Here is a 144,179-nt window from a genome sequence, read left to right as displayed (position 1 = left end):
TGTAGCTCCTACCAAAAAAAAAAGATATACAACAGTATCAACATAACATTGTCACATTGGGTAGGTTTGGTCCTAACATACAAGAATTTCAGTGTGTTTGATATTGATAGGGTTGTTTATAATGTAAATTTATTAAACTGGAGCTTTATATAGCAATCTATCAAAATACACATCAATAGCTAAATTAAATATGAATTATTGTAGTGGAGAAAGAGAGAAGAAAAGAAATAATGAAAAATAGTGACAGCAAAAGCAATGTTGAATTTGGGTGGGAGAGCTGATGGTCAAAAGAATGCAGAACACAAGGTGATCAAGGTAGGGAGAGGAACAGTTCAAGTGCAATCACATACACTGTCTTTGCCATGGAAAGAATAACATAAGAGATGTTATTAGACATTCTCTGCTTTGTTTAGGAATTTTCTGAAACACTTCATCATGAATGCACAGCAAGTGGAAGTGACCTTAGTGAAAAAAAAAAAAAGAGCAACATTTGATCTGAAAATTCTCAGAAGGTTTGGTTTCACTGTCTGTTATGGTGTGAACTACCAAGGAGAGCTTCTGCTATGGGGTTTTTCTCCTTTATGTTACAGATTTTTTCTTCTACTCCTGTAGATTATTTTCCTTGAAGCTTATGCTGTGCAAGTGTTTGCCGGCACAGGTGGGCAGCCAGGCATGCAGGGCTCAGTGATAACAAATAATAATAGCATTTTACCTCTTTTGTCTGTATTGTGATAGCAACATGTATTTTATTAGCAGTCTGATTGCAGTCCTCTTGTCAAGATTTCTGGTTTTGCTGCTGCATTCTAAAAGCACTTGATCAATTGATTTTGGAAAGTGCTGAGCTTTCTCCCAAAGTCTTTCATGGCTGGCTGTCTTCAAGTGATTTTTTTTTAGCAGTTTGATTCTAGCTGTAAGTAGAGGTGGATGAATCAATATACGCTTAATGATTTTTTTATACTAGAGAATCAGGAATATATATGTAAGAGAAATTTCCTCTTCCTGCAGTATTTGTTTGTAAAATTGGATGAATAGTACAAGGATCTCAATAGGACACTGGGTGCTTTCCTTGCAGTCAGTAACATAAAGCGTATTTTTTTACTTTCTGGAGAACTACCTGTACTGTATGCCCTGCACTTACTCAATTTTGAAACTTGTGTATGGATAGGAGGCTTGTAATATGTGAGTCACAGGTTGTTAATTTCTTTGTATTTTAATAGTTTGTATTTTAAATGTGTTTGTAACAGCACATTTTTTTCATATATAACCACATTCCTAATTCTACTTATAGCATCACCTTAATATAAAATACTGAAAAGGAGAACAAATATGATAAGAAAAGCCAGTGAATTTTTTGGAACTTTCCAACTGTGACAGGCTATTAGTAAATGGTGTGAGATCCTAGTTCAAATCTAGAGTTGCAATGTGACTGTTCCAAACTTCACAGCTGGTGCTTATCTGTATGTCTGACAGAGCAAAGCGTGGACTTCAGGAATACATGCCCTAACAATTCAAGTGTTATTTAGTTTATATATGCATTAACAAAGACCCTTTGCAGTTGGAGTCATTACTTTGCAATCCTTTTAAGGAGAACTGTGAGCATTCTGGTTCTCTGATCTTTATCCTATCGCAGCCTAATAGGGTAAGAGCAGTTAGGCAAATGTCAGCAAAAGCCTGCTAGCAGCCTTAAGTAAAAATCTGCCCAAATATAAACAGAGAAAAAAAATCAGCGAAAAGTTGTGATGAGTGTATTTTGGAGAACTCTGTTGTTATACCTTTGTTCAGCTTTCCTGTAGTTTGGGGATAGGAAGCAGGGACCTCTCATCTCTCTAAGTGCTGCTGCTTTAGTAAACTCTTTCCTCTCTCCAAAGTGGGGGATTTTGCTTCCTGCTTGCCTATTTCTCTGAGTGATTTTACTGTCTTCTGCTGTATTTTGGAATTGTTTAGGGTAATATTCTCTGGGCAGAGCTGTACACTGGAGAGGTCTGGTTAAAATTTCCTTGATCCTATAAAGGACAAAAAGCTAACTGACCATGTTGATAGATCAGTGGAAGAAATAGGGAAAGCAAACAACTCATTAAATAAATGACTGTTGTGGGCTGATACAAGAGGATTTAAAAAAGAGATGCTTAGAAGAGGTTGTTTGAAAAGATAATGATGGAAGCTCTGTGAACCCTGCAAAGTAGCAGTGGAGACTTATTTAAGCTACTGACTTCTAAGGAGACCAGAAAATCCCACCTTCAATGCTTTGTGTGGGGGAATTCTTAATTACAAGAAACTTGTAGCTCTTTCTGTAGAGGAGAAACAAAGGACTGACTTGTAGTGTTGGAAAAGTCAGAGCTGTAACACTAACTCACTTCCCTGGTGGCTTTTTATCAAAGACATTTTTAAAGGCATTTGAGCACCAAACTATTCTTTGTGCCTTTGAAAAATCCCTTGTGTGAGAGCAAGGATGATTTAGAAAGGCTTATCATTTGGAAAACCTTTGATAACACCTCATGATTCAAATTTCACAATTCCAGGACAATCTTAATTAATTCTTAACAGCATCTTGCTTACAAACTCACTTGTGCTTTCTCAAATGCATTCTTAGTAATGAGAAGGCCACAGTGAATGTTTGGATATCTGATGTGGATCCCTGAAAAGGATGAGTTGTGAGCAGTGTACCCTAAAAGAGGTACCTAACAGAGAGCAGTGTTTTAGATCCTTGTTGACTGTTACATAAATGTGTGTTAAATTTTCCAGAGTACATCTCCATATTTAATGCAAACTGGATTTGGTGCTGGTGCTTTCCTTCATGTTTCCTTCTTAGCTTATTCCTAGTTCCTAAACCGTGTTGCCTTGGATCCCTGCTGAAGTCATTTGTTTTCTTTGCATCACGTCTTAGCAGTGGTTTTGTGAAGTCAGGGTTGTTTATCAGGTTGAAAGTTCTTATCAGCTGCACATTACCACATGATTTCCATGAAGGTTATTCCATGGAATATGCACAAGAACAAATGCTACTCCTGGGGTACAAACTCAGTTTCCTAGGACGAAATCAGCTGTGTTTGTTCCCCTACACTGGACACCATGTGGGGGGTCCCTGTGAGGCCAGTCCCTGACGGGGCAGTAAAAAGGTTGTTGCTGCAAAAAGGTGTGAAACCCTTAAAGGCAAGATGTAGATCACAGCAATAGTGATGGAAAGTGCTCCTCATGTACTTGTCAAATACCCATCTCCGCACAAAAATACATCTAGGTGACTATTTTTAGGATCATCACATCCAATGAAATACCAGGTTTTTCTGTATTTCATTTATTTTTTAATAATCATACTTCTGCTGTTGCAGATCTGGGGGAGGGACACTGCATTTATGCCTTTGCTTAATAGTAAAAATAGCTTAATCTTCTGATTTCAAAGCTTAACACTAACTGCATTTGAAAATAGAAATTTTCTGTTAGTGAAATGGCATTAATGGGGCTAAAACTTGCTCGGTAGCTGCATGACATTTTAAAGAATTTTGTGATTTTTGTGTGCCATGTGGCATTAGTTTACAGTACTCAGTGTCCTTTTTAAGGAATGCAAGACTAGAAGGGACCATCTGGGTTATCAAATACAAAGCCTCACAATTTCAGGCAGAGAGAAACAGACTTGGTACAGAAAGACCCACAGAGTAGTTTTCTTTCAAGTACCCACCCTTGCCAAATACAATAAAGTCATTCCCAGAACATTACAACAAAGCAAAAAATGTTTTTAATTAAGAAGAAAGAAAACTACTGTGTCAGGTTTTATCAAGACCAAGAAGAAAAGCTGAAGTGTAATGAATTGCACAGAAGTTGAGAGAATAGAAAGAACACTTACAATTAACTGAGAACAGGATTCAGAAGACTTGCAAATTTTTCCAGTTTACTTATTGCCAGCTGCATTTCTAAAAGCAAAACTGAGCACTGCTTGGCACAAAGGTTGTATATAAACCTCTTATCAATTTAGAAGGGACACCAAACCTATAGAAGAATGTCTGTCCAAAACACAACAGACTATGATTCCAAGATAGAAGGAACATTTAATTTTATAGTATAAATTGTCTTTATCTTTGAGAGAAATATCAGCTAACTCTTATGAATAGATAATTTAGTAATGCCGCTATTCATTGTAAGCAATTTTTAGTGGGCTGATTTCAAGTTAATTTTGAAAAACAACATCTTTTGTTCAGAGAAAGGAACTGCATGTGTTACCATAACATTATGCAGATCAACTGCCATTACAGTAGCATTTATTTTAATAGGAGGAGGTTTTCCTGCTGTGAGAGGGACAGGCAGTTTAGTTCCTTCTTGAGTGCAATTCTTTTTTCTTAGTGTCTCTTGAAAGAGATAATATTTTTTCCATATCTGTGAGACAATCAACAGGTGTATGTACATTTAATGTATCTGGAATCTCTTAATCCACAGGGGCATGTACTATATTGAATTAATCTCCAGAGGAGAGTTACACAAGGGAAATTCCCCTTCTCTGGCCCTTTTTCCTTCTCTGTACACAGATATTCCTGATGAGGATTAAGTACTTTTTATTCTTTGCATATTATCTGTGATTATTTTAAATTCTTATTTGTTGCTTTTAGGAAGGTTTTGTATCATAAAATAAAAATAATTTAATACTATGAAGAAGCACGAGCTGGCAGTGTTAAACATAGGCCACAGTGAATCCACCAATTCTTTCCTACAGCTTTTACATTAGTGAGGATGAATTAGCTTAACAATTCTTCTTATAAATATTAATATATACAAATGCATCCAGGAATGTTGGTGCAGACCTGCATACTCATCAGTTTGTATAGAAGAAGTCTTGGGTGAGTAAAGTCAAGAGTGTGGTTAGCATGGTACAGAGTAAGTTCCCTCTTGAGGACATTTTCCAATGCTCCTGATTGGTTTTTGACAGGTGTCCCAGCTCCTGCCTGTGACCAACTCCTCTAGATCTTATTTAGATATAGTTTAGGTAAAACTTTCTTAATTTGATTAGGAATTTTGCCTAACAGAGATTGAAAGATTTGTTTCTATGTGTTTTGTTTCATTTATATAGTACCCATATTTATTCAATTTACTATATTAACAAATTATCTAAAGACTTTAAAAATGCCGTTTTAAACATAATAATATACAATTGGAACAGTAGGAAGGAAGTTATTTAATAACTTTGTAGATGGAAACAGAAATTTTCATTAAAATAATTAGGGTTACCTCATGCTTGCATAAAGCCAGTGCACAATATAGGAAGTACAGAACACTAGATAATACATTCCAGAATGTTAAGAGATAGAAATTAAAATATAAAGCAGAATAAATAACAAAAAAAAAAAAACACAACAAAAAAAAAACCCCAACAAAACAACAACAACAACAAAAAACCAAACAAGCAAAAAAACCCAACCAAACAAAAAACCACCAACCAAAAAAACCCAAAAAAAGAACAAAACCCTGTGTATTTCTCCAGTGTTTGTGGAACTCTGATTTTTTTCTTAATGCAAAGCGTTTCTGTCAAGGTAGGTTCTTTCCAAACCCTTGCAAAAAGTAGATTCAGATTCTGTTTCACCTCTCATGCACTGTGTAACTTCAATACTGGTAGGGTTTTTTTGCCTGTTACTATCTACATCTGGTTTAAAAACTGTCCTCTTGGAAAAAATCTCTGGTTAGCATTTCCAGTGCAAGCACATAAAACAAAAAATCTGATAAAGAGGGCACACTACTGAACATTTTAAAAAATGCTGAAGAGCATTTAACACAGGGTTTCTGAGTGATATTGTAACAGCATTGTTCCTGTGAAAGAGAGACAGCAATACCCTGCTGGTTGAATAAGCAGTATTACTGCTTTGTTGGAAGCTTCTTGTGTTATTTTTATGAATATAATATTGCTTGCTTTTTTTTTTTGTTGTTTCTCTTGTTTCATGTTGCTTTGCTATTTTGCATGCAAAGGGTTATCTCTTGCTAAGTTCCCCTCTTCTGTCTGCAGGAGACAAGGAGCAGCTTTCAAGAATCTCTTTGACATCATTTAGTAGATTGTACTGAGTGCTAATGGTGCTTTAAATTTTATCTTCAGTATCTCAGGGTGTGATACTAAATATGAGCTGAAGAGTTTCAGCACACTCAGACTGAACAAACCTCTGGTTAAAAATGAACCCCAGATGTGACTGAGAAGTAGACAGAGCCCTCTCCCTCAGATATAAGAAGGGTGGGATAAGTTGGCTCTAACATTAATGTTTTCCCTCAGTAAGGTAGCGAAAGAATTTGGTAGAATTAATTTCTTTTAATTCCTTCTTCTATTTACTATATTCCTATGTGCAATTAGAATTAGTTTTGAAAGAGTCATTCTGGATCTCTGCATTTGCACAATGGTCTCTGCTCTTTGGGAGCTGAACTATCAGCTGGTTGGCTTTGCTGAGAAGCTGGTGAATGAGGTTCAGTCACCACGGGCTTTATGAATCAAGAGAGGATGCAATTCTGCCTCAAGAGTCTGGTCTTTCTGGGAATGCATTTCTAAGGAGGCCTCAAAAATTTCAGACTGAAAGTGAAGATTGCCCTACAAGAGACAGAGCCTAGCTGAAGGAATAGGAGAAATTCCTGTAGCTCTTACACAGCAGCAGGTAGCTGCCTGCATGAATCTGATCTTGCCCTTAGTCCTTGGATCATTGCAAGTGATGGTCTTCAATATGTTTCTAATGACAATTCACTGGAGATTCCAATGTGAGTCTTCACAGTGAATAATATGAATATGCTGAATGCTCCCAAGTGGTTCTTTTGGGTACGTGTATTTATTTGCTTTGTCAGAATTTGTTTTGAGGGGTGGGAGTGAGAAGGAGAAATTAATGCAAAATAAAGTTATCTAACAGTGCATGTCTTTAGAGTGAAATTGTTATGGCTGCTGTAAGTCACTGCTCTTGGTATGAGCCTTCTCTGTGATCCAAACACAGCATCTGTCTTCCCTGAATTCTGCATTTGCACTGGCATAATGATTTTGAACTTAGGATCAATAACCTGAGAGAATTGGTCATTATGTATGAGTGTGGTGTTTTTTTCACAGGGAATTTAATCAGTAACACCATACACAATTAATTTGAACAAATCTGAGCAGAGTTCAATGGGAGCAAGAGCAAGAATATATTCTTAGCAGTCAAGCAACACCTACAATAACTGTTCAGATTAAAATTAGAATTTGAATTAAAATTCAAGTGATACCCATTTGCCTTTAACGAAATTCTTGGAAATAATCACTGCTGAAGTACATATTAAGCCCTTTCATTAACCTCTAAAAGAATGCCTCTAAGTGTTGCTCCTTGGCTGAGATGTTAATATGCTAGTCATGCTGATGACCTGTTCACAAAAGCTGAATTACCAGCTGCATTTGCATTGATCTGCAGATGAAGAGTACTATTTCAGAGCTGTGGTGTTCTCCAGCTAAAACTGTATGCAATTATTTGAGTGAAAATACAACAAACATTAATTATGTTGATGAAAATTCATCCATTTTCAATATGATGAGTATGAAATATATGATTCTTTTATATATGATGGGAAATCTTATACAATGAATAATAATTTTTCCATCAAAGGCACCAAAATAGACAGTTACTGCCCTCATAAAAGGTTATAGTGAAGGGGTGAGACACAGGGCAAGAAATTGACTGATCTCAGTGGGGAGAGTTCCTTGTGTAGTGCTGCACAGCTGATTGTTGCCTCAGAAAATAAAATTGCCTATTTTCAGAGGACAGCTTCTCTTCTGATATGCTGACGAGCTGTGGTTCACAGCTCATGGGGCCCTGATCAGGGAGATGCCTCCCTAACAAACTGTGCCTAAATATGAGGTCTGTCATGGCACAGAACTCAGGCAGGACTGGGAATGGGGGCAGTGAACGAGGAAGGGCATACAGAGGTTCAGGAGCTCCTCTAGGGCAGGTGACAGATGCAGTAGCAGTACCTCATTCTGCTTTGTGTCTTTGCCCCAGCTCCTGCAGTTGAGAGGTTTCTGGATCACTGTGTGTGCCCGTGTTGAGCAGTGGGCAAGGAGGCAAAGGCAGGGTGGGGTCTAAACTGGGACCCTGGATGCCACAAATGTCAGAAATGGTGAAGCAGATCTCAAGGTTTGTGAATCAGTGCTTTGTCCTGTGCGGCCATAACCTGGCTGTTACTCTGGTCATGACGTTTATCCCCCTGATACAATAGAACAAAATAATGCAAATTATGTGAAGTTGCAGTGTTGAGTGACTGTGGAGAGGTCACCCTTTGTTCTGGCCTGACAGTCCAATTATTAACAATGATGGAATTAACTGTCTCTTCGAGATGAAAGCTAGTGATGAGACACATCTCTGGTTCTTTCCTGTAATATTTCTCTTTAATTTAGCATATCTTGAAGGTAGAGTTTTAAGCCTAAAAACAGGTCTAAGTGCTATGTTGAAAGCAGACATATGCTGCATGAAGACAACTAAGTAGAAACAAGGTGTATTAGCAGTATTCACGTTTATGTGCATTAAAGATAAACCATGAAACAGCAAGTTAGGCAGAGTTAAAAGGATGCAAGATGTTGTAAGATTTGGGCCTCCTTCTGTGTGAATGCAAAGTATTTTGTTGATGATTAGGTTTTTCTTGTGGAGTTATAACTAACTTTTTGCTGTTGGGGGAATTTACATGAAGTAATATTAATAGTTATTATTATTCAGGTATACTCCCCAAATATGAAGAAATATAAATAATTCAAAAGATTTCTTAAATAAAAAAGGATCTGGTTACTGCCCATAGGGAAAAGAAATGGGGACAAATATGTTCAATACCTAGGCACTAAAAACTAGGGCCAATAGGTTTGTATCATAAAGCAAAACAGTTGAGTCACCCATCCTGTGTCATGATTACCTTTAGTATTTGATGGGAAAGTTTTCTAGATGATCCATCTATAAATTAGATTCTTTTCATTGAATTACAGTGTAAAGTCTGTCTTAGCCTCACCATATGAAACTGAAATTGCAGTAGTTAACTCTCATCATCTTCCAGCCTCCTTGTGTGAGGCACAGTATCAAATAATCCTCAACAGTTCCTTGTTCAGTATTACTTAAGTCCTTTACTCTGAGATTTATCTTAAAATATAGCACTGGTACTGATGACTATTAATCTGCTTTTTCAAATGTGTTTCAAAATATATCCCAAGGTTACAAAAGAAGGTCATCTTCTGAGCCCCAGTGGGGAGAGTACTTAGAAGGTCCATGCAAGGGTAGAAAAAAGAAAAAAATTAGAAAAATTTAAAATTACTTATAGAGCCTCCCCCCCCCCCCGAAAGCTAATAAACCTTTGAGTTATTTCAACTTTTCAAATACTATACTAAGCACAACATAGTAGAGAAATGGTTTGGGCTGAGCTCTATCCTGTAAAATAATCGGTGTCTATGCTACCTGGAGTATTTTGGAGTTTGAGGTTCTTGATCTTTTTTCCTCTACCAAGTCAAGCTTTCATTTGAAGTACTTCTTTCACATGGCTGTTGCCACAAATAGACAGTATGAGTTTGTTCAGGGGCTGACGCTGATTGTAGCTGATCTTGGCATTCTTGGAGAGCCACAGCTACAATCTGAGAAAGGGTTAGGCCTGGCTGAATTGGTCATCGCAAATCTGTTGTGTAGATTTGTGGGTATGAGCCATTGTAGGTGGACTTGGTGAAGAACTTTCAAAATAGGCTCCTAACTTAACATACACTGGGAACTGTGAAGTATTTTACATAAAAAGTCATGTATAAATATGTGTTACATAACTACAGCAAGCAGCTGTAATGGAGCTGGGGAATGCAAACAGGTTCCAATGGGGGCAGGACAGCCTGCCTGGAGAGATCAGTGTTAATTACAAAAGCAGTTGTTTCCTCAAAACTTGTTTGTGAGAGTTCTTGCAGTTGAAAAGAGGGATGAATGTGATAAAACAAGGCAGCTATTTGGTTTCCAAGAAATATTCGCCAACATAGAATTAGTGCTTTTATTTATTCTTGTTCTTCTTTGTTTGTTTTCAGATAATGCTGCAGCACAGAAAATGCTGGGTTGTAGAAAATGGAAAATCATTTAAGATTTTATTTTATGTAGAAAATGGAAAATTATTTAAACCTGCATTTAAGTTACAGCTGACTTCAAAGAACACCTCTGATTCTGGAGGAGTGGGTTTGGAACTGGAGTGAATTTGCTTTGAATTTACTTAGCTTCTATTCATGCCTTCCTTTCTTCTTCTGTTAGGTGCTTATAATTTCATTGATGTATCTACCAGTCGTGTATATAAAATCATGGGATGCTAATGACATAATTAATATGCCAAGCAGCCCATGAAGGCACCTTGATAGGTTTGTGGTTTACCAACACTGGTTTTACAAGATTAGCTCTCCCAACTGCCTTATGTGAATTGTTTGCTCAGTCTCTCATAATACTGAAAATCAAGTTGTTATCAGCTAAGTGAGCAGCAAAGTGCTACCATCTTCAGTGATTACCAGTTTGGCTTCTTTGCCTTAGTGAGCCAGTCATAACTCTCAATTAGTTTAAGGATCATAAATTCAGAGAGCAATTTTGATCTCAGCTACAAAATGACTTGTTTAAATGCTTAAGACAGCTTGAGATACAAAGGAAAAATTATTCATACATAGGGAACAAAACCAGAACACCAACTTTTTAAAATTTAATAGAAGAGGTTTTTGTCTGTGGAAGGTTGAAATGGCTGGATCTTGTATGTAATGGCCTTACAGCTTTTGGCCAGTAGTACAGTCCATCACAACAGATCAATAATCCTTTTGAGCAGAGTGAACAGTGCAACAAGCTGGTACTACCTGAGCTGAGTGTTCTGTGCCAGTTCAGTGATCTCAGCCCAATCCCTGACCAGCCTGATAATACTTACTCCAAAATGCAGCTGCAATATTTAGGGACTTCATGGTTGTTTTGGCTGTAGGGCTCAAGGGTGAATGAATGCGGCTTGTAAATTAAAGCCTTCTGTTCCCTAGGAGAAAGTGATTCATTTTAGAGTAACTGTGTGGAGTGTGGATTGTGCTGGTCCCCAGGTGTCTCTGTGAAAGCATTCTGCTACTCAGAGCTAAGGCAGTTATGCCTCCTGATCAGATTGCAAAGTGTTGTCCTTTCGGTGTGAAAGGTTTGCAGTTTAATTGCATAGACATAAGTGATTTCTTGTCACCTGTAGCCAGGGCACAGTGGAATTGGAAGTTCTGCTGTGTTTGCTGTACAATATAGTTTTATGTCACTTACACGAGGCCTCTTGATTTAGCAGCTTAACACCTGTCAGATTCATAGAACAAAGTCAGAATAAAAATTAATGTTCTCTTTTGTGAATTCCCTTCACTAGAAGGAATCCAAAGGCTTTATTTCTTCAGTTTTGCTGGTGCATTTACTGCACATAACAATAATTATCTGAGATAAAAATCTACTGTACTTTGACTCCCGTTGATAGTGAAGCTCATTACACCCCCATTATAATTATTACCCTCTTTATGTATACCTTGTTAAACACTTCAAAAGCTGGCATCCAGGGTATGCTGTTTTAAGAAACTATTTAAGTGATCAGGATGAATTATGTAAGATATTAACAGTATGTTCCTTCTACATCAAATCTTAGAAAATTTGGAGTGCATAATAATCAGAATTTTACAAATAATATTATTCTGTCTAACAGTTCTCTGACACTTTCTCAGTATGCATTTGTTTCACTAATGCAAATTTATCTCTGGGAGCAGTCCTACTAAAGGCAATATAGGAGTAAAAACCATGGCTAAAAACCAAAGGGCATCTCTGCCTGCAATACTCAAGTAAATGTATGTCCTGAAAAGTGTAGCACAGGCTAGGGGCAGCCAGCAGAAATAGAAATGCAACTTAGAGCTAACAAGGATAATTGAAAAAAAAAAACCAAAACCCCAAACATTTGTGTTTTATCAGTGAAGCTGTACCATTCAAGACATGAACTCCTGCCTCTTGGTATGTGACAGCTTCAGCTGTGTAGTGGGGATTAGACAACCCAAAGCCACAGAGATTACCAGTATCAGAAATGTTGCTTTTCACAATTTCCACCTTTTTCCTTGCCATTTCTTTGGCAACTGTCCTGTGACATGCAGGAGATAATGCAAACTTAGACTGAAATATGATTTCCATTTCAGTGCTGAAGAGCTTCACTTCCAAGAACACAGCATTAAATATATGAAAGCCTGCTTTTCTATTAAAGGCAATTGAATTTTTAGAAATGTATTTCTGCTCTGCAAAATGACTCTTAAAAATTGAATTCTGAAGTGAATCATAGGGCAAAATGAGTTTATTTAATAGCAGGACAAGACTGTGCTGGTTTGGAATACATAGCAAAAGTCTCTACAGTTTAGGCATTGCTATTGACAATTCTTCTGTGTGGATGCTGTACTGTTTAGCAGTTGCATCAACCAGATAATTTACACAGGTATTTTACATGTCTGGGGATGCTCTTTGAAAATAATGGACTGCACAGTTTGTCCAAAGAATGAAACAAACTTGGCAAAAACGTCAATGCAGGTCTTGTAAAACCAGACTCCTAATTATCTTGCTGTGGTAGAATTGGTTGTGCAGAGTTTACTAAAACCAACCTTTTTAAAAGTGGTTGTTGCTTGTACTGTGAATATGAATTAGAGGTATAGTTTAAAAAAAAAAAGAAGGGCAAATTTAATTTTTCTGACCATATTTTGGGTACTTCATTTTTTACTCCCCTGGAATAGCAGTGTATATCCATAGTATTTTTTTGCTGAACCAGTGTAACAGTAAAGCTTACCTGAGTAAAAGCAGCTATGACATCTAGAATGTTTGCTTTTCACCCTAAAACTGAGGGTGAGATACTGAGATCAATACTGACATCAAGTTATTTATACTGGAGATAGGGCCAGGTCTATTTTGGAGTCATCACTTCTGGTTCTTTACAGTTTTGTTATTTGGACTGAGATCTTATTTAACTTATCTTATATTTTAGTGTATGAAAATATCATGCATGTAATGCCATGCATGAAAATCTAATACATACATTCTGCAGTGCACATGCCTTCTGGTTGTTTATTAAGGAACTGTTTCAACAACTGAAATTGCTGTTTCAATTAAACATTTTACTTTTGGTCACAATAAAAAACTAGCAATAGTTGGACTCAGTAGACATTTTAAAAAGCATATTAAATATTTAAACAAATTCTTTTCTGCTGATGGCTAAGAGAAGCATCGAGTGTACTTCATTTGTTGATCACATAAGAACACTGCAGAGGGTCTTTTAGCTGTAAGCAAACACTCTCCCTCTTGCTCCTTCTGTATATAGGAAACTTCCTGATTCCATTCTAGTTCCAAGAGTAAATAGTAAATGGGGTGTAAAATGAAATATTTGTAGAGTGTCCTGATCTTTACAAACGCATTTAATAACATAAAAAGCTACAAACATTTGCTGTATTTTTATGGAAATAAAAGTCGACAGAATAATGAGGTGAAATTTGTATCCATATATGCACACCCCACTAAAGTATCTTCTCATCTGCACTCATTCCTTGATTTTATTCTTTTAGATTTTCGTCAGATTCTATTACCAGGTTATGCTGCTCTCTTGATTTAGAGGTGGTGGAATGTTGGGTATTTAGCATAGCTTTTTTTGTTTCTTTTCTAAATATGGACCACTTTGATTAACACCAATACAATTTTGATATTTCAGGTGTGTTATGGATTAAACATACATTTTATATACTACAAAAACATGATTACCATTTATTCTTTTTTTGCCATAGAGATACAAAACTTCTGGTTCAGAAATAAAATTCCCCTCTCCCAATCCCACGTCAAATTTTGTGTTCACTTTTTTCTACCAAGTCCTTTCCCAACTCATGCCCAAAAGCAGTGATGTCTGAAGAGCAGAGAACTCTGAAACCTGGAACCTGAAATGTTGGAAGTGTCAAGGCATGAGCCAGGATCTGTTCTGCCAGCAGAAAATATGGGAGACGCTTGGGCAATTTAGTGTAGAATGCCAGAAACCTGGTTCTTATCAGGCAATGTTAGAAGACTTCAAAGGATGTTTTGTGCCTGAACATTTCTTCCTGTGCTGTAACAGTGAGGCATCCAGAACAGACTAAGCATATTCTCAGTTTGTCAGGATGTCTTGGAAGGGAAAGAGGAAGGATCAGCATTGTCTGGGTAATGCAATGGTTAATAAAGAGTGAAGGTAGTTTTAGGATAAGTGGGAAACATATTGCAGTCCTTCTGTTTTGTGTTCTTGGGAGAGTCAAAAAGATTTTTGTCAAGAATGCAATTTTGGTGGCAAACACATTAAAAAAAAAACCTTGCAGGGTTGTGGCATTCCACTCTGAAGGGAAGGGAAGCACCCAAGATTTGTATATGCCCGTGGTTGAAAAGGAACCACAAATGTCAGAGGCTTTTAAAAAGACAGTTTTATTGGTAAATTATACACTTGGCATGGAAATTGGTATGCTAGTCCCTTATCTTCTTGTGTAAATACACTGGTGGATTTTGAATAAAGGGTAGAGTGAAAGAGAGGGAGAGACAGACAGATCACCAGCGCTGGCTCCAGCATTGATCCAGCACCCTGGGATGTGCACACCGGGTCTTTGTGGAGGTAGGTTTTTATAGAAAAGCTTTCCCCACCCTGGAGATGATTTTCTCACTTTCTATGCAAACTGTTACAATGTGCAGTTTATTCTTCTTGACGTGTCTGAAAATGGGTCGGAATCCTTTGGGGGTCAGGGGTGGTCTTGTTTTCCCCCTACTGAGCCAGCCTTTGGTCCGTGTCTGCTTCTCGATCTCAATCCCATGGCTGTGTTATGCTGTGCTTATTCCCAGGACCCAGAACAAGCACATTTAGCCCAGGAAAGCCCTTCTCCAGCCCCATGCCATTGTTTCTCACATCATGTCCTTGCCAGCAATCCTTGTTGGCTCCGTTGCCTGGCCATCGGTGTTTGACACCTGCAATGGAGCCCCTTGTCCCCAGGCTTCTGCAGGGGTGTCTGGACCAACGTGTAGCAGCAGAATGTGGAGTGAGTAAGAATATTCTTGACATGGGTCTTTTTTAGGTATCCCTGTTCTCCCAGAGCAGCCCAGCCTAACACGGAGAACTGTGTTGCTGTGGAGTAGCCAGCGAAGTTCCGTAGCTAGAACAAGCCATGAGGCTTCCTAGAATAAACCTGCTCAACATCTTCTCTCTGCTTTCTTAGGGGTGGTTTTAAGACAAGTCACCACAAAGATTTTGTGGTTTTAAGTAATTCATTCTTGAGTATTTGAGAGATTAGTAGCTTTGTAACATCTGAGCTAAATTTGGCTATGTTTTATGTAAAGACGGCAACAAGTGTTCTTTTAGAACGCTAAGTGATTGGATGGGATAATTTAAAAAATCACTGAAAAATCATTCCAAAAAATTGCTCTCTGTCTTCTTTTATGTCTTATTCTTTAAGAAGAAAATATGAGAGGATTGGCACACTTTAGTCTACCAGTGTATTACAGTGACATGAATTTACAAATAAGTAAATGTAATATTTTTGCTTGAATTTGCTATCACATTTGAAAAGCTGTGTCAAATGCTCTGTGTTTATTTGTTTGTTTTTGGGTTTTTTTGTTGTGGTGTGTGTGAGGTTTTTTGTTTGTTTGTTTGTGGGGGTTTTTTTTTTGGTTAGTTTTTTTTTTTTTTGGTTGTTGGGGGACTTTTGGAAAGAGAATTTTAATAGAATTTTAATGTGTGTCTGGCTATGTGAAAATATACAACAAAAGTACTCAGCCTATCTTGGAGCAATAGGATTGTAAAAAGCTTGAGTTTGGATTCTTGCATTTTTGTCAGAGTGCCTTGACATAGTAGCAAGTTTTGGGGGAAGGACTTGGTATTTATGTGTTAAGTTTAGAACAATGCTGGGTTTTTTTATGATTACCACCATACAATTATATCTGTGGGTCCCGGGGAAATACACCTTTGTCAGTAGAGCTGGAAACTGAGTTAAGGAGTATAGTCTTGGAGTTTCCATGAAAACTTATCCAAGTTACAAAGGCTGTGCTTTTCCAATTTTCCATGAGTAGAACATGAACAAATGTACTTTAATTTTCTTTATAAGGGTAGCTGTGCTTTAATTCAATTGAGTTGTATTTTAATTCCCTTTATAAAATATTTTGAGAATTGCAGGTAAGCATTTTTTTGTAGAGGAACAGATATTTATTGGCAGGAATTTGTCTTGGATTTAATGTAGGTTAAGGTAATTTTCTTTGGCACCTTTAAGAACAATTGCAACAGTATAAAAAGTATCCACTCTGGGGAAAAATTATTACTTTATTCTCCTATTGAGCTGTCTTGGAGTAACCAGAAGCCTGGAGGCTCAAAGTGCTGTTTGAGAAAGTACAGCTTTTCATTCTACATGGAGTCTGTGCCCCCTGATAATTTATGAGCAAGGCATGGCTGTAGTCAAACCTTTGTAGGATTTAGATGGTGAAAGATGAGTAGGGAAAATTTTATCTCCATTTCTGTCTTGTGTACCTAAAGCCAATATTGTTCCATCTCACTGAGTTTTGTTAAACAAACCATCTACAAGGATCAGATTTATTTAGCCATTATTGAATTACTCCAGCTCCTGTAAAATACGAGGCTAAAGCACACTAAAAGGTGATTTTGTAAATAGAGCCCATTCTGTTTCTATTGTATAAACAGAGCTTAGTGTCACAGATTCATACTTTTGTAGGCTGCAGTTGTCTCACTACTGAAGTTCACCAAATAAGGTCTCAAAACAGAGAGTGTTTAGCTTTCCAGGTGCTGAGTGAGATCACCAAGTGGTCAGATGAACTTTTTTTTGGTCTAAATCATGCCTGATAGCAAAGCTTTTCTGAAAACGTAGAGCTGTCTGTATTTGCAGTTATTTTCATCCATCAATATGATATTGATTCCACTTCTTACCAGTTCCCAAGGCCATGAATAGGAATTGATAATCTGGAAATATGTGATTGTCCTCTGTACAAGAAGAGACAGTTCTGCTGATTAGGATTTTTTTTTTTTTTTGATATGAATTCTGGAGTAGTTACTTTAACAATGCACTCAAATTTATGTTTTAAAGTAATGTCCTTGCAGATCAGAACTGACATTGGTTGTTGTTACTTAGTTTGCATAACCATGATATTTTTAGAGGCATTTGTGGCATTGGCCCCTCTAAAATACATCAGACACTGTCAGTCTGCTTCTATTTCCACTGAAATAAAAATAATTGAAGAAAGTTTATGGAGCCTAGATTTTCAGATGAGTCTTCCTGCCCTGCAGTGAAGTAGAACTAAATGCCCTTGTACACAGTTCCCACATAGCCTGTATTTGATTAGTTAGCTGATGTTCACGGGCTGGTACTGGTGCACTCACAGTCAGTAACAGAATGCACAAAGCTTTGGAGGTGTATTTTAGAATTTGGAGCTGGATTGGTGAAGTTTTCTGGGTTTGGGACAGGCCTCCAGGGAGCAATTAGTACAGCTGGTGTGGAAACACAGCATTCATTGTTGGGAGTGCAGTTTGTATGTGTGAAGTTAAGAATAAACCTCTCCTAGGCTTGAAAGCTGTGATATGTCCCTTCTGCATTTATGACTCTGGATGTAAGTTTTGAGCAAGCATAATTTGTTGTGTCAGGGTAGACTCAGTGTTGCTTGTAGGAATATGAAAGCTGATTGTTTTCTGCAATAATGCATTCAGCTTCAATTTTTCAGCCATTTTGGAAGAAAAAAGGGACAAAACTGACATGTTTTTAATCCTTTGCAATGGGTTATAATTGTTTTGAACTTTTTTTAACCTGTGTTTCCACACATTAACATACTTGAATTTATTAAGTTTAAAACATAACCAAATTTATTTAGGTAGCATAAGGTGTGTGGGTATGGTTTTTGGCCTAGGAATATGATCTGGGACTACCAAATTCAGATGATTTGCTTTTGGAAATGAGAATCTGTTGCCATAGCCCACGTAACTGTAAAGCTCAGAGCAAGTTTTACAGTGTGATCACAAACAATTTTTCAGCACTTTGAGAGCAAAGCTCCCATTTGGGGTGAGGAGGTACTTGGGGCACCAGGCCAGCCCAGTTTGTCTGCAGCTTCAGCCAATCTTTTGTCAGATGAAGGGGGTGACTCCCACTCACACTGTCCTTGTGGTGACCACAGGTACCTTGGTCATTACTGCTCCAGCTCTGGCTGGATGGGCTCCAGCACTGAGTGACCAGTGGGCTCCTAGCCCTTGTTCAGCTCCCTCCAGCTGTGCTTAATGACAGCACCTTCAATATACAGCTTTTAGAGACTTTCAGAGAGAGACATCACTGAGATTCTGAGAACTCCCTAAGAAACTTTAGCCCAAGTGCTTGATCCCTCCTTGTTTTGAACAGAGATTGCATCATCACAAGTCTACTCCCTGAATATGCCAGAGGCATGAGCAGCTCCCTGAGCTTGTGGGGATCTTAGGTTATTTCTGCAGACATGTGCTTAACTACTGACATCACTTGTATTCAGTGAGACTTGTAAATTCACACATCTTAGTATTTTATTTTTACAGGTTAGTTCAATTTGTTAGACATCTTGTTTATACTGACTTCTTGCCTGATGGCAGCCTATAGACAGAAGAGACAAGCTGCAGAGCAGCCTGGCAGTATTTGATTACCTTCTTTAGAAAGAGGGAGAGAGTTAAGGCATAAACTGGTAAATGAACTTTGCAATGGCAAGTCTGCAAAAAAATTGTTCTCCTTCTCTTCTCCTCCTGCCAAATGCTTAGTTTGAATGGGTTCTGCTTTATTCATCAGTACCAGTGATTCAACTTCTCATACCAAAGAGGATACATGTTTTTGCTAAGTTTTTACAAAGATTTTCCTTAGCTGTAAATTGTTATTGAAGTAGGTGGAAGTTAAGGTGAGTCAGTAAGTTCTGCTTAAATTCCTTTAGCCTGCATTGTGAACTCCCTCCTGGAATGAGTCCCAACCAGGATGACAAGATTTCAGTTAAAACATCAGGCTGTGAGGTGATCACAGGGGAACAAGAAAACATCTTCATTAGAGCCACTGACCCCTTGAGATGGCTGCATCTCTCTAATTACAGTCAAGTAATCAAGCATGGAAAGCAGTTTATGTGGTTTTGGCCTTTCGGAGTAGGTTTTTTTCCAGAAGGTTAGTTAGCTGTTGAATAGACTATAATTAAAAGCATGTATAAGAATAATCAGGGGAAAGACACTGAATAAAGGAAGGAAGATTTTATGAAGTGTGTCTGTAAGGAAAACCAGATGAGAACAATGAGAAAAGCAAAAATTAAGTTGTGGTTTGTCTGATAAGCCTGAATGACATGAGAGCCTGAGTAAAAATTCCCTCAGTTACCTCAGATTTTCATTTCACCTGTGCTCAGTTACAAACACTAATTTTTGCTGTTTCACATGGTGTAGAGGGACCATTTTTGTAAGATTATTTTCTCTGATTCAAATCAGAATGACAATAAGGAAATCAAGGTAAGAAAAAAACACAGCCTAAATAAACTGCTTTTCTAGAATTCATTTTTAGATAAATATTGGTAGAATTTTTAGTGGACACTAACTGTCAGGATCCAAGAAACACTAGTTTTAATGAGTATATGTAAATTATGATGTGAAGTTACTCATAGAGTAGCTTTCCAAATCAGTTAGTCACTTCAACAGTTTTAATCTGTTTTTAAATAAATAACTGTTCTGCCAGGATTTACTTACAGTTTTAAAAATACAGTTGATATTACTATCACCTTTGAAGAAAATTTTGTTGCCTGAATTTGAAAGTGTATTGCAGTTTCTAAGCAAAAGGAAATGAAAACTTCTCTGACCATTTCTGGACTGTTCTCATAACCTTATTACTGCAAGATTTGTTGTTTTTGTTCTGTTTGTCTTATCACTTGTTGACTTGTATTGTCCTTTATTTAGTTTGTAAGCAGTGCTGGAGCTAGAAACATCTCTTTTGATCTATGATGTCTCTATCATACTTCTGGGCATAATTATAATCATAAAAATCTTTGAAACCTTTCTGCCTGATGTCTTGTTATCACTAAAGTTGAGATGTTCTATACTGCCTCCATAAAAAAAATTAAATAAAGTCTATTTTTAGCCTTCAAACACAAAGTAATAAAAACCACCAAACAAGGCTGCAGTTTACGTCTTTGTAGCATACAAAAATATCTGTTTCATTGCAATATCTTAAATTCTCCCTTAATCTCTCAAACCCCTATGAATAAAGCATTGGATTACCAAGTAATACCCTTCATCACAAGGAATTAGGCACTTTAGCTTTAGGCTCCATCTAAACCGTTGCATTAGGAGAGATGTTACTGACGTCATGTGTTCCAAGTTCCTGTTGACTCACATGGTGCCTTCCCTCACCCTTTAAGATCTTGTTGAGATAAAATCTGTCTCTCATGACCCTCTTAATTCTCTTTTTTTGAGTGGCTTTGAGGGACTAGCATGCATAGGATTTTCTAGCAAGGAGTAGGAAACTTAGCTGGTGTTTGTGTGTGTGCCAGTGAGTCCGTAACAGAGCTTTGGCAAGTTTTGTAATTACTTTAATGTCTAAGTTTAATAAATCAGGATAATAATTTCCTTGAAAGAGAAAGGTTTTTAATAGGACCTTGACACATCTGTGGCTTCTGTCTGCAATATGCAAAAATTTAAAGGCCATCCAGCTAATTATTTTGTCCTGCTATTTGTCTTGCTATTATATTTTAAAACTTGCTGTGATACCGAAGTTTCTCTACTTCTGTGTCATGAACTGTGGGAATTCTATTAGAATTCATGGAATAAATGCATGGAATACAAGTGTGTACTCAAATCCTTATTGCCTCCTCATTTCAGCAGGCTGGCAATGAGGAATGCAGCTGGCACCTGGTCAAAAGTTCTCCTGATATCTCCTGGAAGATACTCTCCCTTTTTAAGGCAGAGGAAGTGTAGGAGTCATCAATGTGGCCTTGAACCATCATACAGCCTTTAGTGTTTACAAAGAATCACATTATTGCTAAAAGTTGTTAAAACAAACCTTAGTCCAAACCATTTTGCTTCATGACATGTGTGGTGCAATCTTATCCCATGAAAATATTTGGGATTGCATTAATTTTTCTTCCATTGTTACAAATACACGATAGTATATGTTGGATCTACAGTAAGCATGAATTCCTTTTACATTGTATGTCCCCACAATCTGGATAATTGGTTTTGTGGAGCTGTTTTAGTTGGGTGTCTCACGGTTTGCTGGGCAGCTTTATCTTGTAGATTTATCTTGTAGATTATCGATACTGCTGCCCATAACAGAACTGGCAAGAGTTGTATTGAATTGATGTTTTTTTTTTTTTTTTTTACTTCAGCACGTCACCAAGCAGGCATTGACTCCTCTGTCTACAAAACTGTCACTTGGTTTATGTTCCCCAAGGAGCTGTAACCTCTTGTCGTCATATACTCAAGGAAATACCTATTGAAGACCTAATTAGGCAATTATTTATGGATCTGTTGTGATTTTCTTCTGGTGTGTTATTTTAAAAGAGTAAAAGTCAAATTGACCTTATATTCTGCAACACTACTACACCTTTCCCATGAAGGTTGTCAGCCTGAAAGTTGGAATATAAGGTTTGCAGTCTGTCCTCTCTTCAGAGATCCCAAACACAATGTTCTGTTTACCCTTGGCACTGCTGTAAACAAGAATCTTTCTGGTCTGCTGAGTGATTATGTAAATAGGGCTTTTATAAAGCATTTTAAGCACCCAGTAGAACAGAATAACTTCTTTAGAATTTTTTTTTTCCTAATGGTAATTACATAATTGGATAGGTTTTAGGTTATTTTTTTCTATCTGATATGTAGATGCCAGAGTCACTTTTGAGCATTTTTACTGAAGAATCCTAAAAATCATTCAGGAAAACAAATCTGCCAAGCTCTCCCCTATTATCAACATCCCAAAATGCCTTTGGCAATCAGTAAATGCCAGACATTTGTTATTTGGCACTTGACTTGTCCCTTATTTCTTTGAACTCAAACATGTTGCATAAGACTGGTAATGTTATGCTAAGCTAATAATTGAAACAAAGAAAAAACCCCCAAATCCTCCTTTGATCCAAACTTTCCAATTTCCATCTAAATACACTATATGTAATAAGCCTGTAATTGTTGAGAGAAAAACTCCATCTGTTTTAAACTTCCAATATGTGTTACTTAAACTTTCATTATTTTTTGTCTTTTGTTTCTGCAGATTTCTGTTTTACCTCTGGAGAGTTTCATTATGGCAGCCCCCAGTGAACAATGACATCCTCTGACAAATACAGATGCCAAAAAGCCAGACGAAAACAGTGGCCTTGTCTCGTTTTTACTCCAACACAGTGAAATGGTGCTCTTAAAGTTTTGTTACTGACTCTCACTGGGAAAAAACCAAACTTCTGACCGGACCTTTTTTTCCCCCAGCCCTCTCCCAGTGTTCTTATGGATGCTTGACACAGTGACATCATGTAGTAGGCCCTGAAGTGTTGTCATAATTGAGTTGCAATGGTTTTATACACTTCTCCATTTCCCAACAGCTTTCTGTCAGTTCTGCATTCTTTTTCCTGGGGCCTGATTTTCCCATGTTACTGGCTAGCAGACAGGCTCGTGGGCTCTTTTGTTCCAACCACCTATGAAAAACGTCAAAGAGCAGATGACCCATGCTATTTTCATGCACTCTGCATCATTATCACCACTCCCATCTACCTGGCACTCTTGGTGGCCTCTCTTCCTTTTGCTCTGATTGGCTTCTTGCTCTGGTCCCCACTGCAGTCAGCCAGAAGGCCCTATATCTACTCCAGGCTGAAAGACAAGAACCATGCCAATGGAGCCACCCTGCTCACTGAATGGAAGGCTGCAGGGAGTGGGAAAAGCTTCTGCTTTGGCAGTGCCAACGTTTGCCTCCTGCCTGATTCTCTGGCAAGATTTAATAATGTTTTCAATACCCAGGCCAGGGCTAAAGAGATTGGCCGGAGGATCCGAAATGGGGCGAGCAGGCCACAGATTAAAATATACATAGATTCTCCTACCAACACTTCCATCAGTGCAGCGAGTTTCAGCAGCCTGGTCTCCCCCCAGGCTGGAGATAACCGTACTGTTAATGCTGGCATCAAAAGGACAACATCAATGGAGTACAAAGGAGACAATTGTGGCTCAAACAACGGCGAGGAGAGCAGAGAAGATAAAGGTGGAAGTGGAGAGCCACACGAGGGAGAAGAAAACACTTGCATTGTCCCTATCAATGGAGAGGAGAATGGCCACATGTCAGACACAGAAACAGACACCGTCAATGGCCAGGCTCGTGCCAGTGGCCCAGCAGAGCCCTCACTGGAAGGTGATGCAGAGATCTCAAAAACACCAAACCACAAACAGAAGGAAGGAGATTCTGGGAGTTTAGACAGCTGTTCTGCCTCACGAGAGTCCCTAGTGAAAGTCCGTGTTGGAGATGGTACAGTGGACCAAAGCACTGTCAACAACAAGCTGCTCTATAAAGCTTCAATCATGAAGAAGACTTCAGTGCGGAAAAAGAAACACACAGATGAGACCTTTGACCATGAGATCTCTGCTTTCTTCCCTGCCAACCTGGACTTTCTGTGCTTGCAGGAAGTGTTTGACAAAAGAGCTGCGGAGAAATTGAAAGAGCAGCTCCATCACTATTTTGAATACATCGTCTATGATGTTGGGGTCTACAGCTGCAATGGCTGCTGTAGCTTTAAGTTTGTGAACAGTGGTCTACTTTTTGCCAGCCGCTATCCTGTTATGGATGCTGCCTATCACTGTTACCCCAATGGAAGAGGAATGGACTCCTTGGCTTCCAAGGGAGCCTTGTTTCTCAAGGTAAGAGCCTTTTTGAAGCTCTAAGTATTGACTCTGTATATGTGGCAAGTTATAAAGTTACATTATTTTCTCATTCCTTTAGACCTCAACAGAGGCAATATTCAGATTTAGATTTCCTGATATAACCTAATGGGTTGTAGATATAATCTTTATGGGATCTGAATACCATGTTTAAATGATAGATGTGTCTGGAATAATGAGATACTTTTGGAGGTAGAACTCAAGTACAATTTCAAGACTCAAAATTTGAACTGGTTTTCATGATATTTTAGTTTCTTTCTTTACATAAATCTCTGTAATAAAATGCATAAATTCTGAGCTTCATGAGTGCAATACAACGGGCATTACTGTTGGAAACCAGCTTGTGCTCGTTGTGTGTTTGTCTGGCAATCAAAATACAATCAAAAGTCTAAATGTCAGTATAATAAAACTGAAAGAATTGCAGTGAAATATATGGCTACTCTGCTCTCTTGCTTGCAAAAGAATTAGTAAAGAGAGATATGAAGAAGAATAAACAAGACAAACGTGCCTGAGACACTGGGGAACGCAGAGCTTTTTTGAGTTATTAACATAGTTTACTTAAATTAATGAATGGTAGAGAGAACAGGAAGCCTGGGGTTATATGTCTGTAAAGCATGAAAAGCAGGAATGAAAGTCTGCATGCAGTGATTTGATTTTCCAAGACCTAGTGGCTGCTCATGCTTGATTCTTGGGAGTACCTGACTGTGCTCTTTCGAAAGTGGATTCTTCTAATTTGTGATTAATCAAGAACCAAAACTGTTTGCCAAGTCTGTAGACCCATATCTAGAAAGATCTGAAAATGCCCAGAATACCAAATTTCAGATTTTGTGATTTAGTCACAGTTCGGGATGGGTTTCACTGACTAAATCCTGAACTTCTTTTCTAATATTGGCAAAGTACATCAGATGCTCAAATTATATGCACTTTCTAGTCACAAGTCGTCAACAAGAGCCATTAAATATATAGATGTGGATAAGGATCAGTGAGAGTCTTTGTACTCTTTGTAGTTTCTAACCAAAGCAAAAACTTTTGGTACTGTGACTTATCTAAAAGAACTCCCAAATATTAGATTTTTGGTTCTGATAGTAGTTCAGTATTTCATGTACATTGACACAAACAAAAGCCAATCCCTATTTGAATGCAGGTTTCCAAAAACTGGGTCTAAGCTCTCTATGTTGCACTCTTACGTGTTTATAAACAGCAATAATTTATTTTTTATCACAAATCGCTGCAAACAAAAAATGAACATAGATCTTGTGCAGTATAAATATTTCTGGGGTCACAAAGACTACCCTTGAACATATGCATATATTGGGGATTAAGAGATTAAAACCAATCTGTTTTTTAACTGCCCATTGCTGAGTCATTGATTTGCCACCCTGCTAGGCAGGCTACAGTGTCTCCATTTCTCTTGCAGAAAATTAAGCCTCTTTTCAAGATTCCACTGGGATGATGAACTTAATTATGGATCCAAGTTGTTAAATAATGTTACAGTTGAGCAGGGAATAGAGGCCAATTATTATGAAGTTCCAAAGATGACTCCATTCTTTTGAATGTAACAGAATTCTGCCCAGCCGTAAGACTGTTTCTCCTCCTGTCTGTGTCATTCTGATAAACTTTTCTTCATACTTAAAATATTTTTCATTCTGAGTTAAGTCAATCTTAACATGAATTTACTTTCTTTCTTAATTGTACATTAAATGACCAATTGCACATAGGTAGTTTCTTTGATGACAGCAACAACATCAAGTAAGAATAATTATTTAATTTTGTCTTTGAAATAAAGTAGGTTTAGAGGTTGTTCTTCTTGATGTGGTGCTTAGTCAGCAACTGGGTGGGTGTGGACTCCAGAGACAAAAACTACACACAGTAAGTAAAAGCCTGGTTTGTGTTTGAAGTCTGTAAGGATCAGTGCAGTAGCTTCAGAAGCCTGGAGCTGTTACACTGGGGCAGCAGGAAGCTAGCAGAGGGGGTCAGAGCTCTGAGTGGCTCTTAGGTGTTGTCCTGGACAGCATTCTGCCATCCCAATGGACAGCTTATCCCCCTGCTTCCAGGTGGGACTTTTACTGGCCTTTACAGGGTTTTGAATGCCTATAATACCAGCCAGTCCTACATCGGAGTTTCTCTGGTTTTAAAGAAAGCAAGAGCCTTGCAGAACAAGAGTGTCCTAATTGCTTCCCACTCTGTAGGAGAATGGAGTTGAGCCTCTGTCCTATGCAAACCCTGGGTTTTTAACTTCCTGCCTCCTGTGGAATGCAGTTTTCCCATTTCTGAAGTAGAAAAGGCATCAATTGAGTCTTGTTTGGGAAGGATACTTGTGAAGACTGCTCCCCTTGCACAGCTTCCATCTCTGAGTAAAGGAGCAGTTGCTCTCTGTGTTGGTTAAAAGCCAAAAGTTGTGCAAAGCAATTGAGGAGAGAAGGGTCATATGTTTTGAAAATATGGATAAAGCCATATTAGTTAAAGCCAAGTTAATGTTTCCACTCATGAGAAGGAAGAAGCCTTTATTCCAATTATCCTGAACCTTAAGAAACACCCAACATCTTAATTCAGAAGAACGTTCAGAGAAAGAATCTGATTGTTGTTGAATGATTGTCTCCTTACTACAAATAGATCTGTTAGAGAGATAAATTAAAGGATTCAGAACTAAATATTTAAAGAAAGTTGAAATAATTTGCAAATGACAAAACTGTGTTGGGGTACTCTGACACAAAACAGATCCCTACTGCCCTGGTACAAGTGTTTTGCACATTTTTTTCATTTTAGAATAGGTTCTAAATAATAACTGATTTTCCATTGAATAAGAATATTCAATTTCCAGTGAATAAGAAATGATTTTCCATTGCCCTCATCTTCCCTACCCTGTCTTCACTATCTAGATTGTAAAGTTCAGGTAGAGATTTGGAAGGATTTGAGAGATTTGCTTAGTCATACGAAACTATTTTACCTGAGAGACTTAGAGAGCTCAAGGATTATTATTAGTAGCTGTAATAACAATCAGCTCTTACCTACTGCTTTTCATTCCTATGTCTCAGGGTGCATAATGAAGAAAGGTCAATATCTGCTTAACAGAAGGAGAAACTAAAGTACAGGAAGGTAAAGTGGCTTAACACCTAGGGTGTCACAAACAAGGATCCAAGTTGGAAGTAAATTACAGAGGCTTTTAGTGCAGTTTCATGCTACCTAACAGTTATCTGAAGACCCATACAAAGGAAGTCTGCCTCTGTTCTCCTCCTAAGGATGTCTGCCACAAAAGGTGCCACTGCTGGTGTTTTCCTGACAGAGTTCAGACTGGTTTTTCCATCTATAGTGGCTGATGCTTCCAGGTAAGGATGAAGACATGAGGATGATGTAGAGCCATTGTGTGTAGTCCACTTTCTTCAAAGCTGGAGGACTGATTTGCATTTGGAACTCTTCAAACTTTACTAGTGTTTTTGTCTCCAATCTGAGGGTCTCATTGGGATGAAAGAAAAACACGGTCACAGAAAAAAATTAGAATATATGAAGGGGGAAAATGTCACATCCAAGTGATAGTTTCATGTCTGAAGTGTTAAACCATTGTTCCTAGTTGCCACTAAAGACTCGGAGGAGAAGTTAGCAAGTACATAAATCAGCCAATCCATTTTCATACTTTGACAGTCCAGGCCCTTGGGAGACTCTGCCATGACTCTGTTCTAGTGTGGCATTTCACATTAATTTAAAATGCTGAAGAGAAGAGCCCTTGAGTCACTTTGTAGGTTTTATAACTCCCATTGTCTCTGCTGCTGCTCAGCTGCAGATAGAGGTGGGAAGTGGGCCTGGCACAGCCACTGTGCTGGTGACTGGCACTGAAAAGCTTGGACAGCTCTGTCTGGAACGTGGTGCAGATTGCAGTGGTCTCAGCTCCTCTGCAGCTGCAGGTTTGACACACACCTAATGTTAATGCCCTGTAGTTTTGATGGATTTAAAGGGAGTTATAAAATACACACTCTTTTCAGAAACTGGGTGTTGATTTTACAAATCAGCATTGTCAAATCAAGATTAAAAGGTGTTAATGAGTGCTGAGCAGAAATTGTGTAATGCATTTCCTGTCTGTAATTTACTAGAAGGTTTCAAAATGTTGACATCCCTCTTTAGACAGAAGATCTAGTGTGGAGCCTTAGTTATGCTGTGCCAGGGATGCTGTGCAACTTTTGGACAGTAGTGCAACAGAAATGGAAAGCAACCTTAACCTGACCTGGTGAATTTGACCGTATTTTCCCAGGTGTAGCAATTTAATAAAAACTCACTTTTGCTGACAAATTTCACCTCTCCTATCCTTAAATTGTAATAGTCGTAACAGTAAGGTAAATCTAAGCTATCCAAGAGATGTAGATGCGCAGTCAGAGTAGGGAGGTGAGACAAAGAGGCATCATTCTCAAAATGGCTTTTGGCTGTGAGAGAGGTTTGGGAGGCTTCTTCCTCCCAATGGAACTGGGAGATACAGAAGTATGGTGTGCAGAAGGCTGTTCTTCCTACTGTTCCTGCTAGGAAACTATTCTGGGTTCTGGCATCTGCCAAGAGAGCCTATTTTAGCAAAAATAAGAATTTTAAGTTAACACACAGTATGTGAACATAATGCAAAAACTATATTCTGATGTGGGAAGTTTGAACAGTTAATATTCTTCAAAATCAAAAGGGAAAAGAATGTCTTGTGGATTTTGCTAAATTTCTGGAAGAACTTGTGCTTAATTAATATTAATTCCTAAGGTTATTAACAGATTTACTTTTCAAATTCTCTGAAAATGAAGGCTGTTCTCAGGGAGTACAGTAATTGTGCAGAAAACATGTTATTATTCATTGCTTAAAGGAAACCTAGCAACCTTTGCTTTGTGTGCAAAGCTCAACTTGTTTTCCAAAGAGCTGATATGGTGGTAACAGATGGTAGAAGGAGCAGCAGCTCTGATTGCAAAACTGTTTCAAAGCACAATTTTTACTGTTTTATCCTCTCAAGGAGCCTGCTTTGTGTGAGAAAATGAGGGTTCCCTAAATTAACGTCTGCGATTCTCCTTTTTGATATTTCTGATGCAGATGCATTTTGCTTGGGTAATTTCAGCTGCCTTTGCTGTCCCAAGCCAGCTCATGGCGCTGAGCCTAGGAGTGAAAGGGCAGCTGCTGCAGTTCCAGGCTGGGTTGAGGGGAAGATTTTGGATCTCAGGAGTGCATAGAAAAGGGGAATGTCTGCCTTCTGACCCCAGCAAAAAAACACCTGGAGTTTTCAGTGGTTAGATTTTCTTGTCCTTGATCAATTGTCCAGTACCTACAGTTATCCCAATATATGTAAAAGAAATGTCTAGTGCTGCTTATGAATTTGTTTAGATGACTCTCAAGCTGTGCCATTTAAGGCAGAAGGGTAACCTAAACATTTTCCACATGCTGAGTTTCTGCTGTAAAATGTTAATGCAGGAATTGGATAGAGTCCAATAAACGGAGAGTTTTTAAAAAAAGAACAAAAAGACTCTACCATGGCACTGTACCATGTTCCTTCACTTTGATATTATTAATGTTATTAATCACGATCCTTTTCCCCCTCATTAATGGGGATAAATAAAAACTGTTGTGAACAATGAAATACAGATTTGAGAAAATGTGAGTTGTGGGGCTTTATCCTTTTCAGAAGAGGAAGAGCCCTTCATTAGTGGTAGCAATTTACAGCCACTTTCCCTCACATATAAGCTTAATGAAGCTTTGCCAAATAAAAAATTCTCTGAGTTCATGGAACAGTAATTGTTGCATGTGGCAGGTGGGAAAAAATAGGATTCTGAAATAATCAAGTGCAAATGTAACTGGAAAAAATTGCAGAGCACCTCACTGTTTTGAGCTGACTTCTATAACATTTTAAACTTTTTTAATATACTTAAATAACATGTTAATAATAATAATAAATTAGGGATTTAACTAATGTGTCTTCTTTAGAAGCCACTACATATTTCTGAATGCAAAAGGCAGAGCTGTTTAAGGACTGAAAATGAGATGGATTTTTTTTGCCCCATGTCTAAGCTAACCAAAAATACATCTTTCTTGGGAGTTATGACTAATCCAAGTCATCTCTGTGGGACAGAAATGTTTGAAGTGGGAATGGGAGTAGCTGCAAGTTCTCTTTGGCATCTTCTGTTAACAGTAGCAGGAATGAGGATTTGGGCACACAGTTTGGCTGTTCCAGTTAGGTGCTTAGTGCTGACTCTCCTGCTTGTATTGGAAATCTGCTGAAATGGGAAAAACGTCCAGGAGTGGGTGATACAATTTGGAAGATTATAGAAATGTTGTACTGGAAAGAAAACAAATTGTATTTTCCATTTCTTTCTTTTCCCTTCCTCACTGTTAACTCATTATAATTGCAGTGGATTACATAATGACATTCCCACTGCAGTGGAAATAGGGAGGTACAGAGTTGTACCCAGCACAACTCAGAGCATCACTCCTTGTGCATGTACACTTGCTTTCTCCACAGTAATTCAGTTGAATCTCAGGCTCTCTCTAAGGGAGCTTCCCTTGAACTTAAACAATATTGGCTACATATGGTAAGATGAATATTTCTGTAGGAGTAAGTCACTGTCACATTGACTGTAAATTCTATTTCTGTGCCCTGCATTTACTCTCTGTCAGAGGTGTTTTATTTCTCACAAAAAGAGTTACTCAAGGCCCCTGTGCAGATGATGTTCTTTACAAATGCCATGTTTCATACTTTTGTTTTTAGGGACAGAGTTGGTTTTGGTTTGGTTTGGTTTTTGTTATTTTGTTTGGTTGTTGTTTTTTTTTTTGTTTTGTTTTGTTTTGTTTTTTTTTTTTCCCAGAGCAAAGGTACTTTCAGCCTGGTTAGTTTTTCTTCATAATATGACCATCATTAGTGTGGCTTCTGTCATGACTGTGAATTCATTCCCTGTAGAGCTCTTAGAGCTCTGTACTTTGGTGAATTCTCCTCTTCAGAAGAGCAATGCAGGGAGCAGTACTGTGATTCACATTTATTTCAGTGGCAAAACTGACACCTCCATGGTCACCTAAGTGGATGAAATGGATGGGTTTGCTCATTTACAGCCCAAGATGTGATTAAACTATACTGACTGAAGCTGGAGTTAACTGTGGAGATCCCAATTTACCTGAAGGAGTTTTAGTGTTACAGGCAGGTTATTTACCTTTCCCAGCTCTGATTTTATAGGCTGCATGGAGATACTGGGGTGACAGACCTTGTGAAGAACTTTTACCTTGAATATGCCAAAATTTTAGCTCTCATCTGGTTTACATTTGCTTCCCCTGAAAGGAGGGGTAATGGCATATTCTTGGACTTGTATGTAAATAACTGCTTTGTTTTGGAGGGTACACATTTAAGGAATTATTTTATTTGTGGTATTTTTGAATGGCTCCCTCCCGGGAGTGTGAAGCTTCTCGGAAATATCACTAAAGATTAAGTTCTCCTCATAACAAATGTTTTGGTTTTGTGTACATATTATTTGTCAGTATTTGAGACTCTAGATTAGTTCTTTAATCAAGTGAGGTTTCTCATGCACAATTCAAACTTTTAGTCATTAAATAGCATTTCCTTCAAAACACTTGATGATTTACTTACACAGCAATGACCTGTCTGAAGCTGTTTTTCAAGGTGGTAAAGAAATACCCTAGCCCTGAAGCAGCGTTCTCATGGGTTTTGTTTAAGTATCTGTTGATGATTTTCTTGACATCCAGATGTGATAGAATTGTTTTGCACTGCTGGAACAGATGTGTGTAAATATAAATTCTTAAGAGACAAGGTATTTTTCAAGTTTGCAGCTTTGTATACTTACTGTGCTAGCAGATGGGAAACATGAGATGTGCAATATTTTCCAGTTAGCCCAGAAAATTCCCATGATAGTAAGCAGTGTGATTAAATTTAAAGTTATTTTCCCTTGCTGTAGCTCTAAAATTTCAGTTCTTGCTACTCATTAGCTTTTTTTTTTCCTGTCAATGAGAATCTTTCTGCCATAACCTTGTTGGCTTCATTTCTTTCATGAGCCATTTATTACCCAATACCAGTCTCAGTGGAGGACAGACCACTCCTCAGTCATGTAGAACAAGCTTTTACAAAACAATTCCAGGAATTCCCCAAGTCTTGCATTGCACAGCACAGTCCCAGCGTGATCTCTCCAACAGATTGTATCAATGTGATGTTGCATTGAGATGAAATATTTTAATAAAAAGTACTTGATGGCAAGTACTTTTGTGTGCTTGACACAGCCAGTACTGGGAAAACAAAAATTCGGAGTGGTCAGTTTTGCACTCATTTGTTTCATTTACAGGTAGGGGACAAATATAAATATGCAGCAGCAGAAACTGGCATTTTGGATTCTAAACACACCCTCAGTAGGATTTCCCCCTTAAGGGAAAAAATCTCTTTCCCATCTGTAATGAGGTTTTTATGCCGCTCTCCCAAGAGCAAACAAAATGTAACGGTCAGTGGTGTAATAAGGATCTGAATCCACTCTTAGCTTCTCAATGTTTGACTAATTTGATTATTGCAAATCTAGTGAGAATTGGAATATATCTTGCATATTTCAGCATAATTGTGAAAAATGCTTATTTTTTATGTGAAAATTGTATAACTGGACACTTTATTAAGCCACAAATAGGTTCTGTCAGTTTTAATTTTAGCTCTAGGTAACGCTAGAGTTTAACAGGCTATCACATACCTTTTTCCTCCTGTGATAATTTGAAAATAAATATTTTACTCATATTTAGATATTGTCTTCCTGTATATTTCCATACACAAAGAGGAATGGTTCATGGCAAAACCAAAACTGTATGAAGATTTTAGGATGCAGTGCCTGAAGTAGGTCCCTGCAGAAGGATGATTCAATAAATGTGTTATTGACACACAGGTACTAAAGTAGAGCAGCTGAGGTGAGTTATAGTCAGGCTTATGGTGACAGAGCTGCTCTGGCTTATTTGTTTATATCCATTTTCTTTGTAATTGTGACTGTAGATGTTTCCTCTGTGTTAAGCAGCTAAAACTATATTTGTGAAGTGCTGGCTTGGTGTGGTGGAAGTGGAGCCTTCCTGCCAAGGTCCACGTTGAGGCTGAGCTGAAGGTTCAGTGTTGTCCTCCTGCCACGTCGCTGCCCCAGCCCAGTCACCAACCAACACAGCCTGGAAAATGCAACAGTCTGAAATAGCTACAGGACTTGGCCACACTAAGGAATGTTTTTATGTAGAATTATAGGGCTTGTAGTATTTCAGAGGTCAAGTAGGTTTCCTGTCTGCACAACCCACAGTCCTTGTCCATCTGTGAAATACCAAATAGACTGGGTAAACAGATTTTTCTTACTGTTTTACTTCAGATTGTATTTAATACAGTAGTGCCTCTACTGTAGCTGGGAACTGACTAGGAGGGTGCAAAGGTATTGGTTTACTCTCCTAGTAGTTGTCACAAATATTTGCCTCCATTATGATTATACCCCAAATATCCTCAGTTTAATGGTTGCCATCAGTACCGCCTCTCAAAAGAAACTACAAACCCCTAAAAGGCAAAAAAGCTGCTTTTGATGCACTTCCATGCTGGCACTTTCCAAGGAAATTCTAATTATGTTAATGTCTTCAGCTCTTGCTTTTAAGTTTTATTTTTTTTAATTAACTGAGTGTTTCTGAAAGCCCCTCTCCTTTCCCTGTGGGTCTGTTCCAGCAGAGCCCTGGGGCACCATCCCTGTGGACATTTGCTGTGCTCAGCCCCCTCCATACAGCACAGCCAGTCTCCATCCTGGGCCATTTCTTACAATTTTTGAGAGCAAAAGCTCCCAGGTCCATTTCAGCACAGATCTGTGCACACAGGCACACTGAACAATACATATTTATTCATGATTAATAGAAATTAGTATGATCCTATGCACAAGTTGGTTGAGGAGTACAAGGCCTTGTCAGGCACTCCATCTAGGCTGCACAGGAAATTCTAAAGCAAATTTGAGCAGACTATTTTTCTCAATTGAGTTATAATTTATGTTTGGATGTTCAGCTTTTACACTTATATCTTTTATACTTTTGAGTAGAAACAATGGAATGATTCCATCTGCTTTACTCAGTCAGGGGATTATAAGGAGCACATTCCTGCTATAGGACAGAACATTTTATATGCAGTATTTTCCTTCCAGAGTGGTTATGGGGGATGATGTTGAAAGGTGTGCAGACTTGTCCTCTGCTGCAGGAAACTGCACATTTGCAAACAGATGGACACTTTTTATATTTTAGAGGGGCTTTAACAGCATTGAAGAGAAACTCTGATTTTGAATTACTAAGTTTGGGAAATATGATCCACTCACATGCCTGTCCTAGACAGTAGAGGAAATCAAGTGTTTTCCACTTTCTACTGGAATGGCATATGTTGTATAAAAGGGTTGGAGAGAAAGCTCCTTGTGATTCAGCAGTGACACTGAGATGTTCAGGCAGACTGAGGGATGAGAGACAGCTCTGTGCTGTGAAGCTCCTGCAGCAGTCCCTGACTGCCATCCAGCAGACCTGCCCATCCTCTGAGACTGCTGCAATCCTGGGAGGTCAGGACAATCCCCTCCTCTGGGGTTGGATGCACCAGTGACTACCTGTATCTGCCTTGTCTCCCTCTGCCTCCTGAAGCAGGTTAGCTGGATGGGAACAGCAGTAAGAACAGCATCAATATCCATTTGTAAAACTGTCTGAAAAAGTACTGAACAGACTGAGGACAGAATAATGCCAGTTGTTTGTGCCCCTGGCTGGCACAAACCCTCAAAGTTAACCCTCATTGTTAAGCACAAATGACTTCTAAATTCACTTACTGGAAAGCTGCCTTTTCAGTTATAAAATGAATCAGATGGTTCTTGAATAGCTGAAAAACAAGAAAACCAACCAACCTGACAAAATTGTGTCCATATGTAATGGAGCTCTGCTTGTTATTTAGAGGTGTCAGATAAAATTTTAGCCTAGCCTTGTGAAGTAGAGTCATCTGTGGTGGTGTTTTCTGAGCCCTGGGCACAACTTTCCTCTGTGGGCATTTTCTTGAATTCATGCAGTGTTGCCATATAAACTGTCAACAAGAAAACCATACTCTCAAATAAGTTTCTTGCCACAATTCAAAACTTATCCACTTATCATTGGGAATTTTGTTTTGGAGCTAAGTCCTGAACTGCCAAAATTCTCAATAGAGTTGAAAACTTAAACCAGAACTTGATTTTAATTTGCCTGTGTGCCTAGCTGCAAGTACATTTTTAAAGGATTGTAGCTTAAGGTATAGATGAGGAATTAGACTACAGTCCAGCTTCCCTGGAAACCCTCTTCTGTGTGTAAGAACAGGATTCCACATAGTGGATTTTGTCTGCCTGACAAGCATGGGGACTGCTGGTTTGAGCTGAAGGATGCGAACACTGCTGAGGCACACCAAGGCCCCCAAAACCTTTGCACAAGAATGTAAAAAAATCCACCAAAATCTAAAACTTACATGGAGAAAACATAATCAAGTCCAATATTTATTTCATATTTCATCCTTTTCCCTAGACAACCTTGGCATTTTTTCCTTTTACATTCTAGTCATACACAGGTAGCAAAAATTAGGCTGCTGGTAATACTAGTTCTATAAGGCACTTGAGTGGTGGGCCTGAATCATACACAGAAATGGGAGCTGGGACAAGGAACCAGTGGAGCTGTGAAGAACAGGAGAAAGTGACATCTTTTATGTGTTGCAAAATCAAGACACTGAACATGGTAATGAGCAAAGGGTCAGTGTGCTGGCCACAAGCCCCAGCAAGGCCAGTAAGCCTCAGTGGTGGTTTTTTCTGGTTTCAGAATGGAGTTGACTGGAAAAAATGGTAAAAAAGGCTGCACAGATGGGCTTGGAAGTAGAGATGTATGAGCTCTTCCATTAATCATCTTTTTATTTCTTCTCTTCCAGGTGCAAGTGGGAAGTACACCTCAGGACCAAAGAATTGTGGGATACATTTCCTGCACTCACTTGCAAGCTATTGCAGGTACTGTCCTAAGTCCATATATTTGTCACTATTTCCAGGTCTTTGGTGGTATTTTTGTGCACAACATATTATACAGATATATTTCAGTGATAGTTTTCCCCCTCCTGTGTTTCTGACAGTCAGGTACAGCGTGTGACACAAAGAAGGGCAGAGGAGTATCCTCAACCCTTCACATCTTCAGTCTCAGAGTAATTATTATAGGCCACAAACAAAAACTATCCCTTTGGAATTTCTCTTTGCTCCCTCTTAACCAAATACTGGTATTTTAGAAATACATTACTATCATTGCTATTCAACAGCATTCATCAACCCATACTGTGAATATCACCATATAAACAAAAATTTCTTTATAGGTAACTGAGGGATAATCAGAAGATACATGTTGAGATAGTAATTCTAGCTGCTGATTTCTGGTGGAAAAAGCCAAAATTCTCTGGCTTATGACCTGCACATTTCATCCATAAATGACTAGCAAGTTAATATACTCATTGGAAAATTCTCTTCGTGATATGTTTAAAAGCAATTGTGTATTTAGAGTAGGTGTAGTTATAAAAGCCAAATCTCTAGACCTTTAGTTTGAGCATGATCAGCATTTATGTAGCCAAAGGGTTGGATACCCTTCATTTTTTTAACAGGACTGTGATTCCTGTGCTCCTGGCTGCTGAAGCAGGACAGCCCTGTCAGACTGGCTGCTGACAGCCCATGTGCTGGGACCAAGGCAAGCCAGGACTGCACGTGGATGGTGGAGCTGTGAACCCGTGTGGTGCTGCTCCATCCCTGCCTCAGCCACACACGGGCCTGGGAACCAGCTGCCAGCCCCTCAAGTCCATTAGAGACACTGGATGGTTCTAAAAAAGATTAATGAATTTTTCAGCTACTTTTTAACAATGTAACATCCTTCTCTGCTTGTCTATTTTTAACTTATGGTAATGTAAGATTGCTGAGATTTATTGCTGTTCTAGTTTAGTTTAGTTTTTTGGGTTTTGTTTCTAGTTTTCCATCCTGTTACTTTTTATTACTTAGTCATGTATTCTCAGTTAGTCCTTGATAACCACATTGTGAAATCCCTAAAATATTAAAGAGGAAGAGGGGGGAGGGAAGAAGAAAGGGGAAGTAATGTTCTATTTTCAAAATCAACCTAAAGTTTGTTCAAGGGTAAAACACAACCTTTTATTTTCCTGCTTTGTATTTTTAGGCTTATCTGGTTCAAACTACATTCAAATAGAGCAGACAATGATTTCAGAGTCTGTCCCTAGATATATCATATTTGTTTATGTAGTGAAATGGAAAACTAAAGTTCATAAGTTCGGCAGAGCTGTGCTTTCTGATTTGCATCATTTAGTTCATAACATTCATGCATTAAACAAATTATACAAAACCCCAATTTCACAACGTAAAGATGTATATCTCTAAAAATAAGCAGTGTATAAAAGGTCAGCCATTTAAATCATCTTGTCACACTTGGCTGAGTGCAACCTGGTTTCCCTTCTGGGATACATAAACTTACACTAAACAGTTCCGATACTTACATTAGTAAAAAGTTAAATGATCCAACTGCTTATGATCAGGGACCAGCCACTGCTGCTTTTCTCAAGGTATGTGCTGGTTCAGCTCTGTTCTGAGCAATTACTATTTGTTCAGACCTGACCCTCAACTTTTTCAAGAAACTTTAGAATTCACTGTAGGTTTTTGTCTCAGGTCTCTACCTGGTACTGGTTGCTGCTACAAAGAAGTTCTTTATTTCCACTGTGGAAATAGTTGCATTTCAGTGACAAATGAAGGGATCCTTTAATGAGATTTGATGTAATTATTTTCCATGGGGCTGTTAATTTTGCATGGTTCTTTTATGTCTGTTGATTAGTCAGTGATTAATGATCTGGGCAGGTTTTGCTGCCTTGAATCCACCCACATCCCAAGTCCTGTTGAGTCACAGCTCTCAGACACCCCACCAAGCCATCAGTACAGAGTAAGCCTCAAGCTACTCCAGCCCCAGTTCAAGTGATGTAGCCTGCTGGATGCTATCTCATAACCTGTTCACATCTCTGTTCTGCATTTAGTGTGAATGTAGCCACTGGCAGCCCAGCTGCTGGGAACCCACACTTCTCTAGCCCCAGTTTCAGGCTCCAAAGCCTACACAGAGCTGAAGCAGAACTCAGCCATGAGGAAGCTCTCTCAAGTGTTTGAAATTGTGGTGGTGTAATCAGGACTAGCTCGAGTGCTGAGCATCCTTAGGCAGTGATTCCACAGATGTTCCTGAAGAAGAAGAGCCTGTGTATCCACAGCAGGGCAGCCTGTCCTTCCTCCTCCTCTCAGCTGTGCTACCCCAGCTGTCATAGGCTGTGCTGTACTTGGCTGGGAACCCAGAAGAACAAAAGGAGACTTTGTTCCTTTGGGCTTTTAGGTGGTTTGTTCTTATTTTGGTTATTTTATTTCTTCAGTCTACCCTGAATTATGTGTTACAAGTGCAGGGGTCTGCACACAGGTGTGACACAGCCTATCTCACAGCTGAACTGAAGCCTTTGATTTGTGACTTGGAAACAATTTTTCCTTGTGATTAGTCTTTATATCCTACACTTTGCAAGGTTTTTTTTGGTTCTTCTTCCCCAGGTTCCTTGCCAATATATCCCATACTGCACTGCCTCCACTCATTTCCTGTGACTAGGCCTGTGACTTCCCTGTGACTTTGTCCTACAACCATAATGCTCCTTCCAATGCCTTTCAGAACAGGACAGAACAGTCAGTGTACAGTACTTGCCTGAGCTCTAACTGAAGCCAGAGTTTCACTCAAGTGTTTTCCAAGTGGATGAAAAGGGCAAGTATGATTATTTTACAACGAACAAAGGTGAAGTATTTATTTATGCTGGCTGAAGTTTCGCATATTACCCTTTCATCCTTCTACAAAATTTGAGGCTGAAAGGAGCTTTCAGAGAATTTGGAAATGCTGACTGCAGGAACCCGTCACAACACAATTATGTGCATTTTTCCAGGCCAGTTACTGAAAAAAAGAGTGCAGAGCAATTAGCACAAATCTGTATTCTTTGGCTAATCCCTGGAGACAGTCAGATCACTGATTCTATCTGAATGTTTAAGGAGTTGAACCTTTGTTGGGAGTTACTAAATAGTTCTCTTCTGTTAGTATTTACTGAACTGTCTGTTCCCCTGAGTGTGCTGGACACAACTTTGGCTTCTCTTCTGCTCAGGTGTCTGCTGAGTTCACTTATCCTCATCTCCTGAGCTATTGATCATTGGGAGCTGCTGAGACTCAGATCTGAGTAGAAACTTTTGCATGGGGATACCTGCAGTATCTGCTGAGAGCTGCAGTGAGCTGCGTAATTCTAATCTCAGGAAACAATTACATTCCAGTGATTCATTAGAGGGATTCATTAGAAATCCCATCTTGTGTCCTGGAAATGTAGCTGACTACATGCCCCTGCTCCCAGTAGTGCCCTGAAGAGCAATTACTTCTATGACCTCTAGTGGGGATAGTCAGGGATGCTGGGATGTTACAAGTCCACACTTTGCTCAAGGCAGATGGAAGTCATGTTCCCAGAGCTCCAAGGCTGCTGTTTACCTGCCGAGCCCTGAGGTGAAAAGCTGTACAGGGCTGTTAGAAGGGCTCAGCATCCTCAGAGAGAGATATATGTCACTGTGCAGTTAATGCTTTTCCAGTAACAGCAATGCATCTTATCAGACACGTAATTTTGCCTGTGTGTCTTGTTTTTCTCAAGATTTTTCTGTTGGAGAATTTTGCCTTTTTGTGTTTCAGTTAAGTGGGTTTGCTGTATTTTTCTCATTGATCTGGGACAGGTTGGTGCCTGAGTTTTATGCCCATGTGGCAATGGCCCTATTATTTTATTTCTCATTTGGTGAAGCCATGCCAGATGGATAATTCACAGAAAATGAGTAAAAAAATCCTTGGCCATTCAGGAATGTAAGAGTGCATCTTAGAAAATGAAGAAATTTATGTAATTGGGACTTTGTGGGGAATGAGATTTTACTGCATTCTTGTCAACAAGCACCAAGCTTAAAAGTTATCTTATGAGGAAGCAATGGCAGGTCAGGAAATGTACAGCCAAAGGAGATGAGACAGGAGAAGAAGATTCAGATGCTGCAAAAGGAGGACAGTCCATGAATTTGAATGAGCTTCACCAGGAATGAGAAAGCTGGGACAGGTTCAGGAGAAAACTCTAGTCCAAGTGTAAATAGTGATGGGAGGGTGCAGGGAACACATGGAGGCAGCCTCTCCTCACTGGAGTCCAGTAATGGGACCAGAGGCACTGGGCACAAACTGAAATGCCATTTAAACACAGGAAAAAGGGTTTTATTGCAAGAACGACAAAGCACCGGAACAGGCTACCCAGAGGTTATGGAGTCTGCAAGTATGGAGATTTTCAAAACCTGACTGGACATGGTCCTGAACAACCTGCTGTAGGTGACCCCTGCTTGGGCAGAAGGGTTGGAGTGGATGATCTGCAGAGGTCCCTTTCACAAGCTCATGCATTCCATGAATCTGTGATTTTGCCCCTATCTTAATCTAAGCAGGATGGATCTGTTGTCACGCACACCTTTTGTGGTGAGTGTCACCTGCTCCAGGCTCTATTTATTCCACGTGACCTATTTCCTGTGCTTTTGTGTAGCTCCATCTTCACTGTGGGGCTTTCTTGTGCTGTCATAGCAGGGGCTTTCCCAAGAGTACTTTGTGTCAAGCTGTGTGAGGAGGGTACAATGGAAACCTGGGGTACAAGTAACTAGAAACTGTGGGTTAGGGAATAGATCTGGGAAGCACATCTGATTTTATATTATGGCCCAGCTGGTAAAGCTTGTTAGGAGTAACACAAACAGAAGAAAAAGATCAGATATTTTGCTGTTGGAATTACCAGCCTGAAGAGGTGAGTCAATGTCAGAACCTACTTAAAACCCTCTTTCCCTAGTCATGGTCTTTTTAATATTTCTTTTAATTATTTAGTGCCATATCAAATAATCCTTGGTTGAACATTTCTGATTCTGTTTGTATTTAACTGTTGCTTTAACACCTCCCTGCTCACCCCTGCCCTGAGATGATGTTGAAATTCCAGCTTTTCTCGGGGTAATAGTGGTGGGAAGGTGAAGCCCTCATGGCCAGAGCCTGTGTGCTAGTGCAGTGACAATGCTAATGCTGCAGAGCTCACTTTTAAAGAGTCTCTAAAGAGTGCTGGTGACAGCTGCAGTTGAGATGAGTGATTAATAAACTGTGAGGGTGCAGACTTAAATATTCACCATCTCCACAGTGGCCTCTGAAAGCAGCTCTGGACGTACATAAGTAAACAGGCTTTACAAAAGTAGTCAATTATGTCAAAGTAAAATTCTACTCAGGCTAAATAATTTTGGGCTTGCTGCTTTTCCTTCTGATTCTGGTATTTGAAAAGAAATCTTTTATTTGAAGAAAAATATTGTTGTTCTGACTTGACATACTTTTAGAAGTTTGAAACAAGCAGAATTATAGCTGTTGACTCTAGGGACAGTGAAAAAAATACAGAAGGAAAGACAATGTGGTAAAGAATTGTTTCTAGAATGTATATTTCTGCTCCTCTGTCCACATCAAAATGATTTGCTGTAATCATTGTAAAAGAGAGACAGTAATCATTTCTTGTTAGACTTCATGTCACCTAATGTGCTCAAAGTTAAGTGTGGTTAGTTGCTGTAATTAAAGAGCTGGTTTGTGTGTCAGTCAGATGGTTCCATTTGGCAACCAATCAATCTCAGCCCTTCCATGTAGAACAGGGCACATCCTGGTGTAGCTCCCCAGAACTGTGAAAAGAATCTGGTTCTTTAATTCTGAATTTCTGCCTACCTAAATCTATTTCCAACATGTACCTCTAAAAAGATGAAAGAATACTTCCAGTTTAGGCATTCTCCTCTTGACCATAAATAGAACCTTTCCTCAGATGGACTACTACAGTAAAAGTAAGCTGAATGTACCATTGATGTATATATATATACCCTTGAAAGCTAAACTTTTCCTTTTTAAAAATTAGAAAGCAAAGCAAGATCAAGTGATTTACCCCAGAACATGGTGTCTAGTTCTGACTGAAGTAGGATTATAACTCTGAGCTCCTGATTATAAATATACTGCATCAGATTCTCCTGTGACAAGAAACATCACTGGTTTGGGTGGTTGTCTGCAGCACAGGGAACTTGTCTTCTCATTTTTTCAAATGTGCCTGGTTCCAGAAGGAGATACTTAAAACCATCAAAAAGTAAGTGTGGTTCCTAATGGAGTTCCTAACTGGCTCAGCACTGTGAGTGCCCTTCTGGCCACACCATTTCTTATCTTGCAGCCTTTTTCTCAGGATGTCTGCCAATGGCTCAGCAACTCCTACATGGCTGAGTAACATCCTAACAGGAGGTCTTACTCCTTCTTTTGTTTGTTTGTTTGCTACAGGAGACACTACTGTTCGATGTGAGCAGCTGGATATGCTTCAAGATTGGCTGTCTGAATTCAGAAAATCTACCTCCTCCTCCAGTACAGCCAATCCAGAGGAGCTGGTGGCTTTTGATGTACTCTGTGGAGATCTCAACTTTGATAACTGCTCCTCTGGTAAGACAAAGTTTGCCTTCTCCTGGTGTGTACCAGTCCTGAAAAGGAATAGGAATGTCCTTGATCCCTGTGGGTTTTAGCAGTATATGACTATATACTAAATTATGAATGGCTTTTGCTAGGAAAAACTTAATTGCTGCAGACACTTCTAAAATAGGTATGAGTTTTAGGTCTGAGCTACTCCCCTTGGCTCATCCCTTGAGCTCTGTGGAATTATTAAGCATGATGGGTTTTAAGGCAAAAAAAGCAATAATTTGTGTCTTGTGGTAGCAATAATGAGGACAGATCCAATGGTTTAGCTTTACTTGAATTAGGTAGACATTTACTATCCAACACTTTTAGTTCCTGATGAGAGACGTGTAGAAAAAGTAGTAAATTCATGCAGTTAAAAATAATTTGGTAGTACATATGTACAGACATAGGAGATAATGCTGCAGAGAGAATTCAACATTGCTGGATCAGTCTTAGAAAAAAATTAACTCATGCTATGTACTTTTGGGTTTTTTTATTTTAAGAAATTTGTTTTTTTTCTTTTAATTGGATGCTGAGGGTACTAGGAAAAGAACTCCACAAAACCATAATTAATGGGTGGGTGAGTTCACAGAGATGGAAGCTTTTTCCAAAATGAATATTATGCTATGTAACAGTTAAATTGCCAATGAGGAGTGCAGAGTTGTGTCTGTGTATCCTGTGTGCCTCCCTGCTCTGTCCAGCTCAGGCACCCAGCAGAGCTCCCGGCTGGGCTGGAGCTGCACATGGCTGTGAGGGGCCACAGCTGAAATGCTGCCGCAGGGAGCAGGGGGCAGGTACAGGGCGGGGGCTCATCGCAGGGACACTGCCCAGGGGAGCTCAGACTGCAGCTGCCAAAGTGGGATTCAGCAACTCAGATCAGGCTTTGTGGATGAAAGGTGAATTTGGCAGCAGCACCCAGTGGATTCTGTAGTCTTTATAAGAAGTCTCAGGTAACTGAGATAGGGGGCAACAACTGTACTAGAAGCAATTTTAACAAAAAGCACTGCCTGATCTAAAAACCTCCAAACTGTTACCTCTATTCTCATTACTTGTCAGTCAATCAGACACTTGAAATGGAGGATTTTAGCAAAGTTAGGTAGAAAAGACCACCAGCCCAAAGCCCAGCCCTTCTCTCAGTCGCTTCCAGCTCATATGTACAAACAGTAAATCCATCACAACTCAGGCTCCCAAGTGAACTCGGAATGGTTTGAGTGCTGGCCCCTGCTCTGGCTGGTGGAGAGGAGCAGTAAGTGGCAGTGGCTACAGAATGCTGTAGTCAGGCAAACACATCTTAGGGTGAAGAATAATGCAGCAGTGGTAGTGAGTTTTTGAGGGAACACAGGAAGGAAATGGTCAATAACAGCTCTTCAGCTGCCCGAGCTGCCACACAGCCGAGGAGGCTGCAGCAGTGCCAGGCAAGGGAGGCAGAAGCTGGGGACACAAATAGAAAAACATCTGCTGTGATTTGGCCATTTCACTTACACTGTTGTTGGCTGGATGGAGTGGCCTGGAGGCAAAGGTGTCCATCAAGGAAACAAACAAGCTGCTGCAAACTAAATGGGAGGCTGCCCAGTCAGATCACAAATGGAGAGTGAATGAGCTCTGCAGCACGAGGAGAGGGAGATGGGAGTGAGGCTGTGAGGCAGAACATATGGTCAGGACTCTCCACCTGGGAAGTGTTGGCACTCTACCCAAGATCTTGCACAAGAAGCACAGAGCATAATTAATGCAATTCTGAGCTGTCTTTTTAATGAAAAGGTAAAAATAACAATTTGCTTTTGCAAATAATAGTTGTAAACATTGCAACTACTGCTAAAGAGGATTGAAAAATGGGTTATAAAAATTAATTTTATCTTTGCTATCTCTGATGCTTATTTACATTACCCGTCCCTTTAAAATGCACCCAGCCTGGAAACTGGAATTAAGCTGGCTAAGTTATTTTTTATTTTCAGATTGCTTTCTTTCCATATGTACTAAGCAAGACTAATGCAATATTTTAAAGTTCTCTACTCCCTTTTTACATTACTCATTGTTTTAGGAACATTTGTTAGCATTATACATTAATTGAGTATCTTAAGTTTTTTTAAAGCAATAATCAGCTTCCTGTAATTCTCTTTGTGCTTTTCTGTATCCTTTCCCACTCCACAGACTGATACAGCAGCTAATTAATGTTTCAGTGAATACCAAGCTTCTATTCTTAGTTATATTGACAGTACAGTTTTTAAAGATCTTTAGGTCCATGAGTGACCTTATGCTTATGACAAATTTTCTGCAACTCAGTGTTCCCTTCCAGCTTTACAGAACATTATGGCAAGATTCACACAGGGAATTCACACTTAGTGGGAATGTTATCAGAAAGTTACTCACTGTCATGTTGCTTTGGACTGATCTGTGTAAAAGTCTTGAGTCATGTTGCTTTGGACTGATTTGTGTAAATGTCTATTATGTTTTCAAATGTTTTAGCATAAGAAAAAAAGCCTTCCAGTCAGATGGGTAAAGTTTTGTGTCATCAGCTGTGACTTGTCATGGTCAGCCCCACAGTTGTAAAGTAATATATTTTAATCTATCTTGGTTTTGAGGAAGATTCTTTAGACATATGATACAACAAGGGAAAATTTGTACAAATGAAAAATGACAAAGATTTCATCTATTTTTCCATAAACATTAAACAAACCAATTGACTGCTCAGACAGAAAGAGCAATTCCCTGTGTTGCCCACATGGCAGAACTTAGGGAGGGCCAGTCCTCCAGTCATCTGCCACAACTCCAGGATTCCCTAAAAATTAGTTTTTCAATCTCCTTGCAGTTCTGAGGATGTTCTCAAGACTGAGAGCTAGCTGGAAAGATGTAATGAGACAGATGAACTGTCAGTCAGCTGTACTAAAGACTCTGAATAACAAAATGGCAAATGAGCCAACAGCTGTGAGCACAGCACTGCTCCACTCCACCTTTTTGTTCAGCAAGAGATCAGCAGCTTCTTCCTTGGCAAGAGCAGAGTTTTACATGAGGAGATTTGATGTGGTCCTTGGTATGTGAGCTGGACTCTATCAAGAGACTCAGCTCACAGTTCAGAGTTTTGTTTTGGACTTTATTTCCCATTTTCACATGTGCTCTTGGCATAAACAGTGACAAATGCATGACAGCAGCAGCTCCAAACTCAGGTGAATAATTTCCCAAGAGAGAGTCTTCAAGTGTTGCTAAGATGTTCTGGCCTTATAAAAGGTGTAAGTGCTGTGAGGAAGTTTTCAGGAGCCGTTTGCAGTTTCTTTGACATGTAGTAGTGGAATTGTTGCCGCTGGCATTTTTCAAGTTCCTGTTTGTCTCTCAGCTGTGGGGATTGTGTTGATAAGCAGCACACACAGAAGAGGATCTTGCTGGTTTGCTCAGGGTCTGAAATGTGCAGTTTTGTGCGATATCTTACCAAGTGATCCTAGGATCTTGATTTGCTGTATGCTTTCAATGCAAGGAGCACAGTAGCAACTAGGAAGAACTTAATTTAAAGTTTGATAAGTCATGCTGATTATGTTTAGAATGGCTTTAATGCTGTGGATAACGCCCCAAGCAAATTATCTATTGCCTGTCCTTTCTAGTATCTGTTATAGCTTGGAAAACATTCAGTCAGTGAATTCTGAAGCAAAGAAAGCATAAGGTTTTATCTTCAAACTTACTGAGATATGTAAATATGCCCACAAACAGGCACTTCCTTTGCCATTGGGAAGCCAGCCCAGCTCTCCTCTGGGTGTTCTATATCAACAAGAGTTTTGTACTGTGTAAGCAAATAATGGCAATGGCAGAGGGAGAAGATACACTGGAAAACTTCCACTTCAGCTTAGAGCTAAAAACTACCAAAAATATCTTCCATTGAAAAGACTTTGTAAGAAAGCACAAGAAAGCACTGTTAATAGCAGGCATTTGCTGGAATTTCTGACCAAGGAAAGATCCTGCTGTGCAGTAAAGCTGTGGCTGAAGTGACTCAAATCAAGCCCATGTATTTAGGGTTCTGGTACTGAGGAGAAACAAGGGCCTGGTGCTGCTCCTGTGGCAGAACACACAGCTGTGCGCAGGTTCACAACCAGGAGCTGATGTGTCTTTTCTTGGGGTTGTTCTTTCCCTGCAGAGGACAAGCTGGAGCAGCAGCATTCTCTGTTTACACACTACAAAGACCCGTGTCGAGTTGGTCCTGGGGAGGATAAGCCTTGGGCAATTGGTAAGACCTTCTCTAGCTGAGTGTGGGGACACCTCCCTGTCTGTCAAACTGCCAGCTCCAAGCAGCAGCTGCTTCAGCTGACCAGTACAAAGAATTTGGTGGAGAACAAATATTTATAAGCAGTATTTCTATACCATAAATTTTATAGACCTTAACAATACCTTGTGGAAGGATAATTAAGAACCAGAGATCTTGAACTGCAGTCCGCATTCTAGAAGTCATGCATCGAGCTACCCGGATGCCTTCCCCCCATACATTCTACTTTTAAAATAATCCCTAGATTACTCAGAGGGGAAGGTAGCCAAATTATTGTTTCTGTACTTCATGCATGCAGTGAAAGCCTGCAGCTTCTGCTCAGTGTTCCATTTGCTCAATAAATACTGTCAGTGAGGATGTAACAAAGCAAATGAACTCTATGAATTTGTAAGGTTTGTATTATAAAAGATTTCCTGGAACTCTGATATATTAATACCTGGTGAGACTCAGTTGAACTTATGGAAGTTTTAGAACAGGAATTAATACTTTCTCCAGAGGAGCTTTAATAACTGTGAAGATACTAAAGATACGTAGAGCCTTTCAATAATGAGGCTTTACTCTGTGGTAAGAGAAAAACAAATTAGAGTCATGGGGGCAGAGAAAGTGGAGGTGTGGAGACATCTCCAAGGTGTCAGGCAGTAGGGAGGTCTGGAGAGAGAAGTGGACACACTGTGCTCTCAGAGCAGTTCCCTCTCCCATAGACCTGTGTCTCTGCAAGCTTCCCAAGAGGCACCTCCCAGGAGCTCTGCTGGGACACTCACATCTCCCTTTCTGTTCACAGGTACCCTGTTGGATCCTGAAGGATTATATGATGAAGAAGTGTGCACCCCAGATAACCTACAGAAGTATGCAATTCCTAACCTTTCCACATGTTTTAATTCTATAAAATGCAAGTTCATTGCTTGCTGAAATGTATTTTATAGACTGAAAACAAACCAAATAATCACATTTTTACCCAGGAGTGTTTGGGGAAGAGGATAAAAGGGGCAGGAAGAGAGGTTGGTTCTCTAAGTCAGATAGGGTTGGCTTTCAGTTTTCTGCAATGTGTTATAGTTCTTTTGCACTGATGAAATAACCCTCTATGAGACTGTAACTTCCCCTGGCTCTTCCTGCAGCTCTGCAGGAGGACAGGGCTCTGCTTGTGTGCGTCCTGTGGAGGGGCTCACGGATTGGAGAGGCCATGGTTTCCATGAGAGGCCAAGGGAGCCTGTCCTGCTGTCTCTGCAAAGGACTGGCAAACAGGGAATTTGCAAAGAAATTCAGGGAAATTTAAAGCAATTAATGGGATCTGTGTTTTAAAGACATTTAAATGTTAAATAACACAGTGGCTGTGGGCCACTATCTAGCTAACAAAAACTGATCATATACACAGCAAACCAGGGTACCTCCTAGAACTGATCCATTCTCAAAATGTTCAATAATAAACCTTGATAAAGTTTTACAGACATTTAAACTGGCAATATCAGCTATCCAGAGAATTAATTCTTCATCAGCACTCTTCTCTGGTTTATAAATAAAATTAGGTATTTCACATTACTAAAATAAATAGGCCATAAAAGCAGCAGAACAACTCGTTCTTAACCATCTCTTTTGCTTTAAGCACAGTGTGCCTAAAACATTGGACTAGAACAACAGATTTGGTACAAATAATGAGAAAGTAATTTCTAATTATCAAACAATTAATTAGCTAGATATAACTACCTGGGCCCTGCCACAGTCCTGGAAGCCACACAAGCTTCTGCTCAGCAAGGCTTCAAGAAATGCACACAAATAATCCCATCTCAGAGAGATGAGGGTCTTCTTTAGGTTAAGCACTGGAATTTTTACCTCTGAACCCTGACCAGAGGCAGGGCTAGGAGAGCACATTCCAGCACAGCTAAGAAAAAATTTAAATGCAATTTTTTCCAGTCTCCTCGGCTGGACAGGGGCTCACAGTTCTGGGCTAAAAGTTTCAGTACCAGTGAGAAAAACTTTCCTTAGCTCAGGTGCTTCTGGCCAGAATGAGAGATGGTCCCTTGAGGTTTGGGATGAGGGAGTTTTGCTTTCTGGTTCCCTTCCAGTCACTGCTCTGGGTGCTGCTTTGCTCACTGCAGCTGGGTCAGCACCACACAACCAACAGAGGGATGAGGCTTTCACACTCCAGCTCTGGGGTATTTGGGACTAAAACCTTGTCAGGGAAAAACAAAGCTCCAATTATTTTATTCTCCTTTTCTTTGTATCCTATGAACGAAGACAGTTATTCTGATAAAACTGAAGTTTAGTTGTGCAACTCAGTCATGATTAGAAATGTTCTCTCAAATTGTCAGAATTTAAGTGCCAGCACAGCTGTCCTGTCAACTTCCTGGAGAGACAAACAGCAAACCCCTGTGCACAGAGAGGTGCAGTTTCTCAGCAGCAGCATGTGCATGCACATTTACAATTTGCTTCCCTCATATATTTGAAATTAATATTTCTCTTCCATGACACTTGTGCAGTTTAAGTGAATACCCAGGATTCACAGACTTTTTAAAAGACATAACTGAAGCTGAAACAAATTCATGTTTTAAATTAATGCAAATAAGATTTTTTTGCAGTAGTGCTGCAGAGCTAATCAGCAGTTTCTTCTATTTTGTTACTTAATTAGCTTTGCTAAATATAAATACAAATTTTGAAAGAGGTCAATACCATCAAAGAACTTACTTCCTTGAACCTAGATAAAACAATCTAAGGAAGTGAATCATTTGCAAGAGCTCTTTGGAGAATCAAAATAGGGTGCAGACAATAAGCTAATTTAATGTGAGTTATTAATTAAGCAAAGCAACGCATAAAAGAAAGATTACTTTCATAAACTGATTATAGTGAGCTCAATACCTTCCTAGGTCCAAAGGGGGGTTAAGAAAAGTTTTGATCAGATGATCAGAGTTTTGTCACTGTTATCTGCTGTAGCACCTAAAGTGCACCTCAAATGTATCAATTGACCCAAACTTAGAGATTATAACACTACTTGAGAACTAATCAACTGTAGCCAGTGCTGGGTCCCCTCTTACACCAATCAGGTCTTCCCAAAACCCCAAAATTTGACAAAGGAACCATCTGAATCTCACACATTAAAACATATCACAAGTGCTTGTCCCTTGTTTTTCCTCCATTCTCTAATCACATAAATGCATTTAAAAAAATCCTGAACCCAGCCCCATAGAACCCATCCAAGTCAAGTCTTAAAAACTGGGTGATCAAAAATATCCTATTTTTTCCCCAGGTGAAATTAAAGGCTTTGTGCCTGCTAGAACCCAAGTTCATGGCTCAGTGTTTCTCCTGCAAGAGTTGATGATGCAGCTTTAGGGCAAAATCAACTCTTACAAGGGAAACCACAGAACCGTGAGCTCAGGTTTTGGCAGGTGAGTAAAGGAAGGAGATTTTTGAGGAGGTGGTTTTGAAAGTTTGTGTTTTAAGGCAGATACAGCAAAACCACAGGCTGAGCAGCCCTTCTCTGTGTGGGCTGTGCCACTCACCTGTGCTGGACTTGATGTCACCTGTGCACAAACTGCGGCACGGGCGGGTCCCAGTCCTGCCTGGGGCTGTTCCCCTCTATGCTCCTTTGGCACAGCTTTTAAATAGATCACAGGATGGTAAAGCAAGTTTCCTTCAAAATCCAACACAACAGCAACAGAATTACTGTAAAAACAGAGTGACAGGGACCCTTGTGGGGTACCCAATCCAAGGTCACATTCGAAGCCGGGCTCAGTTCCAAGTTAGATCAAGTTGCTCAGGGCCTTAACAGCGTTCTGTTTAAAACCTACAGGTAATGTTTAAGCAACCAAAATAAGTATTTTAATGGGAGAGCAGCATTTTATTTCCTTGAACACAAGATTGGTATGTGGAAAACCAATTCTCAGTTTTGAGTGCTTCTGTATGTGGCCTTGGGCTGGGTAATCTTGGAAGGTGGGGGCAGTGCTAACACACCTGCTGAGTAACTCCTCCATGTGAAGGAGTCTGCAGTGTCACAAACAGGAATCGAGTAAATTAAGCTGTCATTTCTAGTGAAGGAAGAGCTTGGGGTCAAAGACACAGTAATCTGATGCTGGAATCTGCTGATAACCACCCACCATGTGCCCAGATGTGTGTTCCTGCAAACCACCCATACCCTGTCTGTAAAGCTGGATGTTACCATTTCAGGAATTGGGCTGATCAGAATGGAGAGGTTTGTATCAAAGTGCTCAAGTTTGTACTAAAGCAATCCAAGAAACAACTTCCTCCTCTGCCAGTTTCAGCAACATTGGAAATCAGCAGAGGCTCTGAGCTACCTTATATTACTGATAGCAGGTTCCCCTCCCAGTGTTTGTTCTCCTTGCTTCAAAGGAGCTCTAGACCAAGCCTGAGGCTTTAAGAGCACTGTCAGCAGTTAGAGCAGCATCATACTGGAAATCACATTTGGAGAAAGATGTACTTCATAGGTTTAATAGTCCTTTGGGACTGGGATTATCCTTGCCAGGGATTTGGAGAGAACCTTGGGTAATGCGTAAATGGCCAGAATGGGCAAACATTTAAACTTGCTTTGTTTTTTTTAATGAAATAGAGTGCTGGAAAGTGAAGAAGGAAGGAAAGGATACTTAGTCTATCCCACCAGCAAGAACCACAGTTCCAGTCAGAAGGGGAGGAAGGCATCACTGAAGGGAAATGGGAGGAGGATTGACTACATGCTTTATACAGAAGAAGGTCTCTACCTGGAATGGAAAGTGGTGAGTTTCAGAGTTGCCAGAAAAGCTGTAACATGCACAGCACACTTCTCTGAGTGGCACTGCAGCCTGTTCTGCTTGAATTGACACTCATACTCCTGGGAGGACCTGCTACTTTGCTATTTTCCACTTCTGCATGCAGGTACCATGTTTGTAAAGCTACTACATAACAAAGTTGAGTTTGAGGATTCCAGCAGCAGCACTGGTAGCTGTACTGCTCTTCTAAAACAACCAAACAACCTTGATTTCACTCTTTTTAAGCTTTTGCTTGATGCTTATCCCATACCTGCCGTCTGAATATTTTTTAATCTTTTCAAGTGTCTGGATGTTCTTCTATGCCTCTATAAACCTACCTAAGTTACAACTCGGCAATATGTAGGCAGAAGCTGACATGAACTACCCAGAGGGAGAACTTGTAGGGCACAGTCTGCTTCCTAGTGTAGGGCCTTGCCTTGTACAGGCTTCCATGATGAAAACAAGGATCTCATTCACATCTATTTGCCATACCCTGCACGTGGCTCACCTACTGCAGCACTGCAGATGAGTCTGTCTGGAACAACACCGATGTTACTGTAAATGGAAAGAAAAGGTGCAACAGGTTTCATCCAGAGCAGCTCAGCTGCACGCTACCAATGGCTCACCTCATCCTCTGCAGCACACTGCCATGCCCTGAGTGGCAGCTCCCCATTAGCCCAGCCAAACCAGGCTGGTCCCACACCACTACAATACCCTAAGGTAGTTCAAAGAGGCTGAGCTTTGATGTGTGGAATGACAGACTGATTTTTCAGCTCCTTGTCTTACTTTTGTTCTCCTTCTGCAGGAAGTGGAAGAGTTCAGCTTTATTACCCAGTTGGCAGGCCTGACAGACCACCTACCAGTAGCAATGCGTCTCATGGTGTCTACGGGAGAGGATGATCCTTAAAACTGACCAGCTCTGAGAGATTAGAAGAGGGAAACATGAATGATATTTCAAAAATATCAGAGGATAAGAATGAACTATTCTGGTGCCACGTTAGGAAAGATGACCAGACCTGACCTGGGCTACTCCCAGAAAGTACCAACAATGTGGATCTAAAAAGGGAAGATATGGAAGGGGCTGTGGCCAAAAGCCGCTGTCACAAGCAGCTCAGGCAACAGGGCAGGCCTGTACTACAATGCTTTCACTGTGGACCGAACGGAACCAAGATGGAACTCTTAATTCCTTCTGAACCAGTGCCATTCTTACTAAAACATGTTTTTATACTAATATATAGCACAATTTAGTTTGTACTTAGTCTGTGAGTTAGTGCCGCTCAATGGTTTTTTGCATCATTTCTTTGTCTAACTACGAAGCTGCAGCTTTTTCTCTTTCTTTAGCCTGTGACAGTTGTAGTTCGTGCTTGCAGCAGCCGCATGCGCCCGCACTGCATGCACCGGAGAGACCGGGCACAGGAACCTGCCAACGGCAGCAGGGAAGGGAGGGCACAGGCCAGGCCCAGCCAAAGGGGACTGGCACTGGAACCCTTCTGGGCAGTACAGGTACACCTTAAACCAAACAACTCTCTTCAATTTGCAGACCAGTATCTTCCTGTCTGATTTAAGGATAATTAAAAGATTTGGAATTGAGACTTCGAGGACACAGTTCCAACCTTATTCCAGCTGTGTTCCCACTGAAATTATGAACTGTTTTGTCTGAATGATGACTCCAGAATCAGGCCTACAGCTTTCTAAATGCAACTTATTCCCTTAAGAAGAAATAGTTTCCCTGTAATGTCTTTTCTTTCCCATGTGTGGGACAGTTCTGAATTATGGTATGGGATATGTATGTTACAGTAGAGTGAATAGATTCCTGTAGTACCATTGATAACACCAGAGCCAACATTCTGCCTTAGCTAGAAAGGGTAAGTGGGAAATGAATTGTAAAATGCATGCTAGATATAGAGTAAGAATAAACATAAGTGACATTTGGGGGGGGGGGGAAGTGTAGAACGGTGTATGATTGATAAGGCAGAATAACCTGACAAATTTCTAAAGGAATCAGTACACTTAAAGGGGAAGTGGAACATGGCCAGCAGGAGAGTAGAGAATAGAACTGTGACTCTTGGCCTTAGGTAACTGCTTCCCAGGAACAGAGGCTGTTTTGATGTCTGTGAGACATGACTGTCCATTTGTTATGCACTCACAGACTGGAATGGGGGTCTTGCCACCTGATTCATAGGTTCTTTCCACTAAAGCTTTTCAAATGTGGGGTTTCCCTCTGCCATCTTGGCCCCACGACCTGACCTACCCAGCCTCTGTAACATTAACAAAAATAATGAAACACTGAGAATCAGGTCCATAACGAGACTTGGCATTTTTTTAGGGATTTAATTTCAGATGATTTGTGTTGTTGAGAGAACATAGAGACCCCTTCTGTTTTAACCATTACTTAGTTTCTTCTGCCTATCCCCTGTTCAAGTTTAGTGTTATTTCCTCTTGTATTACAAACTCCCTGTGTTAAGAAGAGTTAACCCGATATTAGATGTACTCCATTAAATAACCTGTTTTAGTTATGCTGCCCACAAACTCCTGAGAACGCTCTTGTTTTGGTTTAGTTTACACCTGCTGTGAATCAGCTTGAGCTAAATCAGAATAGATCTCAATTAGAAATCTCAGTCTGCACAGCCTCTGGTACTTGCTTAGTTAGCTACAGTAAACAACAGAACTTGTATTTAGATCTGATTTTGCAAACAGCGAAACTGGAAATAGTCATGAGAGTACAGGACTAAGAGTATTGGCTCATTCCAAGGAGGCAGCAAGGCCACTGCTCACCCTCTCCCGCTGCACCTGGTCTTGACACATCTTATGCCTCGTTTTCCAGTCCTGGGGTTCCTTCAGCAGAGACTGCCTCTTAAAAGTGTACTGTGCCAAACCGTGGGGTAGTCTGAAGTGTAACCCATGGGGACTCAAAAATGGAACCAGACTCAGTTCCCCTTTTTATAAAATTAGGAATTCAAGTTTACAGAATCAGAGACTTTAGTGTACTACCCCAGTGCACCACCAGTTCCCCACTTTGTACGTCTGTCTTTATACAGAGGGTGCACATATGTGCAATGTGTTTTTCGGGTTTCTTATTGCTCCACTCAATTCAGAAAAACTTGTACCCAAACCAGTGCTTTTTAATCCTGTTTTCTACCTTGCTTGTATTTTATTAATCTTTTCTAAAAAACCCAAACAGTACCGGTAGCAATTTGTGTGCTGTCCAGCAGCTATTTCTCAGTAATAAGACTAACTACAAGGTACAGTATTTTTAATAGTTTTCCTAACAATGTAAATTACAATTTGATATCAATTTCACCAAGTATCAGTTGCAAGAGCTGAATTTGACACTGTGTGGGATACAAACACAAAACTACTGCCAAACAATGTTACATTATTTACAGTAAAACTAACATGGTCTAAATTCCTTTAAAATTTGTTCCGTGGCTTTGTGCTGACTGAAAAATCAGCCACTTTCATCGACTTTCTGAGATACGCTGAAAAATGTTTTTTCCAATTTGAAGTAAACTGTTTTAGATTTTGATGTTCCTAGTTCCTCAGTGCTCAAGAACTGGCTAGCTGTAAAATGTTCTCTTAAACAATACACATACATTTAATCAGTGTAAGTAGTTCTTTCTAATTTACTGTCTTAGGGATGTGACTTTGCAAGGGAGTGATGCTGGGAGGTTCAGCATTGTGGCACCACTGTACAGATACTCCTTGGTTTTTTGCATTGATCCTGTGCCTTCTGATGCCTTGGCAATGCTTGCAGGGGTCAGAGAGTGTCTGTAGCAGTGAGCTTCCCCTTCCACAACAGAGACCTCCAGGAGAAAAATGAGTTTTGCCTACACCACTCCAGCCACCACAGTTCTATCCAACAGCCCACAGAGAATCCACTCAGACAATGCCTGTACTGGCACAATATCAATCATCACAGGCCTTAGGCAGACACTATAGAATAGAATATTTGCATTATATTAAAAAAAAAATAATAAAAAGGGTGGGGCTGGGGTGAAGAGACCACAGCCAGGACATCAAACCCTGGAAATGTTTTTCAGATGTCAATCCTACTTGGCTTATGAATAGCATGACCCAATTTATAAGTGGAATGTTATATATAAGAAATCAAGTTAAGCTTACTCTACTATGCTTATCCCACTTTGTATTGGGATTTCAGGCATCTTCAAGAAGTGAGTGGTAAGACTGTGCTTGGTTTATTACCTGCCCCTCACCAGGGATACTGAAGTGTCATCTTTTTACAAAAGCTAGATAACATCTTCTGTTTGTCACGTTCAGTTCGCATTTTACAACACTTCTAGAACAAGTGAACAAAAAGCCCAAAGAGGACAGTTGAAAACCAAGCATTTCCAGAAGTTTTGAAGGTGTCAGGTCCTGACAAAGTTGGTAACTTTAGATCACTTCAAAAACACACACTAGAGATGGATCCACTGAGCACCAGGGAGGTGACACCCAGCCTCATGCTGGGAGAAGAGGCATTTGACTCATTTCCAGCGGAGCCCAGTTTTGTTCCATCCCAGCCTGGACACTTGGTAGAAGCTGCCTAAAGCACCCAAACAGAAACTACCAGAGCCTGGCTCCAGGAGAAGCCTGCAGCCTGAGGTGTGTCCTGCTGGCTGCAGAATGAGTTTACCTGCCTTGTGCCAGTATCAGGGGAAAGTTTTATCCCAGGAACACTCTCAGTCTGGCTAGACCCTCAGGCTTACTTGTTGGATAAGGCAGTAAGATTTAAGGAACAGACAATTACAATCAGGATTTTTTTTTTAATGGCCTTTGTTTGGTGTTCCAGATGAGGCCTATCTGACTGTCCCCAGTTTGGTGTGTGAGCTACCCTGGATCACACAGCAGCACAGCAGTGTCAGCACATATCATCAGCTCAGAAATAAAGCAGTTTTGCCTCCTCCTGGCTCTACAGGATGAGGACAGAGATACAATTCAAGCACTTTGAAAACCTCCCAGTTTTATCAATTATGAGGGTCAAATTGTTACTGAAGGTCTCACTTTTTCATGCCATTTTGTTTTAAATATAATCTTGATGCTTTTAAAACTTGTATTATTGCTGAGGTTTAGAAGTCCTGTAATAAGAATAACCTTTTTTTATTTCAATGATTTTTCGGTATTGTATCCTTCTGGAACCTAATGTTTTTATATGGTAAGCACACACCTTCTGACATTTTGTTATAAATGTATTTAAAAAAAAAGGAAAAATTTAAATATTTTCATTGGTTTCTTTACCTGCAAGAAAACCACAACCACAGACCTGATAAAAACAAGGTATTTTAAACAATATGGAGGGGTTTTTGTCTTTTATTGGTGCTGAAAGGAATAACTGGTTGATGCAAACAAGATAATAAAATTTCAAGGCTCAAATGGTTCTGTGCAGTCACTTTCTCTGGTTTTATGATGTGGAGTCTGATGTCACCAACAGAGATCTGACTCCAGATCTGGTGGGTGGGTCAGGTACAGCTCACTGTGCTACACCTCCTCCAGTGAACTTGTAGGAAATTCAGGATGAAAGAAATGAGTCCTTCTAACTCCCCCTCCACTGCCCAAAGAGCCCCTGCACAGAGCAATTTTCCAGGAGTGCAGCCTTCATGCAGAGCATTCCACGTGCATCTCACAGCAAGTGCCTGCTTTAAGGACAAGGCTCTGCACTGGAGCCTGGCCCCTGAGTGCAGAACAAGGCAGGAGCACATCTGGGCACCACAACAGTGATCTGGCCCCTGAGCTCAGGTTTTTACCTCTGTACTGTCCAGTCAAAGATAAAAACCACACAACACCTGCATACAACCCTGCATACAACTGTTCATTTAACAGAACAATGTCAAGAGAAAAGAGTCCATTTAACTGGTTTAGTCTTCCAGAACAGTCCTATAAAAGCCAATAGGGAACCCCTCATTGAAGAATTTATTCTTTTCCACAAGCAGAAGGGATGAAATCAGTGGAATGCAAATGAGTAAGAAAAAGGACAGTGCACAAGTTTCTTGTCATTGCCTCAAGAAGGCACCACCCCATCCTGTGAGACAGGACATTAGAGATGGATTTCTGCAGCTTTCTCCATTGCTGCACAGATGATTTTTGTCTGCATTCTGATGCTACCCCTGCATTATACTTTTGACAGACTTGATTTTCCAGTGGTAGATTCCTAGACTGCCTCTCTTGCAATACCTGACCTATTTTCCCATTGCTGCAGTTGGTTATGTGAGCAGCTCATGAGTGGGTTCCCTTCTATGAAGTGCTAAGGAACTACGAGTTAAAAACACAGTAATTTCTTGGATATTTGCATATTGCAGACAGTTATAAGAACAAGCACAGAAAACTGCAGCTCCTTCCTGCTCCCTGTGCCAGAAGTTGCAGTGTAGTTCATGATGAACTCGTGCCCACAGCTGCCTGTGGGTCAGCACTGTAACAGCACTGCCATCTCCCTCTTTGGCTATTTTACAGACTCTCTTGGCAAAACAAAATTATTAAAACACAAACCTCCCTATCCCACTAAAATTCCTGCTCAGAATGCTGCTAAAACCATTATTCTTGTAGCCCTTTTCTTTGACTATTTAATACTTTGGTATAGCAAAGTGAAGTGGCTCATCTACATTTTCATGACCTTTCAGAAGATTATTCCAGATTTTCCATCTACCACTCCTAAATCTGTATGCCCATTTTCTTCCATACTTTCCCTGACATTTAGAGAAGCCTCCAAAAAGCCACCTGTGAAATCAGTGTGTGAGGCTTGCTAGGAAGACTGGCAGGAGAACAACAATCCCATTTCTCATATTTTACATAATGATAGATTTAACCACTGCTCCTTAGAATCATTAAACGTGGATGGGAAGAAATATGTATTAATTGAAGGAAAGATTAGAAGAAAAAAAAAGATTAGAGGAAAAAAATCTGAGAATAGTTACACAAAAAGATGGCACCTCAATCAACATTTAACTCAGGACGTATATTCCTCCGCCCCAAAATTCCCTCAAAATGCCCTCAAAACTCCTTCCTGAGCCCGATAAACATTTCATACCATTGCAGACCACATGAGCTGCTGAAGTTGTGCTCAGCCACTGATACCTCCCCTGTGGTATCACATCTGAATGGACAACTAATCAGAAAAGGAGATTAACTATAATAGAAAAATGCTACAGCTTTCCTGTGTGCTTTAAAGGATGAGATAATTGAATATAACCACAAAATAAAGGAGCATTTTCCACAAGTTCCTATGAACACACCAGCTTTCAGCTGGCTGCCCTGTCTGTAAATGGTGGAATTCCTGGAAAACAGCACTTGCTTACTCTGCCCCTCTGCAAGTGTCTGTAAGCTGATGCTTCACCTCCTGCTGCTCCCACAGGAGCATCTCACCAACACACAGAGTGCCCACCGCTGCCAAACCCTCTCTTCTCCTTTTTTAAGTAAACCTTTGAAGTCTCCAGAGCCAAATCCAGCAGAATAACTTCAAAGTGCTTCAAGTGCCACACTATTTGGCAGCCAGGTGTGTCAGAATATTCTTTGTACACTGCAACAAAAGCCCAAAGCTCCACACAGCTTTCTCTGCTTTCAGTGTTACACTACAGCTGATACACCAGGGGCTGTGCCAAGCTCTGCTAAAGCTCCTCAAGACACGGCAGTTTGTGTCCAAAGCAACCAAAAGCCTTAAAAGTCCCATTCTTATTTGCAAATGATTTGACCCTTCCAAATCCCAGCAACAAGATGCGTCACTGTGCTGAGCTCAATAGAGACCTTAATGTGATCCTGAATGCTGGGCTGTCATTAGGACAGGAATATTGGGAATATTGATATCCCTGACTGCTTTCCACCCAGCTAAAATGGAATTTGCCTCACAGATACACACATTAAACACTGTATTAGCTACTAAGTGATATAAATCCTTCTGCCTCAATAAGCCCAAATGGAGGATGGTGGCCAAGACGCTGCAGTGTCAGACCAGGGAACCAGAGCTGCCTGCAAAGGACAGAGTCTGCAGGGCAGGGGACAGACCCCACAGATGTGACCTGGGACCCACAGATGCTGAGCAGGATGACTCACACAGAGTTCAGGATGCAGCTGTGCTAAGAACTGCTTTATTCCACAACAATACTACTGTAACTTCCTGGATTCAGGGATGTCCCATCCCTGGAAGTGTTCCAGGCTATGCTGGATGAGAGCCTGAGCAACCTGATCCAGTAAATGACATCCTGCCCATGGCAGAGGGGCTGGGACTTGATGGTCTTTAAGGTCTTACATTCCAACCAAAGTCATTCTGGGATTCTGTGGATTCAAACAACTGAAGGAGTTTCCAGTGCTGCCACGGCATCAGATGCTGCAGTGTCTGCTCAGAAGCCTCTGAACACCTTGGTAGTGTTATGTGGGAGTTCAGAACATGAAATTCCCCAGTGTATCTGATCCCACCACATGAACAGAAATTAACAGAAAGAGAGGAGCATGATGAGGGGAAGATGACACTTTTCCACATCAAAAGTAAGGTAAGGTTAGGTACCTTTCTTCTCACTAAAGAGGTTCATGAACCTCTACAGGAGCAGAGGATTCTCAGTTTGAGCACCCAGCTCTGCTATACTGTTGGGTAATGTCCTCACTACTTTTCAGACCTACCTAGGTATAAGTTACCTTCTTTGAAACAAGTTCTTAAAATACCTAAAAGGCAATTCAGAATTTTAAATACCCAGCAAAATTCAGCTGAATCTTCCTCTACATTTAAAGCTGTAAGGTCTACAGAGCACCAACCAAACAAAAATACTGGGCTTAGCATGGTGCCAAGCACTATGCTAAATATATTTCTAATGAAAGATGTATCACTCAAGACAAACTAATTCTCAGTATGCAGCCTAGTCCATTATCTCAGCCCCAAAATCAGACTGTTATGAAACAGGTATTTAAAACTATTTTCTGTTATTCCTTGGTTACATTTAATTTCTCTTTTGCACATTTGCCAACCAAGTTTCCATAGCCACAGCAAACTCAGACTTTTGACCAAACTTGTCTTGTGTGCCACAATAAGCACATAAAAAGGACTTCATACTGCAGTCACTTCATTATAAGTGTTCCTGGAACTCTATGCTTCTTTTGAACTCACAGCACTTACCCGGTGAGATCCTTTTGCCCACAGCTGACCTCGAGTGTCCTTTCACCTCACTGCAGAAACCTCACCATGTTTCAAAGCTCTGTTCCAAAGCCAGAGCAAATTAGAAGCTGTAAATGTAGCATTTATTATACACTGGCAGAAAGAAATGCTGAGTCTGGTCAAGGGCTGGGCAGTGGCTCCACACCCAGTATAAGAGGTTCTTGTCCAGGCCTGGATTCCTGGGCTGACAATTAGAAGAAGGTTTCTGACCACAAGACCAGAAAAGTTCAAAACCAGCTTCCAAATGACCACAATGGAATGCAAAATAAACAAAAAAAAATTCCTCTCTGAAAACCCAATGCTTTTAAAACAGAGCTCAATGTATTTTTATGGAGGTTTTATGCTTGAGCCCAGCTGCAGGAAGGGATTATACAGAACAACTCAGAAGGTCCCATTCAGTCCCGTGTTTGGTTTGAGGACAGGGGAAAAGAACAAAATTTCTTCTGCTTCTGGTTTATGCTTATTTATAAGGGAAGCAAAATTACCTGTCTGGGACCTTCAGTTTATTATTTAAAAAACGCCAACACAGCTATTTTTATTCATGTTTTAAACGTGGACAGAACTGGAGCTTACAAGCAGAAACTCTTGAAGTATGAATAGCTGCCTGTCAAGGCTCTGTGTGAGAAGACTGTACTGAAAGGACAGGGAGCAGGGGGAATGGAAGGCAAAGGAATGGGAGGAGATACTGGATCTGCAGACACAGTGCAAAGATAGGAGAACATCTAAAAAGATTTAAAAATGCAACATAAAAAGTTAAGTACATTAAGAAAGATTAAATGGCCCTTAATTGCCCAGGAAACATTCCCCAGAACACACACTGCTGACTAGCTCTGTTGGTGACAAGCATGACTACTCCTTGCCTTTATTTTTAGACATGCTTTTTTTTGTTAAATCTTATTTAAAATGTAATTATTTGATTAGCTGTTGCCCGGCCAACCCAGGGAAAGCAAATACAGACTGTATGAAAAAGAGAGTCACAGCTCTCAGCTTCTAGAGGAGGTAAAAAATGGAGCAGTGTATCTCATTCCCAGCCAGAGGCAGGGACACAAGTGGAATATTCTCCCTGCAAGCAAAAGGATATAGGCAGCAGCATCCAAGAAAGCAGCAGGAAGCTGGCACTGGATGTAAGGCACTGCATGAACCTGAACAGATGATCTCCTGTGAGAAAATCCCAGTATTTATTCAGGGCCTGCCTGACTGGCACAGGGACACAACGAAAATGGCACCATTCTAAATGGGGACACATCTGCCACCGAGGGTGCCCTCAAAGAGAGTGGGATAAACAGCACCACATCCTCACCAAAACCTCCCACTGATACCTGTGCTGCCACTCTGGAACAAGGAACACACAGCCAACCATTTCTGTGCATTAACACACCCACGGTGGGGCACCAGGAGCTCAGCCTGGGCACTAACCTGCTTTGGGAAGCACTGCTGGGATGGTCTGAGATGCTGCTGCTGCTTTTGGAAAGGAGATGCTGCCCCTGCCTCTACCCTGCTGCTTTGTTCATGTCATCTGTGAAGACAAAACAACCCCCTCAGCCTGGCAGCACCACACACAGATGAGACTGGCCTCGAAGTGCCTCGTGTCTGTGACAAAAGAAAACACACAAAAATTAAATGTTTTGTCAGCACAGACCCATGAAACCTGGGGAGCAGAGCACCCTGCTACAACAGACATAGAGATCATTTTGTATTGAAATATGAAGACATAGTCTTTCCTAGATATTTCTCTTCCTTCTTCCCTTTTTCAAGACTTTTTCCACGTATATTGCAGGGTATGTGTCAAGATAATGCAAGAAAAGATAAAAACCTAACATTAAACACAGAATCTGACTTCACAGTTCATTTATTCTGCCGTGCAACACAGAAGGAACTGCGAGTATTTTGTTGAGCACTAGTCAGTATTACCAAAAAGTGAAGGGCCAGGGCAAGGCAGGAATCTAAGCCCCTGAAATCTATAAAGAAATTTATTTAATGCATGAAGGAGAAGAGATGAAGCTTCCCTAAGTTTCATACAAAAGAGAAACACATATTAAGACATCATAATGCAATATGCCATCACAGTTTTCAACACAGGGCCACCCCTAAGGTCCTGATTTTAACCAAAGGCAAGGCTCAAGGAGAAGCAATGCCAACAGGGTCACTTAAGGGCCCATCACCCAAACTCCACTGACATAATGAAACTACTTGACTTGGAGTCTAAAAATCATTGTTATTCAATAGAAACAGGAAATGAGAAGCATAATGGAAAACGCTTTAACAGCATCAGCTCAGGAGGTAAGAGAAACAAAACACCAGAGCTGATTTAAAGCAGCAACAACGTGAGCAGTCAATATTAAAGCCACTGCCTTGGCCTTCAGTACCATGTCCCAGCCTGCCAGAACACACACGTGGCAAAACAGCCAGCAAAATTATATGGTCTGAATATTCTCTTCACACCAGTTCATTACCCCTGTGTGTTCTTGCTTCCCTCAGGCTGGAAGTCACACAGACACAAACTCAACACACAAACTTTGGTTTCTCAAGTCCCACACTTGCTCACAAAACACAGCAAGTCTTTTGCCCAGCTGCTCTGTCTCTGTGGGCTGGCAGCAGGAGCTGACACATCTAATTTTGGGTAGGACACAGCCCGGGGTGCTGGGATGCACAGGGAGGGGTAAGGAGAGCATGTCCATCCCTCCTGAGCTTAGCCCCTCGGGAGCCTGGCAGGAAGGGGCACGGTGGCAGCTCAGGGACATCCCTGGCCAAGCATCCCCCTGGGCAGCTGGTTCATTCCCAATTCTGGATGCACTCCCAGCCTTTCCACCCCACGTGAGGGTGCCTCATCCTCTTATCAGCAGCCCCTGACACAAGTGACTCTGCTGCTGCCTGTCAGGCAGGCACGAGATGAGACATGCAGATCTACTGTACAGCCCCTCCAACCATTCCTAGAAACACGAGCTGAGCAGGGACATGGCATTCGGAGCGCTGCAGTGAGGGCTGTTTGTCTCCCTCCCACCTCATTCAGCGCTGCAGCTTGATTTATTTGCTGATTGTCAGGAGTGTGAGTAATTGGTTTCTTAGATACTCTAACAGGAAGCCAGAAGGCGCCTTATGTGAGGACAGATACAGCAGGATCCACCACACTGCAGAAGCAGCAGCACACTCAGTAACCTGCAGCACCCACCCCTTCTCCCAAAGCACGAGTACATCACTTCCCCAAGGGAGTGATGTGCAAGGCAAGAGAGAGCAGAGGCCGTGGAAAATGACAGGAGTGAGGGGCACAATCCACAGCAAAGGGGCTGCTGCAGCTCCTCACGCAGCTGCACTTCAGCAAAACCCTGAGGAAGAACCAGAGGGTGCATGGCCAGTCTTGAGTAACTTAAGGCCAAGATACCCTGGGACTGTGCCCACACCTCTGTGAAGAGCAGCCAGACCTGCACCTGCAGGGCTTTCCCTTGACAGACAGAAAGATCATCAGCTCTCATTCATTCATTACTGCCCTTGTCCACAAAAGAGGCGGCTTCAGGGCTCTCAAATCCTAGACAGAATCCTGCTGGGGGGGAAGAATAAGTGGGTCATCTTCATGACAGCTTTTGAAAACAAAACCAATGCTCTGTAGCTTTGTAAATATATATATATTTATATTAAATATGTAAGTTCTATAGAATATAAATACATTTTACATGTGCATTAAAACCCAGGTGGTTTTAATTACTGAGCTATCCAAGGATTTACTGTCTCTGAGTCTTTATCTGCTGCATCTCGGTCAAACCTCATAAGGCTGCATCTGAAATCACACAGTGCTAAGAAAACAAATGATTAAAGCAGAGCTAGGGAGTCAGGGGATTAGTCTACTCTGCATGGCCTTGAGCAAGTCATTTTTAGCTCTGAGGCTCTAATCTTATAGCGAGCCTGGGGCAGATGAAACACTCACACACCCACACAAACCACACTTAGGTTTTTTTCTCATCTGAAAAATAGAGATGCCAGCACATACCTCTCTGAGAAGCATCTTAATCACTAATCTGTACTAAATGCTTGGAAATGTGAAGTATTACAGTGATTAAGTACCAAGCCAAATTAACATTTTGCAATGCTATCAGAGTCAATAAGGTAGAATGACAACACAAGCACCTATTGTATTCAGCTCACAATCATCACTGGGAAAATCCAACATGAGGAAGCTCTAACAGTCTCTTCCCCCCCTAACAACCAGCTGTAGCTACAAATAGAATACAAAAGATGAGTGACTAAATGAATTAGTCCTGAACTGCATCCTCTATCTTGTTAAATGCAGGAAGCCCACATAGAGCAGTTTCAAAGGGACTAATGAAGGAGAAAAGCAAGCTCCAGGATCTGTCCTTGAACTCCCCAGCTTTCAGACAAAAGGTACCAGTTCTGCAAATAAAGGAACAAATCTTGCAGCTGCCGTGATTTAGAAAACACCTTTTAAAATGCAAGACTTGTCCTTCATTAGGGCCATGCCAACTTCACTGTCCAAGGAGTACTATTCACTCTGTATTCAGCAGGAGAGAGTTTGTTGCCTGCCTGCTTTAACAGTAGGTACAGGTCTGCATCAGATTTACTAGCAGTTGCCACTGTTTGCACTACTCTTCCACTTCCATGCATGTATGTACAGTGTATCTCATAATACCACAAGTATGATTTGCACGAGACAGCTGCATTGCAAGTCTCTGCATTTTCCCGATTTATAATGTGCTAGAATTTTAGAAGTAGGTTCTCAGCACCCTCTTGTGGAGCTGTGCTGTGATAACCACCACACCTTAGTAAAATTTCATTGCAATTCAGAACTACAGAAACAGTTACTTCTGCAGTAAAGCCAAAATTGGGAAGTTAAATGTGAATATGGCAACTCCTGGTAGTTTATTATGACTTTTAATACCTGACAAAAACCTTTGTCTTGCATTAAAAAAGCCGCCCAGCTATACACTGGCCCTATTGCAATATCTGAACTGCAATAGTGTTAGTTCAGTGCTGGCAGAGGATCCTGTTTCTATTAGAATGTGCATCTGTGCCTGCAGGCCTAGTCACGATCAAAGCTGTTGTCATTTAGAAAAAAAATTGCCTGTGGTGGCAGCATCGAATAAGTTCCTTCCAAGAGAAAATAAGATTCTTGCTCTGCTTATTAAAATGCCCATAGCCAGCAGCTCTTCCAGCCCGGAACATCACTGCAATGCCTCTGTCAGGTCTGGGAACAAACGGGAGGCTGACTGCTGCTCCTGGGTAATGTGGTTTTTAGATAAAGTGGTTTTCCTCCCCAAAGTGCGTGCCTGCAGTAAAATGCCCTTGGGAAGAGGACAGAGATAGAAGCAGTCTTTTATTTTGTTCTTGCACACATGTATAAGAAATGGCCAGTGTCCCTCTGTAAGCAGCTGTTTTCCACACAATTTACAGATCACATTAGGTTTTTAAGCCCAACATGAAGAATTCATGTAAGTCAAGGAAGACTGATACACACAATAAATAGTCCTCATTACACACACTTGTGGTAAGGGCTTGCCTCAACTTAACAGCTCCCAGCAATTTTAACCAAATCCTTAAAGCAGTTGCAGTGCCTGTCTAAATGCACAAGCCAAAACAACAATCTTTAGCGATGCTGGCAACTCACAGGGAATTAGAACATGCACAAGGTTTCTTGAGCATATCCATCAGACTTTGCTTCTCCACAGCTGCTAAAATATGCTCAACATTCCATCCCTCCAGTGGTTGTGGGTTTTGGTTTTGTCTTTTTTTTTTTGATAGCAGCAATGCAATTTCTGCTCCAGATGTACTGAAATTGAAGATGTTCTTCCTTCTATGCACACAGCACATAGCTCAGCCCTGGGAACACAGTTCTGCAGATGGCTGCTACTGCACCCAGCTTCTGCCCTTCCCTTTCACTGCACCCACCCCTAAAGAACCTCTACAACCCTGGGTCTCAAACACAAAACACAAAGGGGGTTTAACAAGGATGACCCTCAGTCACCATCCCTAATATCCAGTGCAGGGACATGTAACTTCAACATGTGTATCACTGATAACAAAATACAAATTCCCATCAGTGTGGATTTCTTCTCTTTGGCATTTTAACAAATTTCTGTTTTATTTTTTCTTGGAAGTACAATTCAGGCACACCCATACACAGGTACCTTTGAGAAAGTTAATATTACATAATAAAATACTGTGAATTTGGTTGTGTTTTTTTCCTATCTTATTTTATCATACATATAAATTCTAATATATTCCTAACTAGTTTTGTGTTCCTGATTGGACCCTGAACTCTTTTGCTGGATCTAGAATAACTTGTGCAGTTAAATGTCCCTTCAGAAGCTATTCCTACTGCAGAACAAGAACAGCAGCTCATGCTGTCAGGCCAGACACAGGAGTTACAGGACACAGCCAGAGAAGAGGAGAGCAGCTGTGCAATGCCAGCCTTTTTCAGCCTTGTACAACTGTGCCTCTGCCTTTAAAAAAAAAAAAAAAAAAAAAAAAAAAAAAAAAAAAAAAAAAAAGGAGCCAAGCCTCTACTATTTTAAAGGCTTGGCCGTATTACTGTTCCCTTTACAACTGTACTGTGTACAACACGTAACAAACAGATTTGCCATCATACTTTCTGTGGGCTAGGCACAGTGTATCAAAGCTAAAACAAATGTTTTATGAACAGCAACCTATATATTCCAGAGAAGTCTGTAAGAGATGACAACTAAAGTTTAGCATCTTAAAAGTGCAGTTTTGAAAAGTGAAATTCACAGACCTCAGCAGGAGCTGCAGAGTTTCTGTTCATCAGGAAAATGGATCTAAAAATTTAGGAATATTTCAGATGGCTTGTGGGTCTATAAATATGACGATGCCATTAGGGAAAAAAAAAGGAAGAATTTTTACTTACAAGAATGATGTATCATGGTGACCAGGAAAGCAGAGTAGGGGAGGCTCCTGCTGCCTCGTGGTTTCTTTATGATAATCCTTTCCCTTTGCTAAAGCTGCTGCTCAGAGGAAACAGGAGTAGCTTTGGTAACTGTTATCCCTGTGGATGGCTGACATAATTTGGGACTGGCAGGACATTGATTTTCTATCAAAACCTTAATAGGTCACACATACAAAACAGATACACCAAATTGATTGCTCATCTAAAGCAGAACTCATTTCACACAACGCCACTGCAACCAATGTGATCTGGAGAGCAGCTAAGAACACCTCAGTAGTGGACATGTGCTACTGCAGAGCACATTACAGCTTAGCCAAACTGCCAGGTATCATTTACACCTCTGATGCAATCAGTTTAAGGCCACGTCTTTAATCATATTGAATATTACATAGCTCATAAAGATTTGCTTTCTGCCTATGACTCTTTCTTTTGTTTCTGGTCAGACTACCATCAGTTTGCCACTTCAAATAATTTGAATATGTACATTTTCTGATTTCCAGTCACATCTTTCCAGATTTTGGTCACTTTTTGGCAAAGGACTCTTCAGAACTGCAGCATCTCAGAACATCAGCTGCAGCAAAACATCAATGCATCACACTTCAATTTACTGGCCATTTCAGCACAGAACCAGCCATAACTTAGGCAAGACTGAGAACAGCTAAGCTGTTTCCTTCTCCCTATTAAGTGTGCTAATATACATAAGTAGCTTGACTTGGGAAATCTTTTTGTGCAGTCTGGAGATTATTTCCCATTTTGTGGTGGCAAGATCACAGCCTAGAAATAGATGTGTTTAACTCACTTTTCTCTAATGTCAGTGTAAGGCCTGGCGTCCTCATCCAATGACATGCCATGCAATACCAGCTGCTATTGTCAACTGTTTTGTACCTCCTTAACACTACGTAAAATCCTGAAAGAGATGATGAAAAGCATGTGTATATGTGTATATAAGCCCTGACAAGAATACCTGTCCCTCTCTAACTCACTAGCTGTATTTTGAAAACAAACCCCAAAAGGTTAGAAGTTTGTTAAAGAACAGTTTGCTCTCTGAACAGAATGAAAGAAACCCTCTGTTGCACAAAACAAAAATGCTGTATGTTTATTATAATTTAAGAAAATGAGCAAGAGGAAAGTATTTTATAATAGTTTAAAATCCATGGCAAGCTCTCCTTTCTTTGTGTCAAAATTTATAGCATATGTGACAGCAGTAGGGTCTGACTGAATTTCTGATTCAATAACAGAGCTGAAGAAATAAACAGCTTGCTTGCAGTGGGGATTCCATTCACAGTTTCCCTACAGGAGAGAGTTAAAAGTGAAAGCAGTCAAAATCTACAATATTATTATTATACAGTAACAATGCAGTAAGAGTTCTTGTTCCCAGCTGAGCACACAATGATCAACAGTTACCATTTACACTGCCATCCACTGCACTCTGGAACACATAACTTGAAATACCATCTGCTACACCACACACTGAAATCACTGAGTTAAAAATGGATTTGATCAAAGAATATTGAGATAGAATACTAAAAATACTCCTTCCCCTCCAAATTTTTGTTTTGTTAAACTGAGATGAGATTATTTGTATGAAAAGAACTCTGCTTTGATCCAGCATCCCATTTAAATTCTGAATCTGATTCCAAACTAGGGAGCATTTGGATGCAAATCAGACTCTCCCATTTTAAGGTACATTGCCTGCTCCCCACAAAAACATGAACAGATATTTTCAGTAATTGTGATGACACAGTATTCAAACAGTGTTAGAAGGGCTGGTACACAACCCAAGCACAGCGAGCAGAGACCCACTGCAGCAATCTTACAGACTTTGAGATAATAAATGAGACTAAAGACATACCTTTTCATTTGACAGTCGTATCAGTCCTGTATTAACAGAGATATTGGCAGTAAGATGATATTCCATCCACAGAACTGCTCCGTGGCTCTTTCCTTTCCTGGGGAGAGAGGCAGGATAAAACATCTTACTTTACACAATCCTGGCAGCTTGAACACTGCACTAGTGCTTAAGTGAGAGCTGCAACAGCATGAACAACTTCATTCCTTGAAAGAAAGCTGAACAGCTGACTGAGATGGTAACTGGGGGCAGAAACTTTAAAGTATTTGCAGATATGAAATCTATAAAAAGGCAAGGAAGAGAACATGTCATAACTACATCTGCTCAGCAGCACAGCCACTTAACCAGCACTGAATAACATGGCGTGAATTACACAGCATATGCTGAGAACTTCCTCTAGAGACCCCAGTTCCTACTGACCCTGAATTTAGAGGAAATATTTACCACGCACACCGTGTCACTTCAAGTGCCTGCTCCACAAGAAGCAGAGGTCACTCCACTGTGCTGCCTGCAAACACAACTGCTGCAAAGGCACAGAGACCCCACACAGATGGCTTTGGAGTCTACGAAAGCTTGAATTTTGTTTAATGAGAAACACAGCAGTGTTTGAGCTATGTAAGCTCTAGATAGTTAAAAATAAAACTTTCTCGTTTTTTAATTCTTAATAGCATTTCAAGTTTGAACAGAATTAAGAACAATCCACAGTTATAATAGGAAGTATCCCAGAAGATGCAGCAAAACATAAAGACTGCCAGGAATAAAGGAAGGAAGGAAGAATAGCATATACATTAAAAGCTATTAACACAATAATTTTAAAGCTAGTAAACATATTAATTTATTAATTATTAAACACAATAATTTGACAAGCTAAGTAGAAGCTTCTTCTGGAAGAACTCAGGAGTAGGCAACAAACAGAAACATTAAAAACATCTAGGTAATGTTTTATTTTCTCTACACTAAAAATTAATCTATTTAAATTTTAAATCATGGTGAGAACTAGTAAAATGTTATTTTTTTAAACAGAGGCATATTATCTAATCTAATAATATCTAGCATTACTGTATTATTGTTACAGCCTACTGTGAATACCCACAGGAAGCTTGTGTCAGAGCAACTTTCAAAATCTTAGGTCACATTATTAAAAAGCGTCAAATACATTTGGTAAGTGTAATACACTTAGAGGAGCTCTAAAATCAACTCCTCTTAAGAGTCTGAATAGGAGATAGAGAAATGGATGATGACAAGAATATTTACTGCAGTGAGGAAACTGACCTCAGGAGCTTTACGGAGCCCTCTGTGCTCAGACAGTGCTGTGGTACAGTCTTTGTGAAGTCAAATGTCAAAACTCGCAGTGGCTGTGAGAGTGACTTGCAGGGATATTCCCACAGCGGGTGAGGTTCCGCTTCCTTGGATTCCCTAAAGTTCAGAGAAGCCTGAAGAAAGGAAGGAATAAAATTAACTGAAAACAACAGAAATGCAAACCCAGAGTATTTAAACAATAAAGCTGCAAGAGGACATGACTGCACTTCTCAGGCACAAGAGAGAAAATGTCCTATATGCATGAAACCAAATGCTGTGACTGGGCCCCTCAGCCCTGAAACAGAAATGGGCACTCTCAAAATAAAATGCACTGAAATTTTCTTCTCCTCGAGATGAATTCCACTTTATAATTGTCTGTACTACTCCACCATTAGTCTAGAGCACAGCTCTAGAAACTTACACAAACAAATCCCAAACAATGGTGCTCTGCCCAATACACAAGTTTTACAACAGTCACTAAATGCTTTATTAAGCCAAACAGAATTTTTGTTTTGCTTGTGTTGAAACTATTTTTCTTACTTTAATCATATCATCCATAACCTGGACATCAAAACCTTCACAGATGCCACATGGACTCCGGATTTTCCATAAGTCCTATAAAAAACAACAGGATTTTGTTTGGTTCTATTACAGGAAACAGGAAATCTTGAAATAATTTTCACTGTAGCTTAGACATTCCATAGCAAGGCAGATACTGTGTATATATTGCTAAACCATTACAACTACTGCAAGAATCAGAAGATTAATTCTAGGAAAAGGTTTTCTTAAGTAGGTTAATTCTTTAATTACTGTTTTCAACTCCTCTAAAGAACATTTCTTACAATTTCTGTGTGTAGTTTACCTTAGAGCAGGTATGGATTTGCCAAGATACTAACCCTTTCAGCCCCTCCACTTTCACTATCCAGCATAGATAAATGCTCCCAGTAGTATCAAACATCTCACAGCCTACCAGAGAACACTTCCCTTTAGCCCCACAAAGTGAAGTGAGATCATTTTAGTCACTTCATACCATGCCTCTCATTGACTTTAGCAACCCACTGGACAGACTGACTCAGTTCAACATTTGCCTTTTCTCAGACCTCATTAACGGTCTCTCACTAGAACACAAACATTCATTAGCTGTGGATATATACATTTATTACCTGTTCATTGTCACACTTAAATGTTCCTGCTTTACAAGCTGGCAGCAGGACTGCTGTGCATTTAAACAAATGCTGTTATAATTTCTGCCTGATTACAGCATGAACTAGAGTGATTTTCAAGAGTCTCTGAATGGTACACCCAGAACTACCAAAACAGACAGGCAGTACCCTGCTCCCTAAATGGATGAAACAAGTTTATAACTGAAGTAATTCCATAAATTTTTTTCTCCTGGATCCAGGTTTTGTTAATTGCTTAACCATGATGACAAATCCATCCTGAGAGGACAAAACAGCCTACATAACAGGTTCTGCAGAAGACCTTGTAACACTGTGTCTGTTCCCTCTGTCTAATCAAGAACTGGTAAACACAGAGATTATTTTTAAAATCCCACAGATTCCAGTATTTTAGTCTAGATTCACCCCTGAAAGAAGATAATGTAAAATTAAAGCAATAGCTTTGGGCTAGCCTACTGGAACAAAACACAAATTAAATGTTCTACCAAAAATTTTATGCGGAATCATCTCTGAACAAATGCTGTAAATGGAAGTGTAGGTGCTGAGGCTTAGGTGACATGAATGTTACTCTACATTCTGCTGATTGCTGAATAATCTTCAGTCATCACTCTGCATGCTTTGGTTTCCTCATTCAGAACATGAAGAGAATAATGCTTACCTCCTCAGAAAATGCTTTGAGTTCTAGGGAATTAAAACCTCTAGATAAGACAGCATGGAATTAAAATTTACTGCTTATTTCAATCTGATTACTGCTGATTACTTTAAATACCGGCTCCCTATTAGAGCATTCAGACTTGCATTATTTACTCAGTATATACTTAAACTCTACATTTTGGAAGAAAACTGTAAAAATGCACATCACAGTTGATTAGCCCCAGAGGGTAAAACTTTCACACACATGCAAATCAAAGGCAGAAATAAGAGAACAAGGTTAAAGAGCATTTGAATGAAGAAACTGTTAAGGGAGAGATGGCTCAGACACAAAAACTACACAGCTGGTGAGCCAGAGGGGAGAAAAAACTCCAAAAAAAGACGTTTTTAACAGATAAACTGAAGGCTGTGTTTAGGTGAAAATTCATTAGATTATAGGCGTTTTTATTTCAAGTATGTACATTTATTTACACAATGCCAGACACCATAGTTCCCCCACTTAAGCTACGGGACTTTGCATACTAATGCTGAAAGTACTTAATTTCCATTTTCATTGTAGGTAAGCACTTCACAATCTTTTGTTACAAAGTCCTCAATAAATGAAAAAACTACATTTATAACTTTGTACAGTATCTGAAAGATGCCTTTTCAAAGTATTTTTAAGACGAACTCATATTCAGAAGTGTGCACACAGCCTCAGGCAGTTAAAAAAATCCACACGAAATCAGGAATCTTGCCTACAGTCTTATAAAGCCTCATTTCAAAACCTGATACATTGTGGAGTATCTATTTTATACATATATTCATATGTTATATATATGATAAAATATCTAATTTTATAAATAACGACAACTGTCACAGGCTTCACCAATCTCTAATCTAAATAAAAACCTTAAAACATGCAGCCCTTTCATTTTAAATGGCAAAATTACTTGAGCTGATTTGCTGACAAGAGATGGTTGAAACAGAAAAATTCACCCTTCAAGATATCAAATATTCTTCCCTCAGGTAAGTACAGAACACATTGGACACTATTAAGATGCAATATAGTTATAGTTTCAAGTGGATTTGTGTAAAAATCCAACCAATCTCACCTGGAACTCCACAATCATCATATGCAAAGAAGCAGACTGAGGTAGGACTGTGACATTGCTGGCAAGGTGAGCGCTCACAGCTGTCCTGGCATACCAGAAATACAGGTTATGCCACGGCAACAAACTTGTCGTGAAAAAAGGCTCTCCCATAAGGACAGAAATCTTGGCAAAGAAGGGAAGAGATAAAAACCATTATAATAAAGAACAACAATTCAAACCACAAGCTGTTTAGGTTTTCCAATAGCTTCCAGTGCAATATATTAAGTGAAATTATCTAGATAAAAACTTCTACTGCTCCCTAGGGATTTAATTACTGCACACTGCACATATAACATACTGGACATTGTTCTGTGGGTTTAGTTACCACATTTTATATTGAATTTTCCCACAGAAAAGTCTGTGAGAAAATACTGCAGTTTGAGTTTGGAAGGCTTTGTAATGAGTTATAGTTATTCTGAAGTTTTGAAGTATGTTATTACTTCCAAATAGATTGCAATTTTCCTGAGTGGCCTGTGAAAGACCTACAGCCTTGCAGAACCAGTTAAACTGCCTTAACTACTGGGGCAATTATGCAGCAGGGAAAGTCAGACCCTTCACAAACAAAGCAACAACCCTCCCACAGTCTTTAGTCTTGTTCAGTTTTAGTGGCACATGGTGTGAACCATTTATTCATTATATTTTATATGAATTGGGATATAACAGAATTCATTGTGGTTACAATTCATTTTTATCTTTGGCTCCTTACCAACCCCTGAAATTCAGTATAATGGACAACTGTAACATACCTTTTTATTTTCCAAATGAGAAGGCTTCAACAACTCAGGACGTGCTTCTATTATTTTAATTTTATCTTCAAGATTATTTGCTTTAAAAAACTAAAACAAAAAAGTAACACACTATCTTTATCAAAAGCCACAGCTGAGACCAAATTAACAATTTTATTAAAAAAATTAGAAAAAAACCCAGCAGACAAAAGAAATTTTAATAAAGTTGCCTGCCATAACTCATGACGATGGTAGAAATCTATTCTTTAAGGCTGCATGCACCTAGAGCCAAGGTGCCACACCGAGGGAAGTAAGGTTGTGCCCTCAGTATTCTTTAAATTATTATTATAAAGGCAGAGAACACAAAAGTTGCCTCATCTTCGTTCATCTGTACTTTGAAGTATATGAGAAGGACGATCAAGAAAGGTAAGAATCTCTTCACCTGTGAATACACTGCATATCTGGCTTTTCTTTGAGACCAGGTTTGAGTCCTCATTTGCCCACCATTCCTGGTTTTGCACTTCTGAACCACAGGCTGAGCCAGATCTCTTTGAAATACAGTGTCAACTAAAGGAGGCACAGCCCAACGATGACTCCAGGAAGCTGCTTCAGTCACTTCTCGGGCACCAGCTGCCTCTCCTGAACAGCCTCCACTCCCCTGGAGAGCCTCCTGTGGTCTTCCCCAAGGCAAAGCAAAGAGCAGAGCAGGCATTCCCAACCTGTCTCAGCTGGAACACAGAACTGCAGGATGCTGCTTGCCAGTAAGACTGGTGCAGACTTTGGGAGGCTCTCACTAATCCTCAGAAAAAACCAGCCTGGCTTTTATCACCAAGGCAATGGCAGCAGCAGAGCAGCAGCTCAAGCAGACAAGCCAAGAGGCATCTGCAAGGAGAGATCCAGCCTGAACAGAAAATGGAATACTCACTTTTTCCATGGCAGAACAGGACACATCAGAGTTTTCTAATGTAAACACCTAATGAAAATACACAGTTAGTCAAACTAGCTTTATAGTTTTTAATTAAAAGAATATGTAACTGAAGAATGAAGGAACATTTTGATATCCCAGTGAGCACATTTCATAAGAACCATGGATCTATTCCAGAGCCCACTATAATGAACTTTTTTAACAAAACGCCCCTCAGAACTACAGGCTAAACACTTCTGTTTTCACAGCTATATAAGAAAAGAAAAAAAAAAACAACTTGACTGAATGCAAATATTTATTTTCCATTTTTTAGTTGCACACAGCATATTAACATTTGTTCCAAGCATATATTTACTTGTGAACAAATGCAAGTATTTTACCAGTGTGCCAAACTGTAAATATTGCTTAACATGACCTGACTGTACCAGCTGGAAAGTGCTCAGAAGCCTTTTGCAGTAAGAAAAAAAAAATCGTTTTTATCCAAAATCGTTAGGCAATACACTACATTCCTCAAGATTATATTACATTACACATTCCCAGATATTCAATTCAACTCTAACGGATTTTAGTTTAAAGAGCCCCCTGTCAAGTAGGGTATTTATGTATGTGAGACAGCCAGGCAGCTCTCAGCTCAGTTACACAGACACAATACTCTTACTGCTTCCTACTTGGCTCTTACAAATCTTCCACTCAAGACCAGGTAAGAAATGTAATTATGGAATTGCAAACATAAAAGAAAAATAACCTGCCAGATACTTAGGTCCATAGAAAGAGCATTTTCAAAGAAACAAGATACAAGATAGCAAACAGGAAGCAGTGGGGGAAGAGGAATAGCACTTTTCCCTCAAAACTACACACTGGTAAATGTCAAATCTGGTAATTATTATCTTCCTAGACTTCAGCTTGACCAGAGATGAATTTAACCTCCCCTTCAACACAATGTGAGCCTATTGCTCACTTGTCCCTGAAGAGACACTGCAAATACTTTAGTCATGAGCTGGAAATGAACTACATGAGAGAAAAATACTAAGCTAAAATGCAAAGATCTGAAAAACAGGATGAAGTACTCTACCTGCTTTGCTCCGAGAGAGTGAGCCAGCACAGGCAGCAGGCTGCCATCACTGATACAAAGGCAAACACTATCTGTTTTCAGAATCTATAGGAAACAAATAGTCATTGTTATTCTTATTCCAGAGGGAAAAGTTTTCCACACTCTATACATTTTCATATCAAATAACAAAAAATTATTGTGTAATGCCCTTGGCTTAGGTGTGAAAAAGTTTGCTCAAAAATGTATTGTATGTCTTTATTCAACTTCCAATACTATGTGTCTAACAAACACACAGAGCTGCTACAAATTCTATGCAAAAATGGCTGCTTACCATTTAAAAATTTAATACTAAAGTTCTCAAGACAAAAGTATAACTTCCATCTGTTGACGGGAGAAAAATATACTTTGTGAGCAAAGTCCTTTGCAAAGGACAAACAAATTCCATAAATAATTACTGCAAATAAACCAGTATGTGCATCCATCAGAGAAGCCAACAAAACCTGCAGCAAAGAGCACTCACTCTCCTCAAGGACTTGATGTATTGGCATGTTCGGTTCTGGTCATTCAGCTCCCCAAAGCGGGACCTGTTCCAAACAAGATGAGCACGACACCTACAGACAGGACTCTCCACAAAAACACCTGCTTCATGCTCCTCTTCATCTGCTTTATTTTCCCCTTCTCTGTAAAAAATTCCAGTGTAGTATCAACTACACCATCAGTAACACGTTTTTGCAAACAGGCATATTTATGCATTTTGGCTGTTATGCACAGTAATGAATACAAACTCTGCTGTCACTTTTTCGAAGTTCCTGGTTATCCAGAGACATATCTGTAACCTGTTATCCAAATGAAGAGAGGTCAAAAAGAATTTTCACTTTCTTTAAAAGACAAAACCAAGAACCATCCCCTACTTTCCCACTAATTGTGATGGTTAGGAACTTCAGGCTTTGCCCTTTCAGCAAACAGTTACTTGTTTGGATTTTGGATTCCTAAGTAAGAAAGGCACAGCAAAATCAGACATTTTAAAGCTAGCACAGGTTTTAAAAATGTTTGCTGCATTGTCATTACAACAGGATTAAACTCTTTTTAATCTGAGCAAAAGGCAATAATCTCAAAAACACAGTGCTGACAAGAAAAATAGAAAATGGAAACGGAATGGCAATTATTTTACTTCTTTACCTGTATGCCACTTCAGCTGTGCTGTATTTTAGGATTTCCAGGAATCAACCATGAGTGTTTTATGCTTGTCAGAGAATGCAACCAAGTAGGAGACAGGACCTTGCAGTCCAACTGAGTTTTTATGCATAATGTGTATTTTCCACCTGTGCATTGCCCATGAAGCAGTCTTTATTATTTTTCTACTCTTTAGGTTCTTATCTTGCTCTTCTACCAAAGGAGACGCTCTAAGAGCAGCAAATACTCCAGGCTGGAGTAAGACAGCAGCCTGTTTCACACACAGATTGTTACCTGGCTCTCTGCAGGTTGTACCACACAGAGTACTGGTCACGACAGGCAGTCAGGTACAGCTTCTCACCCTGCACAACTGGCTCCTCACGTGGAAGAAAATAAACACACTGCATCCAGTGATCTCTCCACTGAAAAGGGTTGATACATGAAATCTTAGGAACTCACTCAGAAATAGCACACAGAAAGCAAACAAATAGCAGGAAATCCATTACAAAGAATGGGCACAGCTTCGAAAAGGCATGATTAATTTAAAGAATCTTGCTCAAGTTAGCAAGGCTGAATAAAGAACAGTATCAAATATTGAATAATTCTGATTTCTTGCAACAGAATAAGCCTGAAACCATTGGCTTGCTCACTGGCCAAGCTTCTATTTAAACCAAATTAAAAACAATCCAAAATAGTTTTGCATTTATTAATGCTGTTTCACCTCTACATTTCACTTGTGTTGGAAACTTGTATCAAGCTGCTGACAGCCTCATGTACCTAGAATTATGTCACTTAGTGCCAACTCTGATCATAGCACAACTATTTTGTGTTTCAAAAAGCGGATTTTTGCACTGCAAACATCCTATGCTGATCAGTCATTCTAAGCTGACTGAACACCTCCAATTTGATAATTCCAAATTTTATTCTCAAACCTACTAAGTGTAGACAATTTTGTAACTTCCTTTTGAATAAGCTCATCCTGCTGGTAAATACATTCACACAAAAACACAGGAATCTGACTTAACAGTGATAGTATTTCTGCAATTATTCACATCAATCCAGAACTTTCCTACTCCAGCCTCTTTTTTTATGAGAGTATAAATATTCTACCATAAACGTAACACTTACTCGGAAATTTAACAGAAGAACTACATGGAAACAAACCACAGACTAATATTTTAACCAGGGATAGAGACTAGTTAAAAAAAAAAAAAAATGATATGGAAATATTTATTTCTTGTACATAAAAGAAATACAAGTAGCTGGAAGACAGCTTCAGTTCTTAAACTTTACATAAAAGATAACTCACAACATTTAATATTAAAGAAAACCTAAAATGGGCACATACCACAGCTAAAATTTCTACAATTTATTTATTTAGCATCTTCCAATGTGTTAAATATTAGCAAAGTTCCTAAGCAATTTAAGGCAGAGCTGCTTAAACCCCCCAGTACTCCAAAGAGTTGCTCAGTCATCTGACAATGGGACCTGAAGGCTCAGTATTTTACCTGCAAAGCAGAAGTGGGTTTTACCCAGCGGGGAGCCATTGTGCAATTTATCATCCCAGAGGGGTCCATGTCAATATCCCACCAGGAAAGGACAACTTGGGCCTTGCCAGATTTCACAGGCTCCAGCTGCACTCTATAGTAGGTAGAAGCACTCTGTACTGGCTTACTGAAATCCACACTGCAGGGGAGAACGAAAATTGGAAAAAGAAATAATAGAAAGAAAATTGTAAAAAGGACTCTTCAGAAATTCTCACCAGTTTCTTAAATTGAATGCACAGCTTATACGAAAGGCATAACAGGATAACTTTGTTCTGAACTAAACAATGTCTCCCTTACCTGAACATTGTCACCACATCACTAAGGATACTGAAGTCACTTGAAGGCATCTGGTTCAGTTGGATATCACAAACAGAAGGAACACCTGGACAGTTCTCCATTTCTGAAGGCGGAACAAGAATTTTTTCACCATCCTCTGCTTCAACATGAACAGGAAACAGTTTCTTCCAGGACCACATTCTCCTGGATTCCGCTAACTGGACGTACACTGTTGCTCTGTGAGGCACTGCCTCACATCCTTCCTGAGTGTTCAAAACAAAGGATAAACACATTCAACAAGTTTGACCTATTAACATGAGTGAGAATTAAATCAATTGAAATGCAAACCCATTTAAAGAAATGTTAGACTGGGAGCTTTGAAATCTAAAATACAAGTTAATTTAGAGACTTTTTAAACATCAGAGCCATTTGTCTCACTGTGAAATAGAATACATGTATCTATCCTGTTCAGTATGGTTCAGCAAGGCCAGATTACTTCAACATTATCAGTTTACCAGCCTCAGTGAAACTCGCATTTCCATTCTTGTTTTGAAATAAGAGATCTAGCCTTGAGCTTCTCAAGGCAGAAAACTACAAAGCTATCAACAACAAAAGAGAGTTGCTGATTGAAATGAGAAAACAAGAAAAATAATGGCTCAAATATTTCTCCAAGGACACTTTGTACCCATGTTTAAAGAGTGGAAAATATACAAGTTGTCCTAAAAATTCCACTATGAACTAAGAGCCAACCATTAAGTCCAATAACAGTGCTTTTACAGAAAAAAAGACTAATTTCAATTTAGAGTTCTATATGGAGAGCAGTATAAAATTATTGAGTTCTATTATCTTTATATGGTGTCTTTTAAACTGGTGAATGGAAACCTGGAAACCTAAATTAAGTTCTGCCATTAATTTTTTAATGAAGGGAAAATATTAGAAAATGTAAAAGAGAAAGCCCTAAAATTATGGCCATAGATTGTAAGTCAAAAAAAAAAGGATATTATTTAAATACAGCATTTAAAATATTTTCACTTGCAAAATGTATATAGAGTAGTAAGAGCACAACAGGAAAAAAGAAACAACCAAAAATGAACCAATGCCTGGGAGGTGAAGCTCATCGAATTTAGGAGAATTTTTTAAAACATCTTGGGACAAAGTTATTATTAAGCAGAGCTTCAAATCAGAACTGGATGCCTTTCTGAAAGGCATTTGTTAACCAGCAAGTTTTTTGTTTCAACACAAAACAAACAGGTGTAATTTCAGAGCCTGTGATTTACAATATCACCTCAAACAGCTTTATTCTAGGAATGAATCTAGTAAATTATTGACTGAATAAGAAACTAGCAGAGCTGATGGTGTATTTACCAAGGGATACAGAAGCCTAAGTTCTGTATAATCTCTATCTTACTTCAAAAAAAAGGCAGAAGAATTTCTCTACTGACTTGTGACAACTTCCTATTTTCTTACCTGTACAAGGTATTTGTGTGCATGCTCATAGGTTGGTAAAGCTCCTTCTCCAATCAGCTCTGTATCAAATAATTCTGTTACCAGGATGTTTGCCCGACACTGCATATCTCCATCTAAAAGACACAAATTAATATTGTAGTGTTAAATCTTATGTAAGTTTTTCAAGAAGATGCTATCCTGAATACACAATTAATTAAAAAACTTATTCCTGTTAGAGAGTCTCCTGAAGACTAGAAATTATTTTCCACTTGGAAATACAAATGGCTACTGAGACATTACCAGAACACTTTCTTTCAAAGTAGATTTCTAGTGCTCCTTTCTAGAATATAAAGAGAGAGTCCATAATACCACCGAGTCCATAAGGTTGGAGTAGACCTTTAAGATCAAGTCCAACCACTACCCCAGTACCATCACCATTTTCACCACTAAACCATGTCCTCAAGTGCCATATCCACACCTTTTTGAACACTTCCAGGGGTAGTGACTCCATCCTCTCCCTGGGCAGTCCTTTCAATGCTTTACAACCCTTTCTAAAAGAAAAATAAAAAAATTCCTAATCTCCAATCTAAACCCTCCCTGGCACAACTTGAGGCTGTTTCCTGTTATCCTGTCACTTGTCACCCAGGAGAAGAGGCCAACCCTCACCTGGCTACAACCTCCTGTCAGGCAGTTGCAGAGATAAGGCTGTGGGAAGCCTGCCTGAGATGTGGCTGCGTGAGAAAGGACATAGCAGCCAGATTCAGCTAATCTCTGTGTGAGAAACTAGGCGTACGTGACTGAAGCAGGGCCAACAGTGCCCTTGAAACACAGGTGCAGAGATACCAGCTGGGTTGTTGAGAATAGTTGGTATGCAGTAAAGAAAATTAACGAGATGGGAACTTAGAATCGCAAGGCTAGTAATAGAAAACAAAGCATTAGTGTTAGACCCAATCCTGAGCTTAGATTTTGCAATATGCATGAGCTAATTATTGTGTGTATAAAAAACGGCTGATTGAACAATAAAGGCGAGACCTGTTGACCATGACAAGATGAGACATGTCTCCCATCTTTTCCAATATCTGGTGACCCCTGGACGTGATGCGCTGCGTCCCTCCCTGCAGGAGTTGAGAAAAGATGATGGGTTCGGATTCTGCGGCAACCAGAATGGTATAAGGGCGATAAGCGAGGAAGCCCCGACCCTGAGTGATCGTAACGACGAGCTCAGCCGATACGTGCCGCCGACAGCCTTTTGGAGAGTTGCAACAGCGCTGACGTGAGTATGGATAGGCAAGCGGCATATGAATTATTTACCGCCTGCTTAAGGCAGAGGCGGATACAGGGTATCGACCTGGATAAAGAATTACCTTCACTTTTGAGACACGGGGAGTCTTATGGGTTTTTTACTAATCCCCACACAGTGCATGAGTTGTCGGAATGGAGAAAGTTCGGAGATAGGTTGTGGGAGTTGACCTTGGAGGATGATAAACCGGCTAAAAAGATTGGAAAGCTCTGGCGGGTAGTGCACAATGAGCTGTTATTAATGCAGGCAGAAAAAAGAGCTGCAAAAGAAGTCAAAGCCGCTCAGGAACGTAATTATGCCTATGACTCCTCGCGGCAACATCCTAATACCCCCAACCCTCCTGCCTTCACCACGGTTACCTTGCCTGCTCCACCGGCCCCTGCTGGAGCCGCGCCATCGGCACCTCCCCTAGACGAGAGCTACGAGCACTCCCCTGAGCGCACCCCTGTCCCTGCCGGTGCTTCAAGCCATCTGCCTACCCCCCGCAGTCAGGAGCCTATCCCTGGGGCGGAATCCGACCTAGCGGAGGCCCTGGCAAGGCAGCGGCGTGAGTTATGGGTATCGCTGGCCCGCCAAGGTGCGGAAAGTGGGGACAAAGGGTTGCTGGAGGTTGCCTCTCAATGCCTGGCGTGTCCGGTGGTGTTTACCCCAAACGCAGCTGGAGGTCTGACGGCAAATCTGAGTGCGCTTGACTGGAAGCTGTTAGCACAATTGCGTACTACAGTGGCACAATACGGTGTGAACAGTGAGCCGGCAAAGCAGATGCTTGAATATCTTTTTAATGCGTATTTGCTTCTGCCTGGGGATATTAGGGGTATAGCTAGATTGATCTATTCACAGCATCAGGTTATGTTGTTTGGTGCGCATTGGCAGGCAGAGGCTCAGGCATCTGTGGCGGTACAAAGAGGACCGGGTGATCCTTTGCACGGAATAACAATAGATGAGCTATTAGGTCTCGGCGCATTCCTTAGACTAGAAGCTCAGGTGTTAATGGGCCCCGATAAAGTCCGTGAGGCAATGGAGGTAGCGCGTAGGGCTATGAATAAGGTAAAAGATCCTGGGGGAACGCCTATATACATGGGCATTAAACAAAGTAGGGAAGAGTCGCTGGGTTCGTTTGTAGATAAGGTGGCCGAGGCTATAGATAAAGCGGAGGTGCAAGAGTTTATGAAAGGGGCATTACTGAAGCAGTGTATATTACAGAATGGGAACGCACAGACTCGCTCATTAATAAATACTATGAATGGAGACTGGACCGTTCCCTTGTTGCTTGAAAAGGCTGCCGGCATGCCATCTGGCTCTCAGGCATTTTTAGTGGAGGCAATTAAGCAATTAGGTTTAGGGCTCCAGGAACAGGCAAAAACATCACAGAATCAGGTCATGGCTGCCCTTGCACCTCTCCAAACTGCAGCGGCCGGTATGGCTTGTAACCGCACCGGTCAGGTCGGCTCTCGCATGAAGTGCTTCCGCTGTGGAAAGTCCGGTCACATCAGGAAGGAGTGCCAGGTTAAGAGTGTCTGGTGTATTAACTGTCAATCTAACACCCACAATACTGCTACATGCCGCCGTAAGCAGGGAAACGCGAGACACAGCGCGAGCAGCAGCCGCGCCGGGATACAAGTAGCAGCTGCAATGCCATCCAACAGCTCCGACCAGCCACAGCCGGGAGCCTCGGTCTGGACCTAGCAGCCGCAGTAGAGGTTACGCTGATGACACCTCACCCACAGACTGTTCCTACGGGAATCTTTGGACCTATAATCATAGAAGGCAATCAAGTCGGTGGACTGATATTAGGCAGATCATCAGCTTCGATATCCGGACTATTTATCCTGCCTGGGTTGCTAGATGCTGATTACAGCGGAGAAATCATGGTCATGGTACATACCCCTTTTCCACCTTTAAAAATCGCCAAGGGTCAGAGATTGGCTCAAGTGGTGCCCCTACCACAACTCGCGAAAGCCCTCCCCCCGATTCAACCAACACCGCGGGGGAAAAAGGGTTTCGGAAGCACCGGAGGACTTGTCTTGTTAACCGTAGATCTTTTGTCCCGGCCTAAAAGACAGCTGCAGCTACGATTTAAGGATAAGACTGTGGAGTTAACTGGACTGTTGGATACGGGCGCGGACTCAAGTATAATTTCTCCGGACTACTGGCCACAGAACTGGCCCTTACTAGCCTCCTCAACGACAGTCACAGGACCAGAGTGGATACCGGCTCGGAGCGCGAGACCGGCGCAGCGGCCTCAAACTGGAGCCGACTTACATCAGGAATCCTCAACTGAGGCTGGGTCTTCTACTCAGACCACATCTCCCCTTCCTGCAGACCTGCTTCAGCCCAGCCCAGCTGCAGATACGATCACCGGATGAGTTTGATTATCTAATCTCTCGCTTGCATCGATATAGTAGCGGACAGCTGTCGCCTTATGCTTGTGTTTGTTGTGTAGATAGTACCCATAGGGCCTGGATATTGTTGCGTTGTGGGGGTTGTAACACAGTCAAGTGGATTTATCAGCGAGAGTTATCTTTTGAGCTTGCGTGCCCTAACTGTGTGCGGTCTTGGAGAGCTGCCCACCCGGAGAGAGTATTATCAATTGAAACAGGGTTACCCTTTGGGCAGGCCATACGCCTGCTGGAGAGCGAAGAACAGCGCGCTCTGGCCCTTTTCCGTTACGACCTAAGTAGGGCCATAATAAGAGTTCAGGCTATTAGAAAGTCTGAGGTGTTGCAAAAACGTTGTGAGATTACATGTTTTGCACCTCGGCAGTGGTTCATTGATCCGGCTGATTGGGAGAGTATTAACCGCAGATTTCAACGATTGAAACTTAAAAGGAAAAAACGAAAGGAGAGATCCAAGGCAGGATTGGATTAATCGCAAACATGGGGTTGATTTTGATCGTTGTGGCCATCATGCAGGGGGTGGAAAGTTTTTGGGCTCCCACGCAACCTAAAGAAAACATATGGGTTACCTTAGCAAATCAAACAGGCCAGGAGGCAATCTGCCTGTCTCTCTCCTCTCCCGGTAACCCCTTTACCACCTGCCTGGTGGGATTGCCCACTGATGTGTGGCCATGTCCTTTCACCTCGACCCATTCCCATACGTTATGCCAAAACTATGCAGATCATTGGGACCAAATTGTTCCCTACCTCCCTCCAGCTCCCAGGGAACCTCAAGAGCTAGAACTACTAGGATCAGTGAAAGCAGATGCCTGTGTTATGTTTAATTGGACAAGTACACTTCGAGCCTCTGGTACACCTACTGGAAATCAGACTTTTCCCATAATTGTTAATGCCACTATAGCTGCGTATAGAAATGTTACTGCTTGGTGTAACTACACTAGCACGAATGTTTCTCGGTCATCTAACACTCCGATTGCTTTGCCAAAAGGGATATTTTTCATTTGTGGGGATAGGGCATGGGCTGGTATTCCATCAAGGATAGAGGGTGGTCCGTGTACATTAGGAAGGTTGACCCTATTGACACCTAATATGACCATGATCTTACACAAATACAGAAATCACATGCGATTGAGGTCAAAACGAATGACACACGCATACACCCCAGAGTGCAGAGATGATGTAACGTTCTGGTCCCCGGGTGAAATCATTGCAATATCATTTTTTGTCCCTCAAGCAGCAGCTGCTCGGGCTTTAACATTGTTGGATAGGATGGCCTGTTGGCTGGCTAAACAAACTAATGCTACTTCTAAGGCCATTTCAGACCTGCTGATCGATGTGGATTCAGTGCGGCATGCGTCCCTCCAAAACAGAGCAGCTATCGACTTCCTGCTGCTGGCTCAAGGACATGGATGCGAAGAGTTTGAAGGGATGTGCTGCATGAACTTGTCTGATCACTCAGTCTCTATCCATGCTCAGCTTTCTAAGTTGCAAGAACTAACCACACATCTACAGAAATCCACAGGCTTTGGACTTGATGATTGGTTGAAAGGACTCGGTTTTGGCCCTTGGATAACTTCATTGCTGCAACATGGAATAATCTTGCTAATTGTTATTGTAGCTATCTTATTGCTTTTGCCATGTCTTATAAAATGCTTGCAACGCATGCTTATGAACATGATTGATGGTGGTGGGAAACAGCTTTTGTTAGCACAAAAAGAAAACGGGGGAAATGTGGGAAGCCTGCCTGAGATGTGGCTGCGTGAGAAAGGACATAGCAGCCAGATTCAGCTAATCTCTGTGTGAGAAACTAGGCGTACGTGACTGAAGCAGGGCCAACAGTGCCCTTGAAACACAGGTGCAGAGATACCAGCTGGGTTGTTGAGAATAGTTGGTATGCAGTAAAGAAAATTAACGAGATGGGAACTTAGAATCGCAAGGCTAGTAATAGAAAACAAAGCATTAGTGTTAGACCCAATCCTGAGCTTAGATTTTGCAATATGCATGAGCTAATTATTGTGTGTATAAAAAACGGCTGATTGAACAATAAAGGCGAGACCTGTTGACCATGACAAGATGAGACATGTCTCCCATCTTTTCCAATATAAGGCCTCCCCTGAGCCCCCTCTTCTCCAAGCTGAACCCCCGACCAGTGTTTTCACTCAGTGTTTTCAAAGCACTTGTTTCAATTAAAAAATATATAACAAATAAGATTAAGATATATTCCTTCATGGTTTTTAGGTACTTGCCAATTTTTTTTTTAAGCCTAGCCTATTTTTCTCACCTGGGCCAACTGTGACTTCAGTGGAATGCTTGTTGATTACTTTGATCTTGTCTGAAAAACAATTTTTCTGCACTATCTTCACAGCAGCATTAGCCATGGGCTTGAACACCTGTGAACAGCAAGAGAATAACAAAATGCCCCTCAAGTCAGCTTTCAAGCATGGAAGGGCACCAACACAAAATGCAATATATTTAGTTCTGAAAAAAATTAACATCTTCTGTATGTTTTCCTGTGTCTGAAGTTAACTATCATGAAACAAGGCAATGAGCCTCACTTGAAAAATTGAGCCCACTGGTAATCAGCTGCCTCCAAAAGCTACTCCAATTTAACTTCTGAAACACAAGAATACATATTAACATTGTAGCATTTATATTAAACAAACTCATTTCTTTGCAAAAATAAAGATATATATACACATAAATGAACAGAAGCCCCGAAAGACATACATGTGATCAAGACACTATGCCGATGAAATCAAAACAACCAACACTGAAATAATCACTGAAGTATGCCAAAAAACCTGCTTGGATTAACAGTGTAATTGTGAAGAGAATTCCTGTTTCATTCAAAATAAAAGTAACAGAGATAGTACATAGCCTGAAAATAAGAGCATTACAAGGAACTTGTTCAATATGTGCAACCCCTAAGAAACGCTCACCTCAATGGCATAGCAGAAATCTGCCCCAGCTGAAGCTGCCATCATGGACAGGAGTCCTGTGCCAGTCCCTATGTCCAGCACAATTGCTTTCTCCCCTCTCTCTTTTACTCTGCTCACTGCTGCACGAATACCTTGGTAGTATTTCACATTCTGTGGACAAGAAAATAAAAAGTTAACAACCTTTTATCCATTTATGGCTTTTTGTGCAGAAATCTTGCATTCTTTGATTGTGAGTTTATAATCAGAAAAAGGCCTACAGACACTCTTTATGCCAAACAGTCACACCAAAGCCATCTTCAGCAATAACAACTGTATCTGGCAGGATCAGTCCATTTAAAGTGCATCAGTATTTAACACAATGTTCATATTACCATTGGTCAATCAGCTATTCATAACATATGTATGATTTCCAAATGTGATATATTTTCCTAAGCAAATAATAATCAGATCCATGGGAGGAACTACAGGTTTTCTGATTAATTTTATCCCACACGACCACTCAAATAGTCAGAGTCTCCCTATGGCAGTACAAGAGCTGAAGTATCTGGGTTTAGATTCCTCTCCTCATCTACTGAAAAAGGTTCATACATGAGAATTAACCAGTGTAAATGCTGTGTTTTGGTTACAGGCCATTAAATGGAGTTAAAAGCACACCAGCATCAACAACAGAAAAAAACAAATGCTGTCAGCCATAAGATATAACAACCTACTGTAAGATATTCTGTTCCAAATGATTTATCAACCCTTTCCAAGGAATACAAAACCTGTGGACATTATACATTTGGAAGGTCTGCTGGATGCCTTTCTGAACAATTCTAGTCAACAACTTTGATACACAATTCCAGTAGTTGTTTTAGTCACTCAGACACAACCTGCTGCCTCTATACAGCTTATTAAATGCCTGATCCCACTGACATGTTTCAACTCAATATGAATTCAAGACTCAACATGCACCACAAAAATCTTTCAAAATGTTATTGATGGAAGGCTGACTTAATGGCTAGAAGAAATGAACATTTGAACTATTTATTCCAGACTTCATCATGTCTGTACATATGGTAGAAATACCACAGAAGAACAGACTTTACTTACATTCCTATAAAAACTAAGAAGCCCAGCTATATTTTTACAGGCTTTGAAATTTCCACCTAATGAGCTCTCTGTCAAAAATGTAAAACATAGAACAGCAAAAATGGCAAGTGAATATAAAAATGCTCTGCAGTAAACAACAGAACACTAAAGTCAGATGTAAGAAGGCATCTGTTATCTAAGAGCAGGTCTGGTACCTTAAAGAGTACAAAAATGTGATAATTTAATCTTCTAGAGAAACCCATAAGATCACACAGTGACAGCTATTCAAGAGAAATGCAATGGCTCTTTTCCCACCATTCAAAAGGGTTTTGCTTCTATACTTACTCTGTCCTTATCGTGAAGCATATCTGCATAGCGTGACCTGCAATAAAAGATATTCCAGTCAAAATATTCCATTCTGCAACTGCTGCCTGTGGCCCATAAATGCACAAACAACTGACACACTCTTTGAAGACCTAAAGTGTTTCTCAAATCTAAGGCATAATGTAATCTCAGTGGTCTGGTCATCAGCATATAAACCCACACATGAACCACTGGCACAAATCCTCTCCAGAGCATTAGACCCAAGGTACAGACCTATGGACAAACAGCTGTGAAGTAGCACCTGAGACAGATGTAGAGTCATACAGAGCAATGAAAGACAGACCACTAATGACCTATTTTTTAGCAAGACCTAAACTTCTTTGGTTCCCATTTCTTCATGGGTTGCACTACTCAAAAATACCCCAAAATATATCTTCCCACCTTCTCTGGCTATTACACTAAGCTCTTAAAAAGCTAGAACAGGAGCAGACACCTGGCAGTTATATGTTGCACTGGCATTTAAAAGAAATTTAGTCAATGCATTTCATCCCAACTCAACCACTGTCAGGATGAGCCCTCAGAAAACATTCTAAAAAATTTAGAAGGAAACTACTTGGAGAATGGTTTACAAAATTCTACATTGACAGCTCTGCCCTGTACATCACTGGGCACACTTACTGACATTTAAACTATTCTACAGTCTGTTCACCTCGTGCCCTTAGAACTTCTACAAAGACAGACGCCCAAACTGCCATTAAAAAAAGCTGTATTTGCTCATTTTTCTGTGTTCTTTACAGGAACAAGTTACTTTTCCAAGCTTACCTCGCAATCTCTTGGTGGTAGTCGTAGTCCTCACCCTCTTCTAACCACTCCATCGAACCAGTGGTTGGATTAGCTCTTCCACAAAAGGTCTTCATGATCAATCTCACTTCGTATTGTATTATTAATGTATCGCGGGCAGCTTTGCTTTCACTTCAATATCATGCACCATGTATCAGCTGTGAAAAAAAGCCCAAACCAACCATAAAACTTCTAGTAAACACAACAAGTACCACTTTAGCTCTTGTTAAAGTTATCATTTCCCCCGCCACAGCGGTCTTGGCCAGAAATACTGGTGACCGCTTTATGCTTTTTTTCCTAAGGACGTTTTAAGCTAAAATCTGTCTCTTAGTCCTAGACTGAAAGGGGACCCTGAAGATTATCTAGGTGTAACCCATCAGAACTCAGCGCAAAAAAGAAACCAAGACAGCAGTAAATCCTCATGGAAGAGCATCCATCCCCTGAGCGAGCACGTCGGGCCGGCGGCGGCCGCTCTCCCCGAATGCCCACAGCCTGCCGAGGCGGGCCCTGCAAAGGCCGCCACGGGCCCGGACCTTCCCCGCCTCAGGAACGAGCTGCGATGGGCACGGCCACAGCGTTCTCCGCCACCCCTGCCCGCAACCGGCTCAGCGGGCCCCAGAAGCCGCGGGCTCATCCCTCCTCAGGACGGCAGCGCCGCAAGCCGCGTGTACCTTCACGGACACCGCGTGTACCTTCCCGGACACCGCGTGGACCTTCCCGGACACCGCGTGGACCTTCCCGGACACCGCGTGGACCTTCCCGGACACCGCGTGGGCCTGCCCGGACACCGCGTGGGCCTTTCCCAAGCACAGCCGGCGCTCCCGGCGGCCGGCCCCAACCCGCGGCCCGGCTCTCCCTGCGCGGGGCGGTCCCGGCGCTGTACCGGGGCGGTGCCGGCGCTGTACCGGGGCTGTACCGGGGCGGTCCCAAGGCGGTCCCGGCGCTGTACCGGGGCGGTCCCAAGGCGGTCCCGGGGCGGTCCCGGCGCTGTACCGGGGCGGTCCCGGGGCGGTCCCGGGGCAGTCCCAAGGCGGTCCCGGGGCGGTCCCGGCGCTGTACCGGGGCGGTCCCTGCGCTGTACCGGGGCGGTCCCGGCGCTGTACCGGGGCGGTCTCGGGGCTGTACCGGGGCGGTGCCGGGGCGGTGCCGGGGTGTACCGGGGCGGTCCCGGCGCTGTACGGGGCGGTCCCGGGGCGGTGCCGCCGCTCGGGCCCTCCCGCGGGCGCCATGGCGGGCGCGGCCGTGCTGCGCGTGCGGCGGAAGCGCGGCGGCCCCGAGCCGGCCGAGGCGCTGCTCCTCGCCTGCAAGCGGCGCCGGGCCGAGCCCGTGGAGAACGACCTCTTCAAGCTGGTGGCCACCGTGTCCTCCAAGGTACCGGGGCAGGCCGGGCGGGGAGGAGTAGGCCGGCCGGCGCTCCTGGAGGGGTTTGGGAAACAGCGGATCTCTCTGGCTGCCCCTCGCGGGTCTTTCCGGCTCCCCCGTGGATGCGGTGGTCTGGAGAGCGGCCTGGCCCCGGCCCGGGAACAGAGGGCACGGCGGCTCCCCCTGCGCTGTGACAGCCCGGGCCGGGCAGGGGCAGAGCCGCGGCACACGGTGGCCTCCGGGACACGCTGTGCTCAGCACTCGCTTTTCTGTACTTAGAGACTATTCTTCGCTTGGAAACCACAGAACAGTCTATAAGTGAAGTTTGAATTTCTGCTGTGTGAGATGCTGAAGTTCAGCCCTACAGTGACAACAACTACCATCTGCCATCCAGCCTTTTATATTGAGTGAGACTGGTCTGTCTTGGGAAATGGTCTCCTTATGACACTGTAAAGGACATTATGCCCTAAATTTAGGTCAGTTGCAGTCTTTCAAAGGCATGTGTTTTTGTTCGGAGAGCTATTCAGTGTTTCAGGCTCCCAATACCACAAAGTTATTTAAAAAATCAAATTGAAACAGTCTTAAGACTTCTATATCTTGTGCTTTCCTGCCCTCATAACAAGAGAGTATTAAGGTTGTCATGTTGCTTAAAGTAATAGTAAAGTTACTTGAATGTTGTTAGAATTATTGGTACTGCTGTCCTTTATCCCTTCTAGGAAGGAGTATGACTTGCTATGTCGATGTTATCATTATATTCCTCCCGTTTTTGTTCCTTTTCCCCAGAATGAGCCAGTTCAGAAGTATGTCAAAGATGCCATCACACGAGACAAGGCAGCCCAGAGCCTGCGCCCCTCTGTGGGAAGCAGCCAGCGAATCCTGCAGGAGCTCCGTTCTGCCAAGCAGGCACAAAGGAAGGAGAGCCGGTACCGAGTGATTTCCAGCCACCGGCCCCTCTGCCCTGACACAGCTGCACTGACGCTGCACGGCGAGGCTGTGCCCTGTGGGGACAAATCAGGGTCTGGAGCACAGCAAGATGCTTCTTCACCTGAGGAGAGCGGTGCTGTCAGTAAGAGTGCAGACTGCTGTGGGAAATTCCAGCTGTTTGATATTGTACAAGAAGAGGAGACGGTGGGAGATTCCAGTGGAACCACTGCAAACCCACAGGTCAGTTATGAACTTGGTGTGCTTGAAGTACTTTGGTATTGCTGTTAAGTGGTACATGTGGGCACAATGCTGTGGAAGTTTGCTTGCACTCTAAGTATTCCACTATTTAATAGGAGCTTTAACTAGATTGCAAGTTAGAATGTTTCATGAGGATCCTAAGTGCACTAATGTTGAAACAGTGTGTGGAGCTGCTGCTTAAGGAAGGCTTTGTACCACCCTATTTTTTCTTTGTCCTGGTCTGATGTGTAAGTTCTTTTTTCCTCTGAAAACCGTTGGCTGTAAATAGCACTTTGCATGACTTTAGTGGAAATATGCATTTTTAATTTTTTTTTCTCAGCAGAAGACTGATCCAGATGCAATTCTCTGCAATGCAGTAGAGATGATCCGTGAGCGTTTAAATGTTTCTGAAGACGGTAAAAGAGAACACAGTGACAAAGAAGACGAGTATGTTTATGACATCTACTATAAGGAAACATCAGCCCCTGATTGGATTGAAAATATCCTTTCTGTACAGCCCTACAGAGAAGATTATGAATGGGTAAGGGTGTAGAAAAAACGATCTTTCTCAGCTGGAAAGATCACAAATGAAAGATGTTTAAAGTCCTGCTATTAAAAGCTGCCATGCCAAGAGAGGTCCTTTAAGATAGACACTACATGTATGCTCAGTGACTTCTGTTAGGCCTTTTGTAACTGCCAGTCCCATATTCCTGCAGGTTATTGTTGATCCAAGGACATCATATGACAAAATGGAAGGGATGGTGCTCATGTAGTAAGAATCTGTCTGGTTTCAAACTGCCAATTAAATTTTAGTACACAGATATAAACTTGAGTAATTTATGTCTTGCTTGTTATTAGGAGGCAGCCATTAAAATGTCATTATAAATATGACAATGAAAAGAGCAAGGGGGGACACACACAGCTTTCTCAGTATTTGGGGACTTGACTTTATTCTTTATATGAGATTTTTGTCATAATAAATTGTTCTTCAGTTATTGTGGAGTTAGGAAGTTTAATGTAAGGTTTAGTCTTGTGTTGTATAGTTCCTGTGAGCAACAGACTTGTATACTGGGAGCCTGAAACTACTTTCTCTCTTCCTTGATGTACTAAACTGCTGCTGAAGTGAGTAGGATTAAGTTAGACAATAACATTGAAATGCTGGAGAGCGGAACATGTACATATGTGACTTCACTGATTTTTCACCAAAAGCAGATTTGAACTGTGATGATGAATGCAGTGACAACTGAAATTTCTCTGCAGTGTGCCCTGTGTCACTGCAGAATTCCTTCTGCCTGCCATCAATAAGTATTTCCTGGCTCTTTCCAAACTGTACAGTATTGCACAGGTGGATGAAAACCCATTTAATATTCACTATACAGACACTCAGTATTATGTTTTGTGTTGACATGCAGGTAAATGATGATCCTGGTCCAGAGGAAGCATATGAAGATGAAGATGATGAAAATGATGAAAATAACTGGCGTAATGATTATCCTGAGGAAGATGAATTCTTACCTGAGGAAGATGGAGAAAAAGGTACACCTGTCATAAGTGCTGTTTGCTTTTCTGCTGTGCATGTGTGTACTCCCTCTTTTTTACATGCTATCCCTGAAAAAGCCATTTAACTGAGCACTGCTGGGGTAACATTCTGCTCTTACACTGGTGAAATCTGCATAGAGGATTATCTTTCTTGGAACTAGAAAAGAAATCAGTGTTTTTGAAAAGACAAAACTGAGAAGTCAAATTGAGGCTGCTGCAATTGCAGAGGTTTGCTTGCTCAGAGAAGGGAGCCATGACTTTGGTCCACATGCTTGTGAAACACTGCCCCTGCCTTCTGAAGTCCCTACCCCAGAGAACTTCAAGCACAACTCAAACCTCAGCTCATACAGAAGTTGTTCAGACTTTGTTAGTTTCTCACAAAGCTTAAACTAGTCTGATTAACTTATTTTTTTAAGTAGAAAGAAGAGATAATCCAGAAGTGTTGATGCTTTCTCTACAGACTCTGAAGAGAGCTTCAGTGACGAGGACCAACGTTACAGGAGAAGAACATGGGACAAATATCGAGAGGAGGTTTTGCAGGAATTCGGATATGATGAGATTGAAGATTTGGGTTCTGACTAACAGCCTGGTTTTGGAGATGAAATACATGCTGAAGATGAACATCTGCTGCAGTAGGAGAATGTACCATCTGAGCAGCCAACTTCAGCTGGTGGATATTAAACAGATGGGTGTGACTATGGCCACTTGACAACATACTTTTTTTTCAAAGCGTAAGACGCTCTATGTTTTAAAATAGAATTTTCTGCGCATTGCATGGGTTGAGGTTTTGAAGGGACCTTTTAGTTATTTTTGTTTTCCCAAAGCTGCATGCCCAAGAGTTTGTATCTGTAGCAAGTGTACAGATATGGAGGTACTGTTGGCAGCAGCCCTTCTGGTCCTGACTAATGTGTCAGGTTTCACGAGAAGATCGCTATGTCTGCCCTGATGGCAAGTGGAAGTCCTGTAAAAAGACACCCTCTCCTACTGCTTTATACTTCATTTGTTCTTAAGTGTCAAGTGACTTTTTTACAAGTGTTTCAGCATATGAAATGCCTTGACCTGTCCATTACTTTCTCTAGTGGTTTTACTGTTGAAGTAGAACAATGTGCATTTAAATTGTAAATAAAATTTTTTTGACAAAGTTTTTCTTACTCATTTCAAGATCACAGAAGTTGGTACAGCTAACCCTGGTCACCATTTTAACTTGCATTTGTACATCTTTAAAACAATTCCACTGTACTTGTTTGGACACACAAAGTATTTCAGCACTCTCCTACTTGAGTCTGTAAAAAAAAACTAATAGGATTAGCTCTTAGCTGGTCAATGTCATTCAAACTGGAGGCTGCAGTACTTGGGCCAATCAGTTTTTAGTGCTAATGGCAAGGTAATGGAGGCAAGGTATTTTTGTTTGCTTCAGAGAAAGGTTAATATGGCAGTGCAAAAATCCAAGTCACTGATGCAACTGTGGTGCCCCCTTTGAAGTGTGTACTGCTTCAGCCATAATCTCATAATTACAAGATTTAGTTCAACTTAAATGCACAAAACCATTCACGTGGCCAAACTCAGGTCAACTGAGAGACATTCTGAACTCGTGTATAAATCTCAGGTATGTTTTTGAAGTACACCTCACTTTGCCAATCAAACAGGCTAGCTTCTTGTTGCCTTTTGCTGCACCATAATTCAGTATTTAACTGTCCTGATTCTAGGCTTACAGCTTTGGAATTACACAGACTACAAATTAGCATGTCTGTGCTGCAGTAATACCTTTTATTTCTGTTTTTATTTCTAGTTTTTCTCCCTCCTACTTAGCTGTCAAGATCTAGTATTTGCCACAGAAATTCTGCTATAGAAGGAAAAAAAATAAAGTGGTTTCTGGAGGGTTTTTAGACAGTCACTTTCTAATGAACAGCACTGAAATTATAAATGGAATTTTCTGACTGCTGAGGTAACTCAGCTACTGTGTCTTCACTGGAACAGTTCACAGACAAATTATTACCGGCTTTAAACTGAATATTTTAATTCTGGAAGTTTCATAAAACCTAACAGAAATTGACAAAGTACTAACAAGTTAACAAGAAAAAAATCAACAACCGTAAATTAAATCTTTAGTGCCAAGGTGCTTTGCTGATTAAATCCCTAGCACAGTCAAGATACATTTCCATGTAGCATACAGAATAAAATCTTTAAGGAAGAAAGGTTGGTTCAGTCTATAAATAATGGAGCAGAACTTAATTTATCATTAGGGGCAGTAAAACAAATGAAGTAGTTCGTTGTGACCAGTTTTCTTCTGGGATAAGAACTGAGATACTACAGCAAATCACTTCATGCAAACATCCAGAATTAAGCTGGAAATTACTTAGTCTTTGGAGTCAAAATGGGGTTTAGTCTAACTTAATGCATTACTTCACCACCTGGTTCTGCAGAAATCTAATTTGATCCATTCGCTCTTATAATTTTTCACACCAATTCTGAAGAAACAGTATTGACACACAGCTTGTGTGAGTGGGTAATCATTATCCAATGAAAACCTGCCCTGAAAACATGTCACAGTTTTGGAGGGTGACACAAGGGCATGATGGACACAATTCCATGTTGGAATCCCTCTGCAAGTAAGAACATTTTCAGCATTTCTGAAAGACCACCGAAAACAGTTTTTCTGTGTCTTCCACTTCCAGCTCTTCCTTTTTATTTGTATAATTGCTTTATGCTCCCTCCTGCTTCTTGTAATGGCTTTAAGCTTTAGTTGGATTTGATTTCTAACTTCTTTTCTTCATTTGGGTCCATCTCTGTTAAAACACAGCAACAGAGCAGCTGCATGTTTCGTGTGACTGCACCTGCATAGGAATTGGAAACAGATTAGAACAATAGCCACCTATCTCAACTCTAATTACAGAACATGTCTGACTAATGAAAGCTGCCAGGAATGCTGTCTCACTTCCCTTTCGGGAAACAAATAATAGAAGTTAGTAAAATAACTGTGTCTGGCTCATTTTTTTAACAGATAGTATCTTCAACGGTTCTGTTGATATTCTAGGGTGTTTTGCTTCGTAGGCACCCTGCCAAGTAACTGACGTAAAATCTTTTTTTCTCCATAATAAATACCATTAAATTGGTGAAAAAGTAAGACTAATAGCAGACAGGGAAAGCTACAAGATTACTGAGTATTTACATATATTCTATTATTGCAGCACCACATCCTGCTTTCAGGGCAAGGTTATGCTATTAGCCTTCCTTACCACATCCCTCCTCATGGCTGTCTGACATAGTAACAAAAGAGCACTGATGGACAAAAATTTAAATGTGTGTAATTTAACTTCTGTAATTCAACAGAAGGCAAAATTCCATTCTTTACTGACATAAAATCTATCTTCAAATAACTGATTTGGTAAAGCTGGACAGTTTGTGCTACCACAAATGTTCACACTTTTTACAGTCATCAATCTTGGTTAAAATAAAGACTTTTTTCTGGTGTTTTGGCTGTTGGTGAACAGTGTTTGCACAGTATCAATGCTTCTTTTCTCTCCTCTTATTCTGCTCTTCCTGCAGCCAGCAGGATGGGAGAGGGCAGGAAGTCTGGCAGGAAGATGTCAAGAACAGCTCACCCAAATGATGCAAAGGGCTATTTCATGCTATCTGATGTAATGCTCAGCAATAGAAACTGCACGTGTTTGCCTGTGGGAGTGTCTTCCCATACAGCTGCTGCTTGGAGACTGGCTGCACACTGGACTGCCTGGGAGATGTCTGACTGACTGCTCTCGCAGCAGGCAGGACTTTTTCCCCCTCTTCACTTACTAAACTTTCTTTGACTTGACCACCAGGTCTTCCCACCTTTGTTCTTCCTGTTCTGTCCCTCGTGCTGCTGGGGGTGCTGGTGAACCAGCAGCTCCCTGAGTACACAGCAGGGGTCAGCCCACCACAGCCTTTTCCATCAACAGACCAAGAGTCACCTATGTACTTTTCCTCTTTCCTAACAACATCTCCAGCTATCAAAGAAACTTACCTATAATCTTGTTAATAAATTGAGGTCTCCTTGATGCAGGTAAATAGACTCCCAAGAAAAAGAATGGAATTCCAGATAAAGCAATGGCAATTCCAATCACTGAATTTACGAAGTCACTATAGAGTGGTACTACCACCAGAAATACTGTGCACACACAGAATATTATTGGGAAAGCCAAACTCAGCTGCAGATAGAAAAAAACACAATGTAAATGAAATATTCATTGTCTATAGTTATGAAAATTAAAGACTTTTCTCTCTGCAACCCAGAGAGTGAAATTCTCTACTCTTCTTCTCTTATATTTGGCTATTTAGGACCATAAGCAAATGGCAGAATTATTCTTAATAGCATTGTTGCTAAAAATTGCAAAAGTAATCAAGAATGGTGACTCTGCTGTGCTGACAGAAAGTGCACAGTGATGTGAAGTATTTTTAGACAAAACCAGTAAAACTTGGGAAACAAGAATTACTGACTTTTTTGAATAGAGTATCAACTTAAAGTATGAGAAAGTTACTAGAAGATCAGATATCATCAGAGCTAAATGTGGTCCACAAACAGAGTTAAGCAACTTGAGCATTTCCAATCAGAGATTTCTGCTGCTAGATAAAAGGCTAACTACTATGTTAGGCTATTGAGACATTCTCCAGTGGGCAGATAGAAAGGGGTACTTATTGAACTAGGATATAATAATATACTATAAAATTATATATAATGATAATAGTATACTGACACAACAATCTTTTGTTCTTGCCTAGCAGACAAGCTAACTTTCATAGTACAACATCAAATGGAAACTATGCTTTATGTCCTGATCAATCTGTAACCTTTAGACTTAACATGTACAGTCCAGATTTTAGACAGTATTTTATATGCTATGGAAGGCAGGGATTTTAAACAATTGTGTAATAAGTATTACCTTAAGAGGTCTTGGCCGATCTGGTTCTTTCCAACGTAGATATAACTGCCCAGCAATAGACAGACCAACAAAAAACCAGTAACTGAAGCTGAAGTAATTAATTAGCTGGAAGACATCTTCCACAGCCAGGTAAATAAGGGTCATAAAACACTAGTAGAAAAGAACAAGAGTAAGAATCTTAACCTAAAAGTTTGAAACTTACTGTTTATGCTGGGTTTTGCCTTTAAGTAACACCTTGTATTCCTTGGTGTTTGGACTAATTTTATGCCTCAAAAAACCACTCTCTCAGCAATCACCTTGACAACAGTACATTTTGTCTCCTGTGATTTTTTTTAAAAGTTTTCCTTTAAATAATTCATATTCTTGTCCTGAAAAAGTTGTCTTAATTCAATGACTGGATCTTAATAAATTACATTCTTCTTCAGGGGACTGAGTTTCTCAGAGCTGCGTTTAGATGCAATAAGGATCTGAGAGAAGCACTTTGGCTTCTAGGAATTATTTTGTCTTGAGGAGCAGAAATGTTTTAAATACAATATGTCAATTATTAGTTGCAGTTTCAGTTGGCTGAAAATGCAGTCTATTGTAATCCATGGTAGGCAGATCACAGCTCTTATGACATGGCCTCCTGCTAATCTGATGTTCCGATTTCAGCATGAAATAGAATACGTACTTGGACTAGTTCTTTTATACTTTTCTCATGTTATTTTTTTATACATATATATTTTTGTACATTTTTCTAGCCCTGTGTTGAAGCTCCGTTTTGAGGGAAGCTGTGATGTGTGTCCCATTTAATCAGTTGGAAAGAAAAGCAATAACAACTTGCATTGAAGAGCAGTGCTGGCACAGGTGTAAACCTCTTTATGTGGATCATAGACAACAGATCAGGAAGATGACCTTCCCGAGATCCTACAAAAAATAGCCTGAAAAAAAGCAGTAAAACACATGTTGAGACCACAAGCAAGAGAGAATATATTAAAGAAAATCAAAGAATAACACAGTTAAAATAAATATTTACAATACTGAATTTCTGCCCTTTAAACTGGAACCAAGATTTAACTCTTCTTGTAAAGATGTATTCACATCTTTATAGTACAGCAATCATTGAAAGATAGATAAGCTTTTAGAAACATGCTCTTAACAACCATTTATTTATTACAGCTTCAGTTAAAAAAGTATTTTTGCCCCTCTCATAATAGATCAGCATAACAGTAACAGGTAAAAAGACTTATGAACATTTGTCAAACTGAAAGAGATATGCACTACCTTGATGATGCTAGAATTGAAGCATTAAGTCCACCAAAACAAGAGAAGGCTACAGCAATGGAAATTGTCCAGCTGAACATACCAAATACCTGGTCAGCAAATGCCTGATGAAAGGGAAAAGAAAAGGAAACATGAATATCTGAAAAAAAGACCACGTAAAACAATGACATCAGAGCTTCTGTAATATGCTTGTATGGAAAAACAGTAACATAGTAAGGACAGTCCATAATGCAGCACAAAGAATCACACGGCTTTCTTATTTATTTATGGATTCTAAATAAGCACAAACTTCTTTAGCCAAGCACCTTAAGTCATATTTTCTGCTCAAAAAAGTAATGCTCAAAAAGGAAAACAAAACATTTTGAGAATTTTCTTCCCAATCCTAATATATTTCATTATCTAACTGACCTACAGAACACAAGTGAACACTCTTTGGATTACTAAAGGGAGAAGTGCCATATTGCAGTGAATAACCACAGCCAATTGCAGTGAATAACCACAGCCAATATCATACCTACTGTTCATAGATACTATTCTATGAATCTGCTTTATTTACAGATTTTCGCAGTTTCTTAAGCAACATCCTTTCCTTTAGCTTCACGGTAAGGCCTCTAGGCTCTATGCTCACAACTGGCAAATGACAGAGTAAGTGATATTATCACTTATTCAGTAGTTGATGTTGCTAGATAATACTGCAAGAAACTGTGTTGACTGTCCAAAGGAGAGCTCTGAAACCAGTAAGTCAGGAGCATCAATCTTGGCTCTAATAATTTGCAATATACTCTCCTGGTCTATTCTGTTCAACCTCCTGGATGGAGAAAAAAAGGAGAGAGAGTATCAGACAACACACTTGAAACATGAAGAAATTTAATTCATGCAGACTGACAGGTATTCTACCTCCAGTCTTGGTTTAAGCATTGTGCATATCATTGTGCAGTGTGAAGTCAGGCAGAAGTCCCCTGACACTGTGCTCAGAGGACATGGGTGGAAGCCTCCCTACCCATCCCAATTCTACCTACACATCACTAAATCACTTCCATGACTTCTTTTACAGAAGCCAACTAACAGTCATGGTAGCAAAAGAATCATGTCTACATTAGACACCATGAAATCACTATTTAAGGGAACAGAAAGGTACATGCTCATGTATAAGTAGCATTCAAACAAAGACTGAACATTTTATACCTTAGAAAGTAGCAATAATCTAAACTTTTTATGAACCTTTCTCTAAATCATATTCTTATCTCTCTCTTGCTTTATAAATTTCATGATCCTCAGATACAAAAAGCATAGACAGTAATTCAGCTTTCTCCAAGTTTGTCTAATATCAACATTTTCTTCAGTTTTTAGCACTTGAGTATTTTTAAAGTTTGCCATTGACCTCCCCTTCAATGCACTGGTCTTCATCATAACATTTATGAGCTAATGAGTTCAATCAAAGGTGATAAACATCCAGAACTGGCCTTTATCTGTACCATATAAAGTAACCTCCATTTAACTGTGGTCAAATTCTGATTTAATTACTCCAGGAACCAGGTCATCAATAGGAGCGCACTATGATCTGTTCTTTTAATATTTCCATAGCCAAAAAAGCCTGAGTGTTTGATTTTCATGAGACAAAACCCTGTATATAATGTCCATCTTTAAGCCACAGGATGCTGAAAAAATTCACTGACATAAACCAAAGCTTGGCCAGCTATAGTTTCTTGTTCTTTGTCTGCATTGAAAAAGTGCTTTGTCTATCTAGCACATTATCCAGGTTATGAGTCAGAATCCACCTCTGCTGTGTACCATCATTAACACTAAAAGCAGAATGTACTCCAACATTTTGTGTAATTTAGTTGGGCCTCAAAGGCAGACAGGATTTCCTGCTGCTCAAGGACAACACAATACCACAAAATCACTTCAATGGAACTTTGCCTAAAGGCTCAAAATCAATGCATCAACTGTGTCATTCTGGTTCTCAGAAAGGCACCCCCCTTCCTGAGCTCTTTTACTTTATCCATCTTAGCACAGCTTCCCTCAAAAAGAACCTTCAACACAGGTGGAAAAATGCACAGAGTTTCCTACAGATATTACAAAAAATAACATGAGAAATGCATAAAAGAACTAGTCCAAGTTTGTATTCTCTTTCAAGCTGAAATCAGAACATCAATTTAGCAGAAGACCATTCCATAAGAACTGTGTTCTGCATACTATGGATTACATTTTCAGCCAACTGAAATTGCAGCTAATAATTTACATTATTCTGTATCAGAGATTTCTGTTGCTCAAGACTAAATAATTCCTAGAAGCCAAAGTGCTTCTCTCAGATCCTTATAGCATCTAAATGCAGCTCTGAGAAACCCAGTCCCCTGAAGCAGAATGTAATTTATTATGATCCAGTCATTGAATTAAGACAACTCCTCCAGAACAAGAATGAGGACAAGATAAAAATTCTAATAAGCAATTGTTGTAAAATTTTAAAGGAATATTTAAACCTGAACTGGTGATTTCTGAAGCCAAACAATAAGCGAAATTGCCAGACACAAAACTCCTGGAGGATTTTTTGTTTTAATATATAAAGTTAAGATACAGAACAAGATGTTAGAGAATTAAGATGCTTACTAAAATTGCCTAAAGGATAAGCATTTAGAGAAGTAATATTAACAGCTGAAGCTAAAGGAGACAGAAAAAAATTATGAAAGTAATCTAATGCCGAAGGATGCAAATTAGCTAATATATCATTTGGAGAAACTTTTTCCCCCAGAAGATGTTCTTTGCAAGCATTTTCCATTTCCTTTTGAAGCATCTAGTAATGGGCCAGTGTGAACGACAGGTGCAGGACTAACTCAAAGGCTATTTCTATCCTGTAATCTGTATCCAATTGTTCTAAGATATGCTAATATTGTTTAGCACATCTTGGAAAACAACAATCATTCATATGAACAGTAAAACCCACAAATTATTATATACAGATCAAAATGCTACAGATTCAATGCACTTTGGATGCAGGTTACTTTCTACATCAAATGTTGATCCAGCTCAAAGCCTAAATAAGTGATTTCCCAAGAGTTGCACAAGTCAGATTCTTCAAAAGAGAGAATAATGTAGTGACAACCTCTACCAAACACTGTAATTTCCCATGTACTTTCTAATGCTGTAGTTGGGATTCCTGACAGAGCAAAGCATGGAGAAACTTCAAGAGCTAAACTTAAGGTGAGGTGATACAAAAGACTTTCAATTGAGTATCACCAAAAAAAGTTCAGCTTGGTTTGCCCAAGTAGATCTGCCTGCAAAACGATCTTTCAGCAAAACAAAGCTGAAAGGTACCTAAAGTTTGGCTAATCTATATATTGATAATAACCAGCTTAACATGAACATTAAGATCCACCTGCCTTTAGGCAGGTGTTTTCTGACAGGGTTTCACCTCCACTTATTATAAAAATCAGCCAAGTTCATTACTACTACTCAGACACTTGAGTACAGGTCTATAAATCCTTCACTAACCTCCTTTCAACAGATGCCAAGAAATGTCTTCTCTAAAGCTCAGCTATAGGCTCTTGTGAACAAAGACAATCCCAAAGATTTCCACAGGGTTTCTTGCTAAAAGAGCTACTGAAGTCTAAGTAAAAGCGGCCACAATAAACATTCAATACATGCATATCAGAGGATTATTTTGCATAAGAATGCAGGGCAAGAAAAGTACAACATGAAATCAAGTTATCAAGCAGGTACACTGAGTGCACTGCACCAAGAAGGGAAGGGGGGAGGGAAAAGCAGAAGAGTTAGTGGCTGCTTTCTGCTAAAACCACAACTGTACAATCATGGATCCTCCACAAATGAACCAGACCAAGGCTATGTGCTGAGCTCCTCACCAATTCTACTTTAACTACTACTACTTTTGGAAATTGTGAAGTGCCTTTATAAAAACAAATAAGCTAGCAATGAAGGAAAGAATGGAACACTCACAAAGGTATGTGGTGGATGACAGAGGAGCCTACCTGGAGTCAGCTATAAGCAGAAATATTTAGTTCCATCATAACAGGAGAAAGCCACGACTATGGGGATGGATATCATCTCAGGATTCTTCTGAGAAATTCTAAAGAGCAAGAAGGATTAAGAGATTAAATTGTCATCTCTGCTATAGTCTGACAAGTCCTGTAGTCCAGAGCTGAATAATAACTACTGTTATAACTGCTTCTAACAGCTTGGAAACAGAGAATTCAGAGAATTGCTGATGTAATACTTGCAATTACAGGTAAAGTTCTTTTATGCCCTCCCATCCATTGAATATGTAAGGTATACATAGATACATGCACACTGTAGGACATGCATCTGGAATTGTTCCCTTCAGTTTTGATTATTTTTTCAAACCATCATCAGGGAATAATAACGAAGGGGCTTTCCAGCCATTCACTTCTCAGCTGAACTGCCCTTATTTCATCCTGACTAAATGTTACTCCCAGAAGAATGGTCAAAAACTGAATTACAACTTTGTTTCAAGGCATGAATGACTGATTAAATTACATTTTATTTTTGTCTTGGGTTAGTCTCATGATCATCAGCTGGTAAGTTGTGAATGGTTTATAAGAACACTTTTTTGTCCTTTTAAAGGTCCAAACAACAGTTCTGTACAAACAGGATGAACTAAAAGCAGCCGAAATTCTAGCGTCAAGAGCTGCCACAACAAAATACACAGGATACTGCCTCACACTCAGTAATTCAGGCACACAGATGAGTAGCAAAATCCACATTCACATTACAAATCACAATGTGAGAGCTGTTTCATCACACTCAGCTGCACACTAGAAATGAACTTAGAGGCACACAAGAAATGTCAGACTACACTGAGAGCTTATGGAGCACAAGCACATGTGAGGCTGGCAAAGCACCAAACAGCATTGACTGGAGGGACAAATGGAGAAATGCAAAGAGAATGTATCCTAACATGAATAAGAAACTTCTACCAAAAGAATACCCAAAGATTATGAGGTGTTTCTATTAGGAAAGTTTAAAAGGTATCTACAGAGCCTCTTCAGGTAGCTGTTTTCAAGATCCTATTGCCCAGGAGGTTTTTCAGACCAAGTTCTACTGACATTCCTACTGTGAAAATCACACAGAGGAGTAAGGGTGTGTGTGTATATATATATATATGTATATATATAAATCTGACTGGTATTTTGGAAACACAATTAATTCTGCTTTGACATCTCCCTTGAGGTGAAGTATACACTCACACATTACAGGAAGATCTGGCAGTCAGAGCTGCAGTATGTTTTCTTAATTTGGAACTTCTGAGGACTCTAAGCTGTTATTGCCTAACAGAAACAAATTCTTGATTTATGGCAATCAGGAAGCTGCACATGCAAAAAAAAAGCACCTGAGCAGAAGTTTTCTCCAACTGCCATATATTACATTGTCAGGATACTGGATGACATCTCTCCCCACTGACCAAACTAGATTTAAGGTCACATATATTAAGAGAAAGGAAAGAATGCATATCAACCAAACCCAGAAAATTGTAAGGTGCAAAAGAATGCAATTTAAATGCGTCTCTTGTAATTCTTGTTTCAATTATCACGGTGTTGATCAATTCTACTCAAACAGACATAATTCTCTCCTTGTATTATTGCCAACATCTTTCCTGGGAGAAAAAGGTACTAGTGCAGTAAGAGGTCCAGCATAAAATTCCCACTTCATTTTTAGGTCACGGAATACAGTCTTATTGCAAGAAAGCCAGCACTACGCTGCTGCATGAATACTTGCATGCATTCCTACTTGCATGTAAGATGTCCCTCACATGTAAGATGTAAGCCCACATTAAGATTTCCAATGTCAGCTCCAACAGTAAACCAGTTTCATTTATATTTTCATGGAGGTGCTGAAGATACTTGATCTAAACCTTCTCAGGTGTTTATCCTCTTCTTAGCATCTCTCATAGCTAGCTCTAGAACACGGGTTCAGTGTTTCCTGAGTCTCTTACCTATCTCATACTGAAAATATAATTTAGCATTCTCAAGTTCAGCTCAGTTTTTCAGCTTGGACTCCAAAGCCAGAGAACTTCCATGTAGTTGGCAACAGGAGTGTTGCGTTGGCAGTGAATTACAGCTAGCTCCAAGAAAGAAGGCAAATAACTTACTGAACAATTCTCCCTCTAAAAGCAAACGCCTGCCCCTAATGAAGAGTTCTTCAGTTGCTAAGGTATGGAATGTGCTTTTCATCCAAAGAAACCTTACTGGGAAGTGCTCATGCAAGCAAAGAAGAGGAACGTGACACTGATGGCTAAGGACAAGCAGATTTTCCTCTTCAGAAAAGAAGCCAGTGAGGCCAATGAAGGAAAAGAAGTAATACCCAAAAGGTCTAAGAAGAACTTGAAATTTCTGTCTGAATCCAGTTAGAAAAAAGATATTCAACATTTATTAAACTATTCACCAAAGAATAAAACAGCTAAAACACACAGCATCCCATGTTCCAGTTCACTGAGGGAGCACAGGAAAGCAACGCGAGGCTGCTCTAGAATACGAGAGCACCAGGGTGAATTGATTGATCTACACTGGACTCACGAAATTATATTCAAAGATGCAACTTAAGTCACCCTCTTTATCCCCAGTTTACTGACAAAGTTGTACAGCTCCAAGAAGATGACAGCTGGCTATGCAAGACAACCAACCATTTGCTACAATCAGTTTTAGCTCTTTCAAGTAAAAGAAGTAAGCTGCCAAATATCACTTTTTGCAGGAACTCAATCAAGACTCACAGACATGACCAAACACAGGAAGCAGTTCTGTGCCCTGCTGTGCACTGGCAGCCAGTATGTTTCCAATCAGGAGACAAAACAGCCCACAAAGTGCTTGTGGAGCCAGCTGCCATTTTCACAAACAAAAACCAAAACGGTATCAAACAACAAAAAGAAGGTATTTCAGCGACCAAAAGATGAGATAAAATGTCTGCTGTTCTTTACTTGTGTTTGTGCTAGAGTAATTTTCATATCCGTAAAACTTAATAGCAAAGGTTGTGATGGTTTGCACAAGGAGGTAAAATGTAAGTCAGCTGTGAAATTCTGACAGGAATCATTGAGAAAGTGAGTGCTTTGACATGATCAGCAACCATCTGAAGAGCATTTGCAGAACTTTTAAGCTAGCTGTTGCTGTATCACTTTAATTTCTTCAACCATGAAGCTTTAAAATATCAGCTGCTTCGCCCCAACACTCAGACTGCACGCATGAAACCAAATGTGATGTAAAAGGAGGACATTTTATCTTTTTTCCCCATATAATCCCTTGGTATGACTTCCTTTGCCTCACAGCCACCAAGAAAAACAGCACACAAGCTGATGTGGAAAGATACACTCATACTTCTTTTACTCAGAACTTCTTTTCCATTCAGAAACTGGAAATAACTTCACACCATCTCTTTAGGGCTCAAAGCCTCTTCACTGAAAGGAGAAAGTTACTTCATTTCTTCCCAAAATAGCAACAAGGTGGATGAAATGTAACTGCTGCTCAACTATACCAGAGACTCTAAAATGAAGCGATACTACTACTATGTTTCTTTAAAAATTCATTAATGTAATTTTCACCCTACACAAATTTTCACCAACTACATAAAAGACAATAAGTAATCTGAATCTTGTAACACATGCAGAATATCTGAGCAGATGGAAGTGGCTCATTTTCATCAGATTTTTTTGAATAGCTTAATTCTCACCGCCTTTCTTCTATTCATGCACTGAATACAATGCCCAAAGTCTTAAAGATTCCACTGAGGATAAAACTCTCTTCCACTACCCAGAGAAATTTCACCACAAAGATTTTTACTTTTTTTTGTATCATAGGAGGGCTTTCAAATACAGCAATTAGCTTTTCCCCTACCCCTCCAATTAAGTACTTGAATTTGAACTGCAAGTGCACTTTTGAAGCAATTCTCCAAATTACTGCCACTTACTGCTTTTCAGTTCACACTGTTAAGCTTCAGCATTAGAAGGAGCTCCCCTTTCAGAAGAGAAGATGAAGTACCACAGCACACGTGCTGCACTCCCCTAGTGCAACCCAACCTCGCTTTGCACATAATGCAAAATACAGGTCAGGTTCTCAGTGTCAACCCCTCCATTCTACAGACAGCCTCCCAGAGGCCCACACACTTTGGTAATGTCTTAATAGATCAAGTTTAAGATCTGTTTCATTAAACTGGGTAATTGTTCATCTCAGTGAGAAGGAATCTTCAACAGCTCATGTGTTAAGTATTAAATAAATTTCAGCTGCACTTTCACCTAATCATTCTAAAAGGGATGGAAGTAGTAGCAATCAGAAGAGCATTGTTTAGCAGCTGATGAAACATCTCAGCAAAAATGCCTTTAGATAGAACATTATTTCAGCTGTAAAATTCAGGTATTTGACAAATCTGAGTTATACGGAAAAATTAAATATTTAGGTTTCCAAAAATCTGTAACATTTTTTAAGTTCCACTAAAATTAGGCAAACAAGTAAAATGTCTAAAATAACTTGGTAACTCACAAACATACTTTTTTATTCCTTTCCTGGTCACGCAGTATCTCTGTACACAATTAGACTGACTAAGGACTTTATATCATTTTTAAGTCCTCCTTTTTTCTCATCCATGTTCAGGTACATCCCATAGCAGAGAGGAAGACCTGATCTGTCCAGTTCTGAGTATTACAATTGCATGCATAACTCTGCAGCATGTATATAGACATAAATAAATACATGGACTCAGAAGGAAAATATATACTCGCTCTTGGTAAAAAAAAAAAAAATATCTCAAAGAACAACTAAACGAAGTGTTTACAAAATAACAAAAATTTAGGCCTGGGTTTCACATGTGCAGTAAGGTTCAGGCTTTCATCTCTCTTCCTTTATGTGGCCACAATGCTGCTGCATTGCTGTCATGCGCTGTGTTCAGGAAGATGGATTGGGCAGGCCCCCAGGGAATCACTCCCCCAGTCTCTCAGAGTGCCTCACTTTTCCTGATGCCATTCACCATCCAGCTGCACAAGCCTTTGTGAGGACAAAGGACATTAGGAGTAGAGCAGGCACAGAATGCTCTTAGGGGAGAGGCTGGATTAGAGAATTTCACTGCTGCCAAAGGAGTGTATTTTCCAAATTTCGTTTGGGAAAACCAGCGTTGCTTTACAGAAATCAGGACAGACAGTGGAGTGTATACTGGCTTTTAGATTTGTCAGAATTAAGTAACTCCTCGAGGCCTGACCCTTTACCTGCTGGGAGATGCAAAGGCATCTGAATTGAGTATTTCACTGACCTCTGAGGGGAACTTTTCACCATGCTTGCATGACTCATTCTGTCTGGGTGCGTAAACGTGCACATATGCTACAATAAATCCGAGATAAATACTGCTTTCTTAGATGTTCAAGTACATTAGATATCTCAGTAAGTTAGGCCTGTGATAAGGTTAAGTTATAAGCTAAGTTAAATGCTGCTAAGCGTTGTTCTTTTGTTAAGTTGCTGAGCTCGACTCAGAAGTTGTAAGTTAGCCTAAGTGCTACTAAGTACTATTTGGTTGTTAAATTGTTAACGTTAAGCTATAACTGAAGCTTAAGGTATAACTGAAGCTTAAGGTATAACTGAAGCTTAAGGTATAAATTAAGTTAAAGTACTGTTATGTCTGAGTGTTGTTAAGTTTAGCTGCATTCCTTTTTGTCCTCGCTCTCACTATCCTTTCGTCACACTCATGCTCACACACACACCCTCCTTAGATAGTTCTTGGTTCATTTCTGTTTTGATTGCCTGGATTGTATTTGGCTTTGTTGTTGCTCGGTGTGCCTTAATTATCCTGTAAGTAGTAGAGTGAATGTTGCCAATGAACTTAGTGTGCTGTTGCCTAATACTGAATCTGGTTTTTGCTCATACCCTTACCAATTATTTTTTAAGCAATCTCAAACACTGGTTTACAACACTTGGTCAACTTACCACTGCCACAGCATCACTAGCGAGAACAGCATGAGCATCCAGCACTGTATAGTAAGCTATATTGGTCATAATATAGATAACAGTCACAATTGGCATAGACACTGCAATAGCCAGGGGCAAGTTCCTGTAAGACAAAAAAAACCAAAACTCCAAAACCCACAACTGCAGAAAAAGAAAAATTCCATTAGTAACAGATTGAAGTTGTTTATTTGTGTCTTTTACAATAGATAGAAAAGCTATGAAGCCAGCATAAAGATTTCATAAAAGGTATCTCCAGAATCAGAGTTTGGTTTCTTTTAGAAATTAGAAATCCTAACACAGAAGACGGGAAAAAAATCTTGATGGTTTTTATATGAACTTAAAACCTAAATTATGTATAAAAAGGGATTCTCTGCAAGTGCTCTACAAATACTCTAACTTCAAGGTTTCCAGATCTGTAGTAACGGTCTTTAAACTTACATGCTTTAAATTATTTCCTAATCTCCATGAAATTACCACAATTAGAACCCAAAGAGGCAGAGCTCTGAGGTACTGCACTCCTTCCTGGGGAATGGGGCTGTCCTTACAGCATTTACTTCTGGAACTGAAGTAAAGCAGGGAGATTTATTAAACCAAACCCCTGTTCCTCTCATCTGCACTCACCACTGCAGAGAACAAAGTAACTGGGCCCCACAACAGAGATGAAGATCTAAAACTGCTGAAGAGCTATGAACCTCAGCATGTGGTGTGTCTTACTAGCAAACACAGGTCTAGAAAGCTATACCAAAAAAAGTCAAGATTAACAGGAAAACACTGCTAACCTTTAGATGTGAGCAGATAAAGAGTTAACTGTGAGATAAACTCAGAGCCCTGAGTGTGCAGCTACACAGAAAGAAACTACAGAGCAGAAACAAATTTTTAATGTTAGGCTTTGGCTCTTCTCAGCCTTATTCTCTCCTGAAACCTCACAGGAATATTCAAAATTTCAAAAAGGGAAGCAGAACTGACAGTGTTACTCTCACATTTGCCCAGTTTGAAATCAAACACAGCAGGGTGACACTGATGTGCATTTGCCTTGAACGTTGTTTTCAATAACAACAACAACAAAAACCCCTCCAAGAAACAAAACCCCACAGCATAAAAATTATCAGTCTGACTAAAACTTCGAAAGTTTCCTCAAAAACTTCCTGAGGCCCAGAAGTCCAGCTGTTTCTGTCTGCTGCCATGGAAGCAGAAAAACAAACATACCCCATAGTCCTCCATATAAATCAGTAAATTAGTAACTGGGAGTTCTGACTCTTCTTTCAGGTGCACACTCACAGTAAGAGAGCCGTGAATCCCAGCACAGGGAAGAAAAGGGAGCAGAAAACTGTGAATTTAATTCAGAAATATTACACAATGTAACAAAAATCTCAAAGAGCATTTTAAGGGCTTCGCGTCATGCAAGGTTAACGCCAAGGGATGACATCAAATGTAATTTGTGGATTGCAGCTTTTGGGTGCAGAAGCAAGAAGGCACTACCAATCAAGTGAACATGAAAAATATATAATTCCTGTAGTAATTTTGTAAAAGTCTGGAATACCTCTTTATTCCCAAGAAATGTCAATGCAGAAAGCTGAAAACTGAAGTTCACTTTACCAGCTACCATTCTACCAAGAATGAAGCTTGAATTAGGCACTGATGCCTATCTAGAGCAAATGATTATGAAGAAATTTTCATCTGCTAAATATTCTGTGAGAAAAAATGTTTTTCAAAACAATACATTTAGTAGAAGAGCTATCAAACTGATAACAGAGAACACTATACTAACTTTAAAAAGAAGAAAAGGCACTGCAACAATACTCAAAAAAGAAGCCTTTTCAGCAGAAAAAAACACGATTTGAAGGACCAAACAACTGATGAAAATACAAAATATATGTCTTCTGAATATGTGTATCGAATCTTTGCAAGAGGATTTAAAGAAACAAACTGTCAATCTGGAATTCATTCTCACTAAAAATAGCTGGGGTGTTTTTAGAGTTAAAGTACTTATCCACTATTTTAATAGATAACTTTCCTGGTTATATAAATGCTCAGCATAAAACTCAAAATCCAGCATAGAAAGGAATAAACTGCAAACATCAAAATCAGTTGGAAGAACTAAAAAAAAAAACCCTCATTCATTCTTTATCATTCAGCTATAGCAATCTGAGCTCTTGCTTATAATTGGATGTAAAATTATCAAAGGAGATTCTATCCTAACATAAAGGTGTCTGCTTACAGACGCACAACCGGGAGAGATTAGCCAGTCACATTTTTAGAGCATAAATTCGTGGAAAAGATTAATATTCTTAAACATGAAATCAGAATGATTGCACAGGTAAACACAGACGATACCTACATACCTCTTCTACTGCAACATTGACACCTATTATAATAAAGAGTAACAACATCTTGAACTGAAAGCTTATCTAGCACTGAATACAGCATCCTGCAATCATCTACAGTTACTTGTTCTTTTGTTTTAATTTCTTTTTCAGTTTTACTGGAGTTTAGTAAATCTTTGCTAGCGGCCATCCACAGCCTCACCAGTAGAGCAGTTCTCTTTTCTGTGTAAGCTCAGAATTTATTAGTGAACAACAGTCACAAACCCAGCAACTTGGGAACCACCCACATTTTGAAAGCTCAAATCATTTACCTTTCTGGGTTTTTGATTTCTTCTGTAACATAATTGAGCGTATCCCAACCAGAGTAAGAAAATAAGGCAGAATATAATGCAAGGGAGATGTCTCCAATATTAGAAGAGGATCCCTCGAAAGAGTTCTTAAAGTGCGATGTATGTCCTGTGTGAAAAAAGATTCAGTGAAGGACAGGATAATAAAATACAGCAAGTAACAGTTTTTCATGTGTTACAATTGCACACAACTACAAAAACACCTCAAAAACACTAATTCCTTCAAATCTGCTTATTAAGACTTGTTTTTTTTTTCTTCAATTCTACTCTATCTTTTAGCCATGAGAATAAGCATGGCATTTAAAACTATTAAAAATTATTGGGTGTGTATGATATTGTTCCACAATTAAACACCTGGTTTGTCCACAGTGGCACAAGAAGTTCAGGAACATTAAGTTCAGACTAAGCTATAAACAATTGGCAATGATAGCACTCAGGTTAAGTGTGGGGGTTTATAACATATATATTTAGAAAATAACTCACTCTATTCTTATACACCGTTGTAAATTGTCAAACATTTAGCCTATGCAGAAAACAAAGATTATAAATTACTTTAGATAACTATGACAAGAAAACCCCATACAAACACCTACAAGGATGTTTAAGGTTTTGCTACTAAAAATAGAAAACTGAGAAAAATTAACAGAGAATAAAGTATTACTGTTAAGGTAAAATTTTCCCAAGCCAAAAACATATGTATATTTTTTGGACCAGTGTTTGTGAAAACTTGTGCCATCTTTTGGCTTAAAGCAAGTCAAGACAAGTTCACCAATCACAATTTATATATTCAGATTATATATAAACACACACAAAACCACCAAAAACAGAAAGGCAAGTTACAGTGCCTCCAAAACATGTCCTATACTATGCATCCTGAAGTATTTAGACTCCGTTTAAACTGTAATATTTGAGGCTTCTAAAATTTCTTTACTTGTTTCTCTTCTCTATTTTTTATCCCAATCAGACGTTGCTACTCCCTTGGCACAGACATACGTGAAAAAGGAGACAATGCCAAGGAAATGAGATGTGACCATATCTAAGAAATCTATAATCTCAATATATAAGAAACAAGGGATGGGCAGATGTTCTATGGACTAAACCTGGTGATCACATATGCATATTCTTGGATTGGTTCACAGTAATTATCTTGCTCATGAACTTCCAACAATAACCAGTTAAGAGCAAAGGACATAAATTGTCAAATTGCCAGGGAAAGACAGACCTTTATGGCAGCTTTGAAAGCAGGATAATTTTCTTAAGACACCAAAAAAGTCTTCCCAAAGGAAGGGCAAGGAACAAAACTAAGTTCAGAATTTCTCTTAACTTGAAGGCACGATGTCCAACACCCACACTTTCTAATTCTCAACAGCTATAGCAGACCTCAGGCTTTGAGCAAAAACAGAGTTGTAGCTTCACAAATCTATCTACATATTCTTACTGCATTTGTGCTTTAAGTTCAGACACTTTCAGACAACAGATTCATTTTATAAAAAATTTTTTGATTGATCTCACTGTAAAGTAGCATGTTCTTATAGAGGAATTTATAACTTTCACCACTCCCACTGTATTTTGCTGTCTCTGTGTATTGCTGTTTTCACTTCCTCTTTAATTCTGTACTGCAGCTGTAAATAGCACAACATTGCTGAGCAATCAATTATCTTCTTTTATGAAGTTCAAAGTCAAATGAGATAGGATGGATATCTCATTATCACATTATCTCGGTTTTATGATAATGCCTAACATTGGTATTACTGGTATTTTCAAGGTGGCTGTATTATACTTTTTCTACTGAGCCATTTCATAAAAGATACAGAGGTAGTTTACAATCTTTAGATCAGTCACTCAGTGTAACTGATAAACACAAACCTTTGCTTTAATTTTACAAGCTTACCCTGGAATATTTCAACAAGTCCGGCGATGATGATGGCAATAAGAGCAGCGACTTTAGCATAAGTAAATACATCCTGCACACGTGTGCCCCACTTAACATAGGCACAATTTATAAATGTTAAAAGACCTAGGGAAGGAAGAAAAAAGAAAAATTAAAAGACTATTTGAACAATGCTCAGTTTAACTCACTTTTCAAAGCTTTTAATTGTAATCTAAATATGCACTTATTTGTTATACTAATACTTAGGTTGAACTAAGCCAAATACACAGGTACTGAAAACACACTGGTTCCAACTGAACAACAGGAAACAGATGTTTTAAACCCTGTTTCAACAGACACAAGGAAAGACTTTCCTGTTCTCTGATTACATGTCCATTTTCCTAATGTTACCCCTCATGAGCTGTACCCTGCAACTACCCTGAAACTAAAGAAGCTGCCACATGAAATCATTCATTTCAATGTACCAGTACAGTTCTAATAAATGAAAGATTATCTAGAAATTTCTTTGGGCAAACATATCAGAACAGTGTTTGAAAAGTTTTTTTTATGCTTTGCTGTTAGGTTGAGGATGAGTTCAACACCCATGGAGTAGCTGCAATGCTAAGTATGTTTACAAGTGACTCAATACTCTTCTCCAGTTCCACTGGACTGTATTCTGAAGAGATAACATCGATTTTACAAAGGCATTTATTGAAAGAACAAGGGGTAATGGCTTTAACCGGAAAGAAGGTAGATTAGATTAGTTGTCATGAAGAAGTTCTTTCATGTGAGGGTCATGAAGCACTGGCACAGGTTGCCCAGAGAAGCTGGAGGTGCCTCATTCCTGGAAGTGTTCAAGGCCAGGTTAGAGATGGGGCTTGGAGCAACCTGTGATAGTGGAAAGTATCCCTGCCCACAGCAGGGGGCTGGCACGAGATAATCTTCAAGGTCCCTTCCAACCTAAACTATTCTGTGGTTCCAAAGAGCATATGACTTACAGCTAATACAAGAGTAGTCTGGATTTTTACAAAATGGTAGGAAGTAATGAGTATTCTGAGTGTATTTAGTCCTCTATCCCAAAAGAAATTAGTCACAAGATTACAATGAAAGTTGAAATGAGACTTCCAGATTTCACAAATATTTTGTAGTTGCTGACTAAACTTACTCACATGATCAACTTCCCCAAGGCAGTTCTAATGACTCTCAACATTTTGCTTTTTTATTCATTACCTTTGTCTGAAGTGGACAGCCAGACAACTTCTGCCTGTACTCAAGGCCTGTATACTAAATAGGATTCAGCATCTTCAGTATTCTTTATTTAACAAAATCCTAATTCAGTACATATTTTTCTTAGCCAAATGATCACTGTATTATTGAAACTTCTGTATCAAAACCAGTATTTCCCCCAAATCTGTTTTCTCTCTAGCTAATGAAAAAGAGTTTATATACTACTGTACTTTTCATCTCCATAGAATTTTCTTGTAGTGCATATTTTAAATATCCATAAAAATAAAAAATAAACTTGATTGTTTCAGGAGTAAGGTAGCAGCAAATAAAAATTAAATTAAAAGGTGTGATATATTAATTCCTTTCACATAATCCAAGAATACCGTGATACTACAGAGATAAAAATTACCTCAGCACAGCTACCAAATTGAAAACAATAACTTTTAAAAGATAACAAAAGAAAGGTAATGATCAGACAAGTACGGCACTAATATGTTAGACAGTCTGGATAAGCTGGATGAGGTTCAAGTGAGCAAGATGAGGAGGTATAAAACCCCAGTAGTATCAAATTTCAAAAGTCAGGACTGCTGCAGCTCCCTAAAAGCCCTCAGGAAAAAAAACCAACTCTGCTAAGTCTCTGCTCTTCAGTATTAGTGACTGGAGTATTTGCCCGCTGGGTTTATTCCAGCCATATTTTTTAAACAACTTTCATTGGGACAAATTACTATTATTAGTGGGTATGGGCTTTGTCTCTGCTTCAGACAAAACGATACTGTAAAACTTTATAAGGGAAAAATCTAAAAGACAGATAATCAATATTCTGACTTAGCCACATCTCTATCTCTCTCTTGCTAAAAACCCTGCTTTCTTCAACTTAATTATTGTTTAGCCACCTAAAGTTTTTGAGAACTGTTTAGTTCTGTAGCACCAGATGACACCCCACTGCCAAAATGATTGTCAAAGTAACACTGTGTAACACAAAGACTGTTCTCACACTAGCTCTAGTATTGCTATTACTAAAATTAAAAAACCCCAAGGAATGAAACTAAAAGTAAACCCCACAAACCCACCCAGTCACACATACAATCTATACCTAACCAGTGTGCAGACTTCCACTCTCAGCAGCTTCATTATTAAGGCATTAATCATATCCAGAGCTGGGGATGTGATAAACAACATCAGCTGTGCCAGGACAGGGAGAAGTCTACAGCTAAATGAAGTTGTAGAGCAGGGATGAGTCTAAGCACTGGCACTAACAGCAGGGCAGAACAAGCATTTAAACCATAAAACAGACTGTTAAAGTAAATTGTTCCACCTGCCTGAGAGTGATCCTGCTGTTATATGCTTCCACTAAGAAAAGAGGTGCTAAATCCTCTTTATTAGCAGCAAATGTAGAGGACATCAAAGTGTCTTTCTATACCTACTATATAATGCTTTTAGTTGAATCATTTTGTCTTAATTTCTTGCTTTTTAATAAACTCCTTTTTATAAGGGTCAACTGCCCTCAGAGTGAGGGGATACCTTAAATGGAAAAGCAGATTCTCTCACTCTTGAATTTGTGCCAAGATACCTTGGGACAATATCTGTTTAAGGAATGTGAACATGACAACACACATCCTTCACTCATTTGGAAGGAAGGAGGGAACAGAACTGATTAAACTGACAGATTTCCTGGAAGAAGTTTGTGATTATTTTTCCCCCTACCTGGACCTCAACCAGCATGTTAATACTTTCACAACAGTAACAACAAAATTTGAAGGGGAAGCTGCAATCATCATAGCCAGTTATAGAGGTCAAATATCTGAAGCACATGCTACTGCTCTGTTGTTTCCCTTCTCTTATTCTTTACTGACAGCTCTAATAAGGAACATTAGAGCTCTTCCAACAGATGCCTCAAAAAGGAAACAGCTAGAAGCAGCACATATTCTTGCAGCATATTGTTGGCAGTAAGAGTCCAAGCTCTGTGTCAGTTTTTTGATAAAAAATCATGTCAATACAGGTGTCAGGCTCCAGAGCACATGGCTATGGATCACAAAGCATTGTCCTACAGACTTGCCGAAACACAGTTTTCACTGTTTACTGGAAATGTAAAATAAATATATAAACACTTTTAAAAAGAAACACCTAAAATTCAATAAGACACACAATTCAATCGTACAGTTTAATTCTTTTGATACAGCAGAACAGTCCTAGTTTGAAGTGTGTAGGCAGCTATTTCTCTATATTGACTAACAGAGCTGGCTATATGAATACAAATATTTCAATATTTTATGTGCACGCAAAATTTCAAAACTTTTCAAAACAGCTTTGCCACACATACTGCTGTACTGATGTTATAGTTAATCCCAAGTATAAAGAATAATCTGGAATTACTGATTTTATGAAACCAGAGTAGTAACTGAACCATGTAACCATTGAGAAATTATTGCAAACCAAGTTACACCAGAATTTATAGCATAAGAGCCATTCTGCAATAGCTCTTAAGACCACACCAAGAGTATCCTGAGGTTTGATTTAAAATACCTCTCTCAAGGAAAACCAATTTTTACCCCCATTTTTGCCAGGTAAGTAAGCCTGGAAGTGTTCAATACCTTGTTCTGCTTCCAAATGAGAAAATTGTAGTTCACTGACTGAACACCTGCAAGTTACTGATGTGCTGGAATTGTTCTTTTCCCCAGTGTAACTCAAACCATTGCAGATCCAGTATACGACAACTCTGAGTGTGGGTAAGATTTGTTAATAAAATGTACCCTGGATAAAAACTTACCACAGTAAATTTCAAGAAATACTTACATTCACAAGCAGCTGCTATGAGACGACAAGCCAGATACGGAGGGTCACAGGAAGGGAAGAAAGGCTGGACTATGTAGTTAGCAAAGGTGATGGCAATGATTGCCTGACTAGTTGGTTCCACAATTAGGAGTGAGGTCCACAAACGAATAAAAGCAATGAAGCTGCCAAAAGACTCCAAGATATATGCGTAGCTGGCTCCTGACTTTGTAATAGTGGTTCCAAGTTCAGCATAGCAGAGAGCTCCAAAGACTGAAAATAACCCTCCAATTGCCCAAATTATTAAAGACAATCCATAAGATTTGCTGTAGATGAGAACTCCTTTGGGAGAGACAAAGATACCTGAACCAATCATATTGCCTACTATAAGGCTTATCCCATTTATTAAAGATATTTCTTTCTTCAGTTGCAATGCATTTTGGTCTCCATCTTGTTCTCCACTTGGATCTGTCCTTTCTGATTTATTGACGGGGCTGTATTCAGACAGCGAATTTTGTGATTTTGTACAATCTGTCCTTTCTGTCATTGTGGAAAAGACTGTGAATTCTCCACGACTCCAAACCACAATCTAAAACAAAATATAGACAGCTGAAATCATTATAGATTTTTTTATCCCAAGACTTTCTTGCAAAATCTTCTTTCCACCTTTTTACCTTATGATTTACAAATACAAATTAAGATATTTCCTTTTGTTGCTTCATGTTTTTTACACGAAGTTAAATTCATGCACAGTTAAACAGTGGAACCAACTCAGACAAACCAAGAGAAAAATTCCTATATAATTTAGGATGAGAGATGAACTTCTACCATTAGGAAAACAAACAAAACTCTACAAAGGACAGAATTAAAGGATTCCTATCTTAAGAAAACCAGAGGAAAGAACAGAAAGGAACAGGGAGATGTTACAGATAAGAAAGCACCACAAGACCAAGATGGAAGCACGAACATAGATGTAGTGCAATACTAAAAACAGCAATCCAATTACTGTGCTTACACAGATAATTTATGAGTGATCTAGTAACATGTTATCAATGCACTGAAGGTTCCTGCTAAGGGCCACAGGCAGAGGTAATCACTCCACAATGCCCTGGATCCAACCCTTCTAATTGACACCACAGTTCACTCACTGCCTCATTATCCAGTTATCTAAAAGTACAGACTGTACATAAAAACCCACAATAGTTTCAATCCAAATTCCTCTATTAGCGGTTGTATTTAACAGTATCTAAGGACACAGAAATTAACCTTTTTCCTCTGCTTCAGAACTGATTGACTGGAAAAGAGCCACCTTCTTCTGAATTCTCCAGAAAAGGCTCCCATCCCTTCCAAAAGCAAGTGACTGCTAATAAAATCTCTTAGCTCCAGAAGGCATTGATAATTCTGAACAGGACCCATTAGACCCATTTTACACAAGCTCAAGATTACTAGTTTATCAGCTGCATAAGGCATAGGCCCTACCAGAATTAATTCTGTGATTATTCATTTGTCCTGCCTCTGATTCAACCTTTAGTGTGTACTTCAGCCATTCAATATAGAACAGAAAAAAACCAAAACAAAACAAAAAAAAAACACCCCAAAAAACTGGGTCAATTTGAATAGAGTAGCTAATCTAGTGTGGGGTCGATTTTGTGCTTTTTTGAGGGTAACACTAATTTGACAAAAGGTTTTCTAACTGCAACAATAAACTTGTCAACTGAGAGAGCAAAAAACATGAATATAGGAATTTTGAAAGGTCAGCCTGCAGTCACCCAAACTACATGTGCATCTGGTAACATACAAACATAGAAACTCTTGCAGGCACACCTTTCTGGACAGAATACTCCTCCTTTATCATAAAGCCAACACCTGTATACTAAAGCACAGAAAATCTGATCTGACACCCCTGAACTAGAATGAAGATATGAAAATTACAAAGATTCTTTTCAATCAATTAAAAAAGTAACTTTAACTGAAATGGAGTACAAGTCTTTTATTGAAAAATATTACATCATTCAGCTCCAACTCATGAATCTTTAGAGACTATGTTCTTTTAAATAATGCAAAGTGAGATCCTCAGTCTGTTTAGTGGGATGCCTTCTGGATTAATTCCTCCTCAGTACTCCAAATAAATACTTTAGAGATGCTTAATTACTAAATACACATTTTATCATTTATACGAGTCAACATCTAATATAACAGATACATCAGAAGTCATCAAATTTCCCACTTATAATTAGACCAGAATTTTTCAAACTTCCAGAAACTAATCACTGCTATTTCAGAACTTAAAAGCTTGAATACTATAATGACCCGCCTCCAACAAATTTACATTAACTAGAAGAGGGGCAGCCCCACAGTTTCTACAGATGAGTGTCAGTAGAACTGCAAAGGAAAAGCAAATTTATCGCACCAGTTGTTACCTGTTTCTCTTGTTATTTATTCTTCCATCTATCTTGTGCCAAATTCATTTGCAAACACTCACAGCCTGACTTTCCGTTAGTGGTGCAGTAGAGCTAAGTCTTCATAAATACGTGTGCTCTATAAATTCACAAGATTATTTGTTTGCTTTACAAGAGGAAGTTATTATCTGTAAATGCATATAATCATTAATCAATTATCAATATTATGCAAAACAGCAGAACAAATAATCAAGACAGTTGTTTTCATGACTAATTTGGCTGTAAGAGGTGGACTTAAAAGAACACTTGTGACCCATAAAAATATCATTCAACTCCAAACTGAGTCTTTTTATTTCCATGAAAAGAACTTGGGACAGGACACTAGTTGCAAAAGTTTTTCAGACTGCAATTCACTCTGAACAAATGTCAGCAGAAGAAACTAGAATACTATAGCTATTATTATGACATCCAACTGCCACTTGAAAACATGCCATGTTCATTTTCAGCCCTTAGAGCGAAGGGACAAAACAGCATAAATATGTTAAGAACTGATCACGAAGGTAAAACACCATTTTCTTGGTAACTACACAGCTTTATGATTTCTTACTCACATATCCTAATCATCATCCCAAATTTCCCATTCTCCTGAACACCTTCCAAAGTACGAATTGATCAGAAGCATACACATGACTTGGAATACTCAGGCATTTTGATGACTTAAATCATTTGAATAATTCAAATCACATCAAACCTGGTGTGTTAAAGCAGAGCCAGCACTCTTCTTTGCACAAAGAGTAACCTTGATTTACCTCATGGTCTGGAGTTCAGAGGTGCATCTAATTACCTATAACTATGGACTCAGCCAACCCTCCAAATGCCTCCACCTCAGCCAGCAGCACGTGACTGCAGTTCTATACAGTTTTGTTATTGATGACCTTGACTGCTTTTTGCCCTGCTATCTCCACCCAGGAAAGAACAATCACAGTACCTATCAACCCAGCCTGTTGTGTCCCCCAACTATCCTCCTTCCCCTCTCAGCCCGCTTTTTTTATTCCAAATTTTGGGAATCTGCCAACAATCAGGACCTGCTTGAAGGTGTGTACAATGGCTCACTGAAGATTTGATACTTCATTCTCTTCTTCTCTATTCTTGTTTGTTTTATATGCCTTTTAAAGCCTTCAGGGCAGGAATTGCCTATTTGCCTGAGTCTTGTGATGCATTATACCATCTCTGACAAAATCAAAACTGTTGACAGGTTTTTTCTTTCTAGTACTTCACTTAATCTTAAGTGGAATCAGAGTCTGCAGCTCTGACCAATTGGGGGAAAAAAACTTACCAAGGAAGAGGGAAAGCAGAGACCAGAGAAAACTGAAGCTTTGTTAGAGAAAAAACACATATACTAAAATCCATGATTCTGTCACAAGATTATTATTTCAGGGGAAACAGAAGAGAGGCATGGAGGAGGAGAACCAGAGACAAATAGTATACATTTTCTAACATACAATAATCATAATACACACCAGCTAAAAATACTATGAGAACAATCTCTAATGCTGCCAAAGCCCAGCCACAGGAGCGCTATGGCTAATGCAGGGTTCTGCCTTCACACACGCTAACCAACATGTGGATTTCCTCATGGCTCACTCTTGTGCAACACAGCATCTTCCACCCTTTCTTCTGCTGATCACTGCAGCTGTGAGGAATCTTTTTGCTGATATATGTACTTTTTTTTTCTGAAATGACTTTGCTGTTGGTATAAAAAGCTATGATATGAAACCAAGACAGTGACCTGAAACTAGGATCACTTCACTTTTTCACCAAAAACATATCTTCTGGTAAGGCCTATAACACCATGGCCAGGTACCAGAGGAGCTGATGAAGTTTAACATGCAATTAGCAATATACTAACACTGCATTACAGGGTGGCCCTCCTTTAAAAGGAAACCATCTGCCAAGATCTCGTTTCTCCCACTGAACAGAACAGTTGTCCGTTCGACCTGGGATGAACCTGCAAGTCATTTTATGACCAAGGTGAAGCACCAAACTGCTAAAAGCTTACTGTGTTTGCTGTGCTTTTATACAATACCTGCTCATTAGCAAAGATTTCTGGTGTTCTTGCTTCTGTCCTCCTTAGTTCTTGATTGCATAAAACAACTCTCACTGTAAAACAGCTTTACATACACACTTTGGCCATTCACATATACCAGATGTAAGACTCCTGTTTCTGAGTCTTGGTTGGCCCTGTGAGCAAGACTCAAGATTGCTCTATACAGGCAAACAGCATCAAGGCCTTCGGGGAGTTAAGCACCAACAGAGCAAAGGCTGTAAGTCCCAGAAATGCTAATTCCTTGCAGTGTATATATTTAGGCACCTCACAGTCTGAACATTTACATGGGAAAGGCTTCCAGTTTGTCTAGAATCTATTTTCCTTTTTCTGGTGAGAGAAGAATCATTGCCTACTATACATATGCTTAAGAGACAGGAAGCCCGTGCAACAAAAACAATTCCCAATGTAAAGATCTAATCTGTTCAATCAAGTATTTTGTGCCTGCATATACAAACACACCATCTTTAGCACAATTTAAAAAAATCCTACCAACGAACTTTTCATCAAATAGAATTGGTTGCAACATCCGTTAAAAAAAAAAAAAAAAAAAGGACAGGATATGCTTATCATGTAAAAAGGTATGACAATTTTCAGTTTCTTTCACTTGATCGTTTTTCAGTATGGTAGTAAATCATGGTTTGGTTTTTTGTTGTTGTTGTTGGTTTTTTGTTTTTGTTTGTTTGGTTTGTTTTTCATTATTTTCATATTTCCAAGGCAAAAAACATAAGTAAGCTCACAACAAGGACTTCGATCGGTCTTGATTTAGGCTGGGAGAGCAAGAAGCTGCTGCAGTGAGAGGAACATCTGGTGAAATTTATACAACAAGCCCCAAGTAAAGACAGAAGGAACAATAGTAGAGTTTGTTAAAGTAAAAAAATTCACCTTATTTTTCATGCTGGAACAGAAAAGCAGAAATCTCTTAAAAGAGGGGAAAATAATGCCAAAAGGCACATGTTACACCCATGTTTACTCTTCAGGTGGCAATTACAGCCGCACCTGATCAGACTGCAGTTAATACGCTGCATTTAAAAACACATAAAACAATCAAAATCACGACTAAAAGCAAAGGCGTGCCGGCCCGAGGGTCTCGCTAAGCCCGCTTCAGTGTCCTGCCCCGCCAGAAAGCCCCGAAGGAACAAACACGTGGCCTCCTTGACAAAGCCAGCCTCCATCGCCATAAGCGTGTCCCCGGCCAGGGGCCGCCGCCGGCCCGAGCCCCCCGCCGCCCGAGGGACCGGGTCACCCGCACGGCTGTCACTGCCGCCCGCGGGCCCGCTCCGCTCCCCACGAGCCTCCTTCTCCTTATAAAACAAGCGAGCTTCACGCAGATTTCAAGCCTTCTGGATAGCCCCGGAGAAGGAAGCAGCGGCAGGCAGCCGCCTCAGACAGCGGCTGTCACAGTCGGAGCGCCCTTCAAAGACAATACAGAAACACAGAAGGCATTGATCTTGCTACCACCGCACGCCCCTAACAGCCCGGGTGGCCAAAGCCGCCGCCCCAGATGCTCTGCAGGGCAGGCGCTGCCGCGGCAGCCCGGCACTGAGGCCGCTCCCTGCCCGCCTTCCCTCACGGCGAGGGCAGCGGAAGGAAAAGAAAGGAAGGAAGGAAGAAAGGAAGGAAGGAAGGAAGGTGAGCCCGCACCCGGGCCGTGCCAGCCGGACCGCGTTACCTCCGCTCCCGCGGAGCCGTCTCGGGATGCTGCCCGACAGCTGCCACCAGACACGCGATGGCGGCGCCTCCGCCCCGGCCCGCCCCCGGCCGGCGCCGCCCCCGGCACCTCCTGAACTGCCCCGGCACCTCCTGAACTGCCCCCGGCACCTCCTGAACTGCCCCGGCACCTCCTGAACTCCCCCGGCACCTCCTGAACTGCCCCCGGCCCCTCCTGAACTGCCCCCGGCCGGCGCCGCCCCCGGCACCTCCTGAACTGCCCCGGCACCTCCTGAACTGCCCCCGGCCGGCGCCGCCCCCGGCAGCTCCTGAGCTCCCCCGGCACCTCCTGAGCTGCCCCCGGCCCCTCCTGAACTGCCCCCGGCCCCTCCTGGGCTCCCCCCGGCCCCTCCTGAACTGCCCCCGGCCGGCGCCGCCCCCGGCAGCTCCTGAGCTCCCCCGGCACCTCCTGAGCTGCCCCCGGCCCCTCCTGAACTGCCCCCGGCCCCTCCTGGGCTCCCCCCGGCCCCTCCTGAACTGCCCCCGGCACCTGCTGAACTGCCCCCGGCACCTGCTGAACTGCCCCCGGCCCCTCCTGAACTGCCCCCGGCCGGCGCCGCCCCCGGCACCTCCTGAACTGCCCCGGCACCTCCTGAACTGCCCCCGGCACCTCCTGAACTGCCCCGGCCCCTCCTGAGCTGCCCCCGGCCCCTCCTGAGCTGCCCCCGGCCCCTCCTGAACTGCCCCCGGCACCTGCTGAACTGCCCCCGGCCCCTCCTGAACTGCCCCGGCCCCTCCTGAACTGCCCCCGGCACCTGCTGAACTGCCCCCGGCCCCTCCTGAACTGCCCCGGCCCCTCCTGAACTGCCCCCGGCCCCTCCTGAACTGCCCCCGGCCCCTCCTGGGCTGCCCCGGCCCCTCCTGAACTGCCCCCGGCCCCTCCTGGGCTGCCCCCGGCCCCTCCTGAACTGCCCCCGGCCCCTCCTGGGCTCCCCCGGCCCCTCCTGAACTGCCCCCGGCCCCTCCTGAACTGCCCCCGGCCCCTCCTGGGCTGCCCCCGGCCCCTCCCGGGCTCCCCGGCCGGGATCGTTTCTGTGTCCCGGAGGCCCAGAGGGGCCCCGTGGGGACAGGGTGGAGGGCAGCATTAGCGCCGGCGGTACGGGCACGGCGCGTTTCCCGGCGGGCTGGGGCCCTGCCCTCACGGGGACACGGAGCCCTCCTGCCGCCCCGGGGCACGCTGCCCGCTTACACCGGCATGAGTCACACCTGAGAGACCTTCAGGCTCGGGACTGAGGGGCCTGAAAGGCTGAAAACCTTAAAATCTGGTGATATTTTGGGTTTCTACTGCACAGGTCGTATACGCCACTCGTAGTGGATCTGGAAATGAAAATAGAACTCGTTGGTGTGTTCCAGCCTTCAACTACTCCCAAAATTTGGCTCCGTTAAAATACGTGTCATGAACTTCTCAGAATCGTGATTAAATGTGCCCCATGGTGCCTGAGTATAACAGTAAGGAACTGGCCATTCTGCAGATATATCTGGGGAGTGATGAAAGCTTTCTTGTCTTTCTCTAGCAGATTAATCGTTTTACCGTGTCTAAACCCATGAACCCCAGGCCGCAGCCCCCTCTTAATGTTCTTTTATTGCCTTTTTGCTGCTACCTGCGAGGCAAAGGGGTGGTCAGTGCCTGGAAAGACAACAAGGCTCAGGAGGCAGGATAGTCTCACTCTGAACAATTTAATTACTCTTCCCTTCCCTGGTCCACAGTTATTATCTACTATCTGATGCAGATAAGTCAGAGGTGAAGTTTTTCAGGAGGGTAAAAATCTTAGGGGCATATAAAAATTATAAGGCTGTAAAAGAAGAGGGAAAGGCAAACTATGCACTGTAATACCCATAAATGTGCTAGCAAATGCAATAGTGGAGTCCAATTCTATGGCCACGCAGCTTACATTTCTGATTTCCATTCTGCTTCCTCTCTCAAAGGTTGTGTGTTTTATCAAGGAGATGTTTTCCTTCGTTGTCACAGAGACAATCAGGCTACTAAGCAACTGCTGTGCTCATCTGTATCTCCAGATATTCATTACACTATGTTTGGATAAAAATGAATTAAGAAAGGGGTTTTTTTGTTGTTGTTAAAAGTTGGCTTTTTAAGTGCACATAAAGAAGATAATTACATTAGGCTTTATTTCTAAATATAAAGCACCATAGCAAAACAAACTTTGATTTGCAGAAGCCTGATCATTTCAGCTCTTTAATTATGTTTATCTCAACTCTTTGTTTGGCTTTTGTCAAACACAAGCTATGCTAAATCTATTGCCTGCTAAAGCTACTGACAGTGTTGCAAAGCACCAAACAAAACCAGTCTGCTACCTTCTGGGAGCTTAACAGCCCTGATAGGTGACTTCATTGTTTTTAAGCCACATACACAGCATGACTGCAGATAAAAACATAGATGGCATCCCCAGAATATAGTCAAATCCTTACAATATGAAACCGATTGTTCTTACAAAGATAATATGAACCAGAAAGCAGTCATTAGATGGTAATAGTGCTTAGCCATTCTGTAAATGTGCTATAGTGCTCTGTGTTCTGTAGTACAGGATTTTCAGATAGGTAGGTGCTTGCAACAGTTGTCTTGCACATTAATCAAAAAGTGGATTGAGTGTGAATGTAAAAGATGCAGCTGATTTCAGTTGTTGCTTCACTGCCTTTTAAACTCTCCCGTGATTGAATCTACTGAAGACAGAATTCACTCCTCAAAAAAATGGACTCAAAATGTGAGCTAATAATAAAATTTCCTTTGGGAACAAGAAGTAGATGAGAACTGATAAGACACAGGAAACAAATTATTAGGCATACACTGGAAGTATGGAGAATGACATTTTACCTTAGAACTTTGAAAAATATTTAATAGAGAAAGTGCACATTTGAGGATATCAAAATAGAAATTCACCTTCTGAATTATGAAAACTTAAAACACTGTAGAGGTTGGCATGAGAGATCCAAGTTAGAACACCATCTCAAAGCTAGACAATGCTTCTGAAAGGTTTGCAAGTGAACAGAAGCAAACCTCAGCATAATCATCCAGATAGATATTTTTGTCCATTTTGGTAAGGTTCATATTTTATAAATAACTTTTTCCATTTTACTGTGGAAGCAAAATGTAAGTCTGGACTCTTATTTCTTCTCTTGTTACAGATGACATAAATTGTATGGCTCTTCCCTGATGCTCCCTGAATGGCCACTGGTAAGTTATGTTTATACAGGAGTGTGTATTCTCCAGGTGCTAGCAGATAAGAAACAGCTAAAAAAGATTCTGTTTCCACTAGGGTCTTATCTGATACTAATTTAAATTCAAGTTAAGATCTTATCTCCTTTAGCTGATGAGAACAAAGTCAGACTGAGTTTTGGTTTAGTCTGTGAGTTTTGCCCTATCTGCTTTTTTGTGTCTGACTAATATTGCCACTCAGATACATCTTAGAAAATGTAATTTGTCTAAAAAAGCTTGAAGAACAAACCCATTAAATACCTGCAAACAAACCAAATTGAAATAGCATCAGATTGCAGAAAAGCAAATCCATACAATATTCATTAAATGGTTTTAGAACAGGACCGAACCAAGGTAAAAATTGCTATTAAATCTAAGTGAATTTGGAACCTTATACATCAGCTTTGTACTTGTTCACAAGTTCATTCTGGTGAGTTTCAGCATATCCTTACAGCATAAGTCCCCAAAGAATGTGTTGCTCATGCACTTAATTAATGGAAGAATGAGCGTGCACTGAGCTCCTTAAGGGTCAGCACTGAAGGGGTGCTCTGTAAATATGAGTAATACTCACTGCAGCTTGGAACTTATGATGGAAATATTGCTTCCAGCCATGTGTTTGATGGTTTATGCTGGTTTCTTTTGAAATTCTACCATACAGAGTGAGTCCTAAACACTTTGATATTCATTTTGCAATGTACATTCTGTGGACACAGGAGTTATTCACAGGGGTCATGAAATTATTCAGGACACTTAATCTGGGAGTTTAGCCAGATCCTAGCAAATGACAATTTTTATAAGTACTTAAAAATAGAGATTATTTTTTGGCAGTTTTTCAACCTTAATTATTTCAAACAACAAACACAGTATCAACCATTTCAGGAAACACAATCAGCTCAAAATAAGTGAAAGTGCACCTATTTCTTTTCTTTGGTTAAAGCTGAGTGACTTTGTTTACAAAAATAAATTCACTGATCCTTTGCCCTTTCTTTTTAACTTCATCTTTCCATCATACAAATTTCTGCAGTAGGTGGTTTAAGCTGGGTAAATGTGACTTACAGATGAGACTGAATATAAGCACTAAAGTGCTATGCAATTAAAGGAAATGATCTAAATTTAGGCTTCTATATTTACCTCCTCCTTCTCCTAGCTGCGTGTCTCTTCCTACTCCAGTGGCCTTCAGCATTTGACTAGCTCTGGCACTTGCCCAGCCCCCTCTGTAAGGCAATTCTGCTCACTAAGCTGGCAGAAAACAATACTTTTGTGAGTATTGAGGTTGTTTTTTTACTATCATAATCACAAAAGTACAAATGTGGAGTAAGCTGGGAACAGAGGAGGAGGTAGTAGAAAATATCCCTTCAAGGAACAGAAACTGTGGGATGTTTCTGTCTTGTCCAACTGCAGTTATTTAAATACTCTGAAGATTAACATTAGTCCTTCTTTTACGGAAAACTTAGCTTCTCTATACTGAAGTTTGTTAAAACAGACTGTAAAATAAGCTTTGATATCCCATCTTTAAATTTTATTTGTCCTGTCTGGTGTGTTGCCTTTCAGGTACTTTTGCTTTTCACTGCCTCATCTACTCTCACCAAATTTATTACTTGCTTACACATATGTTTGTTGCAAGCTGGTTTTGTTCAGTGCTGTCCATGCTGTAAAGCAGAAGTAGGAACAAATATCTTCTAAAACATGGACAAGTTTTCAAATGTTAACATTGCTAGGAGGGCAAAGAAACACCAGCAGAAAGATCCCCACCTTCAGGTAAACTTCGAAGGTGTCTAGGACTTCTTTATCACTATTTTGATTAATATCACAAACTTTCTATTTTAATTTTACATTTCTCTTTCTCATGTAATCTCTATTACAGGGGGAATGTGCAGTACATTAAGTTTTTCCCAGTCAATTTTTGGGGTTTATTTGGAAAAAATAGTCTCTTGTACATATACTTGCTTTAAAACAGATGGTTTGACTTAATGTTTTAGACAACTAAATCATTCAGCTTTGAGACCCTACCCTTTGATTATACAATTTGTCTTATCTATGCTGAATTAACTTCATGAGCATCTGGCTATTTATTAATGAGAGTGAATGAATCACACTCTTCATTTTCCTGGAAAACAAGATGGGAGTTAGAATCATTGTTTCACAAGTCTTATAACACTGCAGGGATTTTTAAAGATAATGCTCTTGTCCATGTCTATTTTGAAGGCTATTAAAAGTGATTATGTGTAAAAACAAACTAAGAAGGATTTGTAGCTGTAAAAAATAGCATCTTAAGAATAAGTGGTTTTTTTGTTGTTTCAGGTCCCAAATTAGTATGTGGGTACTATGATTGAAGAATATGAAGTCCTTGCTTATAATGTTTGCAACTCAGTTCAGCAGCATTTAAATAAATTTCTTCTGGATGAGACAGTTGGGTTGGGTTGTTCTTTTCTCTTAAGTAACTCTGGCCTTCTAATACAACTGCTCAGACTTTATTCAAAACAGTGAAGTTCCTTTCTGTTATAGATTCCCCTGTATTACTGTCAGTCCTTTGTTGATATACTTGTAGTACCTGCCTCTCTCTCTCTGATTAAAAGCAAGAGTATGGAAGCTTAGAAGATTCTGATCATGCTCAGCAGTAGTTGCATTGACCCTCTTTGCAAGCAGCTGGTTACTAGAGGCTGAAGCCAATGTCATCATTTTGTTTGTATTATCATGCTGAGTCCAAACTTTGCCATTTAAATACAACCAGATGTTCCTTAGCAGAGCCACTTCTAATGCAGCATGTTACAGTACAACCCCACTAGTGCTCATCCCACTCTTCCATCTTTGCTTTTAGTGCACTCCTGTTACTTTTCTCTTAACTGCTGAATTACCCTGAAACGTTTCTACGATACAAATAAACTTAGACCTTTAATATAATTTCTCTGCTATTTTATTTAGAGAACTTATAATAACACAATACTTTACAGTATAGGAACAGTTGTTGGATGAACAGAAGTAAGAACAGCCTTTATTCTCTAAAGTTGCAGACTTCTGGGGGATTCTACAGAATTTGCTCCAAATTTAGGTTGCCTTTAAAAGTAAAGTTTTCCAAAACATAATCTCAAAGATCTTTCTTACAGATTCTACTCAGTGTGTGCTAGTGAAATATGCCAATGCATGTTGATCTCATATATTTGGCCTCTAAGGGGATCAGACTCGTGTACATGTAGTAAGAGTGACAAATAATCAGCAGGCCTTGTAAAATAATTCTAATTAGAAAGCCTTGTAAAAGACAGGAAACCATGTTGTTTCACAAATATAAGATCAGAACACCTTTGAAGTTTTTACTCAAGTTCTTGCCCAAGACTACATGCTCCATGAGGAAGATTTCAGAATGTCTCACTATTTAAAAGTACATCTTTAGAATTGAAATGTAAAATATCTTAATGCTAAAAGAGTCTTTAAGAGTAGGGATTTATTGCCAGCCCGTTTGCCTTTGCAGTAAATAGGATAGCCCTATTAATGGGTTTAGCCTTTTGTCTGCCAGCATAGTTGTTCCAATTTCAAATCCATTCTTTGCTATTACTAGAAGGCATCCAGCCCTAAAATTAAAATAATGGTTGACTTTGCTAACTTTTCAGAAATGGTTTCTCAGCAGGCTATTTGTGACTGTTTTGCACTTTGCTCCTTTGTTCCCCACTTGGCTCTCGATTACTTGGTGTGTACAGTGTCCCGCAGAGCAAACCGTAGTGGACTAATTAGAAACTACCAAGAGTTTCCCAAGTTATGCAAGATCCCCAGAACTATGAAAAGCTTTTTCAGCTTCCCAGTCACACACATACTGTGAAGTGCCATAAATCAAACTTTAGAAAACATTGAAGGCTGTGCTTCAGTCACTTACGGGTACACTTTAGTTCTAGAAGAAACTGTTTACTTTTGTTGAAGTTTACTGCAAGGTTTTTAGTATTATTTATTCTCAGTTGAAATTCCACAGGCTATAAACATTCTGAATAGCAGTAACATTAATTTAATGACGCATGATCACTTATTGGTGACACTGGTGACATTGTTGTCTTTACTTTTACATGAGTTGGGAGGACTAAGTGGAGTGAGAGCGAACACTTGGGCTTTAGTGTTAGAGCTTAGGCAGGAGGATAAAGGAAACTAAACCTCATGTGTAATATTACACTCTGGAGGTCAGGGAGTTATTTTTACCTCAGTGGCACTAGTATGGGAAAATGTGGAAGACCTCAGCTTATGTTGAAACTATAGGAGATGGCCCAGTTATTTGTTAAGATGGGTCATCAGTGTCATCTTGTGCAACAAACGTTATGGTTGGAGTCCTGCAAGTGTCCTCACCCTGCACATCGGTCACTTGGTCACGTAGGTTGCTCAGTGTCACACTACGTGAACAGCTCTGTATTTGTCCTTACTGCAGAGGACAGATTTTATTTTATTTTATTACAAATATTATTATTATTAGTGTTGTATTATTGGGGAAATTGTTATTTTGGATTATTCTCTGCTAGAATGACATACATTGTAGATAACCATGAGGTTGTGTCATTAAAATAAAACCCAAAGGTTTAGATTAGGTGGTTGTACTGCCGCAATCAGGAGGCAGCTACATTGCAGGCTGTTGGAGTTAAATCTAATGTACAGTAAAATTACAGCTGTGAAATCCTGATAATTGCTTTTTATCTTGTTCCTTAAAAAGGCTTCCTTTTTTTAAGAAAACCATCTGTGATTAAATAGGCAGCTGTAAAAACAAACAAGAAAAATCCTGTCTACATGCCCAAGTGTATCTTGGAAGTCTCAAATCTGGAGTGCACCTTTTTCCCTCTGCAGCTTTGTCTGTGCACAGTAACTGGTACAGTTAATTGTCACTGTTACAAGCAAGAGAGGCTTGGCCATGTGCCAGGTACTCCTTCTGCTACTGAAGATGGACATAAAGAACACTGAACAAGAAATGACAGCTTTCACTGATGGGGTCTAATTTGGGCAAAGAAGCTGACACCTCCTGTAAGATTTAAACCAAAATAAATAGTCTCAGAACAGCTAAGAATGCAGTGGACTTAGCAGTGTTAGGTTTACAGTTAGATTCAATGACTTTAAAGGCCTTTTAGTCTAAATAGTTCTCTGATTTGAAGAAATAATTAAATTACTGTATTGATATGCTAGTAAATGGAATACAGGAAAACATTCTTGCTAAACAAATACCAAAATGCAACAGCTGAGGAGTTGTTTAAGATATTATATATCTTACAGAAAATTAAATATAGTTTTAGTTTTGAAAGACATAATATAAAACAGCATCCATGTTTCTCTTCTCTTGTATAGCTCATGAATTCTCTACATCAGTGAGAGTTTTCTGTAAACAAATAAATCTGCAGGTTTGAATACCAGCATATGATCGATTGCAGTGGAGAGAAAAGGCTTTCGCCAGAGTTGCCTGACCGCATTTGAACCAGCTCTGCAGGAGTCAGAGCAGAAGGGAGGAGAGCAGAGCAATGTCTTGTTTTGCAGAAAGCCTCCCTGAGTTGAAATATTTATTTGGCTGTAAATCTTTTAGTCTCATACAGTGTTTAATAAAACCTGTCTGAGACATGCAGTCTATCAGAAAAACAATCAGATTTCTGGGTGAGGTCATACCCGTTCAGCACAAGTAATAACCTAATTTTTTTTTCTGTTATTTTGTTTGCATTTTAACACTGTATGTCATAAGGGGTCCTTTTTTAATGTTCCCGTGGTTTCATGTGAAAACAGGGAAGAAAATACATTAATGTGAAGTGGCTTTCTCTGCAAACGTTTAACGAACTGACAGAAATCTTGCTTGATAAAGATTGCATTTTAATTAAAATTGAAACATTTTCATTGAGGGAAGATGATCAACCATGATCTACTGAGAAGCAAAAAGGTAGGAGAGCCTTCTTTTCTTTTAAGAATTCATAGCAGCACTGTAAAGGGTGGAAATAATCTCCAGGGCTCTTTAATTCATTACCTCTATTCCATTGTCCCAACAGCTGACTTGCTAACAGGCCCATGACTTCACAGGTAGGTGTTAGTGGAATAAATAGTGATTGAGTTACAGGGCAGTTATAAATATTCATGTTATTTAGCTCCAAGCAAAACCACCTTAATTTTCCCCTTAAATCACTTCAAATGTTTATAGCTTGCATAAATAAACTGAACAGGCTGAGGGAAAATGTTTAGTAAATCACTGTTGTTTGCATGAATTTTGTCAACTAAAGAACTTTTGATCAGGTAAAAGAATGTTCCATGAATATTGCTAATTTCTCTGGGTATGGGGAAGGAGCTTGTCTTCATGATGGCCTTTAAATCTTTTTTAAGCTCCTGCTTGAGAGCCAGTTCAGAATGACAAAGCACAAGACCAGACCAGGTCCTGTTTCGTCACTGCATGTTCAGTGCCTGTGCTCCAGACTCTTCTGTGTGCCCTTCATCTCCTCTTTGCTAGACCAAACACACACAGTTTTATCAGCTTGTCCTTAACATCAGGTTTCCTCACTGCTTATCAGCTTTTTTCTCTTCTGGGTTCTTCTCAGTCCATGCTTAGAGCTGAGCAGTGCTCTGCTGAAACACTGCCTGCAGGGGATGGCAAACAGAGGCTCCTTTGGCCCCTTGCACACAGGTGACACGCAGGCACTCACTTTCCTCCCAGTTCCCTGTTCTTCTGTGGCAGGAGGCTGTCATAGCATGTGGAGGTGGCATAAAAACAACTTTCTTGGGAACATATTTTGCAGCTGTTACAAGGTTAAAAAGTCTCATATAATTCGGGTTTTTTATATTTTCCGGGTGTATTCCTTAGTCACTTATCTTATTTTTTTTCCCCACCAGGTAACATTCTAATGAACTGAAAAAAACTTTGAGCCCTTTCTGGCCAAAGGACAACAAATTTAATGTTAGTAGTCATTCTGTTAACTAATATGGCACTTTTTTCTTGGTATCTAAAGAAAGAACTAACTGTACAGAAAGGGTGAAATTCAGGCATCTTTTCATGCTTTTATGAATATTGCTTTTGCTTTGTGGAAAGTTCAAGTACAGCAGTTGGAAATAGGTGCTGAGATACTTTGGCATGTTACCACGTTTTTAGGGGTAAGTTCTTACACTAAGTTACTGCCATTTAATTTGTCCTGGCTGAAAGAGTCCAGAAATTCTTTAATTGATGCATGTCTTCTCTGAAAGAAGAAAGGTCTATCTTAAAGCCCAGGGAAAATGGCAGCTTGAGGCTACAGATTTCTGTAATATTACTTGGCATGTATTCTGGGCAAAGAGAAATAGAGGCAGGAAATAAAATACTGATTGCAAATTGTATCAGCACTAGAGCTGGAAACAGTATGTCTAAGCTTCTGATCTACAATTTTTGCTGGGGTCAAGCAAAATGCTTACAATTAGTATGTTCTTGCAGCTGTGGTGAATTTAATGTAACCCAAATAAATCATTAAATATGTTCTTTCCAGACCTTGTCAGGTAGTTTAATTTATGGTGGAGTTACCTTCAAAATCCAGGAGTTTTGTTTAACTCAGCTGACATACCATCTGTCAAATCAACCATGTGCTCAGTTAAGGGAATGTGGTTCCAGGGAGGCAATGAAGGAATTGCTTCTCTAGAAAAGGAATAAAATCAAACTGTGCTAGGGCCTTTTGAGCACCACTAAAGTATTTTACAAAGGGAGGGAGGGCTGGGCAGGGCTGTGTGCAGGAAAAGAATGAAAGGGAATGTAGTGCAAGGCAAGACTACAATATTTTATGCCTATTTCCTGAGGCATAAAATACCCCAGCAATCATGGAGACAATATGTATTACTGGAGGAGAGCATAGTTAATAGCTGTATAGCTCTGAAATCAGTAAATAGCAGTAAGGAAATCTAAATTTTCTGTGCCTGCCTTGATGATGTTTGGGTCTTTCCCTAACATACAATGCCCACAGGTATTTATTTATGCTCTTAGCCTTCCTTACAAATCTTCACGTGATGCTCAAGTGACTAAACCTGGGCAAGCATGAAAATTTTACAAGGTTATGTAGGATTCAGACTTGATACCATAAAATAAAACCCCTTGAGGTTTAGTATGTTTTCACCAGTGCTTTAGATTTTGTGCACTTTATACTACTTATGTGATTTAAAATTCTTCTGTATATGTTAGCAGTCCATTAGTGCATTTTTTAAAATATTGTAGATCAGTATTTTATGACTATGTACTTGTTATCTTCCTCTGATATTCTCTGGTACTGTTTTTAACAGGCACTGGTAATGACTACTGAGTGGTATTTATAGCTTTGTTTGCCTTGCTCTCTACTGGAAGAACTAATCTCTTAAACATTTAATTCCAGTACCTCAGATTAGTTTTCCACAAATCAACTTCAAACAAGTTCTAGTGCAGGCATTCTTACACTGCAGAAACTGTCCCATCTCAGATAAAAGCGTGGTGTAGTTAGGACAAAGGGCAAGGGATAGTCATCTTTTTGCAAATCAGCAAAAGATAGCTATCACTTCCTGATAGTGTCAAGAAGTAAATTGCATTTCAATACATCAGAAAAATAATCATCTGCCTAGTCTACTTACCATTCCTTTAATAAGTTTAAATAGCTTGATAAAATTTGTACAGCTTGTAATTTTTAATGTCTATTAATTCTAGTTTTGTCTTTTCTGAGTAACTGCAACAGTTATACTAATCAGTTTATATGATCAGTCCTGAAGTGACTTGGTTTTATTATTCTCCTTGCTGTTTTCTAGAGATACCCATGTTTCACATTTCCTTCCTGCAACTCCAGTTGTCCTTCACATTCAAGTCTTGTTTCTTCCCATAGATACTAAGGAATAGTTTGATTGTTTTATCTTTACTCCTGCTCAGTGCCATTTATTCTATGTTGTTTCATAACATCAAGGTAACTGCAGAAAACAGAGATGAGGACGATAGAAATCTTATCTAATGAACAAGCTTGGGCAGGAGCAAAATAGCATAAGCTTTCAGCAGCTTGATATTTCATACCAGTGATCAACATGAGACATTTTTAACAGCTCACACTACAGGCCTTATGAGAGTATGTCATTCTGGTGAGAGAAAATGATGCTAGTTCCATGTCACTGTATTTTAGTTTGGTAGCAAAACTTTTTATATGAACAACAGTTTCATTTCAACAAATCTGTAGCACCCCTTCAAAAATTCCACACTGGAAAAGCAGACAGCTTGTGGTCCCACTGTTTTGGTGCCAGTTCTTCCATTAACAATTAAAACTGGGCTTAGGTTTGGCATCAGATTATATTCTCAAGTAGGCAGCTGCTTCTAGAAAAGAGCCAAAACTGTTTCTGTGTCAAAACCACAATGACAAAAATGCAGCCTAGCCTGCCAGCCAGCACATCTTCCACAGGAGTATAAAGTGTCCCGCAGAACAACTAAACAGAATGATTTTGAAAGCTCCTATTAAGTTTCAACGGTATTGCTAGTTTCTCTTTTGAAGGTCTGTAACTATTTCCCACAGGTGAATGTTTATTTGTTTTACTTATCTTTTACTTACTTTACTTTATTTGTTTTACTTATGCCTTTAGAAAGCATAAGTATCTTGTACCTTCTAAAGAGGCAAAACACCATGACAGCAATTCCTTTCCTCACAAGCAAGAGATCTATTTTTAGCAGAGAAATTTGTTCAAATTTCCCATTTGAAGTGTAGATTTTAAAGTGACAAAAAAAAACAAAACTGCGAAATAAATATTTAGCCCCTTTGTTGTCCTGATTTTTTCAGCCTTCTGATGTTTACAGTTGGTAGTGGAGTTTTCTCAGCATAGTAACATAAACAAAGAGTGAAGTTTTGTAAATAGTACATTCCTTTCCTGCAGGAAGGACAAATTGATTGGCATTTAGTTTGACCAGTAGAGTCGGAGAGGTGGCAACCTCATCCCCCAATCACTAATCAAACTCCAACCCAATATAAACCCTAGTCTCAAAATAACTTTCTTCTTTTTTCCCTGACACTGACAGTGTCACTGTTCTTCTTTTCGTGTCTGTCTGGCAACACTCCTTTAATAAGCAAAATTATTGTCAACATATTCTGATAGACATTGCTTTTAATTATTGCAATATTTTAATTCAAGGTAATCTCAAAGTTCAATGAAGTTACATTTAAAAGAAAGTTTATGGTTCCAGCAGCACCATAGCTGGAAATTTGGATGTAACACATTTCTTATTTCTTAAGTGTGCCTAAACAACACATCATTGCTGCATTTGCAATCAGCTAAACGACTAAATTCAATGAGAACTTTAAAACTGCACAGAGAACAAAAGCAGCATAGGGAAACCAATAACATGGTTTTACATTTGAAATACCTGTAGATGGTATAACAAGTTCTCATGTTAATCTGGTGCCATGAAGCTTGAAGAAACCCCACTGGGCCTTTAAAAATCCACCACCTTATATCATTATTTTCATTTTGAAGAAAGTAATCTTATTATTTCCCTTTCAAATTATGCTGGTTTTGGCTGGGGTAGAGTTAATTTTCTCCCTAGGAGCTAGTATAGGGCTGTATTTTGAATTTGTACTGAAAATAGCATCAACAAATCAGGGATGTTTTGTTATTGCTGGGCAGAGGTCACACAGAGCCAAGGCCTTTCTGTCCCTCACCCCACCAGGGAGGAGCCTGGGGGTGCACAAGCAGCTGGGGGAGGACGAGCTGGGCCAGCTGACCACAGCTGGCCAAAGGGATACTCCAGACCATGTGGCATCAAGCTCAGCTAGGGAAGAAGGAGGAGGGGGAGGATGTTTGGAGTGATGGCATTCATCTTCTTAAGTAACCATTACATGGCATGGAGCCCTGCTTTCCTGGAGATGGCTGAACACTTGCCTGCCCGTGGCAGGTGGTGAATGAATTCCACATTTTTCTTCATTTGTGTGCAGCTTTTGCTTTACCTGTTAAATGGTCTGAATCTCAACCAACAAGTTTTCTCACTTTGCTGCTGTGGAGTGTAGTTGTCTGCTGGGTTAAACCACAAATGTCCTTTTCAGCTTTCAGTGTGAGGCTTGAAGGGTTCAAGGTAGCAACAGATTTGGCTGGAATGTGCTGGATCACATATATACCTGCTGTTCCTGTTTATCTGTTGACAGACTCCTGTGCTTGCCATGGGACTTGTTTGCTTTCTGTACACAAGTGTCTGGTGCTTGTTAGTGGCTGGTTTGTTGCTTCCACTGCTTGCTGTACCACTTATCATCTTAGTCGACTGGGAACATTCTGATAACAGCAATGTTTCTGTGCTGCTGTACTGGACGGACAGGAACTCCATGTGAACTCAAATCAAAGGGTCCATGACCTGAGGATGAATTCAAGCAGCAGCAAGATGCTCCAAAGCATCTGTGACCGTGGGTGAGTCCAGACCAGAGCAAGAAAACCTCCCAGTATTCCCAGGCTGTCTTCCATTAGAGCACAACTATGACAAAGTTCAGCAGAACCATTTCAAAATGATCAGCTTGGCACCTCTTCTGCCTGATTCACATTTGAACTGCAGACATATTTAGAGAGATACATGAATGCAAAGTATTAAAGTTTTTCCATTTTCCATGAGTACTCCAAGTCCCAGATCTCAGAAATACTGATGGTAAGTACTACTACATTTTCATACGACCATTTGTGAGGAAAATTAATTAATTTATATGCATAATATAAAACTTCCAAGTATTGCTTAAGGCCTTACTGAAGAAATATTTCTTGATTCTCTGCAGCCTTTCACTCTAACAGCTGGCCCAGATATGAGCACAGTGTAAGGAAGTAATTTTTTTCTCCTCATCCAGTATTCTGTTGTTCATTCTCCTTATTTGAAACTATTTATAAACAACCATTCTTCCATACTGTGTCCTCTAAAAAGCCATGATTCATTTTCCTCCATTCTAAAAAAATCAAGGAAATAAGGTGTCATCTCACTTGACTCTGTTTGCTCTGGCACATATTGCACTTCTCCCATCTCTGAGGTACAAATCAGGATTTGTTATACCAGTCTTGGCAATTTCTGTTGGCAGTGGTTGACTTGACCTTTTAATCCAGTTAGCTTTTCCCACTACAGTACTCAAATAATGGGCTGTAGGAAGAGTTGCTTTTAGTAAAAGGATTGTGAGACACTAACGTGAATCTTTGCCATCACAAATCACTAGAGCTCAAATGCATACAACAGGCTGCAGAAAAAGTCAGTCACAACAACAGCCTGTTTATCTTAGAAGGACAGTCTGGGCAATGAATGACTTGTCCCAGAGGACTACGTTTGCTCATTGAAAGTGCAGTCACTACAGCCTGTGCTGCCCTCTCCCCGAGGCAAAGGCAAGTGTCCAGCAGTGCCCGAGCACGGCCCGTCACTGTGGGGTGCGAGGTGATGCTTTCATAATCCATTCGGGACAGGGTTTGCTGCGAGCGGAGCACATCGAGGAGGTGGTTGAGGCGTCCTTCTGTCATGCAGTTCAGTATGGTCTGTCTCTGACAGGAAAGGATTTGACAGCAGTTTCCTTTGCTGTGAGGACCTTGAGTGAAAGGAAAGCAAAAGAGATAAACCAAATGCTTTTTTCATGTGTCGTTAGCAAGTGATAGCATTAACACCAGAAATATAAACTCAGTAGAGGAAGGAAGGAAGAGGAGTTAGTGTGTTTGCATTCTGTATTTCAAACTAGTCAAAAAGTATTTTCATCTTGTATTTGAAACTCACGAAGATCAGATTACAGCAAATAGGTGTTTCTAAGCCACCAAATGCTCCGACTCTGTGAAGGGAGAATATTTTCAGGTCTTGCCTTATTTATCTAGCATCTGTATTTAACTTTATGCAAAGCACCTTGGCTGGACACAGATGAAAAAAATTTCTCTTATAAAGGTGGAAGGACAGATAACAATTACTTCAGGGTAGCAGGAGTGTTTGAAACATGCAGCGTGAAACTGGGAAAATGAATATATGTCAAAGTGAAACTAATAACAAAAGTAGTACTCTTGATCAAATGGTTGAGAGCTTTGGGTTCTGCCTCTTTTCCTGAGGTGATTAGAATACCAAGTGCTGACATTAGAGTTTTTAGTGTACAGTAAATACCATACACCAAGAGAAAATTAATACCAAAAGCCACATTGCTTTGGAGAACATGCTTCTGTCTTTACGATTTCTGAGTGTTGCCAGGAAAGTTCTGTGATGAACTTCTCCTACATGGTCTAGTCTGTTGATTTATCCAAAAATTATGTCATCACTCAGTCACTAAGATCTGGCTAAGATGAATATTGCCAGCTCAAAGTGGCAACAGTGTCACTTTACCTGTCACTGCTTGTCCAAGGTGTGTTGGTTGTGGTCTGTGCTTAAGAGCCAGTGGTGGGGAGTTGTGCTGACTGCTCTCTTTGCCTGCAGTTGAACCACATGAAGGAGCTGTGCAAAAGGAGCTTGATTTTCTTCTCTCGGAGTCTGGGTGATCTAGAAAAAGTTTAAGATGAGCAAGATTAAATATTTGAATTGAACAACAAGAAAACATTATAAACACATATATCAGCCATTTCAGCAGACAGGAACTGAAGATTGACTTGAGATTACTTTGGCTCTTGTTAATACATCTTCGGCATATATTACTACACACATCTCACTTTTCCAAGCTGTCTGTAGGAATTTGTTATTGAAGTTATGGAACATTTTATTCTGTCAGTAAGTCTGATGACTATTGATCAGAAGTGCTTGGAAACATAGATGTTTCTACAGGTGAATTGACTTCTGATGTCTCAATTTTTGTACCTGAAGGCATGAGAAATACGGGCAATCTCTTCTTGACACAAATTTAAACACTTAGGACAAATCTACATTGGAAAAGTAAAGAAAGTTATCTGTGCAAAACAGTGATTACCAGGAATTGTTCATATGTTCCTGGTAACATTGCCTTTTTAAAACGTATCTCCCTTTCTTAGTAGATTACAAAAAAGAGATTATTCCTGGTGGCACAGAGCAGCATTATTCCCAGAAGGGACTTGTTCTCTCAAAAGCAACAGGCAATATTTGATGTGTGAGAGAAAGGCAGCTCTACTTTTACAGCTCAGTATACTAAAAAAAATTAGTAAACTATACATCTAAGAGAAAGCTTTGTGGTGTCTCTGGTTTCCTGCACTGAACTTCAGATGATACTCCAGATGATATCAGCAGAGAGCACAGCTTTACTCTGAGAAGTAACGATTTTACATGAAAAATTACATTTCTCTATAGAATAACGAATAATACTTGTTATTTTCTTATAACAGCTGGGACTGAATATAAATCAAGACAGTGACCTTTTGTTGCTGTTGTATTCTGTGGGGTTGTATTTGACACATGCATCTCAATATTATATTTTCCTGCTGTATTTACACTGCTATCAAGTAGAACAGTTGACAAGCTTGGCACTACAAGAGGAATTTTCTTGATGATTAAGCGGTTGTCTTTTTGTGGGCAGATGATCTGAAAGAGACCAAAATAGAGAAGAGTTATCTTCTTGGAAACTTTTGTTCCAAAACCTTTTTTAAACAGGAGAGGTTCGAAACAAACCTTGAGAGGAAGAGGTTGTTTTTGCAAGAGCAATGGTCAGAGTGAGCTGCTTGGAAGAAGGTAAAACAGTGGGTTTTGATGGATGGAGTTATCCTGGTTAAGAACATTTTGCCCAAGTGTTTGCATTATACAGTGTCAGGGCTGTTTGAAGAAATAGGCAGCTGATAAAGTACTCTGAAGATTCCTGTGCCACGAACTCACCTGTGAATTGCACGTGCCTCTCTGCAATGTGTACCTCTCTGAGCCTTTGCATGCATTAAGCGCTCTCTCCTGAAAGAAGAAAACCACAGTGACTGCAGTAAGTGTCGACTTGGTTTGTCCCATTCACAGCTGGCATGAGCTACAGTTTATAGTAACATAACTTACACTGGCAACATATATTCTACTCTAAATTACACTCATATATAGTAACAGTTAACTGCACAGAGCAAACAGGCATAGAATCTGACAAAATTCTACCTTGTTACTCTTTCCAGTGTTTCAAATTTATTTTAAAACCCAGTGTTAAATCATGCAGGGGGAGTTGAAAATAAGCTTGTATTGAGAGAGATTGGGCTAGCTAGAACATGTTTGCCTTTAAGTAGCCAAACAGCATGGCCATCCTGTGTTCAGTGTGCCAAACTGTCTGCAGTAAGGATGTGTCAATACTTGTAACTTTTTTCCCTGTTTATACATCCACAGCAGATTTGTTAAACTATGTTTTAGATTTTATACGTCAACAGTTGTGAATCAATTTCCCATAAACTCCAGTATAATTTTCAGAGTAATTTTGGACTTATCAGTTCAGTTGTTTGAACAATAAATAATGCTCACTAATAAATCTTCACAATCTAACAAAAAAACACCAAACAAACAAACAAACCTTGCTCAAGGGAGATTGAAGCATTAAATTATGGAATATTTGGCAGTGCAATCTTAAATAAACTTCAACAGCAGTAAAAATTACTTTGACCCCAACTATGACATCTATTAAAACATTGATAAAAGCTGTTCTATAAGCCCAGAATGTTATTGCAACATATAGAAATAGTACAGCATGCACCAACATACAAAACACACAATAATGAAACCAACACACCATGGGTTGTGTAACTCCAGCTGGAGTCAGAGTCCTTGTCCAAGGGCCAAAATGTGTGTCACTGTTTTCCCTCAGTGCCTGTGTTAACTAGCTAGGATGTTGCTATGTTTGCGGCAGTCACGTTTGTGCCAGATTTCCCATGGCAGTGTGAGCAGATACAGAGTTTGCTCAGCTCTATCTCCTTGGTTGTTGGCTGTTCCCCATCCCCTTCTGTGGTATTGAGAGCCTCTGAGACTCTGGGATGAGCAATGTCTTTGCCTGAAAACCTGGCAATTTAGAAGCAGTCAAGGGTACAGAGCAGTGCTGGTACTGGTATTGCTACCACAGATATGAACACTATTCGAGTTTTGAACTGAATAGTTTCTAATCAGTACATACAAAAAACTGTCCTTGGTTCTAGCCCTAATCTGCAGAACCTGAGCTGATGTTTGTTCTCACTCACGTGGGGTTGCCAGTCTGACTCCAGGTGGTGACTAGAAAGAAGTTGTCTTATTTTTAAAATAGCAGGTAGCAATTGACTAATTTTCTAGAGAACCTCACAATATATATTCTCTAATTTCTGAATTAACCTGAAGTGCCAAAGGGTACTCTCCAGCTCTCTGGCATGACCAGTAAAACAATCAAGACAAAACATTTACTTGGGTCAGAAACATTGCAATTGAACAAATCAAGTAATGTAGGAGAACAAGAAATTTTGCACTGACCTTTGCATCCATCAAATTGTAGATTGCTGCAGAAATTACTTCCTTATTTATGCTAGTCAAAACTCCATTTAGAAGGCGTACACATTCTGCAGGGGTAATAAAGCAATTTAAATAACACGTGTATGAAAGCATGTATAAATTTAGGCAGTATCATCATATTGCAACTAATCATAATATTGAACTAATACATTTACTATTGTATTGAGAAATTGG

The 144,179-nt window shown here is 40.1% G+C and overlaps 5 protein-coding genes across 9 annotated transcripts in view; 2 read left to right on the top strand and 3 right to left on the bottom strand.

Moving 5' to 3' along the window:
• The first annotated feature begins 22,206 nt into the window (after nt 1-22,206).
• Nucleotides 22,207-55,349, top strand: SMPD3 (sphingomyelin phosphodiesterase 3). The gene is made up of 7 exons (XM_066327823.1): nt 22,207-23,826; nt 35,744-35,819; nt 42,241-42,396; nt 46,526-46,615; nt 47,433-47,496; nt 51,207-51,369; nt 52,187-55,349. The coding sequence occupies exons 1-7, from the start codon at nt 22,495-22,497 to the stop codon at nt 52,286-52,288; spliced, it is 1,983 nt and encodes a 660-aa protein (XP_066183920.1). The 5' UTR covers nt 22,207-22,494; the 3' UTR covers nt 52,289-55,349.
• Nucleotides 55,350-68,491: 13,142 nt separating this feature from the next.
• On the bottom strand, nt 68,492-89,730 carry PRMT7 (protein arginine methyltransferase 7). Of its 2 annotated transcripts, XM_066327821.1 has the most exons (17): nt 89,527-89,730; nt 88,726-88,762; nt 87,310-87,459; nt 86,652-86,760; nt 80,696-80,808; nt 79,250-79,491; nt 78,914-79,091; nt 77,700-77,827; nt 76,753-76,912; nt 76,254-76,337; nt 75,182-75,229; nt 74,278-74,367; nt 73,493-73,654; nt 71,110-71,184; nt 70,543-70,703; nt 69,274-69,370; nt 68,492-68,711 (listed from the first exon to the last, which is right to left on the bottom strand). In XM_066327821.1, exons 1-17 carry the CDS (start codon nt 89,619-89,621, stop codon nt 68,556-68,558), a joined length of 2,085 nt encoding a protein of 694 aa, XP_066183918.1. In that variant the 5' UTR covers nt 89,622-89,730; the 3' UTR covers nt 68,492-68,555. The 2 variants fall into 2 exon arrangements, with proteins under 2 accessions (XP_066183918.1, XP_066183919.1); XM_066327822.1 differs by lacking the exons at nt 88,726-88,762; nt 89,527-89,730 and adding an exon at nt 88,402-88,421.
• A 998-nt stretch (nt 89,731-90,728) lies between these two features.
• On the top strand, nt 90,729-94,747 carry SLC7A6OS (solute carrier family 7 member 6 opposite strand). Of its 2 annotated transcripts, none has more exons than XM_066327826.1 (5): nt 90,729-90,915; nt 91,690-92,070; nt 92,411-92,608; nt 93,480-93,603; nt 94,067-94,747. In XM_066327826.1, exons 1-5 carry the CDS (start codon nt 90,772-90,774, stop codon nt 94,186-94,188), a joined length of 969 nt encoding a protein of 322 aa, XP_066183923.1. In that variant the 5' UTR covers nt 90,729-90,771; the 3' UTR covers nt 94,189-94,747. The 2 variants fall into 2 exon arrangements, with proteins under 2 accessions (XP_066183923.1, XP_066183922.1); XM_066327825.1 differs by having other exon boundaries at nt 92,408-92,608.
• An 848-nt stretch (nt 94,748-95,595) lies between these two features.
• Nucleotides 95,596-124,509, bottom strand: SLC7A6 (solute carrier family 7 member 6). Its single transcript, XM_066327824.1, has 10 exons — nt 124,445-124,509; nt 118,294-118,858; nt 114,295-114,420; nt 112,368-112,512; nt 109,712-109,835; nt 99,786-99,889; nt 99,346-99,442; nt 98,523-98,672; nt 97,607-97,790; nt 95,596-96,440 (listed from the first exon to the last, which is right to left on the bottom strand). Exons 2-10 carry the CDS (start codon nt 118,814-118,816, stop codon nt 96,346-96,348), a joined length of 1,548 nt encoding a protein of 515 aa, XP_066183921.1. The 5' UTR covers nt 118,817-118,858; nt 124,445-124,509; the 3' UTR covers nt 95,596-96,345.
• Nucleotides 124,510-134,686: 10,177 nt separating this feature from the next.
• Nucleotides 134,687-144,179, bottom strand: part of LOC136366618 (receptor-interacting serine/threonine-protein kinase 2-like) — a 16,704-nt gene continuing 7,211 nt past the window's right edge. For 2 of the 3 annotated variants that reach the window (XM_066327820.1, XM_066327819.1), the window contains exons 8-12: nt 143,967-144,052; nt 142,386-142,454; nt 141,932-142,097; nt 140,940-141,092; nt 137,736-140,169 (exon numbers count right to left, since the gene is read on the bottom strand). In XM_066327820.1, coding sequence (XP_066183917.1) covers nt 139,847-140,169; nt 140,940-141,092; nt 141,932-142,097; nt 142,386-142,454; nt 143,967-144,052 — 797 coding nt within the window. In that variant the 3' untranslated portion in view covers nt 137,736-139,846. Of the gene's footprint in view, nt 135,282-137,735; nt 140,170-140,939; nt 141,093-141,931; nt 142,098-142,385; nt 142,455-143,966; nt 144,053-144,179 lie in introns of those variants that run through there. The other variant, XR_010744544.1, reaches the window with a different exon arrangement.

This window comes from Sylvia atricapilla, chromosome 12 (genome assembly GCF_009819655.1).
Source record: "Sylvia atricapilla isolate bSylAtr1 chromosome 12, bSylAtr1.pri, whole genome shotgun sequence".
In the NCBI taxonomy this organism is placed as follows: Eukaryota; Metazoa; Chordata; class Aves; order Passeriformes; family Sylviidae; genus Sylvia; species Sylvia atricapilla.
The sequence above is the reverse complement of the archived record's forward strand: the minus strand, read 5'-3'. Positions and strand labels throughout refer to the sequence as shown.

What these genes read in the sequence shown, in the direction of transcription:
- SMPD3 (XM_066327823.1), top strand. Translation starts at nt 22,495, where the DNA reads ATGGTTTTATACACTTCTCCATTTCCCAACAGCTTTCTGTCAGTTCTG. An exon ending in TCACTTGCAAGCTATTGCAG is followed by an intron (nt 35,820 to 42,240) that starts GTACTGTCCTAA and finishes TGTTTGCTACAG; the next exon opens with GAGACACTACTGTTCGATGT. An exon ending in TCTACCTGGAATGGAAAGTG is followed by an intron (nt 51,370 to 52,186) that starts GTGAGTTTCAGA and finishes CTCCTTCTGCAG; the next exon opens with GAAGTGGAAGAGTTCAGCTT.
- PRMT7 (XM_066327821.1), bottom strand. Translation starts at nt 89,621, where the DNA reads ATGAAGACCTTTTGTGGAAGAGCTAATCCAACCACTGGTTCGATGGAG. An exon ending in TGAAGTCACAGTTGGCCCAG is followed by an intron (nt 80,809 to 86,651) that starts GTGAGAAAAATA and finishes TGTGTCTTTTAG; the next exon opens with ATGGAGATATGCAGTGTCGG. An exon ending in TTATGGATGATATGATTAAA is followed by an intron (nt 70,704 to 71,109) that starts GTAAGAAAAATA and finishes TCCTTTCTTCAG; the next exon opens with GCTTCTCTGAACTTTAGGGA.
- SLC7A6OS (XM_066327825.1), top strand. Translation starts at nt 90,772, where the DNA reads ATGGCGGGCGCGGCCGTGCTGCGCGTGCGGCGGAAGCGCGGCGGCCCC. An exon ending in GAACCACTGCAAACCCACAG is followed by an intron (nt 92,071 to 92,407) that starts GTCAGTTATGAA and finishes TTTTTTTCTCAG; the next exon opens with CAGAAGACTGATCCAGATGC. An exon ending in TGAGGAAGATGGAGAAAAAG is followed by an intron (nt 93,604 to 94,066) that starts GTACACCTGTCA and finishes CTTTCTCTACAG; the next exon opens with ACTCTGAAGAGAGCTTCAGT.
- SLC7A6 (XM_066327824.1), bottom strand. Translation starts at nt 118,816, where the DNA reads ATGACAGAAAGGACAGATTGTACAAAATCACAAAATTCGCTGTCTGAA. An exon ending in GAAATCAAAAACCCAGAAAG is followed by an intron (nt 109,836 to 112,367) that starts GTAAATGATTTG and finishes TTTGTCTTACAG; the next exon opens with GAACTTGCCCCTGGCTATTG. An exon ending in ATTTATTAACAAGATTATAG is followed by an intron (nt 96,441 to 97,606) that starts GTAAGTTTCTTT and finishes ATTCCTATGCAG; the next exon opens with GTGCAGTCACACGAAACATG.